Source organism: Protomyctophum bolini (genome assembly GCF_963924005.1).
Source record: "Protomyctophum bolini genome assembly, chromosome: 5".
In the NCBI taxonomy this organism is placed as follows: Eukaryota; Metazoa; Chordata; class Actinopteri; order Myctophiformes; family Myctophidae; genus Protomyctophum; species Protomyctophum bolini.
The window spans coordinates 45236794-45380972 of record NC_137866.1 but is presented as its reverse complement, the minus strand read 5'-3'; the positions used below and the strand labels follow the sequence as shown (position 1 = coordinate 45380972).

The following is a 144179-nucleotide window of genomic DNA, read 5'->3' as shown; positions in this document are numbered from 1 at the left end:
TTGTGGATCTGCTACTTTGATGCTCTTGTTTGAAGCTGTAGAGTGTTCGTTTACAATAAACAAAACACTAAAAGTTCAAATACGGAGATGGGAGGTTTCTGCCCGACATCATTGATATATGCTCTTAAAGAGATGAGTCAATGTGACCCTTTTCGCGCAGACAAAATGAAAGCCTGGGTATCGAGGCTAATGTGACCCCAGTTTACTGTGTTTTGTCCATTGGAGGATTTAACGTTGTACGAAATGTCTTGACAGTGCAGTGATCTACTGCATCTGAACGCATCCAAAGCCCTGCAGCAGACGCACTTAATCCTAGAACCAATCCACCGTCATGAAATACACTGTCTGGATATTATTCCCTTTACCACAAATCTCCCATCTTCTCTCCTACTCCACCTAGCCTCTCTCTATCTCTCTCTCGTACGCAGGCATGCACACACTGTTATAGTCTTTTTACTTCTACTCAGAGGCAAATATTGTACTTTTCAATTGTACCACTACAATTAGACAACTTTAGATATTAGTTACTTATATGGCACAGTTAGATTAGATTATTATTACAAAACATATATAGCCTATTAACCATTTCATTCCTATTATATATACTGTACTACGGCTCTTAAAAAGTAGTCGATCTACAAGCTCACAACGTGTTGGCGTTGCAACACATCACAATTTACAATTTAGGCATTTAGCAGACGCTCTTAATCCAGAGCGACTTACATTAAGCAAGAACAAAAAAGCATGGGAATACATCACATAAAAACATTTATCAAGAAACATCACATTTTTATGACGGTGCAAAAACATTTGTACTTTTATTCAAGTAAAGTTCAACTTCACTGCTGTCGGCAGAAACCTTGTATCTCCAAGTGCCACATTCTGATGTTTGATGAAGCCCTACATCATCATTCGTCACACAAAAGTAGTGAAAATAGCAGACCTACAAGCACCCAACTGCTGGCGATGTGAGGTGTCTTTTTGATCTGCTATTTTCACTATTTTAAAACTAGTAATTACAACAAACAGAAAAAACGGTTTTGGACATGAGGGGGCCCCAACAGTGTTTCGTTTCTTCGACTAAAACGGTTTTGTCGACTACCTTTTTTTCCACAGACACTAAATAAAAACTAAGCTACGATATTGACAATTTTCATCAACACATAAAAACTAGACTAAAATGTTAGGGATGGACTATAGTGTCCAGTTTGTTTGGTTGCGCTTGGGTTTTGCGCTCTGAAAATAGCACATCTACTCAGAACGTGTCGATCTGTTATTTTCAGCATGCAACGTGCAAGTATAAAATCAGGCATTGCGATGCCATCACGGCACCGCCAAAATACTTTTTGGTCGACAAATTAACTAAAATCTAAAACATTTTGTCGTTGACTAAAACTAGACTTAACAGTTAACACTAAAACATTTCAGATGACTAAAATACGACAAATTAAATTACATTTTATTCAAAAGACTGACTAAAACTAAATTTTAATTTGCTGTCAAAATCAATCACTGCACCCCGGCAGCAACGGTTTCTATATTGTGCTACTAACTCCACCGACCACTGCACACACACCCCTTCCCTTTCCTAGTCTCTCCCCATCGCATCTCATCACATTTTGCCGTTGGTTGGGGGTGTGTGTGTGGGGTCACTGGGGGAGCAACGTGTGATGATGGATGTTCAGGTGAGGAGGGCTGTATTAGCCAGGAGTCCCTGATAAGATCCCTGCAATGACTGGATGAGATGAGAGGGTGGAGATTAACCCTATACCATGGGGCCAGGGGTATAAAGTACTGTACTTAATTACAATTTTGAGGTATTTGTACTACACTACACTTTCACAATACATTTCACACAACAACTTTGGAATAAAGGATGCGACCTGCTCCTCTGGCCACTAGTAAAACATAGTTGAAATCAATGGAGATACAAGGTTTCTCACTGGCTGACAGCAACGATAGTAGGGGTCACGGGTGGAGTCATTATCCCCCAGACGGCTGATAAGACGACCAGGGAGGGCAGCGGTGACACCTTGCACCAGGCCTTCTCTCTGGCTTCTTATCATGGAGGGACGGTCATCCCTGGAATGTAAAAGATTCAGGAGGAACACCCCCCCCCCCCCCCCTCCTCGCTCACTGGCCGTATTAATAACTGTGATTTTCATCCCCTGCACCATGCCGCACCGTGCCAAAGTTCCCTGAGGGAGAGAGAGAAGGCACTTGGAAAATATACACCCCCTGTGTTATCAGGGTGGAGGATGAGGGAGGGGGGTGGGGTGCCAATCACTGTGACCTCACCGTGGAGGAGGTCAACGGAAGATGATGGTAGAGTGAATGCAGGTGTGCGGGGAATAAAGAGCGGGAGATAATGTAGAGGAAGGTAAAAGAAAAAATATGCAGGAAACATGCTGGTGCAGGGCATGGGGTTAACAAAGGTTGGTACAAACGTACACATGCACTGCAGTGTTTTCCATATCGTCCCTGTTGAATTTTCTAGGTGGGTTGGGAGGGGGGGGGGGGGGGGGGAGGGGGCATCCATCAATACCTATAGTATTATTTTCTTACCCCATCCTCGCTGAGGGATAAAAAATATAACATTTCCAAATGTCTGGACATCATTTTAAATCAACTTTATTGTCTCATCACAATGTTTACAGGCGTAAAGGAGTGGGTGAAGTTAGGTTGGTGAACATAGCAGCACGTATGTGCACATTGGCAGGTTCGGTATAGTTCAAATAGTATATCTATAAGGCACTTAGATGGATTCTTGTATAAACACATTTTATACTGCAAAAGTGCATGGTACATTTATAAAGTTGTACACCCTAAACCAATAATAAAGCCTGGCCGTCTGGGGGTTGAGGCATACAGTATGAACTCAGATTTGCAATTCAAGCTCTGCAAGGTTTAATGCTTGGCATACTTGAAGCCAGGACATCCCTCTAGAGGAATCTGAATGGGAATAGGAGATGTAGACATTCCCTACCTGGATCTATGCATGTTTTTCTTTACTTTGTAGCGATTCTGACATGGATTGTCATAGCAACACATTGGTATCTTGGTTCTACTGAATCCAGCCATACCAATTGTGTAAATGTAACATCATTACAGTCCTGAAATCTACAGTAGCACACTTGACTTAATTATCTCGAGTAGAAGTCTTTACAATATAATGTCTGTATGCTATGTTGATATCATTTAAAGGACCTACCGGTATAACATAAAATTCTACTTTTCTACAAGCCTGGTTTTATCTAGCATGAGTATTATAATGACTCAAATATTAAATAATCTTCATATCAGCACCCTCTCCACCTCAGGACAGTGTGGTACTGCAGCTAAAACTGCTTTCAAAGTCCAGAAAGAAATGCCAAGGCCTGGTTATATCAGAGTGGTGATTGAGGCTCAAACCATTAGAAATAACTTTGAGGGACATAGACAATATGATTATTAAATATTAAAAGCAGTTTTAAATTGCATGTTATTTGCGCTTTAATATATTTGGTCACAGTCAGTGGCTGTGCCAGTAGAGTGGCAGTTCGATCCCCGGGCTCCTCCAGAGTTAGTGTCGAAGTCCTTGAGCAAGACTCTGAACCCTATAATTGCTTCCGATGTGCAGGTTGGTGCCTTGCATGGATTCCTCCGCCTTCGGTGTATGAATTATTGTGTGAATGGGTGAATCTAATGCACAATCTATGTAAATAATCGCTATATAAAATGCACCATACCACACAGTCAAGTTTTGCTACACCCAGTATTTGGCTCCACCTGCTCTATCTGTATCTTATCCGGGTACGAGAGCAGCCGATGATGTACAAACTTCATCAACCTTCCTGTTGTTGCATGAAGGACCTATGCCTCTGTACTGGTCACAATGAAGGACCTATGCCTCTGTACTGGTCACAATGCAGGACCTATGCCTCTCTACTGGTCAAAATGAAGGACCTATGCCTCTGTACTGGTCAAAATGAAGGACCTATGCCTCTGTACTGGTCACAATGAAGGACCTATGCCTCTGTACTGGTCACAATGCAGGACCTATGCCTCTGTACTGGTCACAATGAAGGACCTATGCCTCTGTACTGGTCACAATGAAGGACCTATGCCTCTGTACTGGTCACAATGCAGGACCTATGCCTCTGTACTGGTCACAATGAAGGACCTATGCCTCTGTACTGGTCACAATGAAGGACCTATGCCTCTGTACTGGTCACAATGCAGGACCTATGCCTCTCTACTGGTCACAATGAAGGACCTATGCCTCTGTACTGGTCACAACCTTCCTGTTGTTGCATGAAGGACCTATGCCTCTGTACTGGTCACAATGCAGGACCTATGCCTCTGTACTGGTCACAATGCAGGACCTATGCCTCTGTACTGGTCACAATGCAGGACCTATGCCTCTGTACTGGTCACAATGAAGGACCTATGCCTCTGTACTGGTCACAATGCCTGTCAGATGTTCTGGTCTTGCTGTTCTGTCTGGCCTATCCATAAATAAAACTGTAAATCTTCATATGCTAAACAACGTTGTATTGATACTATCGACCCCTGTGTGTGTGTGTGTGTGTGTGTGTGTGTGTGTGTGTGTGGGGGGGGGGGGCAGCATCAGCTGGTTATGATAACGGCGTGTTCAATCTGTGCAAACATAACTATGCAGTGCTGACGTTTTTGACCTCCAGCAGCCGCTAGCTGGGGTCAGATCCAAAACAAACACACAGATAATTATAAAGCCTTCCTCTGCAGTGTGTGTGTGTGTGTGTGTGTGTGTGTGTGTGTGTGTGTGTGTGTGTGTGTGTGTGTGAGAGAGAGAGAGAACTGGAATCATACGATAACGTATAAAGCTCATCACATACTGTACATCTCAATAGCCTACTGTATATAATTGCTGTCGGGCAGAAACCTTTTGTCTTCATATTTTCAGGGTTCAAATTGAATTTGGTACTTGTTTTAGCTCAGAGCCCTCCCCTCCTTCTGCATGCACGTGTCTGTGTGCATGCACACGTACAGTATGTGAGCATTAGTGATGCGCCGAATATTCGGCCGCAGAAAATATTCAGCAGAAAATGGCTAAAAAAGCATTTTCGGCCTATTCGGTTTCGGCCCGAATAGGCAGAAAATATATCACCGAATAGTGTATGCAATTAATGCATTCAAATGAGCTGAATAAATGTTTTATGAACCCATAACAGTGATTATTATTGAAGTTAAGTTTTGCCATAACCATAAATCAGGTAGCTTTAAGGTACGGCAATGACGGCAATGGTAGGCAAAAATATATACAATATTAAATCTTTTCGGGTATTCGGTTTTCGGCCAGCTGTTTCTTATATTCGGTATTCGGTTTCGGCCAAGAAAGTCCCTTTCGGTGCATCCCTAGTGAGCATTATACATGTAAAGATAATGAGGAATGAAGAGAGAGCAGTTGTCCTTTCAATTAGCAGTGGTTACATTGAGCCCTGTGCACCACTGCAACCCCCTCTGCTGTGGACCACTGTTGTGATGTCTGTCCTTAATGTCCATTATGGCATTGACACAGTATGACACTTGAGGTTTTGCCCATCTGCCCCTGGCAGGTAAATACATCTTTCTGGCAGGTGGAGTTTTGCTTTCAGGTTAAGTGCTCGTTTGAGAGGGGACACAACCGCCTATAAACACAACACAAGATAACCTGTCTAAACACCTTGAACGTGGACAGAGCTCTCTGTCTTCTGGTCTGTGAAATATAAAATAAGAGCAGTGTTTACCTATAATGTGCTGTTTTCACTGTTTTTAGCTACACTTAAAAATACGCGTGAACCCATGGTCATATTCATATTCGGCATACAATTTCCTTTTTTCCCCGGATATTTTGTTTTTATTTTCATTTGGCATACAAATTGAGGTATGTCATTAATTTTATGGCACAGCCCCAGAAAGTTAAAAAAAAAAGTGTTAAATATAACTGTCAACTATCATTTATTTCAGGCTAGTGGGCAAGACCTTTGAGCTGTACTTTCCTGATGGTGCCTCTGAGACCTTACCTTAGTGTCAACCATTATGTTCCTTATGTCTCTTACTGTATGTCCAATCTGCTGTGGACCACTGCAAACTGCTGTCCCTTATGTCCCCTCTGTTGGGAGTGGGACAATTCAGGACATGGCATTTCATAGCAGGCAAACCTTTGGCTAAAATAGCACGTTGTGAGCTCATAGAGTGGATTGTGGATAGCTGTTTTCAGTGGATTGTTGTGGAGGGGGCGAAGGGAGGGGATCAAGTTGCCCTGGGTCACTGCAGATTTTAAACGATATGTCCCAAAATGACTGACAGACAGACAGTCACAGGGGCGTAACTAGAGCGACGCAGACAACGCAATTGCGTTGGCGCCCCATGGGTATTTGGGGCACTCGGCCGGCCGCCCAACCAGTTGGTCAAATAAAATTATAAATACATACAGAGATGCAAATCATGCAATGACAGTTGAGTTGACCAAAGCTTGGCGGAGCCCGGTGGTGCCATGGCTGCTAGGACACAACGTGCCGCTCCCCAACAGCTCTGGTGTGAGGGAATCAGGAATGTAGGCCAAAAGTCAAAGTCATACGATTTGTCACACATTTGTTACCGCAGTGAAATTTGTTCTCCGCATTTGACCCTTCTCTTGGAGCAGCCAAGGAGCGGTGAGCTGCAGCCGCGCTCGGGAATCATTTGATTAGTAGATTTGACCCCCCAATTCAACCCTTTGATGCCGAGTGCCAAGCAGGGAGGCATTGGGTCCCATTTTTACAGTCTTTGGTATGACCCGGGCCGGGATCGAACCCCGACCTCCCAGTTTCAGGGCGGACACTCTTAACCACAAGGCCACTGAGCTGGCCTAACGTGGAGTAACTTAGAAGAGGCGATGGTGCTGAACTGCGGCTGCTGCTTCTATCGCCACAGGTCCGTTCACAACCACTGTACAGGCCCGCTGTTTATATAAACCAAAACACCGTTTGGTTTATTAACCAGCGCGGCCCGGCGGGGGGGCAGGGGGAGGTTCTGTCGGGGGCACGCGCTGACCAGCCTGCATGGGGGGGGCCTAGTGATGCCTAGTTACGCTGCTGGACAGTCAAAAGCCAGTTTCATTATCTTCATTAGCGTGAGGTTTATTAGAGGGGCACATGTGTGGCTATCATGTGACATCAGAGGGAATATCCAAAGCCTTTGCATTACAAATCACCCCAGGGGTGGTTATATCATATCATGTATGCTTACATATCGCCCCAGGCAGGGACTAAATCATATCAATCTTTTTGATGATCATACGAGCTACTCTATCAAAGAACAAACAAAGTGGAAGCGACACCTCTAAATGCCTGTTTCAGAATGAATGTTCAGTAACTGAGAGGGGGGCATGGGGGTTCCCTCAGAGGGGGGCATGGGGGTTCCCTCAGGTCCTTGGAGATTAAAGATATTAAAGATATTAACACCTACGATACAATATAGCCAGTGGTGAACGCAGTAGTCAACCCATACTTGAGTCAAATTATCGATACTCCTGGTCAAATATTAATAATAATAATAATAATAATAATAAAACTTTATTTGTATAGCACCTTTCATGACATGAAATGCAGCTCAAAGTGCTTTACAGAGCAATGGAGAAAAAAAGAAAAGAAAAGCAAGGCATAAACATTAAAATAACAAGCAGTAATGCAATACAGTGAGGACATGAATAACAAAAAATAAAAGATCAATTAAAAGCAAGGGTGTAGAAGTGGGTCTTGAGCTGTGCTTTAAAAATGTCTATGTCTACTCACTACAAGTTAAAGTAGTTGCTTTTAGAAATACAGCAGCATTCAAAAGTAACATTTACAAAGTAAGGCTACATTTTATTTTTAGAGCATTGCTTTGCTATATTGAAATTTGGAAGAAAGAAAAACGAAATAGTAAAAATTGCAGATCTGAACCCTTTTCTCATTATGCCAACAAATTCCTCCCACTGCTTGCCACTGCATGCTGCTGTAACCTGCTGGCTCACCTGCCAATGAGGAGCCCCCACCGGGAGGACGTAATGCTTCCATCTTACTCCTTCCATTCAACACAACCCGCTGGCACACAGCGAACCAGCCCATATAAGTACAGCAACTGAAATATAAAGACATATTTAATGATGAGGTTAAACTCGAAGCTGCGAACACTAATAATCGTTAAGCACATTTTAAACCGTTGAATTGTAATTTGGGAATGCTATTGCTTTTGTACTTTAGATTAGAGCTTATTGCATGTATTTTCTTTGTAATATAAAGGGTTGTTTTTAGTAGGTAGATATTTGTATAGAAAGGTGGGACTGGGGTCGCCAATTAGCCTCGGCTATAAACCCTACAATGCAACGGTTTCATGTTTATATAAACTTGATTAAAAAAATATCGTCCCTGTTAAATAAACGTATAAATAAAAGTGCTTACAGTACAAAGATCGCGGTCAACTGTAGTGTGTTCATATATAGAACACTGTTCTCTATCCACCATGCTATCTCAATATTATGGTGTGGAAACAGCCAGCGATATGGAGAAATTCAATTTAAATCTGACTCAGGGCCAGCAATATAGGCTTAAATCAAAGTAAGCTTTTAAAAAATACATTAAATTATCGGCTATCTTAATGAAATTCTCCCACGCTCATTGCTTTATTTCCTTCTTATTCAAACATGAAAGAGATTGCCCAATTAATTCAGAACAGAGTGAACTAAACCATATTGTTCATTACAATTTCAATTAATGACCTTGTAAGGGAATACTTTTATTTATTTAATTTAGACATCCTTTTCTTCCCAGTCGTGTTATCACATTGCTTCATGATAATAGTCTACTTACCAGCCCATACAGCCCCGATTGTGAACCCTAAGGTTATATGGGTTATTATGGGGAGTATTATTATGCCGGATGCAAACTTGCATATGTTGGGGAATTTTCATGATCGGCATTACATGTTTTCTTTTTTTTTTGGGGGCTTTTTTTTTGTTTTGCCTTTATTGATATATTTACAGTAGACACACACACACACACACACACACACACACACACACACACACACACACACACACACACACACACACACACACACACACACACACACAGTAAAGTTCGTTGGGATGGGGACTCGAACCCGCCACACACAATATTTCAGCAATTGCTTGTCTGATTTGGACAATATTGTGGTGTTGGGGGGGGGGGGGGGGGGTTATTGAGCATGCTGAATCCATCCAAAATGGCCATTTAAGCCGGAAATGGCTGTTTATTCCTGGTGAACTCTTTGGCCGTTTAAACCTGGAAATGGACATATTTAAACTTCTGGTGAACTATTTGGTGAATTTTGGTTTGATTTATAGGATTTATAGGCCACTGAATCCATTGGATTACAAAAATTACTTACAGTATTTATTTGAAATATCTGAAATAAATAGAATATTTATGAAGACATTCATCAATTTACAATTTAGGCATTTAGCAGACACTCTTAATCGAGAGCAATTTACAGTAAACCGGAAACAAAAGACATGGTAATACATAAAATACATAGAAATAGTCATGAATCATAAATATGAACCTAACAGTGCGGAATATCTATATAATGAACTATGCACATACTATATAGTGCTATGTCTACATAACATGCTATCTAAGTTACATAAGTTCATCCTCACCGAACAATGCAACGTGCATTTAAATTCTGCACATACACATTTCCATTTGCTAGTCACCTGGCCATTTATTGGAGGGTGAATGGGTGGGAATTTGCCCATAGCACTCTCAGGATTTTATCCCTGTCTTCTGCACCCAACCTCTACCGTCCATCCTTGTGGATGTCTGTCTGTCCTTTTTTTTTTAACCAATTGTCCATTTGCGGACTGCGGCCATGTTTCCATTAGAGTTTGGAAGCACTCGTTTTCAGTAAAGCAATGTCCTGTTGCCTCTTGCAATGATGTGCTAATTCAAAACAGGTGGTATACACAGGACAGTTGAGTGATATCTAACGAGCACTTCCAAAACTCCAGCACTTAAAAAATACAAAAAAATATCACCTGCAAGGACACAAAGTATAGCTCATAACATGTGTACAGTGGATTTTTATGAAACAAACACTTTGAGGATAGAAAGAGAATAATTCAAGCTTTCCGAACAGCTGCAATGTTGGTGAGTTTGTCGTTGTTTAATACAAGCAGATAGGACTTTTCTGTTTGGATGAGTGGGCTGCCATTGGAAGTTGCACCTAGGTAGCACCTTGCCATTAACTTATATGGTAAGATGGCCGCGGTCTGCATAATGGAGAATAGAAAGCCGTAACAAGAGCATATTTGATTAAATAAAAGCTACAGTGGATCTATTAGAAGAACACATGTACTTTTTTCTATGCCGCAGAAAGTCGGGTTTTGGTTTGCTGTCAGTTTCCACCCACATGCAGCGACGATATACAGTATATAGAGCTATAAACTGCATAATAGTGATGCGCAAAGGCTGACCTGTAAGCCGCAGGAAAGTCGAGACATTTTCACTTTGGCGAGCCGGGTTGGGGCGGGTTAAATTAAATTATGTATAATGGAATTGTTTTTGCCACTTGTCCTGCGAGGGAGTTCGGTTGGACACCCTAGCATATAGCAGTAGTTCAGATCTGAGCCAATTCAGTTTCCTGAGGAGGCGTGACTGAAGACTCCTGGACAGGGGAAAACAATCATAACATTATTTATTGCATTTATTACATACATACATTTATTACATACTGAGCCTCCTGCTGCCCCATTAAAGAATGAGTTAGAAAATGAATGTGTCTCAAAAACAAAACTGCACATATGGAAAATTATTGTGGATGTTATGAAGTCATCAATTCCAGACACGAGGAGAGACTATTTAAGTTTTATTGGTTTTGCTTTCGGGGCAATATAACCTTTTATCTCAATGACAATAATATATTTCCGATGCGTAGGAATAGGTACAGACGGTAAACAGTGAGCATTAAAATGAACATATTATTGTTGTGTATAATATGGCCTATATATGAACACAACTAATAATGAAATAAAACACTGGAGAAGGGAGCTCAGGTTTATGGCACTTTACTGGTCAAAGTCAAACTGACACACATCAATCGAGGGAACATAGCATGTTCTGACCTCTACACATGCATCCAGTGTACAGTAGATCAGCGTGCGTGCATTGTTAGTGTGCATATTATTTTACTTATGACATAAAGCAGTCATGACAGCTTGGAATTATACAGCGTAGACCCCAGCTTGACCCTCATTACACTAATGATCACTCATTTGAGGTTGATGAGATTTCTATACCCCCTTGACCTTCATAAAGAGCTATACCGTTAAAAAATACGAAAAATACAAAAACACCGTCGATTGATTGATCATTAAAATAATATGACCACTTAACACGGCAGCCATTCAGACATGTTTTTTTTTTAGATTTTAAGGTTGGCCCTGATCCATAAAAGGGTTGAGAATCACGGCTCCACACCAGCTATCTTCTCAGCACATTGTGAGCACAAGCTCACAATGTGTCACGTTGCAAGATTTGAGACCTTGCTGTTTTTGCGGAAAGTTTCCTCAGAATAGGGGCGGGTATGTGGTTTTAAACAATATTTGGATCAATAACAATTGAGCTAATAATGAGATTATCCTAGTCTCATCTCTTCAGCCATTGCATAGTGGGTGCCAAAAAACCTCAGTAATAAATGATTGGATCCAACCATAGGCCTGCATTAAAAAAGATTCATAATAATATCCTTTCATTACTGGCTGGTACATACTGTATGGGGGTTAGGGTTGCATTCAAATCCATATTAACCCATTAAGACCTGAGGCTGATTCTACGAATGCCATTTTAACCAGTAATTATCTTTATAACTTTCTTGTGCCAAGGACCCCGAAAAGGTTTGTGCCAGGAAACCCCAGAATAGATTTACAATTTACAACTTTGATGTTGTATATCTGCTATTTTTGAATACTCTAAAGAGTTTAAAAAAACAAAAACGTATATTGCTATATAAATATATAGCTGAAATCAAAAACTGTACAGATGCTTTTTCCGGTTTAATTGGATTTATTTGTGGTGGGAAATGAAGTGCGGTTCACCTCAATCTAGCCAGGCAGTGGAGAGAGAAGAGAAAGCATACACCGGGTCACCGGTGGATATAGATTTAATCATGACTGTTTGTTTTCAGTCTAGCTCACATGAGCAGAGAAACACGTGGCTCTGCTCTCTCTCTCCTCTTTTGGGAAGTGAAAGTATACAGCAAGGACATTGAAAATAAATACTTGAAATGAAATTTAATAAAGTTTCAGGGAAATATCCTAATTGCACCACGTCTCAGTGAGTACGACTGTACGTGTGTGTGTTGGGGCGAACAGTTGAAACGGTTGAGAAATGACAGAGTTACCGTGTGGTGGGTCCCTCTACTGTACCCTCCACTGTACTGTACTGTCACTGTACTGTAGTGGCACTCCCGATATCACCATATATACAGTTATGTGCGTGTGTGTTTGTGTGTGTGTTTGGTTGCGCACAGGTGGAGAAGAACAACTATGCTGTTTTCGTGCTCAGACGCACCCACCAAGCCACCCACCCACACACAAGGAAGTGGTTGCACCACTTAAAAATGTCTTATCAATTGTGATTCAGTCACGTAGGTCTTTTTTATGACTGGGAAAACTTGGCTAATGGATGTATGGTCATGCAAAAAGTACATGTGAGTGAGAGACAGTTTTGGCAATCTGTATCGTCTCTGTCAGTTGGAAACCTCATATGTCAAACTGTTACTTTTCAGGATTCAAATTCAAACATAGCTTTTTGTGCTTGAGGATCTGCTCCTTTTGATGCTTTTGTGTGACGCTGTACTGCCCTTCAAGCTCAAAGTGCAATAACTACGTTTTTGGACACACACACACACACACACACACACACACACACACACACACACACACACACACACACACACACACACACACACACACACACACACACACACACACACACACACACACACACACACACACACACACACACACACACACACACGTATTTGTGTTTCCCAAAGGTCAAATTAGCATTCGTAATTTTGGGGGGTGGAAATTACCTCAAGTACATACTTTAGGTAATTTGTAATAAAAAAAGTGTAATATCACTTGCTGATATCTCATTTGGCTGACCAGTGGAAACACTTTTTAAACCCAATATCCCCACGTAGTTAGTGCTTTGGCTTTGTATAGGGCAGTGTCGTATGATCAAGTAGGGGGTTAATGTTTGAATATGGCAATGAGCTATCTTCCCGATAGCAGCAATATAATAAAGTAGGCTGTAGGGCAGGGCCTGATTAACCCCTATGAGTGCCCCTATGCAGATCATTTTTAGTGCCCTTCATTAATGCAGGGCAGAATCAAAGCATTAGGACTATGGACTAGAGCTATAGCCTAATGTGTAACATAAATTATTCTGTCCCTCTTTCATTTGGGGTCCCCCAGGCTACCACTAGGACAAATTATTATTATTACTTAATCACTAGACCTGTACGTGCCCGTCGGCCACCGGCCTACTTGGGAACGATGCAACTTTAATATTGGGAACCTAATAATACCCGTTGACGTTGTCAACTTGTCATAGGACCCGTTTTAACCCGTTTGTGCCCATACTGTATATGGAGATCTAGTATGCAATCCCTGTTGTCATACCACCCATTTTAACTGTCTGTCTGCGTCCCACATTAGATCTCTGTATCTGTCTGTCTGCCTGCCTGTGTATGAGGAGTGGACTGGTTAAGTAAGTGTGGGGTTTGCCATGGCAATCAATTGGCTGAGACAGAGGCTGGAAATTACACAGGTTTAGGCTAATTAGTCCCACTGGCAGAGCCTGAGCAGATCCTTTAGTGGTGGTTCTGGAGAACCGTGGGTCCGATACCGGGCACTGCTCTACCCTGTGGCGGTGTGGAACGCGTTTGTCGAATTTGAAGTCGGTGGGGCAAACTTTACAAACATTACAACCGTACACACACAGAGACTTGGCGCGTTTATAGTAGGATGTGGATATAATCTTGGTATAAGAACGAAAATACATCGCTTGAATGCACCTGGGACGTATCCTCAGTGATGTATCCCAAGGTCATCTGGGTTTCGGGTCACTCGGTTTCGGGTCACTCGGGTGACCCAGCCGGGGTGATCAAGTCCCGACTTACGTCCCAGTAGCTACCCTCGATCAGACCCACTAGGGAAAGACCAGGGCCACACAATCCGTTGGATCCACTACGGAACTACTGCACCTGGTATATAGGTGCAGCATTTTTTTTCCCCCAGTAGCTGCTACTAACTTTGTGCAAACAAAGTTCACAGTGTATTCTATGTACAACAGATTACCAATCTGTTGTACATAGAATAGTAAGAATACACTGTGAATTTTGAGAGTCTGAGATTAGTATGTTCAACTTCACAGTATACAGCTCAGTGCCGTATCCTGCTGCATGGTATGCGTGTTCTCTTGTGCTGTTGTCTTGCACTATGCACTGAGGGTTGTGATGATTACACAACCTCAATGATTCAAAATCAGATTATAAATTCATCAGGTCATGACAAAGATGTAACAGTAAAAAAAACACACAACCCCAATGGACAACACCCCTCCACATTCTGTTGTTGACAATAGTGATTACATCATCTGTAATGTACCAATTACAAATTGTTAATGCAACCATCCTTTAATATACAAATAAAAGTAGTCCCATATTTCATGGAACTTTCCTTTGACATTGTTCCTCCTGGCAATTGAGTATTCTAAGGATGCAGTTTCAGTCATAAGTTGGGTCCCGTCTGTGATCTCTGGTGTAGCAGAACTCTCTCTCTTAAACACGCTGAACCCGACTTTTATTTGTTTTATTCAATTGGGTTAATTGTACCACTGATTCCAGGTAGTCGAGGGAAGGGCACAATGCTGATAGCGCTGCCCTTAGAAAACAGTCAGTAGATCAGTTTATAGCTAGACTGACGAAATGAAAGCCTGGGTACCGAGGCTATAGCTAGACAGTTGAGTTGGGAAAGCACACACTCAAAAAAAAAAAGTTAAAGCTTTGCTTGAATTATAGGTTTGCAAGTTTATTGTTTTTCGTGAATTACATTTTTTGGACATTATTTTTGAACGCCTTCAAGAAAGAAATCTGCATAATTGAAGTGCCCTCATCCAAAGAACTCATTCACACTCATTCCTCTAGCAGGAAGTCTATATCATCGGGTTCTAGGTCTTCGTCTTTGTCAAGCTTGGCGTGTAAGTTGGCATGCAGCTGTGGCGTTTCTCCTCTGTTGTTTTCTCCAATGGTACAGCATTTGATAAACTCTGTCCACGTGGTCCAATGGATGGTTCAACTCAATCTGCTCCAGTTTACGCCCGCTGATACCCAGCGATATGCCAATCCTCCTCCACGCTATTTCATCTGTGAAAGTGTGAGGGAGAGTTAGGGAATTATGTTACCACGTTTCTACAATGGACCTTATTGCAGATCCAATTTTACACTGAGTTACACTGAGGATAGGATATAGGAATTGCTCATATAGTGTCTTGATGTTCCTTTTTTCCCGGTGTAAAGAAAAACAAACATTTCTGTTCAATAATATTTTAGACAGATGTGAGAAGAGTGGACGAGAAAAACACATATAGAGCTCGTCTGGTCCACAAGATTCGCGACACCACCAAGATACCCATGTCTAAATACTTCCTTAATGTAAACGAAGTCCACACCCACAACACCAGAGTGAGTTCAACAAACCATGTGCAACCCAGATTCGGCACAAACAAGGGACTACATTAATTTTGCTCCTATGCCACCAAAATATGGAACGCCCTACCAACAGTCATTAAGACATGCAAATCCCTTAATTGACTCCTTCAAAAATGCTCTCAAAGGGCACCTATGGACGGCTGCAATTCGAAACTGGCCCCCGTAAAATCTGAATCCCCCACCCACCCCTGTTTCCCCCTCACTGTATGTTTCTTTTCCCTTTTTACCTCCTATGATGATTTATTTTTGACTATATAGTTGTGTATATTCGTACGTCTCTAAATGTTTTGATGAATTGAAAATGGTGGGCCCTATTGTAACGAGTGTAATGCTTTATGGTGTCGTCCACTCACTGTTAACAGTTTTTGTATTGAGTTGTACTTGAAATGTACTGTAATTCTGCAAACTGTTAATAAATCAATCAATCAATCAAACCTGTTTAGTCTTTACATACAGGTAGTTATTTGTGTTGGGTCCTGTCTTTTGATTTATCTCATATTGGCCGGTTGTTTGAATGATTGTTTTATGAATTTGTCTTTTGATTGATAAATGTTTGTTTTATTGAAATTATTGTTATGCTATTACTATTCAATCATTTATGTATATTACTGTCTGTGGAAGGTGTTCTATGAATAAAATTGTACTTACACAGTAGGCCTATGTGGGATTTTTTTTTTTTTTAACATCACAAATTAATTTGATTCAGGTAGGCCTATATATACTGTACAGTAGTAGTAAAAGTAAAGTTCTCAGTTCTTACCTGTTGCCTCGTGTACAAGGGTACATGTTTAGGCGTGACACCTGAGGCGTGACACCTGAGGCGTGACACCTGAGGCGTGAGGTCTACCCACACCTGAGGCGTGAGGTCTACCCACACCTGAGGCTTGAGGTCTTTCCACACCTGATATGAGGCTTTGAGAGAAAAACAATAATCACCATCAAAAGCTATGTCAAACAACAGATTACTGCTAAAAACATATCGTTGAAGGTCCTGTTATTTGTGATTTGCTTTGTATCATATTGCTCGTTTGTTCAAAATATAATTGAGTAATGGTACAAAAGTATTGACATAAAAATAATACAAGTACAAAAGTAGAAGTAGTCTTTATCAGAATTTCAAGTTTTCAAATGTATAAACATCTTTTGAAAATACTCAAAATAGCTGATCGGCTATTTTCAAATGGCCGAAATGTATATAAGGTTGAAGTGGTTAATGTATGTTTTGTAATAATCAAAATATACAAAGTAACTAGTAACTAAAGATTTAAAAAGAAATGTAGTGGAGGTAAAAGTACAATATTTGGATCTGAGATGTAGTGGAGTAGAAGTAAAAGTACTGGAAATTGGAAATACTCAAGTACAAATACAGCAAAATTGTACTTAAGTACAGTACTTGTTAGGTGTAGGTGCTCTACAAATGTGTGCATGCATGCAGTGTGGGTAGGTAGGGTGGTCTGGGTGGGTGTATGATTCTGAATTATTGTACCAGTCCGACCTCATAACCTGTAAACATGTACTGTATCCTCTCTTCACCTACCTCTATTTGCCATATCATTTGCTAGATCATTCATCCCGATCTTCCTCAAAGCCTTCATCACGATCTCCTGAGCATCATTCGGGTATTTCGCCATAATCAGGTCGGCAACTTTCTGCTTAGTATTAGCATCCTCCAATGCGCCCAATGCTAGTGGCCTCAAGTTGCCTACAATGGTTTCAGGCGGTTGCAGATTCCTCTTAAACAAGTCTAACTGATCTCCCCTCAACTCTGCCAGAGTTTGCAACAAGGCGAGCTTCAGACTAGACATGGTTGATTCCTAGTATCCTACAAACAGACCTTTAGCAAGGAATCACGGCGTTGTTGTGTGCACACAAAGTTCACAAGGGAAAATGAAAGCATTTATAGCCTACCGGCAACAAAGAGGGATCTATCTTATTGTGGAGGCTGGGTTGGTCACACCATGATTTACATGTATAGATCTGGATCTATACAAGGCTCACATGTGTGCATTTTACAGGTGGTTTGTGTCTCCAGACAGTCTGCTAACCCAGTTCTGCTTTGTGTCTAACCTCATGTACATACTGTACCAACTAGAATACTAGAATAGATTATGCTGTGTGTATATGCAGATATCTTAGATATTTGCCTATCCATGGCTGTTTGCGCCAGTGGCGTTTCCAGGAATTACATTTTGGGCAGGCAAGATGTGTTAATTGTCGTCCCCCAGCACAATCGTAGCACTAAAGGTTTTCAAGGAGATATCTGGATCCAGTCTTCCCAGTTCATCCTCACATCAGCTTTCAGATGGTAATAACCTCAGAGAGTTGGTTTCTGTGGGGTCCCACATGATTGGGGTGGGGGTTTCGGGGTGGGGGGTGTCCCCCAGATAACAGTTCACTAGGAAAGACCAAGCATTAGACAACAATACGTCTAGGGTTGTTTATTGGATAAACATGGAGTATGGCTATTTATGGGCAACAGCAACAGGTTGAAAAGGTTGGCCTTTTCAAACTGCAGGTTGAAAAGGCCCTCAGCTCTGAAATCGGTAGAATCTGCACCTGGCTTTCTGATTAAAAAAAAAACTCTTTACACCTGGGAAAAACTGAATCCATTCTCTTTGTATCAAAAAGTAATCTCAGCAAGGCAGATGGCTTCTTGGTTAGAGTGGGTGACAATATGTGACTTTATTGCATTCTTTATGAAAGCAGGGAATCTTAGCTTCAAATTGACATATTGGTTGTTCAGTTTGATCCACCAGTTTTGGAGATATGGCTTATAGAGTAACTTCTTGTAGAAAACAGCGAGTTGAGAAAACAGGCTTGAAAGGTTCACTTCTGTGGTCTCTAACATTACAACTAGCTACATGTTTAAGCATTTATTTCATATTTACATGTCGATGTCAGCTCTGACACTTATTTCAGACATGCTCTAGTATGTGAAGAGTCTGCCTGCATGTGCTATTAACTCATTTTGAGAAAAAAAAGAAAAGAGAAAAAAGTTTTCCTCTGTGAAAAGCTGGAATGTTTTATGAATTATCACATGAAAAGAGGAAATTACAAGTTCGTTAGGAGCCCTTGTACAATGTTTCTTCAACTATGCATGCACCATCTTACAATGGGTCTGGTCCACAAGATTTCTCCACACCCACAACACCAGAGGGATTGCCTGTATGTATTGTGTCTGATGCCTGGCTGGACTACTTAATGCAGACATCATTATTTGACAGTTGACAGTTCACCACTTCTAGTCTGTTTTTAAATTGTTATCTTTGCGTTTGATTTGTTGTTTAGCCAATTTGATTTGTTGTTTAGCCTAGCCTAAAGCCTAGTTCACTGTATTGGTTTTGTTGAGCCCCAATGGGTAATACTACATAATGGGTAATGTGGACCATGGGGGAGCTAATTAGCACAAGGCCCTGTGGTGATTTAACCCAGCTCTGTTAACAATATTACGCTACTTTCTACTTTGTAACTCCTTGCTACAATTGCGTTTGTAGGGTTCAATTGGTAAATGTATATAGTACACCTTCATAGAAATAAACCACTCTACCTCTATTTCCATTGACTACAGTGAAGCATACAGTACTTGCATGTCAGCATGCGCACATCACAAACCATAATGATTCACGCACATGTATATTGTCGCTGTCGGGCATGAAACAAACCTCTTAACCATAATTATTTTAACCTTTTTATTACTGCATCAATGTAATCAACAATAGGCTACTATAACATACTGGTCAAACATTGGTCAAATGTCAAACAGGCAAAAACAAAAAACAAAACAAAGGTGTTAGATGAAGTGCTAGAGAGCTACAGGGGTAGATTATGTAATTTAAATAATTGTATAACATTGATACAAAATATACTTCTTGTATACCAATGACATCAACAGAGGTATCAAGGTTTTATTATTACAATAATAATAATAATAATAATCAAACGACAGAAGCCAGGACATTGTAGTATAGTAACTGCACTACTGAGGGTTGTTTGAACTGTGAAAGTGTAAACATGGACCAGTAAGCCGTAAGAATGCAATTTTACAACTGACACAATCACACTAAGGATGTTGAAAGTGTTGAAAATCTCCTATTATTACTGTCTGTCTCAATAGAACATTCCCATGGATTACAGTTCTCAGATGCCACAACTGATTTCAGTCATTTGGATTCCATATAAATCAGCATGTCTTCAATGGAAGCATGCCATGCACAGAAAAAAAAGACTATCTACACTAAGCTTACATCACGTGTTCTAAGCTTCTCTAGATAGCCTATTTTCTAATCTATTCTATCTGTTATTTTAAGATTAAAGATTAGGCTATTTAAAGTGGCATGTTACATCTTCCAGAAAATCCTAATGTTATGATGTATAGAGCATAGCAGTGGACGTGGTTTTCTGGACCCACTGGAAAAATCTGCCATTCATTTTTCCCATAGAAGTTTACAAAAATATTGATATCAATTATTTTAAGGCTGGAATCCAGCCATCCAGGATCCTGGTGAATCATGACCATAAAGTAATTAATATGATTTATTACATGGCTTGGTTGAATGCTTGGTTCTTATTGGTCAATCGCTGAATTCAGCAGTGAGTTATGTCCTGATAATAACCGCTCCGCTGTATAACAGACCTCTGCCTAATCAAACCCTCTGAGCACCGGCTGCGCCCCGCTTGATTTACTGCTGTTTCCAACATGACAGCCATGTAAACACACACACACACACACACACACACACACACACACACACACACTAGTGACACCCAATGTCATTTACAGCTAAACATTGCTCTCAAAAATGTTTTTGAAAACGTTTGAGCGAGTAATAGAAAATTAGGGATGAGACATTTTGGCCGATATCGATATCCATATAATTAATTGCTGTTATGGCCGATAACCGATGTCGATATGATCTCATTCTGTATTGAAAAATTATAATACATTTTGTCCATTCTGAAAAATACATGCAACGGCGTGTCTGCACTCTGCACTGCAGTTTCTTCAACTTGTTTGGCTACCAAAACAGCATCATTAATTCAACGTGTTGTGCTGTTCATGAAACACAGTGCGTTTCACGCTGTTTCACAAATCACATATTCGGATTTGGCTTAACAACATTTTGCTTTAATCCATGCATTCCTCGGTCAGTGCCCGGGGACATTTTATGTCGCCCTAACTAACTCAACACAGCTATAATGAGCTGCAACAGCTGCATCTTGGGGTATATGCGTCAAGAGAGCATGTTGCTGTATCATTTTAACTATCGCCATTCATTCAGTCCTCAATACATCGCCCTCAACTAAAATAATGAGCCATGTGACCTTCATTTTTTATTCATTCAGTACTTTTAGCGATGCCATTACTGTATGTACAGTATGAGCAACCTATGCATTGACTACTCGCAGTGAAGCCTGTTCACCAGATAAATATGTTGGAATGTTGGAAACAATCAAAACCATTGCATAACATTTCCAGATATGGACCATGTCAACTCAATCCTTGATTTTGAAGTTTAGGGTTCAAGGTTTCTTTATGGTTACATCTTGTGTTGGGTTACATAAGAGTAACATTAAAAAAATCAGATATTGTAGTAGCATTCATACTGTAGTAGTAGTCTACTAAACAGTATAAGGGGTCAATCAGGAGAGATAACTCAGAGGATGCAGGATAAACAAATACAATTGGAAGTGATTAAACTAAATTAATAAGCTGACACAATTGGAACTGGAACACAGGCTTATAAATGTTCTTTGTGGGGTTATTTCTCCAGATTACAACTTTAGTTGTAACCCACCTGAACATTTATTTCCCGTTTACCAAAGAGCCCTGTTATTGAACACTGTGTTCACTGGATCGGAATACATTTATTGTTAACGCTTTGGCAATACACTTTGAGGTGAAGGTGCTGTGTGAAAGAGCACCCATCCATAGCCAGGCTATGGATGGGTGCCATTACATCCATCCATTCACCATGTTGTAAAATGTGGAGTGAAAGAGGGAGTTGCTGAGCGAGGTATATTTGGCAGATGGTGTTCGATAGGGACACTTTCTTGTGAAGGTGAACTGGCCAGTTATCATCCATCTGTTTGCATTCAGTAAGTCAGAAGAAGTCAGGTGCTCTTCTCTGCACACCGTGAGATGAAAAGTTGAACGCGGTCAGACTGACAGTTACAGATGCACTTAGTCAGGGAATATTGTCATAACAATGTCCCAATCTGGGAATATATATCATTGGAATTGTTTTTGAATCCCCTCCCACCTATCATAAAAAAAGGCTGTTTGAACTGAAGTTTACATTCTTGCTGCCCCCAGCCCTTCGTCCTGCGTATCAGATACACTTCCTCGGGTGGTTCCTGGAGCCAGGAGGGTATAAACTATAATTATGATTTAAAAATAAAAGATATGTTCTTGGACGGCGTATGAAGCGTAACACGTTAGAACACACCACTGCTGATTGGCTGGTGATATATAAACCTAGGAATTTATGGGCCTACTGTGTGGATTGCGGAGAAATGTGAATGAAATCTTTATCAGGGACGTGTTCACTTCTGTTGCAGTGTTGAGGATACTATAGCCTACTAGCCTACAGAATAACCAGAATAACCTGTTCTTAGTGAAACACACACACACTCACACTCACACACACACACACACACTCACACACGTTGATCTTAATCGAGGGACGCAGAACACTGTGAACAGACCAATTAGAGAACCCTGCATGCCAGCCTGACACGACGACCCAACATGCGCACACACAGTTAAGTGTAAGGTAATTTACACAAAACGTTAGAATATTGAGATAAGAGGTTTCAATCCGCCCCGACAGCAACAATGGACAACAATGGACATGAGTCCATTCTTGGCTGCTAATGAGCAACACATTTAGATGTTTGTTAAAAGCATGAGATTATGCATCCTGCTGAGTGGGTTAGGATTGTGTTTTCTGGAATGGAATGGACACGCAAGTCTTGATTCAGGTGGTGCAGGTTTACCATTTAAGAGGTTCTTGCTTTAATAAATAAATGGAGGGAGCATGAATACAGCTGAAAACATCACTCATGGCATCCAGAATTATTTTTATTTGTTATTCCGTTATACCTGATGACAACAAGAGATACCTCCTCCCATCATGTATTCAACACTCCTCATGTCATGATCATTTATCTTTTATTAACAAATATTGTATTTTTTCAATTCATTTTTTAAATCTTTGATGTAAACATGTTTTCACAGTGCATCAGAAACCTCACTGACAATAATGATAAATAGAACTTCAAGAATAATTATAATGTGGTAATATTTTAAAACCTATATATATACAGCTCCATCTCAATGAATTAGAATATTTTGTAAAAGTTCATTTTCTGCCGTAATATAATTCAAAAAGTGAAACTTTCATATATTCTCAATTCTTTGTGCATAAAGTGAAGTATTTAAAAAATATGGCGTACAGCTCATGTACCAGCCAACTGGCCTGACCTGAACCCCACAGAGAATCTAGGTTGTATTGTCAAGAGGAAGGTGTGAGACATAAGACTGAACAATTCAAATTGATTTAGGGCTGTTATCAAACAAACCTGGGCTTCCATAACACCTCAACAGTGCAAAGTAATTTGTTCAAAAGTATAGCCCAGACCAAGTATTGACTGCATACATTAATATACTTTTCTGATGGTCGACATTTCTCGTTTTAAATATATATATTTTTAGTGGTCTCGTAAAATATTCTAATTAATTGAAATAGTATTTTTTTTATTTTCATGAGATGTACGCCATAATCAAGATTAAAACAAAATGTTTTAAATACTTTAAATACTATACACAATTGAGAATATATGAAAGTTTCACTTTTTGAATTATATTAAGAAAATATACTTTTACAAATTCATTGAGATGGAGCTGTATATATATATATATATATAGATAGATACAGTAGATAGATATTTTTTTATTCCATATACAGTACAAACATGTATTATTTACAACACGGAACAATTCAGCCTTTTGTGTCGTTAGAAAACGGGGGGTGATGAGCAAGATCTCAAGTGTGTCAAGTGTGGTCAAATTTGAGAAATAGAATGTTGATGTCTGTGTGCGTGTGTACAGTATGTGCCTGCGCGTGTCTTAAGAGAGAGTACGAGAGAGAGTGAGAGAGAGTTCAGACGGTTTGCTTAGCCTCAAATCTCTTGTAGCCGACGCATGATTATCTGCTGCTCAGAAGACAAACAAAAGGACAATATGGATTCCATACCGCGTCCCATATTCTAAACTCCTCCTCTGCCGACCGGCCCACTGCGCTGCAAGGGAAATTATCATTATTTCCCCTGCTGCATCCTTCCCATACTCGTTTCACTATATGCTGTAATTACAAAGGATTAGCGGACGGATTTATGCACCTCCATCCGAAGGCGTTGCGCAGCCAAATAATTTATTGTCGATCTGCAATTTTTGCCTTAGAAGCTTTTGTTCGTCATGACGCAGGGACACACGGCAAAGTACTGTATGAGCAATGCCACACAAATAGTGGAGAGTCGTATTGGTTCCCAAGGAAGCAAAAATCCAATGCAAAAAAGCAAAATGAAAAACGATTCAGAAGCAAAAATCCAATGCAAAAAAACAAAATGAAAAACGATTCAGGCAGGAGACACCACTGTACAATGCAAATTCATAGGTTAAATTTAAATGGCTTAAAATCTTACAGACTGTAGGATTTTAAGCCATTTGCGATTGTTTGTTTGCCTAACAAATAATACGTTTGAATGCATTATTATTTTTTATGGGCGCTAGCCCCTCCAGGGGAAATTACATCATGTGGCATCAAAGTCTATGGACTTTTGATGTTTGTTAGAGCCTATTTAAAAAAGAACCGGTCGCCTTTTAAAGTTTTTCTGAGCTCAATTGCAAACAAACAACCTGAACTTTTAACATTCAGTAGACTTTCTGTGGTCTGGGGTTTTCTGGCTCAAACACGTGTTGATTTTCCTGCTGTTTGTGATGTCACAGCCTGCAAATCCCATATGCCAATTGGATTTGTCAGCAGATTTCACTGTTTTCACGGTTTTGCCTGTAATTGAGGTCATAAAACATAAAACAAAAACAAAAAAGAATAATAAATGTCAATTAACTATGACTATGACTTTAATGTTTGTTGGTTTAAATACTGCTCTCATTTCATTTTCATTGTGCGGTGGTCTCCCTCCTCAGTAGTTTATAAAATAATATTTATTGCACTGTATGAGCAATCTCACTCACTGGGACATTTACACCGCTTTGCTGATGTCCTCCTGACATGTGTCTTAAATGGGATTATCAATGTGTATTGTTTCCATATGAGTGCATGGCAGGTTCAAACGTGTGTTGATTCTGTGTCTCATGGTGACAATAAAAGGGGATTTTGTGGAGATGCCATTTGTAATCAAGTAGTAATGAGGTTTGACACCCGACAGAGACGATAATCATTCATATGGCTTTCAGCTGGCACTCAAAGTCATTTAAATTAAAGACATCCTGCAAACGTTCTCTTTTAGGCTCAATTAGATGTCTCTCTCTCTCCCACTCTCTCCCACTCTCTCACGCACGCACGCACACACGCACGCACGCACACACACACACTGAGCGCACGCAGCCTTGAGCAGAAATAGATTCATCTGCTGGCTCTGAGGGACAAAATAGGTAATCATGAAGATACCTTGCCTTGGCATTGCATAGTGTGCATAATTAGTCACACTTTCCAGGCCAGCGGACAACAGTAAAAACATAACAATAAATACATGAATTGCTCATCACCCACCCCCTAAAATAAAATAAATAACGTTTTGGCTGATATATACAAGGATATTTTATGTATTTAAATTGATATCTGTACAAACACATATTTACACACATGCAACCCCGATTATGAAATCCCTGACGACTGAGGTATTTTATGTAGGCTAGTGTGCTGGTTGAATGTGATGGGCCCCTGATGACGATGTATAGTATTTCAGTATGTACACCTAGGTATCGTGCAGTCATATTCCTTGAGTAGAACAAAATAGAAAAAGAGACATCAGAATTATAGAAATTCACAGTTATGGTTCCTGGTTTCAGTGGTTTGTGCATCCTCAACAACCCCACCCCAAGACTGTGGGACAAACAGCCAAACAATCCAACACAGGACTGGAAGCAAACAGAGCCTTTGATATGTTTGAGGTTTTTGTTTCAGAATTCTGAACCCAGACGTTTTTTGTAGAAAACAAATATTGTTTGTCTGCACTGCAGGACATTAGGGTTTGAACTCTGGAAGGAAGGAGATTGTTACCTTTGGTACCACCATGATGTGTCGTAAAAAATACAAAATAAATTGTAACTCTGTCCCGACGGTGTCAGACATGGGTTTCCTACACTCAACATTTTAAACCAGCGGATCCCAAACTTTTCCATGCCAGGGGGCAATTTTTGCATATTTGGAATATTCTAAACTGGCACAATAATCGTAAGAATGTAATTTTCCGAATATCACATCACTGCAGTGCATTGGTTCTCAATGTGGGGTCCGGGGACCGCTGTGGTCTTTAAGGGCTTCCAGGGGGTCCCCAGCAAAAGTACTTAACATAGCATCACAATACTTTTAACCACGATATCCATTCACGCATATGTTGGGCAGGCTATCCAAAAGATAGCACATCTACCAGCTTTGTGCCATGCTTTTGGCGTGTACATCTGCTATTTTTTGAAAAATCTCGTTTAGAAATGTTTTGATATATTTGTGTTTTTTCTTTTTTAAAACAAATATTCTCTGCTGGGGATGCCTGGCACAAAACATTTGCAGAATGGCGTCCTTGACATGAAACGCTTTGAGAACCACTGCTTTCGCAACACCTCATATTGAAGTACAATATGTACTGTGCTCAGAGAAACAGTTAGAAGACAGTCGGTCAATAAACATAATTATGTACTGTACACATACTGTATGTGGTTCACCCTGAACATGTGAGAGAGGAACAAACAGTAATAACTTGTCACCCTGTAGGCCTGTTGTGTTGATACGTCGTGAATCACTACAACCACAAGATAAGGATGAGCGCTTTCATCTCTAGCATCCTGATTACAATCGATAGCGTCACTGTCCAGCAGAAACCTTGTATCCCCATATTCCTCATATTTTTTGTAAATGAACGCCCTACTTGATCATGCTACAGCGTCCAAAGCATCAAAAGTAGCAGATCCGTCACGTTTTAAGCATGTAGATCTCCTCTTTTTACAAGAACAGTAACAGTATTGGACATTTCTGGGTTTCTATCTGACGACATCGTACGATATCGTATGTTGCTGTTGGCAGTTGGATGATTAAAGGGCATATAGAGTCCATCAATGAGATTCAAGAGCATATTGTTGCTGTCGGGTAAGAAACCTTGCATGTCCAACAGCGGTTCCTTTTTTATTATCATTAAAATATGAAAATAGCCGATCTGCAAGCTCACATTTTGACTCCCTTGTGAGCTTTTGGTCAGCTATTTTCACTACTTTTGTGCGATACTCTTGAATGAAGTAGGGTATTCATTTATGAAAAAGAAATATGGAGTTACAAGGTTTCTGCCTGACGGCAGCAATATATTTTTGCTGCATTCTGGGAAACCATTCGGTCAAACAGAAGATGCATTAAGACAGATTAGTCAGAGTACATGGCATGTGTGCTGGTGTCGGCGTGGCCTTCTTGCATGGCAAGCTGTATTTTTCACCCGATGACAAAGTAAAAACGGGAGATGTTCAGAAGATGACAAGATGCAGAACCAACCGTGAGATGCTGCTATAAAAGAAGAACTGAAAAAAGGTGCACAATTCTTCATCCCGTGATGAACTGAGCCTGCATGGGGGCAACAATGCACTAGCATCAGAGTCCTGAAATGACATGCTAATGAAAAAGCAGTCATGACAGTCATGAAAGTCAAGCATGAGGATCCAATTAATCTCGTACCACGGCGGCAGGTCTTTTCGCACTGGCATTCGGTGACCTATGCTGCCTCAGGTAGAATAAAAACCGCTCGATGGACAAACACAGTGAAGCTCAGCGCTGCTCACAGGGCGTTTTCTTTTTTTTTATCATCGATAAACAATGTCGGCATGTGCTGCTGAGGCCCGATGTCTGTCGGGTTACAAATCCTCCCATTGGACAAGCTCTCCTTTGTTCCGAGGTGAGAGGAGTACAGGAGGCGGTGGGATGACTGTCCATGCATAGACGGTATAGGCGATAGATCTGTTATTAATCTGTCGGCTTTTACGCTACTCTTTATAGTCTACGTTTTCTTTGTTTGTGGATCAGACCCGAAAAGATGGTTGGTACAGCATGCTGCCACGCTCTCAGTTTCCCATGCATCGTTTTAGGGCCTTTCGTGGGCAAGAATTGATTTACTACAGCGATAGCCGTGAATAGAGAGTCCACACCACAACTGTAACGACGGGAGATGGCGTTCGAACCACACAGAGTGATTATCACCAACAAGAAAAACATTTGACAGCCAATCAGAATCCATCAGTAGGGGTCATCTGGGATGTAATTGGGTCTCGACCAGTGCTAATTTTGACCGCAAATTTTGATTTAGTTTAGTCATAGCCTTTTGAATAACATTTCATTTAGTTTTTGTCATAAGTCATCTGAAAACTTTAAATTTAGTTGTAATGGCTGATTTTACACTTTGCATATGCTTTTCTTTTCCAACTTTCAGTTGGATCTACTGGATCTCTTCTCCACTAGTCCCTCCCTAACATTTCAGTCTAGTTTTTATTCGTGGACGGAATTGACAATATATTTAGCCTTGAGGGCCTTTCAAACGTGAAGCGATATAACACGCCCAGTTAATTTTCAATTATATTTTTGTCGCGGTGCAACAACGCAAGCGTATTTACGTGAGCGCGGTCCCGTGAATTTGTTGTTGTTTTTTTTTACGCTTGCGTTATCGCGTCCCTCTTTAGAGGACCTGTAGCAGACCTCTCGTTGATACAGGCTGTGTTGCCTGGATCAACGAGAGGTCTGCTACAGGTATGTGTCTGCTACAGGTGTGCGTTCCTCGCTTCCCGCTTGAAAGGCCCTTAAGTTTTACTCACTAAATCATATGGTTAGTTTTGATTTATTTTTCGTCGGTGGAAAAAAGGCAGTCAAAATTGACACTGGTCTTAACCTTGGAATCGGTGATATAGTTTTCTGCTGTAGGCGACCTGGCCTACACCTGGTGGTGAACCTCCACACACACTAGATGGATAGAAATCAGGTTGTGTGGTGGTGAACCTCCACACACACTAGATGGATATAAATCAGGCTGTGTGGTGGTGAACCTCCACACACACTTCTTGCCGTGAAAGCACATTTTAGCCTCATGCACACAGAGAGGCACGTTGGGGAACACTATTATGCAAATTAACCCCGGCAATCAATCTGTTACCCCGTAGTTCTCTCTCTCCTCTCCCTTCCTTATAAATGCACAACCACACACAATATTATAATACAGCATACACCTTCATGAATATTGCCCTCAGGCCTTTAACCTGGGCTCACTTTTCTTTCTTTTCTTTTTTCAGTCAATAGGCTACAAGCGTTGTGATTGGTTTACTTCAGGTTCCAGCTAATTTATGAAATCGACCATAAGTCCCCCCCCCCCTTTCTCTCCGTAGCTCTGTGTTGATAAAAACCTGTTTATATTGACGCTGGTTCCGGTTCAGGGTTGTTTGCTTTTGCTGTAATTAGCATGACCTTTCTCTTACAACTGTTAATTATAATCACTAGGGCTAATTGGAATATCCGTCCCGTGGTCGTTTTCTGTCTTTGCCTTTCATGTTGAGACTTGAAAAGCCGTGGGTTTTTTTTCTTGCCTGAAGGTTTATTTTGTGACGTTATAGCTCAAACTTTACTTTGAATGAGTATGTATGTCGATATAACTGAAATGGGAAAATATGTATATGTGGCTTATTTCTTACAATCTACCCATGTAATGATTTTGAGGAGTTTTTAGGAGGTTGGTTCTAAGACCAAAGACATTTTCTTACGTGCTAATTTGGAATAGACCCGTCACCTGTTTCCATGTTTGTGGTAGGCTTTAGAAGTGTTTTATACCACTGGTTCGCAACATGTAGTCCAGTCAGCGAAATTATTGATAGTTAGGAACCAAATGGACCCTCATGTGTCCGCAAATCCAAAAGAGTAGACATGTGAACACTTTGGCAGAGTTACATTGACCCTGAGGATTTCATAGTGTAGTCCCAGAGATAAAAAAAACCCCCATTGTATCAAATGTTTGTCATCGTAGCTATATAATTTATATAGCAACATACATTTGGTCAGAAAACTGTTTTGAAGGCATTTATAACATCTGCCTCAGGTCGAAATGGCTTGTTGGACCTTAATTAGTGATATGTGTGTGGTGCTACGCCCTGTCCGAAAAAGGGCTAATGGAAGGAAGGGTACTGCAATAAATGCTTGGCCAAAAGGTTATTATAGAATGCCTTCTGAGCTAAATCAATCCATATAAGAGGAGATTAAAAAACCACAACAACATATCGCTTTGAGAGACATCATGCCGTCCTACTGGGCTTCAAACAGATTCACTTCTCATTTCATTCCTAATTCTCCAGCTGGCCCTTGGGGAACATGCTGCAGTGTGTATGTATGAAGAGGCTGCTATCCTGGCCCTTGGGGGAACATGCTGTATGGAGAGGCTGCTATCCTGCATTAGTCAAACTAATTGGGGCTTTGACACTATTACTTTTCCACAACAGACTGAAGTTTACCGCTAATTCGCGCACAAATGAAAACCCTCTCCCTTGCCTATATATGTTGTTAGCTTTGGAGCTGCATGTGTGCCGCGAATAAATAGCAATATTCCTCCCCGAGATGAAAACATGGACGTTTCAATATGAGCTTAACTGCCTCTTATTGAAACTGGAATCGATGTTGATTGTTGTTAGATCTGGAGTGCGTGGCTTGCTTGGATGAGTCACCTGGAGGACCTGGAGTGCACCTGATGGTTTATTGGCTTACGTTACCTTTGATACCTGATGAAATACTGATGTTCACCTGGGTGGTTTGTTGGCATGCTGGCTGCCGGAGCACCAACAGTACATTGGCTTTTAAACGTTTTTTTTTTTTAGTTTTTTTTTTGGCAGTGTAATCACAGAGTTATTTGAGGCGATCGAGTGAGTCAACCTCTCACCCGTTAAAGGAAGAGGTCTGTTTGACTTTCAAGTTTAACCGTCCGTCTACTTTGTTCTATGTCCAGGTTGTACCCCCCCACCCCACGCACACATGTTTTTAACCACTTGAACCCTAGTGTCGCTATACTGGCCTTTTCGGAATGGGCAAGAATCCTGTGAAAATACTACAAGCTCACAACATGCCACCTTGTGAGCTTGTAGATTGCTGTTTTCGGGTGAAAATATTTGGTGTAGAGGGAAAACACAGAGAGAGGGGGCGGGGGGGGGGGCAGCCAAGGATAGACCTGGAGATTTAAAGGAGCGCCTCACCCTTTTAGAACCTTACCTAATAATTGGTCCTCACTAATGCTCATTATTATGATACAGTAGGCCTACCATTTCTGTCTACTCACTCAGCGTGGTGGGCTGTGGACACTTTGGAAACCTGCTATACCAATGACATTATCAATGGGGGATTCCAAGCTAATCGAAACTACAGTACAGCCTTTCTCTTCCTGGAAAGTCAACATGCTGAAATACAGAAGACATTGATAAGAAGCGGCCTGCTCACTCCTCATGCATTGAAGGAATTTTGAGCTCAGTTTGGGGCTCTCCCCAGGTTGCGAGAGTAGAGCGCCCATGATTACAGCTTAGGCAATTGGCACCGGGTGAAAAAAAGAGGTTACAAAATTGTGGGATAATTCTAAATTAAAAAAAAAGAAAATTGGTGAGGAGCTCCTTTAACCCGTTTAAACTGGGAAAGCATCTGTGTGGTTTTAGATTTTAGCGTTGGCTATTCAAAAATAGCAGATCCACAAGCTCACAGTGCATCACTTTGGGCCTCACTGCAAGCTTGCTTCTGAGCATTTTTCAAAAAAAATTTGAATAACACAAATCTTCTCTTCTGGGGGTCCCTGGCACAAAACAAATCCAGATTGGGGGTCGGTGGCCAAACTTATATCAATTTGAATGGTCCTTGGCACGAAAGAGTTTTGAGAACAACCGATTTAGAATGATAGAATCGGCCTCAGGTCTTAAACTAAAATAAATACATATCTTGGGTTAAGTGGTTAAACGAGTGGCTTTGCTTTTCTCTTCTCCCCACAATAGTTTCAGTCTTTTATACTTTCATACTGTCTGAGGTGGCGTGTAGTTTGGTTGTGTCTCTAGAGGAAGTCGCTCTGCACCTCGTTGGAGAGCTGGCTCACAGCCACCTCGCTGTGCGTGGAGCCCGTCAGCATCCTGGCGGTCCGTTGGGGCGTGTACTCCGGGCAGAGCCCGCCCCCTGAGCCGTGGGAGCTCGCCTCCGGGCACCGGGGACAGTGTCTGCAAGGGCCGTCGGCCAGTCCATTGGACAGCCGACAGCTGGACGAGTTGTTGCAGTCCTTCTTGCTTCGCTGGGACTGCCCCCCGCCGCAGACTCCTCCCTTGTGGGCGGAGCTGCCGCCACCGGCGCCGCACAGCGTCCTGCGGCAGCGGGCGGCGTCCCGGCACAGGGACTTGCGGAAGTTGGGCTTGAAGAGCAGGTAGGTGACGGGGTTGTAGAGGGTGGACGACTTGGCGAAGATGGCGGCCAGCGCGAACGCCATGGGCGGCACGTTGTCCGGGTTGCCGAACGCCGCCCACATGGCCACGATGGCGTACGGACTCCACGCCATCAGGAAGCCAATGCACACCGCCACGGAGAGCTAGGTGGGGCGGGGAGGGGAGACAGAAAAACAAATGCATTATTATCCACGTGAACCCTGACGCCCCTACTCTGGGTTATGTCATATAATACAGTAGTTCTCAAAGTTCTTCATGCCAAGGACCCCCTAATTGATATGTTGCAAATGTACACGCTTGTGCGGAAATAGGTGAACCTTTGGCGGAACGAGTTACATGCTCACAATACATTGCCTTGCGACGCAAACTTGTGCTGTAGATCGGCTTATTGTTGGTGAAAATACTTGGTGTAGACTGTAGAGGGAAAAGAGGAGGGGGCCAAGTATAGACCCGTGGGGGACCCCAGTCAGGATATATGAAGTTTAAGGGGTTAGAGTAAGTCACCTGCAGCTCCAGCTTATTTTAATGAAATCTGCTACATTTATCCATGCACTTAAACTCTGTGTCTGGAAAAAGTAGATCTGCTGTTTTCACTTGGTTAGCCAACATTTTGGAAATGTGCCCAAAATGGGGACACTCATGTTTAATGTGACAATTCCTCTTGTCCCTTTATCCCTCTATATAACTCCTTATAATAACAAATGCTGCGTGAATGAACTTGTTAAACTGCTTTTCTCAGTTTTTCAGATTTCAATATAGCCCATTTAATTATCTCTTCCAATGTAATACAATGTGACACTTTTGCTCTCTACCAGGCTGCTGACTGTACGCTTCATCAGACTGGGGTGAGGGGGAATCTCTCTCTGTAAACTGAAGCATTAACCTTGTATATAGATCGGGCAACTTAATGACTTTTAAATTAAACATGATTATACACGAAATGCAAAGCAGAGCTGGAGGTAGCGGAGACTAAAATGTAAGTTGTTCTCTGGGAGTAACAAGGAACAATACTTTGGTCCGACATATCATTGGTTCGATGGAGCATTGGTCCGACTCGGAAGAGGGTTGGGGTTTATGTTTAGGTGTGCTGCCCCGTGCTTTTTTTTCTGTTTCATATTTCCCTGCAATACAGATGCTGGAGTTTAGTTCGTAATGGATCCAAACAACATCGGTGGCTAGTGAGAAAGCGAGCACGGCTGCGCAAATCTCACCTTCACGATAAGCGGGTGCGCGTTGCTGATCTTGTTCTGGGGGGACATGTGCTGCTGCACGGCCTGCCGGGACCCCCGCACCGTCAGCAGGATGAAAGTGTAGGACAGGAAGATGATGGTGATGGGCACAATGTAGCAGAAGAAGAACAGGCAGATGATGTAGCTCATGGCGGCCCGGTTGAAGCTGGGCGCGTGCCAGTCGATGCAGCAGGCCGTGCCGTACGGCTCGTCGCGGTACTGGCCCCAGCCCGACAGCGGGCCCGTGGCGAACACCAGGGCGTAGCACCACACCCCGCCGATCAGCAAGCAGGCGTGGCAGTACGAGAACTTGTTACCTGAGCAGGAGGAAGGAAGGAGGTGGAGGATAGAGGGGATTTACGGGAGAGCCACAGGGGATGGAGGGAGCGGGGTTATTAACTAAAACGTAATGACAAAAAGTAGAAGGGGGGTGGGGGGGTGGCCATCTTATAGTGAACATTAGTGAGGACCAATTTATATGAAGGCTGAGATTGGGTGCTCCTTTAAGATGGCAACAATATGCAACGGTGACATATTGGGTGTGGTTACCTGAGGCTGATGGGGCAGGAGAAATGGAACAGGAGGGACAAATGACAGATGGATAGATCTTTGATGAATTCTATACAAATAAATAGTAAAAAAAAATATATATATAAATTTATTGTACCCAATATATTTAGCAACTTTTCGCATGTTATGCACATTTCACAATTTTATTCATATTTATTAGAACACGAAAAAAAATCGCTACAGCCTCAGTAATGGACCAGTGAAATTAGGTTCTAACAAACCTGAAGTGTAGCCTCTGTCTCATTTGGGGGCCCCGTGTATATTAACAGCCCGGGCTACCATTTGGAAAAATACTGTATACAAACATTGGCATCGGTGACTATCGGCTATTGGCTACATTTTTTTTTTATCATTGGCCAAGAATTTCCACATCGGTGCACCCCTAGTATTTTTCTTTAGTATGGATGTGCTGGTGGGACTTCAATTGAACTGACCGAATGAAGCTCTTGTGACACTGTTTACATATGTAAGGTTTTTCCCCAGTGTGGATACGTTGATGTTTCTTCAGGTCACTTGAGGATCTGAAACTCTTGTCACACTGTTTGCAGACGTAAGGTCTTTCCGCAGTGTGGATACGCTGGTGGGTCCGCAGGTGATTCAGCTGACTGAAACTTTTGTGACACTGTTTACAGGCGTAAGGTTTTTCCCCAGTATGGATACGTTGATGTTTATTCAGGTCACTTGAGGATGTGAAACTCTTCTCACACTGTTTGCAGACGTAAGGTCTTTCCGCAGTGTGGATACGCTGGTGGGTCTGCAGGTGACTGGGCTGAGTGAAACTCTTGTGACACTGTTTACAGGTGTAAGGTTTTTCCCCAGTATGGATACGTTGGTGTTTCTTCAGGTTACTTGAACAATTGAAACTCTTGTCACATTGGTTACAGTAGAAAGGTTTTTCTCCAGTGTGGATACGTTGGTGTTTCCTCAGACTCTCAATCCGACTAAAACTCTTGTCACACATGTTGCAGTCGAAAGGTCTTTCCCCAGTGTGGATATGCTGGTGTTTTTCTAGATTACCAATCCGACTGAAACTCTTGTCACATTGATTACAGATGTGTGTTTTCTTTCCTGTGTAAGTCAGTTGGTGTGTATTCATGTCTCCTGGCTGCGTCAACTTCTTGGTAAACCGATTGTGCGATCTTGGCTGATCTGTGCCTGCTTGTGTCTGAATGTTTATTGGCTGACAAGCTGCAGAGGAGAATTGTTCGTTCCTCTGCGTTTGACTGTAGTGGTCATAGTGATGCTTCATGTGTTCATGGAGGGACACCTGAGACATGAAGGCGTGTGAACACGCAGGACAACAGACCTGAGACATGGAGGCGTGTGAACACGCAGGACAACAGACCTGAGACATGAAGGCGTGTGAACACGCAGGACAACAGACCTGAGTCTGGGAAGACTGGGTCCTCGTGACTCCTTCCAGCAGCTCTGGTTCATGGTCAGAGCTGCTTCTATACATGGACAGAGATGGGGACGGAGTGTAGGTCTTTTGGAGATTAAACATTCTCTCTTTCGCTCTCTCTTTCTTGGTCTGCATCTGTCCCTCAAATTCCTCAGGACCCTCTCAAGACACCCTCTCCAGGTGTGTTTATGATGTGCCTGGAATATTGTGTTCGTTGTTCCGAAAATGTATTTTTCAATCTGTGATACCTCTCTTTGACTAGTGCAATGGAATGCCGAATACATTTCCACACCTTGTATATATGCTGAGCTGCTGTGGTATGACGTCGGACACAAACCATGCATGCATAACACCATTTTACAGGTTCTGCACCGTCCTGAATTTGACTTTTTAATGCCCTCGATCACCTTATTTGGAGATATACTTCGGTATCTCCATATATGGGGATTTGGCTGCAGATTTACAGATATTTTGGGCAACCTGTGACCAGACTGACTTCATGGTTCATGCATGGTTAATGTTTGACGTCAGACCACAGCAGCTCCGCCTATACATATATACGCTTTATTATTTATTTATATAAGCTCTATTGTTGCCTTGCACAATGGCCTGCCCTCCCTCCTCTGTTGTTGAGGGGCATTCCAATGCATGGCTTTTGAAGATTACGTCATAAGGCAGCCACGTCTATGGGGTTTGTAATGATTTTTTTAGAGCACTAAATGACGACGTAAGACATCATGTGGTCAATAAATAAAGTGGGCGCCCCTCACTTCACACAAGTGTGATATTTTTGAGGGCCTCCTATATATACAGGTTTAATGTTTGTTTTTATTTCAATGTTTGTTGTAAAAACGCCATTGAAAATGAAGGGAAAATGTACGTCATCTTGTCCCTAGCACAAACATTAAATGCCAGTTTAAGTTTAAACAGTTTAAGTGCCATACTACTACTTTCCTCTTTGTTGTGTCCCCTTTGGCTTTTAATTGAAAACGTTGGAGAACTACTAGCAGAAACAAACAGCGTGGGCTACACTGTAGCCGCTACAGGGCCTTATCTTACAGTACAGTATGGCATGCTGTTCAATGCATGCACTTTGAAGTGAGGTCGCACCATATCAGCATGTGCTGAAAGCTTTGTGGCCGTGAGTCATTATGAGTCATACACACATAGTCACCTCCAGTCCTTCAGTTAGTAAACACACACACACTGTGTGTGTGTGTGTGTGTGTGTGTGTGTGTGTGTGTGTGTGTGCGCGCGCGCGCGCATATGCGGTGGGTGGGGCATGCAGCCCTAACCCTTTGTCCAAGAAGCTATGGCCTTAGAAATCAGTGCTTATAAAGAGCAATATTTATTGTCTGTGAAATACAGAACTTTCCTCACAACTCACATTTAGGCTTTACTATAATTGTTTGGATATGGCACAAAATGAATCAACGCAGGATGATATGAGACAGGTGCTCTGAGCCTTAATTGGACATTGGACAATTGGTCTTTTATTGAGTTCAGCGGTCATTATTCAAAAACAGACGAATTAATTCAGACAATCAGAATCAAGAATAGAATCATGTGGAGTTGCATTTTGTACCAATTTGAAAATAATAATAATAATAGAATCACCAAGCCGTGTACTAAGCAAGAATAACTAACCATCCGCAGTGACCACCTCGCATTGCTGGTTGGTGCCCGGTGTACTGGGTACTGGGTGCACTAAGTGCGCACGCCGACCGCCAGGCGACCGACCGTATACTCAGAAGCCGGTTTGTCCAGTGCATTGACTCTCTGACCACTGATGCAATGGTGGAAAGAATAGCCTAATTAATGGCAAAATGTCTACCAGACAAGGCTATGTGTATGCTAAACGAAGCGACACCGAGTGCTAACTGCATGTGACACCCGGCACATTAGGCAGGTCTAGGAAGCACTGACTATACAATACAGACAGCAGGCTCGGAATTTCCTTAGCAAATCCCCTAAATGTCCTTTTTAATATCATTGCATTGCTTCATTGATATTGTAAGACATTTCTCCCCAAATTCTAAAGATTTTCTGACATGTTCAAGACATTTACAAAAACGCATCACGTCACAATGCATGTTGAGCTCGTAGATCAGCTATAGGAACCCAGTGACACTTACTTGAAAGAATTGTTTCATTGCTTACAGGCTGTGTGAAGACAGAGAGACAGAGAGACAGACAGACAGTTGTTTCATTACTTACAGGCTGTGTGAAGACAGAGAGACAGACAGACAGTTGTTTCATTACTTACAGGCTGTGTGAAGACAGAGAGACAGACAGACAGACAGTTGTTCCATTATACAGCTGTCTGAAGACAGAGTGGCATTGGCTTAAAGCCAAGTTAATTTTCATTTTGTCGCTGTCGGGCAGAAATGTCCTAAATGGTTACTTTTCAGGAAATGGAAAAACAGAACCTGTGTCGCGCTGCATCCAATGAATGTATGTATTATTTTAGACACACACGCACATGCACACATGCACACACACACACACACACACGCGCACATACACGCACACACGCACGCACACACGCACACAGTCACACACACACACACACACACACACACACACCTTTCATCGGTTCGATATTTAAAGCATGCGGGCATGATGTGGGCATGATGATTTTGTGTATTTTTATATCAAAAGTCCATACAAATAAATTTTGAATTACTTGCTTTGAACGAAAACGTGCCGCAATGATGACGTGTCGAGTCCCGCATGAATTATAAATAATCTAGATTTAATTCACCTGTTTTGTTCCCATCACTTCCTCCAACACAGCTGGTTTTCATATACTCCGTTTTTAATCTCATTCAAGATGATCCAGACAGTGTAATACTCGTTTTAATCATCGCGCTGAAATATGTATCTGAAAACATTATAGATTAGAGAGAAGTCACAAGCTTTGCTGCCCGTCCCTCCGTCTCTCTGTGATTGTAAACGACAAACAAACTCAGCGCACGAGTCGCGCACACGCATGTGGCGGAGCTACGTCCCATATACCCTGACGTGAAATACTCCAGTAAAGTAAAAGTACTTCAAAACTGCACTTAAGTACAGTACTTAAGTAAATTAATGTACTTCTTTACTGTCCAACACGGCTTAGCAGTCACATTGGACTATAGCCCAGAAAAGGACATCAGGGTCTCCCCATGAATCAGAATCCCGTGTAATCGGCTGACATTCCTCATTTCCTCTTCACTGACCCACACCATGGCTCAGTGTTAAGAGAGCGACTGTCCATTTGTGGTGGGGGCCCACAGGCCATTCAGGAGGGATTGAGGTCTGCTTCAGGTCACCCTAGCACCTTAAAGGGGTGGTTTACTGCGTGGCCTCAGAGAGCCCCCCACAAAATGACCGGAACTACTTAATATTGACCAAAACCAGAGCAGAACTCCCACCACGGGACTCGCAACCACTATATTAATGGCAAGTAATGAATTCAAAAAATCTGAGCTACCCCTTTAAAGACGCCACGATTCAGCCAATACGACCTATAGCATCATGGTAATTATTCTGCATCGATCCTCCCGTCCTTAACCTCAAGTACTCTGAGATTGTAAAGCAATTCCCCACTACCTTGTTAGCTCTCACATATTCCCCTGGGTGCAACCAGGCACCCCATGGGTTCCTCGAGTAAGACGGGTTCCCTGCTAAATTAGTCCATGAGCCAGATCCACCTTAATTTGCGCGTTAATTATGAAATGGGTGGGCAAATTCTTGTTTGAATCTTTGACTAGCTGTACATCTCTACTTCACATTTGTGTATGATCTCTACTTCACTTGTGTATAATAACCATTGCAGAATAGTAGCTTAGTGGTAGTTATCATGCATTGAATACATGCACCCCTATATATTGTCACACGCAAATTGTGACAACAAATATATGGTCAACTTTTGAATTTAGAATTTAACTTTTTAATGGGACTGATCGTGGGTAGCTACTGGGACGTAAGTCGGGACTTGATCACCCCGGCTGGGTCACCCGAGTGAGGTATGATGTTGCGAGAGCCGAAACCCCAATGACCTCCTTGGGATATATCACTGAGGATACGTCCAAGGTGCATCCATGCAATGTTTTTTCGTTCTTATTATTATTCTTTTTTGTATTAGTAATTTACATCTGCAAAGTAACTATATATGTGGAATAATTGTAGTGGAGTAAAAAGTACAATATATTCCTCTTAAATAATTACGTATACATTTTTAAAACAAAATTTAATGTAAAAGTACCTCAAAATTGTACATACAATTATTGAGTAAAAGTTTTTAGTTTAAACCACTGCAAATTACTTACAACTTTGGTAAGGGCCTGAGGGTTCTGATAAATTACCACTTTTATACAAATTAAAAACAACGTAATTATGGTTTAATGAGCTAAATCAAGCAGCAGCTTATTAGCCTTGAATAAAAACCTGCATTGCGGTTCATAAAATGTGTTAAATTATTCGTCTGTTAAATTGGTATTCTGATTCACGGCCCACATGGAACTGTTGCCATGAAATTAATGAATCCCCTAATAGTAGCGATTGTAAATTGTGTGCCGAGAATAATTGGCCCTGTGTGTGTGTGTGTGTGTGTGTGTGTGTGTGTGTGTGTGTGTGTGTGTGTGTGTGTGTGTGTGTGTGTGTGTGTGTGTGTGTGTGTGTGTGTGTGTGTGTGTGTGTGTGTGTGTGTGTGTGTGTGTGTGTGTGTGTGTGTGTGTGTGTGTGTGTGTGTGTGTGTGTGTGTGTGTGTGTGTGTGTGTGTGTGTGTGTGTGTGTGTGTGTGTGTGTGTGTGTGTGTGTGTGTGTGTGTGTGTGTGCGCGTGTGTGTGTGTGGTAGGTACCCTAACACGTTTCCTCCTCATTGTCTGCACCACGACCACACTCCAGTTACAGAAACACTGTATTCTTAATGAACCTTTATTGAGAAAAGGATATCCCCTTGAGATGTATCATCTCGTTTTCGAGGGGGACCAGCAACATACAGAACAATACAACAAGTACATTCATACATACATAATCGAGGACAAAACAAACAACAAAGCTCTCCTGAAACTAGCTGCTCCCACCCCACCTAATCACCCGCAACATAGTATCAATAAATCAATATAGTCATGTAATGATACAAAGATGTAAAGATGATGAACATACACCAGACGCCAAACAACAGGCTGAGCATCATAACATACATGCAAATGTGATATCCTGCATTGACAACATTGTTGATGGATACACATGAGTACAAACGTGCACGTGCACCTTAGTCATTAAATAGTACATTTGCAGCATGATGTACGTAAGAGACAGAGAGAACAATCAGAACAATGGCTCTGGAGCATGGTGTTTGAAGTTGACTAATGATAGACACTTTAAAAATATTGAATGAGTTAATGGATCGAAGGGAAGTAGGGAGATTGTTCCAGTCGACAGGAGCGTTAAATTTAAAAGCACGTCGACCAACTTCTTTTCTGATGTTGGTGGGGACTATAAGGTAAGGCTAGTCTGTGTGCCTCAGGCTGTATGGTGAGCTGAAGGGATGTAGATATAGTTTTAGATATTCCGGGTAATTAAAGTATATGCATTTAAAGATAAATAATAGCCAGTGAGAGTGTCTTCGAGCTTTTGGTGTTTGGTTTTGGCCAGTTGAGGGACTCATACATGGTACAATGGTGGGTCATGGGTAATGGCTGCTATGTATATAAGGGAATGTACATTGCTAGGCACAGAATTGTTGACCTATTATAGCTAAGGACATAAGTTCATATGTTTCATCAACTGCCAAAATGTATAAGCACTCACGTGTTTCAAATGCCATGTTCATGCACAATAATGAAAATGATGCCTTCTCAGATGTCGCAGCTAATACACCAGATATTGTTGTTGTTGATGAGGACAGTAGAGAAGTGACTGGAAGAGGCATTCCTTACCCAGGTGCTTAAGTACCAGCGTCTTAAGGATGCTATTATACAGCTTGGCTACAAATGTAAACTACTCGGTAATGTCCATAAATCAGTCGTGGGGGATCAGGCATGCCCCAAGCCGAGAGCTAAGGCATCGGCAAAATTATGTTCAGTGTCTGCAATAATTGGCAGTCGCCATATATGGAGATGGCGATGCTTTCTGTACCCGTGATCTGTATCCTGAAGCACTTGTTGTGGAGTTGTACACATGCACTATTGTTTGTGTTCAAGAATTTCTTGTAAAATGTGTGTGTGTGTGTGTGTGTGTGTGTGTGTGTGTGTGTGTGTGTGTGTGTGTGTGTGTGTGTGTGTGTGTGTGTGTGTGTGTGTGTGTGTGTGTGTGTGTGTGTGTGTGTGTGTGTGTGTGTGTGTGTGTGTGTGTGTGTGTCATATACAGTACATGGAAAGGTGTAAGTTACATCAATGGGGGCTGAGCAGTAAGAAACATATTGATTAAACCCATTACTATTGGTCTACGAGGAAGGGTTGCAATATACAAAACCACAAAGGCACGCTGCACGCATGCATGCATACGCACACATACACACACAACGCACACACACACACACGTGCATGCTACTCTAAGGTGCAGTAGTGGAATGTAAAGTTTTTCAATACTTTGTAGTACTCCACTATATCTCAGAGGCAAATATTGTACTGTTTTTCTCTGCTAGTTATTTGAAAACATTATAGTTACTTTCTAGATTTAGATTCTTAATACAAAACCTACATTAACCACTTGATGAATGAATGCATGTCTTTATTGCAGACTCATGCACCATAGACAAACACGCACATACATACAAGGTCGTACTCGTTAGACAGGCCATTTTGGGACCGTTATAAATGAGCTTTTATCATCTCCTATGATGCTAGAGGAGTATCTACAGCAGCTCTTCAAAGGGCAATTTATACGGACAATGATGCCATTCACAGACTCATCCACATGAACCAAGTGTCAAATTTCACTTTATTAGTACGTTTATTATTAGGTTTTATGACCCTCAATTCCACCCCAACATTTTAACTTTCAACAATCAGGACTGTGAATGTGATATCATTGATCCCACCGCCACTCTCCTCCCTTTTTTAAGGGGGGGGGGGGGGGGGGTTGAATATCTTAACAGCAACACTCACAGGCAAACATGAATAAATATATCTTTATATTTAGAGAGAGAGAGAGAGAGAGAGGGGGGGGGTTTTTCAGTTAAAACCAAATCTAGATGTTCCGAAGAACAGCTTGACTCTTACAGCCACAAACATTTCAATCGCACTGCACTATCTAGGCTTTTTGACTTAAATGATCATGTCATAGGCTACTTCGCTCTTTTGTAACTTGACCACAACTGGACAGTGTAGAGTGGTGTACAGTAAGCTGTAACTTGACCACAACTGGACAGTGTAGAGTGGGTTTACAGTAAGCTGTAAACTGGACAGTGTAGTGTTGTACAGTAAGCTGGACAACACTATACCCCACCCCCTTAGATAGCAATTCTGTAGACTTAGATAGCATTTGATACAGACTTATAGCATGTTATGTAAACAGCATAAGTGCATTGTATGTAGTCATAGCACGTCATAGTACATAATGTATATCATAGTAGTATAGATGTATAGCTTATTTCATTATAGATATTCCACTGTTACTTTCTTAGCTTACACATGTTTCATGATAAATGTTTTTATGTGATGTATTCCCCATGCTTTTTGTTCTTGCTTAATGTAAGTCGCTCTGGATTAAGAGCGTCTGCTAAATGCCTAAATTGTAAATTGACAGTGTAGAGTGGTTTACAGTAAGCTGTAAATTGCGTGATCTCAACTGCTCTGCAGGGCATAATATTCTCGGCACCTTACGGTGACATGTGTTGAACTTGCGTGCAAATTACACTATTTATACTTAATTGCAGTTGATTAAATATGATATGATAAATATGCTTTTCTCCCAGTATGCCATGTTCTAGACTCGAGTCGAGTCACTAGACCATTTACTAATGGAATGTAGCAGCTAAGCTTGCAATTTAGAGACAATTACATGATTAAATTGCATGTTATCAACTTATCATCTGGATGAAGAAGGAATCCATGATTGGGCGTGCCACAGTGTGCATAATACACTATTACACCTACAGTTTGATACGCTCTCCCAAGTCACTGAAACTCGGCTGGCATCCTGGCATGCACGCACACTCAACTTCTTTCCCCCACCTTAATTTGCGCCGCAGTAATCTGATCCAAGGTCAGCCTAATAATGATCACACAGCACGTCAAGCTGGTCTTCTCCCCCGATCCACTTTGCGTTTTACACAGAATTATAAAATAGACCAGGGGTTCTCAACGTTTTTGGGGGGGCCCTCGGAAATGCTTTGGCCATGTCTCGAGACCCCCGCCCCGCACCCCCTCCCCACCACCCCCAATACAAACTGACTGCAAAAATAACCTTAATAATAGACTAAATATATCATGAAAGAATAAACCAGATATAATCATTAAGGAAAGTGTCTATGTGCACTCTGTATGCACACACATTTCCATTCATTTTCCATTCATTTGCAAAACTGTATGTATGAGGCTTAGGACAGACCCCTGGGGGACCTCACACACACACACACACACACACACACACACACACACACATCCACCCTGTTTATAAACCAAACCATAGGCTTGTCAGAAACACAACCCTGAATTCCTATGAATAATTATGCAGATCATATTAGATACATGATTGATTCATCTTTCCATCTTTTCATTCCTCCTCCGTCACACATAGCCTCGGTTTCAATTCCAGTAAAGGGGTCATTTGGGAGCTACTATTATCTCTAAACGCTGTGTAGGACAGCAGCACGGACATGAAGCCAGCTCACCCGTTCGGACTCGCAATTCTGACCCGGTAGTGCCCTTGGGAGAGAGATGCAGAGAAGGCTTGTGTGTACGTGGTCGTGTGTGTGTGTGTGTGTGTGTGTGTGTGTGTGTGTGTGTGTACGTGGTCGTGTGTGTTGTGTGTGTGAGTGTTCGTGTGTGTTGTGTGTGTGTGTACGTGGTCGTGTGTGTTGTGTGTGTGTACGTGGTCGTGTGTGTTGTGTGTGTGCTTGGTCGTGTGTGTTGTGTGTGTGCGTGGTCGTGTGTGTTGTGTGTGTGTGCGTGGTCGTGTGTGTTGTGTGCACAATAGAGATGTCACCAATTTTCATCTAAAACCGAAAGTAATCCTAATCTCGAATAATGACATGCCCCCGCTGCTGCCCTTCAGCCGATATCAGCATGCATATGCACGATCAAATTGATATTTTAATTAACTGATAATGCCCACGGTGGCACAGGCGATTTAACAGTGTCACACACAGTAAGGAAATATAAGAGCTTTCGCCCGTCAATTTTTCTTATAACACATGGCGTCCTTGAGTCCACCCTTTGCCATGCTTTTTCATCCCTGTGACCTTTTATCTGTTGAACCTCCGTAGTGGCTGCGTGGGTGAAGTGGTACAGAGTCACAAATACAATGCAGCTTCATCATGACTCAGTCACTCACCTCGGAGACCTCTGACCTTCACTAATACTATACTACTACTATAATACTGCTATTGAAATTTGAATGTCGTCCGACAATAATGTATAGACCAATTAGTTGTTTACAAATATTGAGACTGGTCGGTCGCACGGGTCCCAACAGATCTCCAAACCTGTGGTTTTGGGGAGCGCTGGTTTCAGTCCATTCAACCTCCTCTTGTGTGTTGGCTTAGTGAGGAGATATTTATACTTCACTGTGCAACAGTATTGCGCACACAGAACAGCTGATATACAAGCTCACGTCGCGTTGTGGATGAGACTGTTGTGAGCTTGGAGGCCGTGCTCTTGTGTGCGTGACACCTTCACGGGACGGAGCATACAATTATACTTGATGGGCTGCAGCTGCGCGTGCACAAACAGGCTCTGCTGGCGTGATAATGAGCGTTCCTCCTGTTCTTAATGACAGCGACTGGAGGTGTGGTTTTGAGGACAACTGCTTTGAATTGCAGAAACCAAGGATTATATCGTGCATTTTTTACACGTGAGTGCAGTTAGAACTTTTCAGTGAGGCGTTCTTCTGATAAGGCATCTATTTGGCAGGTCTTTGACGATGCATTTGCTGAGACGTCTCACATGTGAGCTACTGTAGTAGACCATCTGCTATTTTCAGCAAACAATATGGATGCTGGGGGGTTTAAAGGGACACTTCACCCTTTTTGCAAAAAAATATATGTTAATGACGTTTAGAAGCTTTAGATCACTTTCCTGGGGGTATTTATGTGTGTAATATGTGGTTTTAGATATTTTAGATTGTAGCAGTGAGCCTGTTGTCTCTGATGTCATGGACACTGATCTCACTACCTTCCTGGACTACAATTCCCATAATTATTTGGTGCACTGCTCCTCCTTGTGGATAGGGGGAGAGCTGTCTTACTGAGACAACATGTAGTCCAGGAAGGAAGTGAGCCCAGGAAAGTGTTCTAAAGCTTCTAAACATCATTAACATATATTTTTTTGCAAAAAGGGTGAAGTGTCCCTTTAAGTGGTTACATACAGCTGCATGTGGAGTTACAACAAGGTCTTTCCGCCCGACGTCAGCAGCAATATAAAGTGCTAATGGAACTTTATCATGAGTCATGACAGAGTCCTTCACCTTCTCTCCACCTGTAGCCGGGTCCACTTGGTGCTCGTAGCGCTGCATTAAGTGCTGCTTGAATATCAAGTGAAGTTCCATGAATGGAGCGATCCTCCATTCCTCCTCCTCCCCACAAAGTGACCTTCTCTTCTAAAGCCTACTCAGTGAACACGTTGTTTTACCTAGCCTATATAGCCTTATTTTCCTTACATCTGACAAACGCACTTAAGCCATATTGCTATTCTTCTCTCTTGCGAAAATAGCCAATCTATAAGCTCTCACACGTGTCGCGAGCTTGTCGATGCTATGATTATAATATATAGTGTGCTTGTCAAAGTTATGATTTTGTGCAATCTTATATACATTTTGGCTTGAGAGGAACCAATCACTTCATATCTGGGAACAAAAGGGGGAATGCCCATATGGATATTTTACTGATGATGAAGATCAGCGATCTCCATATATGGACGTATTGGTGGTGCAATGGCGGTGGTTACTTTTTGTGAGCGGTGCTACCGCAGTTCCAACATGCGTCTTTGTGTGTATTCTTATGTATCAGGTTCAGGTTTATTTGTCATATGTATATAGACTAGAATTTCGTGGCCGCTACGCGGCCACTCAATCCCAGAGTTACTTCGCCACGCACTATGGGAAGAAGGAAATAGTTATTTAATGAATCGCATGTTGGTGTGTGTGTGTGTGTGTGGGGGGGGCCTTACAGGCGTGCATGTGCGTGTGTGTGCGTGCAGGCGTATGTATACATTAGGGCTGTCACGATTCGCCTAGTCCACGATTCCATTCAAGTTTCGATTTGCAGCTCACGATTCGATTCGATGTTCGATTCGCTATCACGATTGGCCTAGTCCACGATTCAATGCAATTTTCGATTTGAAGCTCACGATTTGCTTCGATGTTCGATTAAATTTTTTCAATCTATTTTTTTAAAACCTTGTTTTTCAGCATTGAGGGCTATATTCATTATAATTTAGGGCAATATCTTGGTTTGTAAAGAAAAACACTTGTTTCCCAATAAGTCACATTTATTTTGTATAAATAACAAATCAGAATGAGAATAATAAAAGGTTTAACAACTTTGGGTTTTATGCCCTAACATTTTTTAAATGTGTCTTTAAGATGAGATGACTTGTAACATTGTTGTTAAGCTCTAAGTAAGTAAAAGAAAGAAGAAAAAAAAAGACAAATAGTATATAGACCCATCTGTTGTTAGTTCAAGTATTAAATACTAATTTAAGTGTTCAATTTCACTTATACACTACCTGGTTATAAATAGCTGCAGTAGGCTACACCATTTTATGCAGTATTGTATACTATTTCTATTTAGTGTACATTTAGTGGATGTGGCTTACATCCGGTCTAAAGCCCACCCACTGTATGCGCTGATTTCCATACACAATCCGTATCCTCCCCTCACCGGATGTTGAATTAACAGTACTAACGGCCATATATTTGACGATCTTTTACACAAAACGATTTTAACGGGCAACGTTTCACATGTATTATTAGTTGTATACATTTTAGGAGTGAAAACATGTGTGACCTGCATGGCATTTTGTAACGTGGTTCTGCTGTTCTGCAACTCTCATTAAATATTGAAAGCCAGCGTTTTCCACCACTGATAGTGGTCGCATGTCTGCAGCTATGCAGACCGCAACTCCGTGCGTTAATTGTTTTGCACGGGGCGAATTAGCTGAGAGCTTTTCTCTATAAGAATATAGTTGGCTGTGTTGTTGTCTTTGTACCATCGTCGTTGGACAGATCGATGTCTTTGTGATGTCTGCTAAGATGCTGGCCCATATTTGACGTGTTGCCTTGTTTTCTTTTCCACACTTATTTCCGTGTATCATCGTCGTCGCTGTCTACAACAGCACTGGCCATGGTGAAACGCAACAGCCGTGTCGTTCTCTCACTTGTCAACTCCTCTCTGTGTGTGTGTGTGTGTGTGTGTGTGTGTGTGGCACTGCTCCGATCCAGCTGGATTTGCGTCTCTTTTTTTTCTCCATGCATTCGCATGGGCGGAATGGCCCGGCCGCTCGCGGAAGTAAATTGGCTGTGTGGCGAAAATAGGCAAAGTGATCGGTGTAATGCTGCTAACGTTAGCATGTGTGCTATCAGGCAAAAGCTGAGATAGATATGAAAGTACTACTGGGGAAAAGGTCATACAAAACACAACACCTAAATTCGGAATGTTATTGTGACCTATTGAGCACAAACAGACCATCATGATGTGCTTGCTGGACCTATAATTAATTTATTTGCATAAAATGTCCACTGTAAATGAAAAGCAAGATGGCTGCGACAGATTGTGAGCGCGACGGACTACGGAGGCCAGGAGGAACAGAGCTGGTGACGTATGAGGCAGGGTGTTGCCAGGTTAGCGAATTGTAAGCGAGTTGTAGTGTATGTAAGTAGCGTGGTTTAAAGGGCTTGTTTGTGGGCTGGTTGGGCTTGTTTCTGACCGTGTTGGGGCAGCAGTGATTCCGTGTTCCGTGTAGGAATGTTTCATAAAAGTAATATTTAAGACGTAAATAAGACACTTGAACGGCGGAAAAATAGCCTATGTCAGTTCGGGGAGCGTGCCGAATTTATTTTGCATATAGAGATGTGTGGTGAAAGTGTGGTTCGGTCGGAGATAGAGCACGAAGAATGAGCATGGGTACACCTTTTCACTTGTATAGTAGATACAGAGTATAAATACAATGAAATTTATTTTGCTCAGAGCACTCGGTCTTATATACACAGGACAAAAACAAACATCTATAGCGCAAAGAAAAAGACAAAAACACAAAAAGTGCAAGTGACACTTGACAAACTTATCAGTCCACCCCCCGCGTTTTCTCTGAATTCCCATAGACTTCAACGTGTAACGTGTGTGTGTGGCAACATGACGTGTTGTAAGCCTGTAGATTGTATGTATTTGCAGCCAAGAGATTTGGTGTCGAGGGACAACAGTAGCAGACCTACCATAGAGCCCTGAGGGACCCCAGTAAACTATGTACTGTACATACTGTATAGGGTTCACATGGTTATAGGGTCTGGAATTCTCTGCATGGGACAAACTCCGTGAACTCTCTGTGAAACTCCTCTGTGGCCTGTAAAGCATGCTTTACACAAACACTGTAGTGGAAATTAATATTAATCAACTCTTGACAGTCAAAGTATGGATCGTTGCTGTCGGGCAGAAACCTCTTATCTCCATATTCTTTATTTAATAATTATCTTTGTTCTTAATTAACGCCCTGCACACTACAGCGTCACACGGAAGCATCAAAAGCAGCGCATCCACAAGCATTTTGAGCTTGTAGATCGGCTACTTTTGATGGGTTTCCAGTTCCACCCGGCAGAGAAGAGATACTCCTGGTCAAATATTACTCGACTACAAGTGGACGTTGCCCTGTCAAATTTGTACTTCTTTCCTTTATTTTTTAAAGGGGTGCTATAGCCCCTCCTATGTCCAGCTTCTGTTTGTGTGAACACAAACACGATGATTTGATTGGCTCATCACCCCATAGCGATGATTTGATTGGCTGAGCAAAGTACATATTTAGGATAACAAGCGAGGGCGGAAAAGTGAAGACGCCAAACGCGATTGGCCGGAATTACATCTGTGATGATTTGATTGGCCAGGGGGGGGGGGGGGGGGGAATCAAATCATCACAAATGTCATTGCCAGGTGAAAAGAAGCGGACTCCTCCTCATGCATTGAAGGAAACATGAAGTCAGTCCGTTGCTCTCCCCAGGTTGGAGGAGGAAGTGTAGTGCCCAGGATTACATTAGAGAATTGACACTGGGTGAAGAAAATATTGCGGGATAATTTTTTTTTATTTTTTTTAATTCCTGCTAATTAGTAACCGTATGGATGGTGTCGGTTCAGCAGAGGGTGCCTAATGCAATGCTTCACAGACGGTTCCATGTGGCTGCATCCCTTCCTATTGGGAAGTGGCTTTAGGCTATTTGTTTTTTCCAATTTCCAATTGCCCCTGCCTGGTGGGACTGGGGAGGCCCCTATAGAGGGGGGGGGGCGTCTTGGTTCAAAGAGAACAGATAATTGCTGCACACAATAAGATCACCTCTGCGTGGATTTATGAGTTAGTTGATGTTATCAAGAACCTTTCTCAAAGACACAGATATCGTCATGTCTAAATCTCTGCAGGTGTGTGTGTGTGTGTGTGTGTGTGTGTGTGTGTGTGTGTGTGTGTGTGTGTGTGTGTGTGTGTGTGTGTGTGTGTGTGTGTGTGTGTGTGTGTGTGTGTGTGTGTGTGTGTGTGTGTGTGTGTGTGTGTGTGTGTGTGTGTGTGTGTGTGTGTGTGTGTGTGTGTGTGTGTGTGTGTGTGTGTGTGTGTGTGTGTGTGTGTGCGTGCGTGCGTCTTACCATAGTTGGGGCAGCAGACCTTGAGCCAGCAGACAGAGGACAGAACAGTCAGGTTGGTCAGACTGCACAGGCCAAACAGAACACCACAGAACGCATACCCGAGACACACTGTCTGGTTAAACAACCACCTGCAGAGAGACAGAGAGAGAGAGAGAGAGAGAATGAATCCACAGTAACATTCTCAATGTTACTTTATCCATTTGTAACTCAGAGAATGTACAAAAAGGGATTGTATACCTTCTCCTCCTGATAGTACAAGACCCTTCCCCCCCACACACACACACCCTCCCACAACCCACCCACCCCACATGCAAGCATCCCACGACCCTGGGCTGTGAACTCTGACTGAAACTCATCAAGCATACAGACAATCAGCGAGAGAGACAGAGAGACACAAATGCACGCGTGGGTTCAGAAAAAAAGTATGTTGGTATCAATATGTCCATCTTCCCACAGGGACGTGGATGCTGTGTTACCTCCCTTTAGAACCACTGATCTGTGAGGGTCAGTGTCCTCAACACTCTATACCCATGTCACATATTAACCACTCGAACCCTCGCATCCCTATTCTGGTCATTAGATGAAACTTGCTGATATACTTGTAGATCGGCTGTTATTGGCAAAGAGGCTTGGTGTAGTGTAGAGGGATAAAAAAGCAGACCAGGTACCGAGCCAAAGGTCAGTAACAGACTTAACATTGGTAACATAGTGGTTACCTGCTTCGTCTCTCCTGTCTATGGTCGCATTCTATCTACTTTGGTAGACTTGATGCGAATGGGTGGAGACTTGAGACTGAGAGGTTGCGTCATTCTTTTATTTTGCTGCGTAAAATATGCCCTCTCCATCTCCAACTGTGTTTACTCCTCATGCTCCTAGAATGCGATTGTTTGATCCGCATCAGACTTCGAATGAGCCTTCACACCTGCCAAACAAAGCGCTTTTTCCGACAATACGCAGCAGGAATAGTTTTAATCGCAGTAAAGCATCCTGGTATGAATGAAAAGACAAAAGTGTCCTTGGCAAAAGTGTCCTTGAGCAAGACACATAACCCCCGACTGCTCCTGATGAGCAGGTTGGTGCCTTGCATGGTTGTTGCCTTGTCGGTGTGAATTAGCTCTGGTCCATATAGCATTAGAAGATCCTTTAACTGTTAAAGGGATCACATACACAATCGAAAGTCCCATAGTGAAACACTATGGGACTTTCGATTGTGTATGTGCACCCTCTCGTCTTTAGTTAAAAAAACTACTTTCCTTAGTTGGACCACTCTGAGCCTCCCACCTCACGTGACTCACGTCTAACATACTGTACACTTTTTGGCCAAAGTCGCTGAGACCTCTACAGGTCCAGTCGCTGAGACCTCTACAGGTCCAGTCAATGCATGTTTTTCTATTGACAGCGTTGTACTGTATATGACAAACTATCGATTCAACATTTTTTTCCCTTTTTTTTTTTTTTTTTTGCTTGAGTCAATCGATAGTTGCAACTGCATGCAAGAGGAGAAGAGAGGTAATTGGAAAGGTGGAGAGGATAATGCATTGGAAAGGAGGAGAGTACATAAGAGAGGAGAACAACTTACTTGTGAGCGTAGGCTGACGGTATGGCCAGTGGGAAGAGGGTGATGGTCATGCCCAGGTCGCTGATGGACAGGTTGACTACAAAGTACTCGGCTGGCTTCAGGGAGGACTTCTTTCTATAGGCCACAAACAGCAGGACACCGTTCCCCACCAGAGACAACACACCTGCCATGACACATGAAAGCAGTCACACAGACAGCTGTTTCCAAACATCAAAGGGTCCCATACTGCCGTCAGCAGGACTTGTCACAGTCAGGCTCGCTAGCTACAGGGGTTCTCAACCTTTTTGGCTGGGGACCCCCGGAAATGCTTTGGCCATGGCTCGCGACCCCCGGCCCGCCCCTCTCCCCACCACCAATACAAACTGACTGCAAAAATAACCTTAATAATAGAGAAGATATATAATAAATGAATACTGAAACCAGATATAATCCTTAAGGAAAGTTTATGCATACACCACGTACTATATGTAAAGCTTTAATTTCCATTTTCCAGTCATTCAGTTAAATAATAGATACCGGTATACAGTATATATATATATATATGCAACTGGGACGTATCCTCAGTGATGTATTTCCAAGGTCATCGGGGTATTGGGTCTCACGAACATCATACCCCTCACTCGGGTGACCCAGCCGGGGTGATCAAGTCCCGACTTACGTCCCAGTAGCTACCCTCGGTCTAAATTTACTTGGTTAAGTACAAAAGTATTTCACTTTCAAAGTATATCACTTTCAAAAATAGTTTGGGTCATTTTGTGTACATTTTGTGAACATTGTGTTACATGTTGAACATGTGAACAAGTTAAAAACATTCAGACTGCACGTGCAGGTGCCGGTTTCATGTAATCAATTCCCAACAGATTCCCAAACCTGTCGTTTTTGGGAGTGCCGAAGTTCAGTTTTTCGATGCAGTTACTACATCGTTACACCCCTACTAGTGATACAGATACTTCACCCCGCCAACAATATTGCACACCGAGAACAGCTCACATACAAGCTCACATCGTGTTGTGGATGCGGCCGCTGTGAGCTTGGACGTCTGCTGTTTTCTGCGCGCAACACCTTCGCACGGCGTCACATAATTAGGTTTGAGGGGATACAACTGCATGATCAAGCAGCCATGATCATCTGTCACTGAAGGTGGGGTTTGGGGAACAAATGCTTCGAGAATCACAAATATTGTTTACACACAAGTTGACACAACATAAACCAAGGTATATATTTCAAGAGATTACAGTAAACCCTACAGTAAATCCACCCTAAACCTTCTTGTTCCACACTGGGAGTGCTGTGACCACTTTTTGCATCTAACGAGCGATCGGTTTCTTTTGCCCCCGACTTGCACGTGCGTGATGTTCTTATCAGTGTCAGTGTGACATTGTCTGGAAATGAGTCTATACAAACCCATTGTAACTTCAAACTCCATTTTAACCATGGATAAAAAGAGAAAAATATAAGTATCCGGGCACACAAAGTTTAAAAATGAGGAACGCCTTTATTAATTTAAAAAGGCAAACTGCCAACATGTTTCGACCTACAAGGTCTTCATCAGGGCAAGAATGAAGGACAACACCAAACATACTCATTATATAGCAACAGGAAACACAGCTTTGCAATGAGATAATTAGCAGTGTCAGAGGCACGTGAGTGCCCATTGGTTAATACAGCCGTAATCACATGGACATGCCATTAGGCACTCAATCAACAGCTGACGCCTCACATGTGTGTGACAGCCAGAGGAATATATAAGCTAAAGCTAAGCACCAAATATTCAGCATAAGGAAAATAACACTTTTTATTATAGATCATAGAAAACAATAATAAACAATAAACAAAGTAGAAAACGAAAATACTAAAGAAAACACGTAAAATCAACCTCCTCATTCAGGCCAGGAGGGGTGAGAGCGTCTAAGGAATGAATCCAAAAGGTTTCCCGTTGATTCAATTTCCTTAGGCGATCACCACCTCTTGGAAAAGGTTTGAAGTGTTCTATAACTGTAGTTCTCAAGAGTGTGCCATTGCTGTTATGGCCTTGGCTGAAGTGTCTAGCAATAGGATAATTTATATTATTAATACGAATAGCATATTTGTGTTCAGCCAATCTGTCCCTGAGGCGGCGCTTTGTCCTGTCAATATAAACGATTTTAGGACAGGCACATGTCAAACGATATATGACGTGAGTAGTATATCAGTAGCAATTGGTTAAGTCCTTGATCTTATAGGTTTTCTGTGTTTTAAAGCAGTGGGGGCAACACATGCACTTGAACATACCAATTTGTTTGTTAAGCCAGGTCTGCTTTTTAACAGGTGGAAGGTAGCTGTGCATGAGTTTATCCCTCAGGGTGGGGGCTTTTTAGCAGGTGGAAGGTAGCTGTGCATGAGTTTATTCCACCTGTTAAAAAGCAGACCTGGCTTAACAAACCAATTGGTATGTTCAAGTGCATGTGCTGCCCCCACTGCTCCAGTGTCTCACAGACTAAATCATTTATAGATTTTAAAACACAGAAAACCTATAAGATCAAGGACTTTATCGATTGCAATACTACTACTCGCGTCATATATCGTTTGACATGTACCTGTCCTAACATCTTTTATATTGGCAGGACAAAGCGCCGCCTCAGGGACAGATTGGCTGAACACAAATATGCTATTATGACACACTCTTGAGAATTACAGATATAGAACACATCAAACCTTTTCCAAGAGGTGGAGGAAATTGAATCAACGGGAAACCTTTTGGATTAATTCCTTAGACGCTCTCACCCCTCCTGTCCTGAATGAGGATATTGATTTTATGTGTTTTCTTTAGTTTTTTCGTTTCCTACTTTTTTTTATTGTTTATTATTGTTTTCTATGATCTATAATAAAACGTGTTCTTTTCCTTATGCTGGATATTTGGTGCTCAGCTTTTGCTTGTGTATTCATCTGGCTGGCACACACATGTGTGGCGTCAGCTGTTGATTGAGTGCCTAATGGCATGTCCATTGCTGTATTAACCAATGGGCACTCACGTGCCTCAGACACTGCTAATTATCTCATTGCAAAGCTGTGTTTCCTGTTGCTATATAATGAGTATGTTTGGTGTTGTCCTTCATTCTTGCCCTGATGAAGACCTTGTAGGTCGAAACATGTTGGCAGTGTGCCTTTTTAATTTAATAAAGGCGTTCCTCATTTTTAAACGTTGTGTGCCCGGAACCTTCTTTTAATCTATGTCCCGTTTTTGAACCGCGTGAGCACCTTTTTAATCATTATCACGTTTTGCTATCTGAGCACCTGGTTAGTTCCTCTTTTTTATATATATATATATATTTTTATATAAAGTGGTTCATGGATGTTTTGTAACAATACAAATCTTTAGTAAACAGGTTTTCAAATAATTGTGGTGGAGTAAAAAGCACAATATTTGTCTCTGAGATGTAGTGGAGTAAGCAAAGATTCCTCAGATTTGTAATTAGTCGGGCTACTTTTCACCACTGCTAGTGGGCATGCCCCCTCCCCCTCCCGCTCCCTCATAGGTCTGGTGGTGATTCCAACCTCCTGGACATCCCCAAAACTAAGGAGCGGACCATGGGGTGACAGCCAGGGCCTTCTCAGTTGCAGCCCCCTCCCTTTGAAACTCTCCGTTCAAAGCCTCCCGCAAAACCCGCCTTTTCAGACTCACTATTGAGCTAATAGACTAGAGCCTGCCTGCCTGCTTGCTCAGGGGATAAATTGAATCTTGACCATCAGGTCACAATTCTTGTCAGATCCTGTGTCTAGGTGTGACATGACCTTTGACACGATCTAAATGTCTCAAGAGAAGAGCAGGTAGACAAAATACAACCACCCCAATTGCGTAAGTTATACATACAGTACATACTGTACTAACCCTACCATACAGATTAGACAACATTTTTAAATTTAAAAGGTTACATAGTGTCGCTTTGATAAAATAAATCACTTAAAACACCTTCAATAGGCTAAACATGGCGGCTGGACTACACGGCACATGGTTCAGTATAAAAAGGTTGCAGAGAAAATGGAAGTTATGCATTTGAGCACATGTGGGGCCTTATTTTGCGCGTTCTAAGTACCAGGTCTTAAGACCTGGAGGCGTGGCCAATGCTGTTTAGCTATTTTGAGTGGCCAAACAGCATTGGCCACACCTCCAGGTCTTAAGTTAAGTAATAAGACCTGGTACTTAAGACACGCAAAATAAGGCCCAAAGTCAGTACAGAGAAAAAACACAAAATTGGGGAAAAACAAGACTCACTAAAGATGGTGTAGATAGTCCCCATGAGAAAGTCATTCTCTTTGGAGATTTTGGACGTAAACGAATATCTTTCGGAGTCATTTCCCATCTAAGAGAGAGAGAGGGAGGGTTGGGGAGAGAGGTTTAGAATTTTAAGCCTTTTCCCCCCCAATGGCACTTTTTGCACTACAATAAACACATGATGATCAAATGATTCTACATACAGCTCACTTTATAAACATAGGATTTACTAACCCCCCCCACCCACCCACCCGTACAGTGATGACGAAACGCAAACAGTGACTCATCCACATGAATTAAGCCCCCTGCGGTTATGTTGTGCTGTGCTGTCATTCTCTGATCTCTCATAAGCTGTACATTACAATAACAAACGCGGCTTTATTCCGACATATCTCATTATGTGCTGTAGTGTAATGGAACAAAAAACACGTCCACCCCCGGCCCAAACCTTGCTCTGCTTCCGGCCCTGTTTAAAAACACTTAAAAAACACTTAAAACCGTATAGCTATAGTTGACATAATGGGCAGTCTTTCTTGGGAACGAAAATATTACTAGTTATAGTAGTTACTGATCCCAAAATGTATCTAGTTACTTTATAGTTAATAGTATACATTTTAAAAGTAACTAGATGCTTTACTTTAGTTACTTTTATTTATTTTTTGCTTCAAAATGTACTGCAGTACGTGTTAGTGACAACTCTCAACTTTCATCTATGATAAAAACTATATCCTATAGGAACAACGTTGAAATCATGTCATCTTAGTTCTTTTCATCCCACTCTTTTTGTAACCCATTTTGTATCACCCAGTGTCAATTGTGTCAACCTGAGGAGAGCAACGGACTGACCCTCATGCTTCCTTCAATGCATGAGGAGTCCGAGCCGCTTCTTTTCACCTGACAGAGGTCATCTATATACTTCTGCCGGGGCTCTAGAGTGGAGCAGGCGGCTCAATTTGATATTGACCACGCTTCCATGTTTACGGACATGCAGTGCATGTGCGTTCCCGCGCCGGTCATGAACGCGCGTCTATATATATTCAACATGGATTGGCAGCCCGGCTAAAAAACCTGGTTTAAAAAATTGGTTCAACCCATTGATAACTTTCTTCCAGACGGTCGGAACTACAGGCATCTGTAGCGTAATAGGATCATATTCCTTTTTTGATACGATACAGCAAATGGTATAGATTTGATTGCGCCGATGGTCCCCACTTAACAGTTTGAACACAGAGCACGTATAGATCCCGCTGCCCAGAACATGCTGCTCTGAGGAGGTCAGACAGGTAGAGGGGAGCCAGGTTGTGCAGTGCCTTATGGGTGGTTGTGAGCAGCATTTTAAAATGGATTCTTTGTTTGAAGGGCAGCCCATGCAGTGGGGAGGTCCTGGAGGACTGGTGGTGTGATCTGGTCTCTGGAGCGGGTACTGGTGAGCAGGCGGGCAGCCGTGCAGTGGACTGGACGTCCTGGGGGAATATGGTCTCTGGAGCGGGTACAGGTGAGCAGGCGGGGCAGCTGAGTGAGCATCTTTGCCTGGTCTGACATGCATGCATGGACCTATAGGGGACTCTAGGGTACATGTGATGAATGGTGCCTACAGTATAGTGGTTAATTACAACACACTGTCTCCTCCTAGCCTCTGCTTTCTAAACGTGCACAACTGGCTGGATTTGTGTTTTAGTTTACCATGTACTATATTCATTCCTCCTCTGGTGAGTCGTTCATCATCAGCAACATTATCACACTTGTCTTGTATAAAGAATGAGAGAACAGTCTATATTAGATACGAAGGCAGAAGAGCTGCAAACTCTTTCTTTTCATCCACCAGAGATCAGGCTTTTGCCCTGTGTGTGTGTGTGTGTGTGTGTGTGTGTGTGTGTGTGTGTGCGTGTGCGTGTGTGTGTGTGCGTGCGCGCGTGCGTTTCTCTGACCTGGTCCATGGCAAGTTAAGAAATCATATAAAAAAGAAATGGGCCTGAAACTGTAACTGCCATTGATGATTGCATTTTCTCTGTGAAAAGGACACTTTGTCCAAATGTCCAGTCATATTGGACACATTGCTGGCCAGTCTGGCACCTATAGGGACTCTCTATAACCATTCCCTTTGTCAAGTCCCGCCCGTGGTTGGACAAAAAAAATCCTCTCTCTCCATCCACTACCATTGAAATAACAAGTTTTTCAGTTGCTTTATGTTGATATTCTGTGAATTCAATTTCTTATTTTAAACTCGGTGTCAGTAAAAAGAAACTTCACAGGTGCAGCATGGTGACTGGGCATATCATGTTTGTTTTTAGCAAATTCAACATAAACAAGGCACAAGAGCCTGCTGGTTAGTTAGTCAGGGACCAATCAGAAGGCTGACAAATGTTGAATTGCAATGCTTCTGCTCAAAACTGGTGGAAACAATAGGGCCGATTTGCGACAGCATCACACAAAAATATCAAAAGTAGAGGATCCACAAGCTCAAAATGTGGCACAAAAGCGACACGTTTTGAACTTATACACCTGCTGCTTTTGCTATTTTGTTATTTGAACCCTTTTGGATAGAAAGGTAGATGTTGGATGTTCTCAAATAGAAACCTTAATTCAATTTTTTCCATTTGTAAAAGAACTATCCTCTTCATACCTGGGGAAAACTAGAGACGAAGCGGAGAAAGTCGATTGAAAGTCTTGAGCTTGAAACATTAACTATGTTTCCTGTAGTGATCAGGCTAGAGGGGAACACATGTCAATACCGTACTAAACATGAATTATGATGTGTAGTTTATGACCTGTCAGAGCTATGAGTGAATCATTGAAATACATATTCATAAGGTTCAGTGGCTACAAAGTATACCCCAACAGAGATCAGCTATTTTCACCAAATGTTCGCCGCCTGAGAAAACGGATGCTATAGAGCGTCGCAGTCCCTCCCCCTTTCAGAACGGCGAGTGGCCCAGGAAATGAAAAGCAATGCATTTTTCCCATAGCCGTTTCTGAAAGTATTTATTTAAAGACGGTTACGCCGCGGACAAAGCCAACTCGGATCGTGACAAATCTTGACAATGAACACAATATTTTGGGCCGATCAAATCATTAGAAAGAAGAAAATAAAGGCAGGAGACAAGACTATTTGTTTTGTTTTTCTTCTTATAAATTATTTGATCGGCCCAAAATATTGTGTTCATTGTCATGATTTTGGCCACTCGCCGTTCTGAAAGGGGGAGGGACTGCGACGCTCTATTGGCTTGATGATGTGTGTAACCAGCACCCCACCCCCCTTATCCGGGTGGGAACATTTAATAGCCAAAGAATATTAAACTTGACCTTTGGCTCTGTACTTGGTCTATTTGCCGAAAATTTACGATCTACAAGACGCTGTGAGGACCCCTAGGGGTCCCGGGCCCCCTGTTGAAAAGAGCCCTCGAATAGAGGGTTTAATCACCTGGAGCCAGAAGACCACGGACGCTTAGAGATTAACTTCAGAGGAGCAGAGGAAAGAGGCTCTGAACCCATTAAGACCTGAGGCCCATTCTAAAAACGTCTTGTAAATCCTAACCGTTTTCTCATAATATCCCCCCCAGACCCCATGAGAACAAGTGGTGTAAAGTAACTATGTACATTTAGTTAAATACTGTACTTGAGTACAATTTTGAGGTACTTTACTGGAGTATTTCCAATTGTCAAAGTTTTACTTGTACTCCACGACAAATATTGTACCTTTTACTCCACAATCTCCCGGATGGGCAGCCCATCCTCACTATTGGTGTGCGATCCTACCGCGTTTATTTGTTCTGATACCTTTTACTCCACCACAATGATTATATAACTTATGTTACTAGTTACTTTGTAGATTTAGATTATTATTACAAAACGTACATTAATTCAATTCAATTCAAAGGGCTTTATTGGCATGAGAAAACATACGTTTACATTGCCAAAGCAGAAAGAACAATACAACAACAATACAGCAATACAATCAAAACAAAAATGATGTACATTTGAAGGTCAGAATCTTCAATAGATCAAATTCTATGTACCAAGATCACTCGATGCAGGTATAGTGCAGGAAGATACACAATTAAGGTGGTTGTGTTCCATTAACACTTCACCCTATTTAAACTTTTAAATATAGCCAACAAGTACTGTAGTACATTTTGATCCTACATGCAGTACTTTCCCCCCACCACTGATGAGAACCAATGTAAACTAGAATAACACTGATGCTTTTCCCGGATTGAATGGGTTCATAGTATTCTCTGTGATTGGTCTCCCTGTTGAAATTAATGATTAAATCCTTCTTTTAGAAGTTTGCAAAAAACAACAACTGTACAGTTCAGTTCAGTACAAGGTCTGCTAAGAGGATTTTAAACCCAAGAAAGCCTAGTATGGCTTGTTTCCATTGGGGCCCTTTGTACTCCATTCATCAAAAAGCGTACATATCGACTCTGTGTACAGTAAACAGTTCAGGGAGGGTTAGGCTTTGAGTTATTACTGGGGTAGGCTTTGACTTTTTTCTGGGGCTAGTTTCGAATTGTAGTAAGTGCTCTTTGAGAGTGGTTTTGGATATGGAAGACCCCACATGCACAAGCCTATATACAAGTCTATAGCTGTATATATTATTACTTGTTATATTTAGCCTGTTTTTATCATTTTCCCTTTGCTCTCTCTACATCTGTGTCTCTTCTCACGGAATACTACAACATGATGGAGAGTATATGCACGAACAAAAAGAAAAGTAGTAGGTCAGAATCACACATTAGGTCATTGTACATCTTGCAGTTTCTTTTGGTTGAATCCTGAAAAGTAACAGTTTTGGACATGTGAGGTTTCCACCCGACAGACGATATATGTCAGATACTGTATACAGACATTTTGTGAGCATAGAGTAAACAAATGGAGGCCTTGTACTGTAAAAGACAGTTGTGAAGAAGCGTATAGTGGCCCTATACAGTAGCAGGAAGCAGGCTGGGAATGTGAATTTAAAGCAATGCAATACAAGCCATGCGTGATGTCCTGTTGTTCAGACATTTAAACAAGCTTTGCCCCCAGAGGTTAAAACGATTTGGTTTGATGCCCAGATTGGGGTTCAAGTGGTTAACAGGCCGCTCCATACAGACGAATGCTGCAAACCTCGTATGGTGATACGACCAAGGCTCTACGTCCTCCCGGTGAGGGCTCCTCACTGATATATATATATATATAATCTTTATTTCAGACAATAGTCCATATCACATAAGATCAACGTACAAAAAACCAAAAAAGACAAACAACATGGAAAAAGGATAAAAGCGAGCAGCTAATACAATTCAAAGTGCAGTATAGTCACAGTAGTATACATATTCAAGCACTGACCTATCTAATCAGCAGCAGGCTGCTGAGCCAGTGTTTGCGCAGCCTGGACGTGACCCGGTAACAGCTCTTCACACAGGGTTCGTTAGTGCCTCTATGATGCTGTTACTAGACACCTCCAGGGCGTTGCATACATTTGTACATGAGTTTTCTTAATAACGCATCGCATGTGGGCAAACCAACAGAGGTAAACAACTGACTGGCACTGTGCCACCTATAGGAACACGTAGGAGTAACCTCAAGGCATCATTATAAGCCACTCTGAGCCGTTGCATGCTCTTTACTCTGTACCATAGGACCATAGATGGGCTGTATAGAGCGCCGCAGTCCCGCCCCCTTTCAGAAAAGCGAGTGGCCCAGGAAGTGGAAGCCCCATGCATTCTCCCATCGGCACTTTTAATATAATTTATTTAAAGACGGTTACGCCACGGACAAAGCCAATTCGGATCGTGACGAATCATGACAATGAACACAATATTTTGGGCCATTCAAATAATTTATAAGACGAAAAATAAAACAAATAGTGTTGTCTCCTGACTTTCTTTTCTTCTTTCTAATGATTTGATCGTCCCAAAATATTGTGTTCATTGTCATGATTCGTCACGATCCGAATTGGCTTTGTCCGCGGTGTAACCGTCTTTAAATAAATTATATTAAAAGTGCCGATGGGAGAATGCATGGGGTTTCCACTTCCTGGGCCACTCGCTTTTCTGAAAGGGGGCGGGGACTGCGGCGCTCTATACTGATATACAGACAACACAGAAATGTGAATAGAGAGGAATCAACTAAATTGGGGAGAAACATATAGGTTTCCACCCGGCATGAGCGACAATATCACCTGACAGGGATGGTCTTGACGGGAGTCAAGGAGCTTATTAGGGGGGGGTGCTTGGCGCAGATGGGTTAATCACTGATCAGCTTGACCAATTGTGACCTGCCTAAACGAATGATATGCGCTACATAAATGACTGTCAGTCATTATTATATTGCCTCACACTCAATAATGAATGTGAAGATGACTGGCTATGTCCACCTGACCTCACGGCAGCTCTATTAACCCATTCTGACCTGAGATCAGATTCACACGAGGTTTCCACTGGACACACACTGGTCTGATTAACCCATTCTGACCTGAGATCAGATTCTAAAAAATGTCAGTCGTTCTTCGATTTTTCAAAAATAGCAGACCTACAAGCTCGTAGCGCGCCACTCGGTGGCGCGCTATGAGCTTGTAGATCTGCTATTTTTCAAGAGCTAAAGCATAACATGATGCTAACACCAAAATGGGTTCCCGGTCAGAATGGGTTAAATATAGCTGGAATAGTGGACAGTAACAACGTACATGTATTTTTGATTGACTGTAGCTCTGCTTCAACTTGAGCGCTCATGACTTTTCATTTTATTTCACAGACAAATATTGTGCTTTTTGACTGCACTACATTTATAGGAAGACAAGAGACCCTCGGCCAGAATCCAATCTTGCAAAAGATATGTTATGAATCAATTAACCACCAACTTAAGCCTTATTTAAAAAAATGGTAAAAAAAAAAAACATTTCAAAACTTTGTACTTTGTAAACAACTGCTTGGCACTCAGCATCAAGAGTTGGATTGGGGCTAAATCCCTGTGACATACTTGTGTAATGTAATGTCCAGGAGGTGTCATAACAGTGAAGCCCTTCATATCCCTTATATCATGCATAATGATAGAGGAGGAGGAAGAGTTGCAAACGTGTGTGTGTGTGGGGGTGTGTGTGTGTGTGTGTGTGGGTGTGCGCGCGCTTGAGTAAGCGCCAGTGCCATTAGTATGACAGACAGAGGGAGGCTTAACTCGGCCATCATTTATAATGATTAGGCTAAATTCATCCATTCACCTGTATGACAGCCACTAAAAAGTTTCTTAGCTCCCTCACAGCGCTAGCCTGGAGCCAATGAAGGGTAACTATAGGCAGATAGGCTGTAAAGTGGCACCCTGCGGTGATAGAGCCTCTGCCTATACGCCTAGGGGCTTTTCTAGTTTACTTTTTCAACAGAAACAATTATTCCTCTCCTCTCCGACACAAGGAACCCAGGGACACACATGTATACAGACACACATACAGACACACATACGGACACACATACAGACACACATAGCTACGTAATGGAGCGGAGGCACCGCTCAAAAATATATCTATAAGTCAAGTTGGAGTTCACACCAACTATAAAAATATTGTGTGTTGAACGATATAGTTATAACTATCATTCTGTGTGAATGCCCCTCTATAGGCTGCATATCGGGAAGAAACCTTGTATCTCCATTAATTATTAATTTATTATTAAGTTATTTTATAACGTGTTTGATGTATTTTCGTAAATGTAGGTCCTACTTCATCATACAAGAATGTCACACAAAAGTAGTGAAAATAGCTGATCTATTTAAGCTTTTGTTAGATTTGCTATTTTCACTATTTAATTTGAAGGTTTCAAAAGGGGGTTTTGGAAAAACAAGATTTCCACCCGACAGTGACGATGTTAGATAATAAACTAAAGTATGGCACTAAAACGTTATCTTGAAGGTTACAAATCAAAGAGTGCATTCTTCCTAGAATATCGACCTTAATAGACAGAAGTGCTCTTTTAATATTGCCTGACGCCACTGGGTTCAATGACGTTCTGACTGTGCCTGCACTTCCTGGTAGTCAGCGGACTCAAAAGCTACTAAACAGACCTAACAAAACGTGAATGAGTTATTGATCGTTAAACTTCAGAAGACCTCATCTGCTAATTTTAATAGCCTCAAGTGTCTCGGACTGGAGGCGTATCTCATGTTAAAATGTCCGTGTGGCGCACGGCATAAAATTAACTGCCGCAAGCATACAGCGACCCACACAGCTCAGCTGACACTGTCTGCTATACCCAAATCACAGCTCAGCATGCTATTGATCGTCAGATGATTAGATTAACCCATAGAACACTAAACATGGGGGATTTTTCACCCGGGCGATTATATTTTTTGCAATTTTCATAATGTTGCTGATGTCTGAGGTGGGTGGGTCTTTCAGTGCCTTCATGATGCTCAGTGACATAGAAGGTAGGTTTGTTTCCCTGCCCACATCCCTGATTTTTCCAACAGGCAGGTGTCCGGGTGAATTTCACCAGTGTTTAGTGATAGTGTGAAAAATCCAATACACCCACAAGGCTCCTCATTACCACTGATTGAGTCCATCCACAAACATCGCTGCCAGTCTAAGGCCCTCAGCATCATCAAGGATGCCTCCCACTCCTGTTCCAACCCTCCCATTCACAGAGGAGAAAGGGCTACAGATGTCAGGGCTACAGAGTATAGAAGGAAGCGCTCGCTTTCAGTAAAGCAACGTCCTGCTGCCTCCTGCATTATGTGCAAATTCCAAAAAGGTCTATTGAGTGATATCCAAACAAGCACTTCCAAACTCCAACAATCATCTGCAAGGAATTTCTTGACAGAAAGTAGCTCATAACATGTCTACAGTGGATTTCAACAAAACAAACACTTTGCAGATACAGATGCAATGTTGGTGAGTTTGACATTGTTTAATACAATTTGACTTTTCTGTTTGGAACTTTGGATGTATGGGCTGTCAATGGCAAATTGTAGGCTAATTGGAATAGTTGGCAGTTGCCACCCGGTATTCTGAACATTTAGCACCTAAGAACATCTGTAGCTCCGTAACGGTTTAGAAGATATCAGCCATGTTTGAAGTGGCGGTTGTTTTAAAAAGGGCGTGGTCATTTTCGGGATAGAATTTCTCACAGTTCCCAAGTTCTTCCCTGGGGTCATTTGCCAAAAACAGCTGAGATATTATCTCCTAAATGAAGTGCATATACATACTATCTTAGCCAGGTCCTATAGACTACATAGCAGATCTACAAGCTTTTATACTATATATATATATATATATACTGTGTATATATATATACATATTATAATTAAATAGTTAAAATGTCATAATGGTGACAGACATAGTCTACTCATGCAGGCACACCCCTTTAGTGTCCCTATTCTGGGCAAAGCGAACATTCGGTGCGTTGCGACACATTGTGAGGTTGTGAGATTCTGTGTAGAGGCAAAATAGGAGGTCACCAAATATAGACCCCTGGGAGACCCGGTTCAATTTACTTTGGCGTTAGTTTAGTTTATTTGGACAGGGACAACGAAATATGCCCGATTTAGCTTGGAGCTAATTTCCATCCCCATTATGAAAACAATACAGTACACACATACAAATGCAGTATACAGTAGGGTGTTTTAAAGTGCTTATGGATGGTTAAATTAATATAATTATGAGTTTGTATCTACTATAGGCTCTAGTATCCATATTGGAAAGAAATGTGGCTTCTTCCGATCCATCACAGGTCTTACTCTTACTACACATGAAGGCACTGTTCCATTTTGTGTAGCACAGTGGTTCTCAAACAAGGACCCCATAACTCAGTGTACAAATTTGGAACCCCCCTCGGCCCTCAAGGAACCAGAGTCCAGACCCACTTTCCAGTGAACCAACATGTGCAGTATGAGCACCCTGACTCTTTTTCCCCACAATGGAACAGAGCCTTCATTAGTACCTGTGAAGGAAGTAAGGAGGAGGTCCGATTTGTTTCCTGGTGCATAAAGCCATGTTCACCAAAAGCAATTTTTTTGAGTGACAGAGCCCATCTGGGATATCATGTAGAGCAGGGGTGGGCAACTGGTGGGGACCACATGCGGCCTTCACTTAATGTGGCCCTCAGGTTAATGTCAGAATACTGATATAATATTGGTTTCAGCTGTTACAATTCCACAACTTGCAAACATGACCCCCTTTAATTACTTTAATTGCTGAAATTACATAACTCAAAAATAGCAAAAAATAATTAAAGATTTCAATTTGAATATAGCAAAAAAATTGCAGATCTACAAGTTGAAAAGGCATCGCAATGTGATGTGTTTTGAGCTTGTAGATCTGCTATTTTCTGCTACGACAGCAATGTGGCCCTCTGGAGTGGGTGTGGAAATATAGTGGGCCCTCTCCATCGTCAAAGTTGCCCACCCCTGATGTAGAGATTAGCACGGCACTGCTGCACTGACCAAGATGCCTCAAGGTTCGTCGGCACGGTCAAACACAACACGAGGAACTGCTCTCCCCAAACGTTAAACCCATCTCGGCTTGAGGACGCCCAGAGTGTTTCCCAAGAAAAACGCTCCTGATGGAGGGGAAAGGAACTGGTTGGAATAACGTGTTCCTCCCACGCGCTACGTCCAACCAGGGAAACTCCCCCCTGTCGGGTGTAAAGGAGCAACTTGGGGACACTCAGGCATGAAGGAAGCATGAGTTCAAGTCCGTTGCTCTCCCCTTGTCCCCCATATATGGGGACTAGGTTGGTGGAGGGTGTGTAGAGCCCAGGATCACATTAGATGATTGACACAGAATTGACAAAAAATATATAAAAATCGAGCCAAAAAAAATTTGTTCTGTGGACAGCCCTTCGGGGCCTAAATTCTACCCAGTTCAGTGTAGCATGCAGAGAACACACATGTTTATGTTATGAACGGAACCATGTACAGCAGGTACCACAACTCAAGAGGAAATGGAAATGAAGGGAAATGGAAGCAAATTGAAAAGATGAATATAAAATAATAATAAACCTCTCATTCTCTTTCTCTCCCTCTCTGTTCTGTCGTCCTCTCTCTGTGTCCTGTGCCTTCCTTCCTTCCCACGCTGCCGTTACACCTGAGAACAAACACAATGACATTTAATTAAAGCAGTGCTTCTCAATTTATTTCATATAGCTCAGCATATTGTTTGCCAACTGTGAAATGGGTGTCTAATACACACATGGGTGGGTGTGTATGGGGACAAACTATGTATTGAAATTGTATTGTGGAATCCATGATCTCGACCGCGGTCGAAAAATGATGATGATGTATTGAAAACGAGATGATTCATTTCAAGGGGTTATTCCCAATATAGAATTTCTATATTGTTGCTGTCAGGCAGAAAACCTATGTTTTCCCTTATGTCAACTTTATTAACTTTTTAATTATTAATGGAGAGATGAGAAAGGTTGGGGACTTCAGCATTTTTCAGGCCAAGAACCCTTTAGTTGAGAAAGTAGGTACCCAATCCACTACATATTGTATATAATTGTGTTGCAGGTTAAAATGTTCAGTAGATTTCATATACAGTAAATGGCACATGTTGCATTTATATAGCGCTTTTCATCCAAAGCGTTATAGATTGTGCATTACATTCACCAATTCAACCACAGATTAATACACAGATTGTGGAGGAAACCATGCAAGGCACCAACCTGCACAACAGGACCAATTAGGGTTCAGAGTCTTGCTCAAGGACACTTTGACACTAACTCTGGGGGAGCCTGGGATCGAACTGGGAACCTCAGGGTTCCCATCCGACCCTTAGAGTATACCGGTATATGAATAGAGATGACATCCGAGTTCTCCTTCCATCCACTTGCATTAAGTTGCTCAAAAGCGCATGAGGCGATTCCACTCCTTCTTCCGGGTAGGAACAGAGTGCATTCTGGGATGGATTGCAATAGTGAGTGGCCCCAAACACATGAACCCACTGCCGTTGAACGCGCACAAGCGTGCTGCCGCCGTGAACGTGCACAATGATAGTCAACGGACCAGCGCGTTCATGTGTTTGGGGCCAGGCTGCAATATCAAATTCGGCCACTATGTCCATTTCCCCTCAGTGTTTCCTCTGGGTGCCTTCTCTAATTCATATATACTCTAAGATCCGACCGCTCTAACGGCCACTCTACCGCTGATCCACTGCCGCCCCATATAGCTTTACATGCTTTGCTGACAGTACTATCATCAGTGTTTTATAACTTTATATATCATCTTTTCTATTAATCTCCAGGCAGACACCAAGAGGCTGGGAGGCACCTGGTCGCAGATAGAAAAGAACGCCAGTGACCGAGAACTCTGGAGGGCCCTTGTCGACGGCCTATACCCTGGAAAGGGTGTCAGGCATAAGTAAGTAAGTTTTCTATTAATATGTTGGATTCATGCTCACAACACGCTGTGAGCTTGTAGATGGTCTATTTTCCACGGCCCCCTTGTAGTAACCCAGAGGACCCCTATAGTGTTCCCATACACCCTGTTGAAGACCCATGGATTAGACACAATTACTGTGAGCCAATATACGACCGAGCGCGGTTATGTAAAGAGGACATTAACACACGGGAATGTGATTATCGTCATTTCCCCTGGAGAATAGTATACCGACGAGAGAAATGAAATCCTAACGGGATCCAATCCCATGCTGTATGCCTTCACTTGATCTTCGCCTGCTTCTACCCAAGCTGCCGTATGGATTCTCCCCCATCACCACACCTACTCTCCAGGGTCTGCTCTCCCCTCCCCCCCCCCCCCTAAATCTGATCCATCTCTTTCTCTTCATCCATTCCCAGGCAGCATACCAGCCCACAGCCTCTCTCTTCTTTCTGGTCTCGTTGTTTCCCTTAAGCCCATTAATCTTTCCTAATCCCCCCCCCATCGCAGCCTTGTAGAAACTTGTGTAACTAAAAGTCTGACGTCACCGGCGGCGGTGGCACCGCTCGCCTTCTCTGACATTGTGTTGTGGCCAATGATGAAGGTACGTTCTTGCCTTCGTAATGATGGTGTAACCAGACACTGAAGACATGGACATAATGTTTGTATTATGGTGTAACCAGACACTGAAGACATGGACATATGTTTGTATTATGGTGTTACCAGACACTGAAGAAATTAACGTACGTTTGTATTATGGTGTAACCAGACACTGAAGACATGGACATATGTTTGTATTATGGTGTAACCAGACACTGAAGAAATTAACGTACGTTTGTATTATGATGTAACCAGACACTGAAGACATGGACATATGTTTGTATTATGGTGTTACCAGACACTGAAGACATGGGCATATGTTTGTATTATGGTGTTACCAGACACTGAAGACATGGGCATATGTTTGTATTATGGTGTTACCAGACACTGAAGACATGGACATATGTTTGTATTATGGTGTTACCAGACACTGAAGAAATTAACGTACGTTTGTATCATGGTGTCAGTGGATCTGGATCAGTGTTAATTCTGAAAGCAATTTTTGATTTAGTTTTAGACGTCTGAAAAGTTTTAGTCTAGTTTTAGTTGACTAAATATCATAATATTTTAGTCCACAAAATCAACAGTTTGCCAATATTTTGGCAGGCCTTGATGGCGTACTCTTGTTTTTAGACGACGTAAAAAATAATAACCTATATAAAACATATTTAAATTAAGTGACTTTCAATACATGAAAAGAACATTATGCAATGAAGTACATATAAAATAGATACAACACACACACACACACACACACACACACACACACACACACACACACACACACACACACATCCCAACATTTACATATGACCGGTAAGAAAGAAAAGCAGGTGCTGCTGGTGGAAAGTGGAAAAAGCGGCACTCTGAAATAAAGCATTCATTTACATACAACACGTTGTTAATCACCCTCGCTGCTCCCATCCCTTCAACATTATTCGTCCATGATCCATCTGTTCAACCTCTTCCACGTTTGTCTTTAAGGGTAGTGTACATGATCATCAATCCATTTCATTCCGCTCTCCATTCCATAGATCACACACCCCACCTCGATATTATATATAGATCACCTGGATACGTATACCTCTCCGTGGCACCAGGCCTTGGGCCAGAGTCATTCGTCTTTGATATATTTAGTGTGATTTTTAACAGGTGTCACTGGCCTTGGACCTTGTCGACCGCACTGAGGTTCCTCAAAGTGAATGTCTTTAACAATGAACTGTCGGTAAATCAGTCATCAATCGGCGTAGAGTCGTAGACTATCACTTTGTCACCATTGTTCTGCCCCCACAGTGTAGTGGTCATGTTTAATTATTCTGTGAAACAGCACCACCCTGTGGTATCCCATGTTTTCCTATTTTTTTTGTTTGCCTTGTGCTTGCAATTAGGTACCGCATATATTTTCAGCTGTGCTGCCTGCAGTCAGTCAAATGTCTTCAGCTCCAGTGTAGGCCACTGCTGCTTGTGTCTTCTCTTGGGCTAAAAGCATTGTCTGTGAGTAATGAGTTTATGATGGCAGGTTATTTTATGTTGTTTCATGTTTGCATTTGTACAGATGTATTTCACAATCGGCTTAAGCGATAAGTGATTTGCACTCTGTAGATTAGCTCTGTTTGTTTGACACATGCTTTCTGTATTCAGTTGGTTCTCACATCATCAAACCCTGTACACTCAAGACACGCTCCATATATGGCCAGTACAGAATTCATTCCATAATGTATGTTGATCTGACCCCCCATTCCAAAGTGTCAGCGCTCGGCCAGCAGTCTGCTGTCACCCAGGCGGATATGTTGATATTACGCCCCATTGCCAGCGCTCGACATTAATATGTTTGAGAACCACTGCTCTATCTACTGTATACACTAAGGTCATCCATGTGATGAATGGTGCATACAGTATAGTGCTCCCGACACACACACACACACACACACACACACACACACACACACACACACACACACACACACACACACACACACTCCTCCAGCCTACTGCTCTTTCCTAGAAGTGCATAAATAGATGGATGTGTTTCAGCCCATTAAGACCTATGAGGCCTATTCTACACATCGGTAGTTTTCACGGTGACCGGAATGCTCTCTCGACCTCACGCCAACTGCTCAGTGGGGCGGTTCTTATATTCTTGTATTTGTTTTACTGAGAATAAGGTTATAAATAAGTTAAGGGGTAAGGCATAGTTTTACTGGGGTTAAGTTTAGGAGTAAATCTTCATATAATTGGTGCCATTGTTGTCTACTCACTGTGTCTCAGAGGAGGGCTGTGGACAGTTCAGAAACCCGCCTACCAGTGAGATCATCGATGGGGAATCCAAGCTAATATTCACCTTTTTCATATATCCCATAAGTCATTGCGTTTGCGTGTGCATAAGTTCCTCTTTCTCTTGCTGTGTTGCCAGTTTTGCAAGAGAAACAAGTGACCAGGTCTATGAAAAAAACCACAAATGAAAATAGCAGATCTACAAGCTCACAGCGACACATCGTGAGGTTGTACATCTGTTATTTAAAAACACATTGAGAATAAATCAAGATATTTTTAAATATTTTTTAAACATTTTATTAAAAAAGGCACAAAATATGTTCAATAATTTATTTGCAAGTGACTTTACAGAAAAGAACAAGTCAAAGCTTGCTTATAATAAGCAGACGTGGCAACACGGCCTGAAGGAAGCAAAGCACACACACCAGGAGCCCCAGTGCCTTGGCGGGGAAAAACGTGAATAGAAACCGCAGGCTCGCCTTCATAAAAACTATGATGTTACTGGTAGGTGGGTTTCTGAAATGTCCACAGCACTCCTATGAGCCACAGACAACCGTTTTATCTTTATGAGTGTTCAGGATTAATTATATGAAAATGGATGACGTCGTCCTTTAAAGCAATGCTTCCAAAAACGTTTAGCCTGTGACCCAAAAGAGACATTAGATGCTGAGAAGAGTCATGAAAGCTGGCATGGGACCCAAAGTCCTGAAAGCTTTCTACAGTGGCACCACAGAGAGCATCCTGACTGGCTGCTTCGCTGCCTGGTATGGCAGCTGCACCGACCTCAGCCGCGAAGCAATGCAGAGGGTTGTGCGGACAGCCGAATGCATCAGCGGATGTGATCTTCCCCCTTTGAAGTCCTGTATGACGATCGTTGCGTCAGCAATGATCTTGGAAAACGCTATTACTATTTTGATTGCTCTTTCTTGCACTCTTTATTCTATCCCTTTGTTTGCTGTGCTTGCTGTGTTGTTGTTGTTCTGAATGTTATGCTATCTATGCTGCTGCATTGTCTGAAGGAAGCCAAACAATTTTTTTCATTCTTATGTAGCTGTACACAAGATGTAACAATACAGTAGAACCTTGGCCGTGAACTTGACAATTTCTTGACAAACTTGACAATTTCCGCAAGCTATTTTCTATATATTTTTCTATATTTCTTAGATGTGTGTGTGTTTGTTTACTTGTTGTTGTTGTATAGGACAAGAAAATGGGATTTTCATTAGTTGTGACTCGTGACCCATAAAAATTGGTTTAGGGAAACATGCAGTGCTTTAAGGTCTGTATACCGCATGCTATTCATCCTCTGGCAAGATGAAGCACTGCATTAGTGAACAGAATAGCATATTCGGACACAGAGAAGAGGCTCTGGAAATGACTCGTCTCAGAAACTGACTTGCTGCAACACTTCTTCGCATTCTATTATACGCACTGATATCGTCCTGGTTGGGTGGAAACCTTGTATGACCATAACAGTTTTCAGAACATTGCAAAGAAATGGAACCTTTGTGTGTTCCAATGAATTAAATGTGTTATTGAGTCACAGGCTCTTGTTAATACTTTTCATTGGTTAAACATATAGAAAACCCACAGGCAGACATAACCACTTCCACCAAGAAAAGGCAAAAACAATATACCCTATTAGTTTTGCAAGCTCATAGATTCACTATTTTCACTACTTCTGCTTTGTTCTGCGTTTTGAGCCTGTTGATCTGTTACTTGTGATACTTTTGTGTGACATTGTAGTATGGAGATATGAGGTTTCTGTCCGACAGCAACGATATGCATGTGTATTTGTTGTTGGCCTATCATAGGCTGAGATATAGCCCAAGGCAGTGTCTCATTGGTGAAATGGAGAAGCTTTCATTTCATGCAAACACACCCTGTCCCACACTGTCTGCACAACAATAACCACAGCGTCTGCACAACAACCACCCGGTCCACATGTCCAACTTTATTTTTCTACCACGGATTTTAACTTGTTTCATGTGCAAGTGCTTTCAATTGCATACCATTGAGCCTATACCTGCTTGCTCAGGGGATAAATTTAATGTTGACCACCAGGTCAAACTGCCTGTCAGATCCCGTGTCTAGGTCAGGCATGAACTTTGAAATGGCCTCCAAATGGCCTGTTAGTCCTCCCTGCTGCCACTCCCACGGGAGGCAGAAGAGAAGCCCTGGCCATGTTGTGTTTCTGCTGAGCTCTGCTCTGTGCCATGCCAAAATATGGGCCTGGCATGGAGCCTAATGGGGACATTTATTTATTATACGGGCAGAAAGCTCTTATCTCCTGGTGTGTGTGTGTGTGTGTGTGTGTGTGTGTGTGTGTGTGTCTCTCTCTCTCTCTCTCTCTCTCTCTCTCTCTCTCTCTCTCTCTCTCTCTCTCTCTCTCTATACTGGGTTATCGTCACGTTGCCGTCAGATTTAGGCAAGAAAACAGTTCATCCAGAATTGTCCTTTACGGTTGTTCCCACCGAAAGATAAGATAATAGTTTGAGTGGTGCGATACAAAGCCAATGCAAAGACGTAACTTGCACATCGAGCTAACGGAGCCTTGGTATATTCGCTCCAGTTGTAAAATCCCATCTGAGGTTCTGTTCACTCCCTCCTCTTACCAAACCCAAGCAGGGGTGGACTGGCCACAGGACGTACAGTACCAGGCATATGCCCGGTGGGCCGGGCCTCTGGTGGGCCAGTCTGGGCCAAATGTTACATTAGTTTTCTGTTGGTTGTTAATGTGTATCATTGATGTTGTACTGTATATGTGGTGGGCTTGTATTTCAAGTAATTGTATGGGCCTTGACCCGAAAAGTCTGCACGCTGATTGTGGTGGGCCAGTATGCGACTTCAAGCGACAAGAAATATATTTTCTTTCAGTGGGGGAACTCACCTTCCGATCTAAATAAAAAACAGCAGCTGACACACTGATACTCAAACTGTGCAAATAAGACCGCCTGACCCAGAGACGAGATGTTTTTATAATCGTCATGGGGGGCCCCCCACAGACTCTACGTCACTGGCCTGACCTGTCCAGGAATGATTAGCTTTGGCAAATGTTATGACACATAACAAACAAAGACTGCCATTAGAGCAGAATGCACACTGTAGAAAGTGTCTTGCATTCCTTCCTTCTTGGCCTCAAGGTGCAGAAGAAAATGGAATTGTCTGTACTCTTGAGTACTTCCACCAGCTGTGCATTACTGGTAAATTAGGTATGGCCATGTGCTGTTTGCACTAACACGATTACACGTTAAAATAACACACACTAACCTGGATAAAATGCTTGCACATGAAAAGCTTGTGATAGCTGTACTGCTGTACTGAAAGGAACATGTTAAAAAGACACTGCATAATAATTTATTTCAACAATAACAGTTGGTTGTGCTTGTGAGATTTATACGGTTATCTCACCTCATTTAACAACAAATACAAAGTAATCATAAAAATACAAAGTAAAAATGAACTATTTGGCAACCTAAATAATAATGGATACACAGTGTGAATGAATTCTGGTAGAAAAGGGTGCATGTGCAGTGTGGGTGTAAGACGTGTGCATTGTGAATTGACATGTGAATTGTTAAATTTGATTCATCAAATATATTCTAAGCTTATATTGAAAATGATTTAGTGAAGTAGACTTCGATGAGATCCCATTTATAGCTGTTCCATTTGCTATATTGTGATGTCATCAAAGTCTATACTAAATGATATATTCCAGTGGCTCTCAAAGTGTGGTCCAGGGACACTCAGAGTTCCTTCAGGGAAAATGGCCTTACAGGTCTGTAACTCTTATGGAGAGAGTTATGGAGGTCCTGTTGGCTGCAGGTCAATACAGGAGTATGTCACATGCACACACACACACACGCACGCACGCTGTAACTCCTAAAATCTTAGCCTGAAAAATGATGATCACAATTTCTATTTTTCACATGCTAAACTTCACTTATGGCCATTTTATTTGGCCCTCAAGTATAGTAATCTCAGAGTTACAAATGGACAAAGTAACATTGATAATGTTACTGTGGATTCATTCTCTCTCTCTCTCTCTCTCTCTCTCTCTCTCTCTCTCTATCTCTCTCTCTCTCTCTCTGCAGGTGGTTGTTTAACCAGACAGTGTGTCTTGGGTATGCGTTCTGTGGTGTTCTGTTTGGCCTGTGCAGTCTGACCAACCTGACTGTTCTGTCCTCTGTCTGCTGGCTCAAGGTCTGCTGCCCCAACTATGGTAAGACACACACACAAACATGCACACACACACACACACACACACACACACACACGCACACGCACGCGCACACACACAGGCATTGATCTGCTCTTGCCGTGTGTGCATGTGGTGAAATGTGATACGAACAGAGGTGAAATGACGGTTGATATTTAGAAAGGGTCCAGGAGGTTTAAATGTCGAGTCAGACAGGCCAAAACAATGAGCCCCCCTGCCTGCTGCAACACTATACAGCATTATTACACATCGTCTCTGTCGGGTGGAAACTTGACCAACACCGTTTATTTTCAGGATAGTAGCAGATCTACAAGCTTTGCGGATCTGCGACTTTTGATGCTTTGTGTGATGCTGTAGTGTAGTAGGCCTATGGTCGTAGTAGGGCATATTATTTACCAAAAAAAAAAGGAGATAAGAGGTTTCTGCCCGGCACACAGAACAGAATGTAATCGATAGTTGCAAAATAACATTTAAGACATTGTAAAAAATATACAATTATATATATATATATATAAAAATGAAATAAAGAAAAAAAAAACGAGTGGAAATAGCTGATCAACAAACCCACAAAGCTGGTGGTTCTGGTGGTGTTGACATGCCACGTTTTCAGTTGAATGACGGCCGTCTGACGAAAGATCAAAGATTGCTCAGGATCTTCATTTAACCACTTTAACCCAGTCTACTCTTTATGAAACGGGCTTACGTTACAGCTGTGTTTGGTCTTCTATTAGCTCTGGTCCATTATAGCCTAATGCACGTTGCTGCATTTAGGCTATGGGACTGTTCTCTTCCTGCCTTCGCATGAAATACTCAGCCTCTCTTCTGTAGCGAGAATATTAAGATCGTTTTATACCTACTCACCAGTAAAGGCGGCTTGTGTAATTAGAAAGCCTTATAGTGGACGGCGGACGCACTCGAAGCCCCCCATCACATACTGTATAAAATGTACTTTTTGGCCAGAAAGGGATTGTTTTTCCAGTAACTTTTAGTTACTCCCCACTGCACCCTCTACCGATATTGCCAAGAGAGAACCTCAAAGACAAGATCGAAACAACAGATCTACATAATGTGTCGCACCAGAAATACCCTGTAGATTTTGTGGTGTTGTTTGTTTTTTTCTTTTGGTATTTTCTTGTTTTTCCTGGTGAACGTCCCTCCCTGCAGTTCAAGTCTGCAAGGACTGCTTCATCCATTTCCAAGCTTATCTTCAGATAATTGGTCCACTCACTAATGCTCATTGTAAGATATGGCACAGTGTCTGTCTCAGAGGAGGACTGTCGTGATGTTTGTCCAACCGTGCTCACTGCTCATACTCCTACAGGCTGCAGGGCTGCACATGTCAGCCAGTCTATAGCTGTGGCAACACACGTTTGTGCTTGGAGGAATTAATTGGCCCAGCGAGAACAATGGCTGACAAAAAGCCGAGAATATCCCTCCCCATTTTAGCAGACGACAAAGAAAATCTTAAAACGTTAATAACTCGCGATCTAAATCATCCCGTCTAATTATTTAAAAAAAATCACACCCGTGTGAACTGAGTGGTGCAACAACATCTGGTCCGTCGGTAAAAGTGGTCCATGTTTATAAATCGACCTGGCGCTATAATGTAATGGATTAAATAACCCCGGGGCAATTAAAGTGTTTTAACAAAGCTGGATGCGTCACGGTGGATTTGAACCCACAGCCTCCGTAGTGGTGGTGGTGGTGGTCAGGCTCTTCACCACTGCACCACCCGGGTGCCGGCGTGTCTTCTATTTTAAGCCTTTCATTTTGCATTCCGTCCACGAGTTGGTTCCTGCTGAATGGAGACGTATAGGTTTTCTAGCCCAGCCGGGCCCTTTATCACATACGTTGCAGTGGAATGAACATAGCTATAATGGCCCTTACATTGAATTACACCACTTAATGCACCCACTAATGTATAATTTATCATCTGTGAATAGGATTGTATAATTGAAAGAAATCACTCAACCTCCACAACTATACGCAGCCCCATACGCATAAAAGCAATAGCATGCTCAAGTAGTTGTTTTATCCCTACAGTATATATCAAATACATGCATTTACCGGTAATGTATGTGTGGGGGAAAATGCAATATTTGCCTTTGAAATGTTATGGAGTGAAACTCATTCAAAAAACTGAGTAGGCTGTAGGCTACCATTCAAGTATAATAACAAATCATTTCTGTGGATGTCTTTTTATCCAGGGGAACATTAGCCAAAAACAGCCGATCTACAAGGTCACAACATGTCGCAAAACACTATTTTTGGCAAAGAAATCTAGTGAGGGAGCACGGTGGCACAGTTGGTAGTGCTGTCGCCTCACAGCTAGAAGGTCCTGCAGGGTTCGATTCCCGCTCGGGACGCTGTGGGTGCTGGCGGCGTGTTTCCTCCTCCGTGTCATCAGTGCCCATACCCGAAGGCGGTGTTGGGCGAAAGGGCCTTTCTGTGTGGAGTTTGCATGTTCTCCCCGTGTCCTCACAAAAAACATGCATTAATCCTGGTCACTAAACTGCCTCCCCCTGGCCAGCCGGGGCGCCTGATGGAGGGGAAAGGAACTGGTTGGAATAACGTGTTCCTTCCACGCGCTACGTCCAACCAGGGAAACTCCCCCCCTGTCAGGTTGTAAAGGAGCAACTTGGACACTCAGGCATGAAGGAAGCATGAGTTCAAGTCCGTTGCTCTCCCCTTGTCCCCCATATATGGGGACTAGGTTGGTGGAGGGTGTGTAGAGCCCAGGATCACATTAGATAATTGACACAGGGGTGAAAAATGGGTTACAAAATCGTGGGATAAAAAAATATATTAAAAAAAAAAGAAATCTAGTGTAGAGAGGGAAGTCAGTGGTTCCCAAACCTTTCAAAATGAGACCCAAAATAGAGAGTAGACGTTTGCCCCGGAGCCAAAATAGTGAAAATAGATGATTTTTTTACGTAAAGAAATATAATCTTTTGATCTAGGAATGTCGGAAAAGAAAATGAAAAAAATAATCGTGATCAATAAAAATTGGTCTGTGTGGGAAACAGTGCAGTAAGTAACTCAGGTCTTTTTAGACTAAGAACAGAAGTTTTAATACACTTGGCGTGAATTTTCAGCTAATTAATTAAATAATCCTGGCTGCCAAGTTGGTGGTCAAATCACTGACCAAGAACGCTCACGTCCTTTCCTCTTATGTATTATTTATAACGTTTGCCTATTATGACTTATAGGATGCTTAGGGTTCAAGTGGTTAAAGCGGTAATAAGCGGAATAATTCAATGGGAAACTGTCGTATTAACGAGTTACTAGAAATGTCAAGTTACTTTATGGACAAAACATGAAGTGCTGTTGTTTTACTTGAAGCCATACATGCTATATATCTCTGCTGTCGGGAAGAAACCACCTAACTCCAAAAAGTACATTTTTCAGGAATTGAAGAATATAACATTTTCAAGAAAAATGAAAACTCACATTTTGAAAACAAAGCAATACTGCCTCATCAAAGTTGGTGTTACACGCACGCGCATGCGTGTGTGTGTGTGTGTGTGTGTGGTATATAATCCAACATGGGGGTTCAAACAGTCAGGGGGCCCCATAAAATCTCCTCAAATATACAGTATGTATTTTTTGTATAAATATACAGCTTTCCAATCCATGCAGGGCCCTCTAAACAACTGGGGCCTCAAGCAGACATGGGGCCTCTCAAACAGACAGGGGACCTCATGGGAGCCCCTCAAATGTATTTTACACATATACTAAACAGCATCTGACTGTTCTCTTCAAGTTCAAATGCAGCTTACACACACACACACACACACACACACACACACACACACACACACACACACACACACACTACTACTACGCTGTACACCCAGGATGGGCTGGGAGGGTTCACACGGTTCATTGCGTTAGTTTGTTTGTTTGTTTTGACACCCGGCAGGCCCACGCTATCAGCCGCGAATAATAACATCTTAATCATATCCCCAGGAAGTCCCTGGATGCTCTTCACAGCCTATATCCTGTCCTCGTGCACACTGTTCTCTGCACTGACAGTGCAGTGGCATGATGTATGTATACTGTAGCAATGTGGTGACACATTATGACAACGTCTTTGCTCCAGGCGTTTTTAGTATTCATTTGAGTGGATTTGGCGGACATCTTATTCAGAGATTTCATTGCCACTGTGTCATGATGTTGTCTGTCTGTCTGTCTGTCTGTCTGTCTGTCTGTCTGTCTGTCTGTCTGTCTGTCTGTCTGTCTGTCTGTGACAGGTGTATATACAGTACAGTACAGTTACATGTGTGTATGAGAGAGAGTGAGAGAGAAAAGGGGGATATTTATAACTTTGGAGTGCTATGCCGGATTCTCCACATTGTCTGAATACATGGCAGACCTCAACATCCTTATCATCATATCAACTAAGCGCACACACGCAAGCACGCACACACACGCACACACACACACACACACACACACACACACACACACACACACACACACACACACACACACACACACTTTCTCTCTGCATTTCCTGTCTCAACCCTCTGTCAATACACCTTTTAACCACTATTGAGCCGAGTCCCTCAGGGACCCGCACTAGAGTCTTTCCTGTCATTGTGGGGCAGTGCTTTCACTGAACATAGCCCGATGTGTTGTGAGCTCGTGTCGATCGGCTATTTTCACGGATGCTGGGGTTTTTTAGTGATTTTAAAAAAGTTTGGAAAAAGTACAAATTAACATTGATCTCCTCATGAGCAATTATACGCAAGTGAGAGAGAGAGAGTGTGTGTGTGTGTGTGTGTGTGTGTGTGTGTGTGTGTGTGTGTGTGTGGGGGGGGTGGGGTGTGTGGGTGTGCGCACGTGCAATACGTTGCGTGTATGTGCAAACGTTCCCGCGTCCCTGCAGGCCTGTGTCACTGTGCGTCAGTGCGTGCATGTGTTGTGAGTTGTATGCACAGTGGGTGCTTTGGGACTTGCATCTGAAGCTGTTGCTGACATGTGGAGGAGAGGAGCAGAGAGGAGAGACGTCTCTCCAGGATGTTTTATTTACAGTAGAAGAACGGAGTGAAGGGAGAGAAAGAAAAAAACTGTTGCAAGATGCAACTAATGGGGAATCAGGTCAATGTTTTCACTGCAGCGAGACACAAGTATGTGTGACTGTTGTCCCTGACTCACCCATTGAGTAGGGTTATAACTATTGATTATTAGCATTATGCGATCAATTCGTTTTTTTTATTAATCAAATAACCGAGAGACACATTTTGGTCTCACACCTGAGACACACGCAAGACACACTTGTGTGTGTTGTGTGTGTGTCTTGGTCGCCTCAATGCATTTCCAATGGGAGTCACATGGTTTGAAGACACAACCTTGTTGCATGGCTGCCCTCTTCCCCCCCCGCCCCCCCGTCTCTTTAGCCCATTTTATCAATAATTGATTCTTTTATAATGAATTACATTAATTAGTTTATTTCATTTATTTATTTATTTGACGGGGACATAGCTCATTAATCAGTTTTCACCTCAATGTAAATGGGCCAGAGTTAGCCAAAGCTAAATTTCATCTGTAGTCCCTGGGCAGGCTCTTAAAAAATGAATGATAAAAGAAAGACGGATGTGTTGATGCCATGTGTGCATATGTGCAGGCACCCAACACTATGTCCATACAAAAACACCAGCAGTACAATACAGATAAAACAGTGTGTAGTGTACCAGCACACAACACCATGCGTTGATGCCATGTGTGCATATAGTTCAATTAAGAGTCAATTAAGTGTTGCACTTCTGCATGAGAGCGCGTTGCAAGATGCATGCAAACGTGACAACATGACAGCCCTGTGTGTCACCTTCAATGTTGTACTGCTTGTTGGAAATTTGACAAAGTGCACATGGTTTTTAACACAATGGTCCACACACACGCGCACGCACACGCACGCGCACACACACACACACACACACACACACACACACACACACACACACACACACACACACACACACACACACACACAGAGAGAGCGATGCTTTATTTCAGACAGAAGTCCAGACCATAGCACATACAAGTAACACTATCACACAAGAGACATAAAACATTGGTGGTACAATATCCGGTAGGAGACTCAAACTGAGCGGTAGGAGACTCAAACTGAGCGGTAGGAGACTCAAACTGAGCGGTAGGAGACTCAAACTGAGCAGAGGACGGACATCGAAAGCAGAGGCATGGAATGCACCCCTCCCACAGACCCACACACATTTGAAATGTTTATTTATGTCCACATAATGAGAAGTACAGGGATACCTTGTACAGAGGACATAAACACTGCCAGTGCAGTTTGACAGTGGGAGAGCAGCCAGTTACAACGTGTGTACACACACACACACACACACACACACACACACACACACACACACACACACACACACACACAGACACAGAGATAAGCATAGATTAGAATAGCCATTAACCCATTGAACATACAGTTCCAGAGGGGCTTGTGTTTGCTCATTTCATGTACCAGTGGGCACCTTGGTGGGTTGGAGGGTTTGTCTATTAAGTCCCTGCCAGATGTCTCTGTGTATCTTCGCCTGGCTCCCGACTGTACCCGTTTGAGATGCGTCGTCGCCTAGCAAGACAGGAATCCTCTACAAACTACTGTAACTGTTTGAGATGTGTCGTCCCCTAGCAAGACAGGAATCCTCTACAAACTACTGTAACTGTTTGAGATGTGTCGTCCCCTAGCAAGACAGGAATCCTCTACAAACTACTCTTAACTGTTTGAGATGTGTCGTCCCCTAGCAAGACAGGAATCCTCCACAAACTACTGTACATGTTTGATATGCGTTGTCCCCTAGCAAGACAGGAATCCTCTACAAACTACTGTACATGTTTGAGATGCGTTGTCCCCTAGCAAGACAAGAATCCCCTATAAACTGTACCGGTTTGAGATGCGTTGTCCCCTAGCAACTAATAGGAGTTTAATTCCCCGTAATGCCAGACAGAAACAGACAAACTGAGAAGATTACGATTTCACTCCTGTGAGTCGGTCCACCCTCCCAATCAATCAATCAATCAATCAATCAATCACAAAGTTCATTCAAAGGTCAGCATATATGTCACTCCTGTATACAGCTCATATATGGTCCTCTCACAGAGTGAAAATCACGGCTTAGAGTAGCATACAACGAGGCCATGAGGATATACTTCTCCGTGTTCCTAGGTGGCACAGTGCCAGTCAGATGCTTACTTCTGTTGGTGTGCCAACTCGCACTGTTGAGGCGACTGATGTACGATTCATTTCATGCAGCGCCTGGAAGTGTCTAATACAAACCCAGGCTGTGCAAGCACTGCTGCTGATTAGACAGGAGTGCACTATAATACATCAGTCGCCTCAACAGTGCGAGTTGGCACACCAACAGAAGTAAGCATCTGACTGGCACTGTGCCACCTAGGAACACTCTAAGCCGATGCATGCTTTTCACTCTGTGAGAGGACCATATTTATGAGCTGTATACAGGAGTGACATATATGCACTAACCTTTGAATGAATTTTGTGATTGATTGATTGGGAGGGTGGACCGACTCACAGGAGTGAAATCATAATCTTCTCAGTTTGTCTGTTTACGTCTGGCATTACGGGGAATTAAACTCCTATTAGTTTCAGTTTGTAGGGGATTCCTGTCTTGCTAGGGGACAACGCATCTCAAACAGATACAGTTTGTAGAGGATTCCTGTCTTGCTAGGGGACAACGCATCTCAAACAGATACAGTTTGTAGGGGATTCCTGTCTTGCTAGGGGACGACGCATCTCAAACCGGTACAGTTTGTAGGTGATTCCTGTCTTGCTAGGGGACAACGCATCTCAAACCGGTACAGTAGTTTGTAGGTGATTCCTGTCTTGCTAGGGGACAACGCATCTCAAACCGGTACAGTAGTTTGTAGGTGATTCCTGTCTTGCTAGGGGACGACGCATCTCAAACAGATACAGTTTGTAGGGGATTCCTGTCTTGCTAGGGGACAACGCATCTCAAACCGGTACAGTATTTTGTAGGTGATTCCTGTCTTGCTAGGGGACAACGCATCTCAGGAGCCAGGTGAAGATACACAGAGACATCTGGCAGGGACTTAATAGACAAACCCTCCAACCCATTACGGACCCAAGGTGCCCACTGGTACATGAAATGAGCAAACACAAGCCCCTCTGGAACTGTATGTTCAATGGGTTAATGGCTATTCTAATCTATGCTTGTGTGTGTGTGTGTGTGTGTGTGTGTGTGTGTGTGTGTGTGTGTGTGTGTGTGTGTGTGTGTGTGTGTGTGTGTCTCGGGGGGGGGGATGCCATGCTTCTCTTTTGATGTGCATCCCTGATGATGTCATGTGATGTCACGATGACCTGGGGGCTCACCATATATGAGAGCTGATGTCACGATGACCTGGGGGCTCACCATATATGAGAGCTGATGTCACGATGACCTAGGGGCTTGCCTGGGGTGACCGACCAACACACTGACAGGAAATGCTAGATTCCATAGTAAATACGACCTGCAGTCGCAATAAAGGCAGAAAATAATGGATGCTTTCCATGAACATGGGCCATCCATGTCCATCTATGGAGTCTGGGGTGACGGTGTGATCATTATGCCCAAATACGGAGCCCGATAGGTCGGCTCAACATATAATTATGTATTGACAGATCTGTAAAAAGCTGAAAGTATAGCCTGGCCGATATACAAGCTAAGAATCTGCGACGTAGTGAGCTTGTACATCTGCTGTTTTCAGCGTGCGGCATGCGGTCATACGACGGGTCTCAAATGAAGCATAGCATGTACTATATTGTATTAGTCATGGTACACTTTAAGCTGCTTGGATGTGCAATGTGCAAAGGGTCCTCTTTCTAAATATACCCATCTGTATGTGAGCACTGTGCTGTGTACTGTATGTTATGTTGAGTATGTGTGTGTGTATTGTGTCAAGTATAAATACATTTACTATGTGTGCATACATTTGATTGACCCAACATCCGTGCGGTAACGCTTTTGCTGAAAATGGCAGATCGACAAGCGCACAGCGAGGTTGTCAATCTGCTATTTTCCAACGAAAGCTGCTCGCTTTCCCCACAATAACACAATACAGAACATGTATTAGTATAGAGCCCTGGGGGACTCCGCTCAAACATGTGGGGTTTAAGTGGTTAAATCTTCCCCTCAGCAGCTGCATAATGTCATCGGCTGACAGAGGCAGCTTTAAAAAGACTGCCCGTTACTAGCCTCTATGCACAGCTGTATGTATATATACCTTTATTGAAAGGATAAGCCCCTTGAGATGTCACATCTCATTTTAGAGGGGGTCCTCAACACAGATACATTGTACAATACAGTTCACAAAACAATACAACATATACAGACAGGACAGAACAAAACAGAACAAAAGCTCTCCCAAAGATAGCTCCCACCTCACTGTTTCAACCCTAAATAGCAGAGTTCATATGCCATTGCCCATGGGATTGTGTGGTGATGTAAAAACAATATTTGTACAGTAAATATGACAGTTGCGTCTGTAAAAAGTAGCCTAGCTGGATTCTGGGAGCGTGCAGATTTTTTTTGGCATGGAGAGATGTGTGCTAATAGTGTGGCTCGGTCGGAGATAGACCACAGACGGAGACCACGGCTGTAAACGGCTGTTTTAATCCACTAATAAATTCATTATTAATCATTAATGTGTCAAATGGAAAAAAGGGCTCCGTTACGACCTCCATATAATCATGGTCCATGCCTGTGTGAAAAGTGGGAGTGATTGGTGCAGCCAATGATGAGATAACGCTCTGTCAGTGACATTCATTCAGACATTCAAACAGACATTCAGACATTCGCTGAATTATAGTATGATTAAGGTTCTGTTCCATTTTAGTGAAGCACAGAAACCCGAGTGTACAAATGGAACCAAATGAACGTGTAAGAGTCACAGAACCGTATTGGGTCCATTTGGATCCCCCTCAAGAAACCATGAGGGTACCTGGACCACACTTTGAGACCCACTGGTGTAGCAGTGTTTCCAGGGAGCAGCCAACATGCACAATATGGTATGAGAACCCTGACTCTGTTTGACCATGAATGGAACAGAATCATTCATTAGTCTCATTGGTAACACATGTGAAGGAAGTAAGGAGGAAGAAGCCCAGTATGGTTGCTGTGCATAGAGCTTATATCCTGTGTGTGTGTGTGTGTGTGTGTGTGTGTGTGTGTGTGTGTGGGGGGGGGGTACTTTTCCCAGCGGTTTCCAGTTCCCGTATCCTTTGTGTCACTCAGCACAGAGCAGTGGGAGTGTTTGTGTGTCGAAGCTGAGCCTGCGTGACAGCCAGGAGAAGCTATTCAGGGTGTTACTGGTATAGAACAGTGTAGATATACAGTACAATGGACCCTGCAAGCCTCACATGTTCTTAACATGTGTGTGCTACATGCAGTTTTGCCAGATTTTGCCATAGAAATAACTTAAGCAACCATGAGGTCTATGGAAACAAGCCCAAAAGAAGTGACTGAAACATGAGCACTTTAAGCCTACAGTATACTATATACACATCAGCTATTTGAACAGCTATCAAAACAGTCTTCGGAAGAAAAGTGATGTGAACTATTTTTGAAACATTTGGAGAGAGAGAGAGAACCCCTGACTAAATGCCCACTTCAAGTCGGATTGCCCACTTATTGAAAAACATCACACTCGTGTGAAGTCAGGGGTTCCAACTGTGGCTGCCATCTTCATCGTCCTCCACGAGACTTGAATGCAGTGTGTTGTTGTATGTAAAAGACGTCTTATTTCGTCATTTAATGCCCTAAACAAACAATAAAGTCTATAGACTTCGCTGGCAAACAAAGTGGCGTGCTCTAAACAAAGTCTCTTTTACAGGTAGATGGAAAGGAGGGTCCATGCGGGGGTCCTGTGCTGTCACTGCTGTGGTTTTGTACTGGCCCACCTGCCAGTGAGGAGCCCCAGCATCCTCAATGGCGGCGTCATTAGGTGAGTACTAGTTAATTAATTGTTACGTTTCATAGTGTCATTCCTCATCAACAACGGGCTGTTGTTGATGCCCCCCCAACATGAACAGGTTACAGCCTACAGGATTCTCATTCTGTTACTGTCACTGCCTGCAAGGATGGCCGCCGTGCCATTTCTTATAAACTATGTAATTCATACGTGGGTCGTCGTGGGTCCACGTGGAGTTGTTGTTGTTGTTGTTGTTCATGCGTCACGGTGCGCGGCGTGGAGAGGGCATCAGAGTAACAGCCTAGTATGGTATTGTCTGTAGGCTACTCTCTGCACTCTCTTTCTGTCCAGTCCTACGTGTATAGGCTGGCGATTGTGGCGAATTATTCGTTAATAAAGAGAGAGCTGTAAAGGGGATATTGTCTATGGTCAGTTCATGGTGTGTATCATTCTTGTTGTGTGTATCAACAGGGCCGTGATAATGCGGCGCAATGACGGTAGGCAGTAGCCTAATACAATGTAACCAACTTGCGCAAGCATTAAAAAAATGGGTTTTAATTGTCGGGTAACAGAAAATAATCTAATTTAGCAGTAATCCAGTAACCTAACAACGTTACTCTAGAAAGTAACGATGCCCAACACTGGTTACTATTGTGCAAAACAAAACCAGTTACAAGATGTATTTATATTGGCCACACGACGTCTCACTTGTTAAACAATATTTCACTCATTAATGGAACACCTGCGTTGTGTGCCAATTAATGACTGTAATGCACACCCTCGGGTGTAAGATTATACAACTGTTGCCCTTAAAAAAAACTCAATTTCATTAAAACTAAGATACATATTTAGATGCATGTTTAAATATAGCCACTACGACTGAAAATGTCCCATGCAAAGACCTAGTTGCGGAGACTGCCCATGCACAGCTGTTTTTTATGTTTTGAGAGAGAGAGAGAGAGAGAGAGAGAGAGAGAGAGAGAGACATGCAGTGAAGTTCGTTGTGAACGGGACTCGTCTCGAACCCATGATGCACTGCCAGGCTACATGGGGGCCCAAATGCAATTATTTGTATGACTGCTATACAGGCTGCTATTGGTTGTAATTGTGTTCCTGTGGTAGTACGGTACATACACTGTTCTCCAGCTTCCTTCCTCCAGGGAATAAATCCTCTCATATTAGCCATGCGTTGATGTGTATGGTCCAGTGTGACGGATGGTGTGCTGCTGCCAGTGTGGCCAGATTTTGTGAGAGAAATAAGCAACAACGTCTTGGGAATTATATAAAAAAGGAGCGATTAGGCCAACAATTTACTGTCGCCTATATCAGTATATGAAAATCACGAGTGACACGTTCATCTGGGGGTTCATGAGATGAACATGTTTCAGAACCACTGGTTTAAATAGCCTAATAATTAAAAAAATATATATGATTAAGTAAGCCGAAATAAGCAACTATACTTTAGAAACAAGCCCCACAAAACTGCAACCCGCAAATAGCAATATTTACAACAAACTTCCACAGAACAAGAAGCTCAATGTCACTTTTATAATAAGCCAACACATGGCAACACTGTAGAGGGCCATGGGGGCTAAAAGCTGCGAGGCAGAGATTCCTCAAAGAGCTGCATGGCAGGATGCCATAATAAAGCTGGACCACTCATTCCATTTAGAACGCCAACACAGTCTCGCTGAAGGACAAGCGTGTCTGTGTACCTATATGAAGCACTTTGATTCAGAACCTTCGTCAAATAGCCCACTGCAGTTCAGATAGACACTTCACTTTGATTCAGAACCTTCGTCAATTAGCCCACTGCAGTTCAGTTAGACACTTCACTTTGATTCAGAACCTAGCCCACTGCAGTTCAATTAGACACTTCACTTTGATTCAGAACCTAGCCCACTGCAGTTCAGTTAGACACTTCACTTTGATTCAGAACCTAGCCCACTGCAGTTCAGTTAGACACTTCACTTTGATTCAGAACCTAGCCCACTGCAGTTCAATTAGACACTTCACTTTGATTCAGAACCTAGCCCACTGCAGTTCAATTAGACACTTCACTTTGATTCAGAACCTAGCCCACTGCAGTTCAGTTAGACACTTCACTTTGATTCAGAACCTAGCCCACTGCAGTTCAGTTAGACACTTCACTTTGATTCAGAACCTAGCCCACTGCAGTTCAATTAGACACTTCACTTTGATTCAGAACCTAGCCCACTGCAGTTCAATTAGACACTTCACTTTGATTCAGAACCTAGCCCACTGCAGTTCATTTAGACACTTCACTTTGATTCAGAACCTAGCCCACTGCAGTTCAGTTAGACACTTCACTTTGATTCAGAACCTAGCCCACTGCAGTTCAGTTAGACTCTTCACTTTGATTCAGAACCTAGCCCACTGCAGTTCAATTAGACACTTCACTTTGATTCAGAACCTAGCCCACTGCAGTTCAGTTAGACACTTCACTTTGATTCAGAACCTAGCCCACTGCAGTTCAGTTAGACACTTCACTTTGATTCAGAACCTAGCCCACTGCAGTTCAATTAGACACTTCACTTTGATTCAGAACCTAGCCCACTGCAGTTCAATTAGACACTTCACTTTGATTCAGAACCTAGCCCACTGCAGTTCATTTAGACACTTCACTTTGATTCAGAACCTAGCCCACTGCAGTTCAGTTAGACACTTCACTTTGATTCAGAACCTAGCCCACTGCAGTTCAGTTAGACACTTCACTTTGATTCAGAACCTAGCCCACTGCAGTTCAGTTAGACACTTCACTTTGATTCAGAACCAGCTAGCCCACTGCAGTTCAATTAGACACTTCACTTTGATTCAGAACCTAGCCCACTGCAGTTCAGTTAGACACTTCACTTTGATTCAGAACCTAGCCCACTGCAGTTCAGTTAGACACTTCACTTTGATTCAGAACCAGCTAGCCCACTGCAGTTCAGTTAGACACTTCACTTTGATTCAGAACCAGCTAGCCCACTGCAGTTCAGTTAGACACTTCACTTTGATTCAGAACCTAGCCCACTGCAGTTCAGTTAGACACTTCACTTTGATTCAGAACCTAGCCCACTGCAGTTCAGTTAGACACTTCACTTTGATTCAGAACCTAGCCCACTGCAGTTCAGTTAGACACTTCAGCTCAGAACCTTCATCAATTAGCCCACTGCAGTTCAGTCAGACACTTCAGCTCAGAATGAACCCATTTTGGGTGGGAACCCCTTTTGGTGTTAGCATTATGTCATGCTTTAGCTATTGAAAAATAGCAGATCTACAAGCTCATAGCGCGCCACCGAGTGGCGCGCTACGAGCTTGTAGGTCTGCTATTTTTGAAGAATCGTGAAAAGTGACATGAAAGTGTTTGAGAACGACTGACATAGAAAAACATAGCTTTTTCAAGGAAACAGTCAGGATTTAGAAGACATATGCAGAATCGTTCCCAGGTCAAAATGTGTTAACCGTGTATCACAGTGCTATTGCATTCAGTTTGCTGGTGACTCGATCTGCTCCCGTGATACTACAGATTAGGTGCGCAGGGCAGGCATAACACGGAATGAGATCACAAATCCCCCAAGCAGAGCATACGAGCGCTGCAGCGTTATGCATTGCAACATAGGACCCTTCAAGGGCATTAAATCCACAGAAACAAACTTTTAAATATTGAGTCCTTAAAAAGGCACAAGTTAAGATCTTAGATTGCAGAGGAGGAGGAGTTGGAGGGTTTGATGACAGACTGCATGCAGGAACAGAGCTGTGACCGGCACCACACAAATGCATAAGCACCAACATACACAGACATTTCATCTAAAGATAATTGTGACTTCACTGAAGTTTGAGCTGTGTGTGTGTGTGTGTGTGTGTGTGTGTGTGTGTGTGTGTGTGTGTGTGTGTGTGTGTGTGTGTGTGTGTGTGTGTGTGTGCGTGTGTGCATGTGTGCGTGCGTGTGTGCATGTGTGTGTGCGTGCACGCGCGACGGCGCACATGTGTAGTTCTTTTATTAGCACTATGTGTTGCACCATAAAGCTCACAGTATGATTTGTAAACGAATATAAAAATCACTCTTGTGTGAAGTGAGGGCCGCCCACTGTGGCTGCCACATGACTACAGTAGGTGGTTAGCGCGTGCGTGCGTGCGTGCGTGCGTGCACGGGCGACGGCGCGCACGTGTGGATTTGTTATTATGTGTTGCACCATAAAGCATGGCTCAAGGCTCAAAGTGTTGGTTAAAAGTCGTCATTTCAAAGATCAGGTGTGCACATACCGAGTGTCATCATTTTGCTTTTGAATTATTTACCACTGAACTAGAAAGGTGTAGAAGAATTCAGGTGAAGAGAGAGAGCCCCGGGCAGCTATACTGCACTTTGATCCTTAATGTTTTGTGACTCACGGGTTCTCTACTTCTACTAATGATGCCAACACATTGCACATCTCAAGGCCTTATATATCTCATTTGCACTCCGTTCCAAAGGGGGTGACCTTTCAAGAACGTACAGTGATTCTTCACTGCTGATGTATGACTCAACCTTTGTTGACTAGCATGCCGTTTCTCAACGTAGAATCTGGGGGCCACAAGGGGCCCCTGAATGGGACCCTTAGAGGTTGAACGCAGGCACAATGCAGTCTTTGACAGTTGTAAGAATTGAGGGGTGGGTTTTTTCAAGGACAAGAAGGTTGGTAATGAGGAAGAATAGTGGTATAGTTATTCATGGTGGGATAATTATAATTTGCCTTTGCCTTCATTTGCCTTATGCTTTATTTTATTTCAGACTCAGGGAGATCCATATCACAGAATAGTAAAATACATATAAAACAGTACAAATCACACAGTACAGTACAAACATTTTTTTTAATAAAATACAGTTTTTTCAATAACATGCAGACAAGTCCGCCAGTGCTTCCACAATTTGGAAGAGAATCCATAGGAACTGTATACATGGTTACTCACAGCGGTAATGATGTCATTTTCTGACTCATACTATCATTATACGCCACCTTGAGTTTTCTCATGCTCTCTTGCTTATACCGACACCACAAATGAGCAGTATACGGGATAAGGACAGTGCAATATGCCTTCACCCATTCTGACCTGAGATCAGATTCATACGAGGTTTCCACTGGACACACACTGGTCTGATTAACCCATTCTGACCTGAGATCAGATTCATACGAGGTTTCCACTGGACACACAACAGGTACACATACTCACTACACACAGTGAGAATATATTACCAGCAAGATAGAAGTCTGTGAAGGTTGGTTGCCTGTCTTCTCTGGTTCTGACAATCATAATCGTACTCTTTTTTTAGCAATATCAAAATGAGCACCATACTGCATACATATTCAGATTATTCTCAGGAGCTGTTGGGCTGAAGATGACCAAATGCAGGGAATCATAGCTTCAAATTAACATATTGGTTGTTATGTTAATTGACATTGTTGACGCACCAGTTTCGGAGATATGGCTTATATGGAGTAATGTCTTGCAGAAAACAGCGAGTTGAGAAAACAGGCTTGAAAGGTTCACTTCTGTGGATTCTAACATTACACCTATAGCTACATGTTTAAGCATTTATTTTATATTTACATGTCGATTTCAGCTCTGACACTTATTTCAGACATGCTCTAGTATGTGAGTCTGCCTGTGCTATTAACTCGTTTCCAAGTACAAGTCCAGAATATTCATTTTGTCCTACTAATCAATATAAATTCAGCCCTTAAATGACTGTCTATGGCGTCTATTTGCAGAATTACTCCGGCCGTCCAGTTTCTCTATAGCAGCTAGTTGTGTTATCAGTCAAGTCCTGGAACAGACACGCAAATGCGAAATGCGAAAGTGAATGTGACTAATAATAATTCATAATAATAATCTCTGTGAATTCAAGGCTTCGTGGGGTGTATAATTGATTTCACTACTCTTTTAACCCATCTGGACTGTTGTTGTAACCTATGTTGTACTTTTCACTCCGGGAGCTTCCTCGTGTCTCATTAGTTTTTGCTATACATAATTATAACTATACATAATTATGTTGAGGTTAGGTTTTAGAAGGCGTTTTTAGAACCCCCCTCCCCACCACCCCTACCTATAATACTCCCGGCTAGTACCTACAGTATAATGAGGCACTATACTGACGTAATTAGTCCGTGCGTGCGTGTGAGTGTTCATGTACTGCACTGTGTGAGTGTTCATGTACTGCACTGTGTGAGTGGGGGGGTGAGCTTACAGATCATGTCATCAGGGCTTATAGTTTCCATGAATGCAGTTTCGTCATCAACAGGAGCCAAACCTGCCACCTCTCTTGGTGCTAATTGAGTCAATTACGCTTTATAGCTCATTACTATTCCCTGCCAATGAGTTCTGTTAATGACTTATGCAATCATCAGCTCTGTATTGCTACTCAATTTCATTGTTTCGTAACAATGACAATAAAGATGTTCTGATTCTGATAATGGGACAAATTCACAGTAAATCACGCACGAGTATCAATTTAGACCTATTTGGTCCTGCGGGAGAAGTTCTGTTTTCAGCTGACTTAAGCCATTCTGACCTGAGATCAGATTCATACGAGGTTTCCACTGGACACACACTGTTCTGATTAACCCATTCTGACCTGAGATCAGATTCTAAAAATGTCAGTCGTTCTTCGATTAAAAAAAATAAATAGCAGACCTGCAAGCTCGTAGCGCGCCACTCGGTGGCGCGCTATGAGCTTGTAGATCTGCTATTTTTCAATAGCTAAAGCATAACATGATGCTAACACCAAAATGGGTTCCCGTTCAGAATGGGTTAAGCACTACAGGGCGCAGCAGTTAAGGATACAGGGCTCCATTTTTGTCTCATCTTTCTAAAGCCACTATTTGGGGATTTAGGAGTGGGGGAAAGGGTGTTATCCCCCTACTAAAGTTGGTATTTTGGTTACCTGTCTATACATCCCTTAAACACCTCCGTTAGCCGTTATATTATGCATGGGTGTGGTTTGGGGCGTTATAATAATTAAACCAAATGTAACCAATCCACTTCATAGCCTAAGCCCGTTTGCTGCCTTGAAGACTCACTTGTGCTGCATCAAACCCCACCCCTCGTGCCGTTCTTTTTTTTTTTCTCCACCGCACAGAGCCAAGAACACTCGTCTTTTCATTGATTCACAACTCGCTCAAATGTCGCTCATTGGATTTAGACATCGATTAAACCCCATTTGCTGCTGAGCTGAATGAGCAAATGGGATTGCGCACGCACGCCGCACGTCTGGCACAAATAACTTTCTTTGACTATGCAATTATATAAACACAATGGACACGAGGAAGTGGCAGGCACTCCACTTCTGCTGATTATAGGAAAATTACAAAGAGATGCATATAAGGAGAATAAGGAGAGATGACGCAGCCTGTCCTGCACTACGCGGACATCTCCATTGAGGCGCGGTGCGCGCCGCTCTTGACCAAACTGATTTGGCATACGGTTTACGGGTGCTACGATCGCTTTCACAAATGTGTTTTGACCAAAATAGCAATTTAGGGGAAAGCGTGCCAGCACGCCCATGACCACACTAACTTAACTTGGAGACAAAATTGGAGCCCTAAGTGTTTTTCTTATTATACAATGCTGGTCTCTATACTGCCTCCCCCTGGTCAGCCAAGGCGCCTGATGGAGGGGAAAGGAACTGGTTGTTTGGGATAATGTGCTCCTTCCACTCGCTACATCCTACTGGGAAACTCCCCCCTCTCAGGTGATTGTGGCATTTTTTTCAATTTTTGTTCTCCAAGCTCACAACACGTCACATCTCCATTGTGAGCTTGTAGATTTGCTATTTTCAAAAGATTTGAAAGAAAACTTTGAAATGGGATATTCTGCATAATGAGTATCTATTGTACTTTTACTCCAGTAGCCTATACTTTTTTAACTGTACTTAATACTTGTGACAGAGTATATCTCTCTTCTACATTGCAGTATTGATACTTTTACTTAAGTGAAACATGTGAGTACTTCTTCAATCACCGGTCACGTGTAAAAACAGCCTCCAGCCTATTATGATGAAGCCTATATATATGATGCACATGTCTTTGTGTGTGTGTGTGTGTGTGTGTGTGTGTGTGTGTGTGTGTGTGTGTGTGTGTGTGTGTGTGTGTGTGTGGCTATCGTCACAAACACACTGTTGAGGAAATTAGCTTTTAAGTGTTATGATTGTAGTCAGCGGTGGGAAGTAACCCTTATTCTATATAGTTCAGCTATTTAGGAAAAAAAGCAGATCTACAAGCGCTCAATGCATTGCGATGCAACACACTGTGAGCTTGTAGATCTGCTATTTTTGAGAGAAAATATAAAAAATGTAGTACGTAAGTATATTTTGATACCAAAACTTTTGTAGTCAAATTTCAAATACGGCAGGCTTTTTGCTGCATGGGAACAGACTATCTATTTATGTGTTCCGCTATTGCTATTGTTAGGTCAAACAAATATGCCTGCAAAATATTTGAGTAGTTCTCAACCACTGGCTATCATCACAAAGCCTACTGTTTGAGGAAATTAGCTTTTCACTGTCGTGATTGGTCAGTCGGACGGCATCCCGTCACGTGAACGTTCCATCTAAACACACAACGTTCTTATCTCTCTCACCCCTGTGTGTGTGTGTGTGTGTGTGTGTGTGTGTGTGTGTGTGTGTGTGTGTGTGTGTGTGTGTGTGTGTGTGTGTGTGTGTGTGTGTGTGTGTGTGTGTGTGTGTGTGTGTGTGTGTGTGTGTGTGTGTGTGTGTGTGTGTGTGTGTGTGTGTGTGTGTGTGTGTGTGTGTGTGTGTGTGTGTGTGTGTGTGTGTGTGTGTGTGTGTGTGTGTGTGTGTGTGTGTGTGTGTGTGTGTGTGTGTGTGTGTGTGTGTGTGTGTGTGCGTGCGTGCGCGTGCGTGCCCCCCCCCCATGTTTACATTCAGAGCCTTGCTGGTGGTTAAAGTCTCAGGGACAGTGAGATAAACGCACCAATATAGTAGCCAGTGATTGACGGCGAACACCTGTTGAGACTTGTTTACCACTCGCCAATACTACAGGCAACGCCTCGCCAAACACACATACATACACGTAGCCTAGTTTCCAGCCCATAGACCCCGCCCACTCGACTGAGCGCAAGAGCAGCTGGGAGCTCTCAGAGTCTGACAATCAGGCTAACATACACGCACACACACCTCGCATCCTTCCTATAGGGGGGGGGGGACATTAGCCGAAAATAGCTGATCTACAATTTCAGGTCTACAAAAACAGGCTACGTTGTGAGCTAATTCGTGAGCTAATTTTAAAGAGGAGGAAAAAATAGCAGAGTACAGAGTCAAAGGTCAAGTTCTCTCTCTCTCTCTCTCTCTGCAACCTCATTGTCATTTTATACAATATGTAGTAGGGCAGTGCCAGTAGTGATCATCCTTTTCACGCCATGACCCCCCAAAATAATCCTATTTGAACTGGAGTCCCCACCCTGACAAGTAATGTATTTGAGGCATTGTGCAACTGAGATCTCCTATACTTATACTGTAGGGAACCGTCAGAGGAGTCTCTAAGGGAGGCCTTATATCCTAAGGATCTGTATTTGTTCTCAGGAGCTGGGGAGGGAACGGAGCTAGTCACGTTTGAGTCTAAAGACCGTCTCTAGATAGCTCCTTTCTCATGCTTTCTAATAGTCTTAATGATGCGCTGACTGCACTAATGCAATTACAATTTACAATCTAGGCATTTAGCAGACGCTCTTAATCCAGAGCGATTTACATTAAGCAAGAACAAAAAGCATGGCATACATCACATAATTTATATAATGGGTATAATATGGGTTTTCAGACTATACGGCGGAAGATTGGGAGTGAGGCTGCTGTTCTGATTGTGATGGGGAAGTGCATTCCGTCGCTTTGGAACCAGAAGGGAGAAGAGTTTGGGACGTGTGGGGAGCGTTGTCCCCGCGTTTTTAGTGAAGGTGCTTCCGGCTTCCCTGCGTTGGGTGAGCTGAACGCGCGGGAGGGTTTGTAGGGTATATACGATCATACTTGTAAGATATGGGGGAGCCAATGCTGTACTAATGTCGATCCCTTCTATTCTCTACACCTTATATGAAGGTGATATGACGTCATCCGTTTCATTTAGTTTGACTCTGTTCCACAGATAAATATTGTGAAAATAGCAGATCTACAAGCTCAGGTTGTAGATCAGCCATTTTTCACAATTGGTGCCACATTTTTATTATAATCTGACAATTTGTCCAATTTAGTTTGAGCAGTTTTTTATAGCCATAGTCTGTTGATTACTTTTGAGGCAGTAATGGTCTTTTTTTCTTTTTGAGGTATTCAAAAGCCTTCTGTCATCTGGGGACCTCCCAAATGTATGCATATATAGACTGCTGTAATGGCCACGATCTTTAGATGCATTTTCCTCCAAATTTAGGCTTAGATTGAGGTGATTGAAAATCGCTGTGTCGTGTTTACAATATTAATATTATTAATAAAACGCCTTTAATGAAAGTGAAAGTATTGATCGGCAGATTAGTGATGGCCGATCTTTACTTTCGGTTCATTGGAGTGAGCTTAATGGTGGCAGTCAAAGTAGAGCATCACAATCATTTCAACCCCTTTGAAGTGTCTTATTGTGAATGATTTCAAATTTTTGAAATAACTCCGATGACCCCTGCCAGAGCGTTTAAGTGTAAAGTGCGCAGCAGATCGAGACATATACAGCATGACACCTGAGATCGGTTTAGCGTCCCACTGAAGGATACATGCCTGACACATGCACTCCTCATGGGATTAGGAGAGATGGAAGGGGTCAGTCGTTTAATGGCCGGCGGGCACGGGGACGGACAATGACACGCTCGGCACCAGGCCGACCACACCACAGCCCCATTACCTTGTGGTCGGCTAATGGAGTTATTACCTTTACTTCTGTGTGACATGCATGCGTGTGTGTGTGTGTGTGTGTGTGTGTGTGTGCGCGCGCCCCCATGCGTGCCCATGCCTGTGTGATTATCGGGCTGTCTGCGGGGGATACAGGATCTATTTCCCCAGGGTTGGTGTATCCTGACTGACGAGCGACCACATGTCAGCCATCCCTTAACCAACCCCATGCATTATGTATGTGGCTTGTCACTGCCACTACTGTTAGCCAATGCTCACACAGTCACGCACACACACACACACACACACACACACACACACACACACACACACACACACGCACACGCACACATTACATTACATTTCCCTGTACGGTGCTGTAAATGGAAGAGTCTCTGTCATTGTCAAAGACAATATACAGTACATTAGCAGGGATCCCCAAATCCCTGCTCAGAACAGGGGAGAAGATTTGTTCAGGGTATATTTGCACATATATAATATACGCACGGGTCGCACGCACGCATATACAGACAGTGAGGCGTGAGCATGCTTTGTTTTTGTTTCTTTATTGTATTATTATTTTATATAATATATTATATATTATATAATAAATTATATTTAGTCGTTATGGCAATACCTAGCCCTGAAACATGACTGCCATGATGATTATCATGACAGTCATGAAGTAACTGCACCCTGTTTTTGGCGCTCGCTACATTTACAACGTATCCGTATATATAAACATTCAGAATTCAAATATAAAGTACTCACAATTTGTCCCACGGGTGTTAGTTAGTTGCAGCACCAGCGATTAGAATTGCTGCATCCCGCGTTGTTTAATAAAAAGCATTTTTGTCCGAGCGCCCCGGCTACTTTTTTCAAACAGGGTTCGTTTGGGAAATCCACAGTTGCACACCGAGAGCGCACTCGCCTATTAGTCTGTATTGGCAGGGCGGTCAGCGTACCTATATCGAACACACCGAGTGCCACCCTCCTCCCGACCGATAGGGTCGCGTAGTTGAAAGTCAATGGCAAAATAACAGCTCGGATAAAAATGCTTTTTATTAAACAACGCAGGATGCAGAAATTCTAAGCTGCAACTAACTAACACCCGTGGGACAAATTGTGAGTACTTTATATTTGAATTCCGAATGTTTATATATACGGAAACGTGCAGTTACTTCATGACTCTCGTATGAATACGAGAGTCATGAACCATGGCTAGGCAATACCCTACTGGCTATTCCTCCTGTTCGACATTCCCCACTGATAAGTGCTGCAACAGCCTGTAATACATCTGTGACAATTATTACATAATTATGGAAGAATGGCGATAATTTAAGATAATCGCTCTAGGAGGTCCTCAGCTAAATGTGTTCATACAGCATCACAATCATTTTAACCACTGTATTCATCTGTATGTTGGTGGCTATTAAAAAAATAGCAGATCTACACAAGCTCACAGCACGTCACTTTGTGCCATTATGCCACTATGTTATTTGTAATCTTATATAAATCTTCTCTTCTGGGAGTCACTGCCACAAAACATTTTCAGATGGGGGTCCGTGCCAAATACATCGGGGTCCAAGACGGTTTGAGAAGCACTGCATTGCACCACTGCTTCATACAGTAATAATTACAGACAGGCACGCTGCAGGTCAGGAGGACATTAATCTGTATGACTTATAACGATCCTGTTCTGGCCAATGTCTCATTTTTAACCTGGACACGTACAGTACTGTACACCATCTGCACTATCATTATAATGCTCTGTTTCATCATATACTAGAAGGGAAGGTACTGCACATGGAAGGTTCTTTTATCCCCATTTTCTCCCACGGTTTTAGATGGATTGATTGATTGATTTGATTTGGCAACTTTAGGTCCAGTTGCAAATTGCAGGCAGCACGTGCTCTTTTATAGCGGTTTTGAAGCAGGGGATATAGCCTTACTTGATTTGTTTATTTATTAATGGACATGCACATAGGCTATAATCACATATAGTTAATATAATTATAATTATATGCAACGTAAATATACCACATTTAGCAAAGATGCTGACTTGCATCCACAGTCCCCACACAAAGCATAATATATAAAAAAAAAGAACAGGCAGACAGTGGAATACATTAGGAAACAAAGCATTAAAAACATACTAATAAGAACAATGTACTAAGGTGTAAAGTGCATCTATATGGTTTAGCAGCATTTTCATGGGGCTATACAGGTTTGTAACTAAAGTTAACTTGTGCATAAAGTGCAGTATACAGTATAAGTAATACAGGATACGCTGTAAGTACTAAGTATCCTGCGAGTCATACAAGGACATATACCAGGTTTCCACCAGATAGTCCCCACATACATATTCATAAGGTGGAGCAAAGCACATCTTGAATAGAGTCCAATAAGCAGGCAATTAAATGGGCTATAGAATAAAGTGCAGGGCGAAGCGTATATTTAACCTCCTGACAAAACTCCCGAGGCACCCGGCTGGGTTTAAACACAGCTAAATGCGTCTGCACTGAGGCACCCGGCTGGGTTTAAACACAGCTAAATGCTTCTGCACTGAGGCACCCGGCTGGGTTTAAACACAGCTAAATGCGTCTGCACTGAGGCACCAGGCTGGGGTTTAAACACAGCTAAATGCTTCTGCACTGAGGCACCCGGCTGGGTTTAAACACAGCTAAATGCTTCTGCACTGAGGCACCCGGCTGTGGTTTAAACACAGCTAAATGTTTCTGCACTGAGGCACCCGGCTGTGGTTTAAACACAGCTAAATGCTTCTGCACTGAGGCACCAGGCTGGGGTTTAAACACAGCTAAATGCTTCTGCACTGAGGCACCCGGCTGTGGTTTAAACACAGCTAAATGTTTCTGCACTGAGGCACCAGGCTGGGGTTTAAGCTAAATGCTAAATGTTTTTTTCAATCCTTTGTGAACCACGCAGATTTACACGTCGCATCGACACATTGTGAGCTTGTAGATCGGCTATTTTCAAATGGCCGAAATATAGGGCTGAAGTGGTTAATATATGTTTTGTAATAATAATCAAAAACTACAAAGTAACTAGTAACTAAAGTTTTCAAATAATTGTAGTGGAGTAAAAGTAATTAAGCATATAAAAATACCAAAAACATCTTTAGTAAATATACTAAGCGAACAGGGGGCCAGTGGAATGAAGCCAGAACGGGTGTAATGTGGTCACGCCTGCGAGTTCCTGTCCTGTTATAGGAGACGTGGTGCCGCAGCATTTTGGACTAACTGGACTGGATGCACTGTATTGTTGCATCACTGCCAAGGGCCTCGTGTCCTCTTCTCACTGCCAGGACAGACACACGGAACAGACCTGTCTTCTCCAAGGACAGGAGGACAGGACAGGTCTGTTTGTGTCCACTTCAAGGACAGGAGGACAGGACAGGCCTGTTTGTGTCCACCTCAAGGACAGGAGGACAGAACAGGCCTGTTTGTGTCCACCTCAAGGACAGGAGGACAGGACAGGCCTGTGTGTGTCCACCTCAAGAACAGAGACACAGAAACAGGACTAGCTGGCTTCTGCGTCTCCAAGGATGTGAGGACAGGGCAGGCCTGTGTGTGTGTGTGTGTGTGTGTGTGTGTGTGTGTGTCCACTGAGGACAGAGGACAGACACACGACTGAACGGGCAGTGCTGTGCGGTGTTGTGTCGGTGCACAAATGACTCGTTCAAAAGGAACGGGTTCTTGTTGGTGAACAAAATCTATCCTATTATACAATTGTGTGGCCAAGGGTCGGCGAGGGTCGATGTTGCCAAGGGTCAACGAAGGTCAGTGTGTCAACGCACTACAAGGTCAGGTGCATGATGGGATGGCTGCGATGCGGCCATCACATCTAGTATATACATTTGAGAGAATTCAGAACAATAATAGCAACACAGCAGTGAAAACACAGGGTTAGTGGGCAATGTGTGTGTCTCACTCGGATCACACTGCAACACAAACACGCAAGGTTAGGCGCCAAGACCCGCCTGCGGCGGGTCGAGCTTCTAGTGAACTACAAGGTCACTCCCTCAAACTGGAACATTTTGATCGGGCTGAAGAAGAGAGATGTTCTCTGTCCTCAGTGGACTGAACTATATGGATTGGATACATTTCCAACGACTTTGGACCACCTGAGCGGTGAAACAAATCTTTTTCAGTGAATTGAACAAAATTATTCGAGGCACTGGCATAAACAGTGGCGATTCCCATCACTACTATCTGGCTGCCACCTCTACAGAGACAGAGGACAGACGCCCAGAGCTGATTGCATTTGAGACAATAACAACCAGGGTTACAGCAAATGGAAGGAGAGAGAGAGAGAGGTGGAGAGAGACATTTGCAGTTTTTTTAACATTACTATGCAGGACAGGCCCAGATGCTACGAGAGCAGAGGCACACAGACAACACTGTCTGCCTCTGTCTGTCTGTCTGTCTGTACAGTGTATTAGGGTGCAAATAGATAGAGTAATTGCATTTTGAATTCCCACGATCCAACTATACACAGCAACTACCACTTCTAGTGTGACTGACAATCTAAAATAAATGTGCAATGCAAAGAATTGGATTGCATCAATACTAAACTTGTATTTACTATTTAGCGATGTTGAAACAAGAAAGAGAGGTTTAATTACTTACCTCACTATGGGCTGTATTTTGCGTGTCTTAAGTACCAGGTCTTATTCCCTAACTTGAGTAAACGAAAGACCTGGAGGCGTGATCAATGCTCTTTGGCCACTCAGAATAGCCAAATGGCATTGATCACGCCTCCAGGTCTTTAGTTTACTCAAGTTAGGGAATAAGACCAGGTACTTAAGACACGCAAAATACAGTCCTAGACCTATACCTCTATCTATAATTCTCTCTCCCCATCTCTCTATCGCTCTCTGTCTCTGTCTCTTCCCATCTCTATATCTCTCTGTCTATCTCTCATCTCTGTCCATCTACATCCTTCCATCCATCCATCTGCTCTAACCATCCTAACAAGGGTTCCAGACAGTAAATGGAAGGAAACCAGACGGAGAGTGAAAGAGCAGGACGGAGCGACTGGGACAAAGGCAGAAAGAACACTGAGTTGTTTGTGGGGTTTTTTACGCAGACAACTGTCAGTTCCTCTTAACGAAGACACTGGCCAACGGGTTCGCTTTCTTCTCCCCTTCTGAAGAGGTTGTCGGGAGGAGGGACATTAATCTCCACTATACCGCTATATCTGTGGACGGAACAAAGAACCAGAACCGCAAGGACGAAGTGCTCTGATTCCTCACGTAACTATTTAAACCCCCGAGACGAGGCAGTCTTCAATGTGTTTCAGGCCGAGGATGAGAAAGCGTTTCCGTACACGTTTAAATGGAAGAGTATAGTCGTGAAGCCTAATTATATCTGTTGTCAAAATTAAATAACTCAAATACAATTAAACAGACTTAATGAGAAGGACGCAGTTTCATTTTTTTTCAGTTGGCACTGTCACTTCCATGCAACCCCCACATTTTTGGAACAATATTTTTTCTTTACACAAATCTGACGTGGGCCTACTTGACTCAAACCCCATTTTGCTCTTTGGAAATCAGGCCATTTATGACCTTCCTCCCTTCCTGCTGGTTTGGTGTTGTGCGATCTTCTTTGCCTCGATCATTCCGAGATGTTCCTTTTTTCCTTGAGTTCCGCCTCAAGTCGACAGACCTTCGATACCTGGACAGACCTTTTCACCTCGATGAATAAGAAAAGTAATCCATGATCACACCATTGATTTGATGCGCTCTGTGCGTGCTCTCTTGCTCTCAGTTTAACAGTAATCTGATCCCTTGTCAGCCCAGTCTACATGCAGCAGCACTTGACTCTAGCAGCCCCGAGCCCGGTGGGCATCATGCTGCTTACACACCTACAGCCAGCATACAAAGAATGATGGTTTGTTTGTCTAATGCTTGTCTGACACACCTTGATGGAGTTGAGAGAAGCCACTGCATGCATTCTGTGTAGCCAGAATGCATGGTCATTGCGGTGAGAGACAAGCATGCGGCCAATCTTGTTTTGTTGCGCAATCGTCGTTGTGTATTAACCCATTCTGACCTGAGATCAGATTCATACGAGGTTTCCACCAGGACACACACTGGTCTGATGAACCCATTCTGACCTGTGATCAGATTCTAAAAAAAATGTCAGTCGTTCTTCGATTTTTCAAAAATAGCAGACCTACAAGCTCGTAGCGCGCCACTCGGTGGCGCGCTATGAGCTTGTAGATCTGCTGTTTTTCAATAGCTAAAGCATAGCATGATGCCAACACCAAAACGGGTTCCCGGTCAGAATGGGTTAACACACAACGACGATTGCGCAACAAAATGGTAACAGTGCTATAGTCTGCTACACCGACGCTGGTCGGGGTGGGGGGACATTCAGACCCGATGACCTTCCCTTCCGGCGCCACTCTTCAGTGGCATGCTGTAGAAGGAGAATGTATACCCGTTGCACTCTAGCTTTGTAAATCAGAGGCAAGTGATCCAGTGCCCCCAGATTAGCACTAACAACTTAACAATAGAAAAGGATCGACACTGGGATCAATAAGGGGATTGGGTCAATAATAAGCGGGATTGATAAGGGGACCGGAATCGATAGAAATGTACAATCCCCTTCCCTATACTCCAAAAAGCTTTTGTCATACACAACACAAGCTAGCTGAGTGTAATCTAGCCTATAGGAAATTGGCAGTGATTTGTCATAATTTGATGTCATTCTCGTGTACAAGAAAGCATACTGCGTGCGTAACAGGTGTGCGGGTGTGTGTGTGTGTGCGAGCCAGCGAATCGCCTCATTTGCATAATTGCTTCCGGTGTAGTGTTAACCACAGGGACTGGTGGTGCATGGGAGTCACTATCTCCTCCTCCAGTGTGCCCCCCCCCCCCCCCCCATCTGACGTCAATCCAAACGGATAGGAAGTCAAGGACTGAGTAGGCCTACTCAGGGTACACTCAAACGTAAAGTTCCATTTGTGATCCCTGAACCCGACATTTTGAAACCACATCATGAGATCGGGGCGGCGGTGGTGACTCAGAGGTGTATAGAGTGGCTGGATGGTTGCCAGTTCCCCATGCAGACTTGGTGTCGAAGTGTCCTTGAGCAAGACTCTGAACCCTTAAATGCTCCCGATGTGCCGTTTGGTGCCTTGCATGGTTTCCGCCGCCATCGGTGTATGAATGTGTGTGTGTGTGTGTGTGTGTGTGTGTGTGTGTGTGTGTGTGAATGGGGGAAAGTAATGCACAATCTATGTAACCATTGTGCCAAAAAGAGGAGAAACTGCAGCTGCCTCAACAAAGTGCTGTATTGTACTGTATCTATTGTGTGTGACGACAGCCCTGAACTCAGCCTATATATAGGCCTATACTGTAAAAGTGTGAAAAGATCTTTCTAAAGATTTCAGAAAGACGCAGGAATACTTTTCAAAGAGCGACCGAGTGAAAGAAGAATAGGCTGCAAAACACCTTCACTCAATCCCATCACAGTCCATACCGTATAGCAGCCTTTCTGACTCTCCCCAGACTCAGGTCAGCTCTCTACTGAGCGTCCATATGACTTTATCTCAGGTCTGTATACCTTCATCAATACGCATGCAAAGAATGGCCTCAATGACCTGGAAATGATTGATTGATTTTGACCCCGAAAATGATATGTAATTGGCCGCCGACCCCCCGTCTGACAATATGTTATTCCAGGAACCCCTCAGAAGCAAAGATTTGAGTTAAAAACATTCACTCTGAAAGAAAATGTATTCACGATTTCCACGATTAAAATAAATAGACCTACAAGTAGTATGTATGAACACGCGTGTGTCGAATGTGAAGTCAGTGGGTGAATCGGTTCTCGAGTTACGTGCTACACACACACACACACACACACACACACACACACACACACACACACACACACACGTGGCACATTTATAGTAGGAGGTATGAAACATCATTCATATAAGTAATCTGTGGGAAACAACTGACAAACTCAATAGCTCTCCAAGTAGGCACTACAACAGGCTGTCCATGGAGTGCCATTAACTTTGTTCTTGCCATCAACGGGTGGATTAAGTGGTTGTGTGAAAACCTTGTCCAGGGTTATGTGTGTGTGTGTGTGTGTGTGTGTGTGTGTGTGTGGTTGGAGAGCTATAACAACGGGGCTTGTGTAACTAGGTAGTAACTAGGTTACTGTACCCACACACACACTGACCAAGGTGGACGTGGAGGTATACTGTCTTTCCTCACACTATATGGCTGCCCCCACGCAGTGTGTCAGCTGACCTGATTCCGTTCATGGCTGGGTGGACCAAGGTGATAATGGAATGCAGCAAAGTGCTGTTGCGTGTGCGTGTCCATGTCCATGCGAGCATCTACATATGCATGCGAGTGGGTGCGTGTGACGTGTGAGTGGGCGATTGTGTGTGTGTGTGTGCATGTGTGCATGCGTGCGTACCACGTGCTTGATTAATATATATGCAAATGTATATCATCAGCGTTGGATAATCAGACCGCACCAGTTCCCATGATACTTTACGATGATACACACTCCGTTGTATAACGCTAGCATACCAATGCAGTGTTGTGTTTTATACACTACGGTACATTTTCCCAAAACAAACGTCTGTCAATCCACAACATGTGTTGGCAGCTTCACATCAGTGCTTCATGGGAAGCCGGAACCGTTTTGTTATATTTTACTTATTTTGTATTTATTTTTTGAAGGCCGCTAGCCCCTCCGATGCCCAGCTTTGTGCAGTGTCTGTGTGTATCCCATGTCTGTCTGTCTACCCCATAGCGATGAATTGAGGACAAACGTTTTTTGTGTGAGGGTGAATAGCAAAACTGCGTAATTTGACTGAGATAGGAGATGAGCAACATTGTACCCAGGGGGGGGGGGACAGAGACAGAAAGACAGGAGCGGACAGAAGATAAGTGAATGTTCTCTTTCATATCTGTACAAACATCAGCCTGTCTGTTTCATATCTGTACAAACATCAGCCTGTCTGTATCACTGCTAACTGCTGCGTGGGAATGCATGGAACACACCTTAAAACATCCTACTTAGTAAACAAAATGTGCTTTGACTTTGCTATGAAAAGTGCTTTGATGAAGCAATTAATCCCTATATGCATTTTGACCGGGGGTCCCCCAAGGGTCTATGCTTATCCCCCAAGGGTCTATGATTGCCCCCCCCCCCTCCCTCCCCGCAGAAAATAGCTGATGTTGCCATCTTTGCAAATGTGGGCTTAGTCTCCCAGTGTGTTTAGAGAACAAACTAAAGGTTGAACGAACAGACGGACGACACATGGTTAAGTAGCACATAATTAAGAATAATTACACACACATGGACAGTGGGTGCTATAGTATAGAGGCCAGAAACATTTAGAGAGGTATGAGCCCATCGTATACGTAAGGTATAGAGAGCTTTTCTTCCGAAACATTATTAGAAACTATGACAACGTCATATTTTCTAATAAAGTTTACGGTCCAATACATACCGATTTGGGGGTCCTTGACATAAAAACCCCAGCATCCGCATTGCGGGGAAGCTCACAATGTGTCGTGACGTGTTGCGAGCACACCGATCGGATATTGTCTTATTCCCCACAGTGTTGACCACAGTGTTTTAGTCCAATAAATACCAAGATTTAAGTCGACCTGCACACAACCAAGCATAAAATGAATTATCTTGGTTCTAATGGATGGATATCTTCTCCACTAGTCCCTCCCTAACATTTTAGTCTAGAGTTTTAGTCATAGCTTAGTTTTTAGTTCGTTTTCATCTGTGAAAAAAGGTAGTCGAGGAAATTTACACTGCTTCCCCACAATAACAGAAAACAGAACAGACAGTACAGAACCCTGAGGGACACCGGTCAAGCGTTTAAAGATGGAGTGTCACAAATTTATTTCCCCTGTTTTTCATGTGTCTATGTCGGTGACAGTACTTCATTAGACACCCTGGAGTCGTTTTTATGTGCAATGGTGTATTAACTTTGTATTTAGGGTTTCTTCCTGGAGGATGAACCCGGTCCAATGAAATAAACAGTAATACAGTGACACCACACTATCAACCCCTCCCCCTTTATCATACAACTACAGCTGTGGGTGCCGCTTCAGTTCAGGTGGATCACCACCCACCAGGCAAACCAGGCATACTTAATGAACTGGTGGGCGTGCCCACCATTAAACAAATACTGTACACATTTTTGAGAAAATTATACCTCCTTATATAACAAGAACTATATAACAAGTTACTTAAACGTCTTTAAGTAACACATCACGGGTCATATCAGAGTTAGGAGGGATGCTGTGGACCATCATACACACCTCTCTACTGCCAACGCTACTGACCAGCTCCCCGTATTACATACGTTTTGACACCTCTGTGGAAATGTGACATAATATGCATGTGGGTTACACATGCATACGCACGCACACACACACACGCACGCACGCACACACACACACACACACACACACACACACACACACACACACACACACACACACACACACACAGGGAGGGGGGGTGTATAGCATCTCTGCTGCACCATAGCAACACAATACAGTAGCAACGCAGCGTGCAATAAACTAGTACGGTAATCTGTACATGCCCAGGAAGATATGCGTTCATCTCAACTATACCCACACTCAAGACATTAACATTCTGCACTTCAGTGTTGGACTGGCCATAGGACGTACTAGGCATATTCCCGGGGGCCACCATGATATATATAAAAAATAAAATTGACAGGCAGGCAGGCCAATAGGCGGCAGGCCACCAGAAAACCGCTTGACCTCAAACTGTCTGCTAAAGCAACTAACTCCACCACCTCTCATGAAAGTAATTGACAACATAAAGTCACAACACCAACTTTGATGAGGCTGTATTACGTTGTTTTCAAAATATAAGGTTTTCTTAATTTTCTGAAAAACGTATATTTTTTCATTTCCTGAAAAATTAACATTTTGAAGGTGGTTTCTTCTCGACAGCAGAGATATACAATCTCCCATCATTTACAGTTTCCAGGGAAGGGAAGAAAGAGATGGAAAGTGAGAACAAGGCAAACGGGTCGGAAGTGTCAAATATTCCTGATACTCGACACTTCTGACCTGTTTTCACACGTCAAACTACACATGCTTCACACTGCGCTTCTCAGACACGATACCATAACGCCATTGTCACATGTAAGCCTGCAGTACATCCTTTAAGCCCTAATGTCTTACTGTACCACGTGCTGTTTACATTTCTGAATAATAGTGTTCAATCAAACAGTCAATCAAATACTATTTATTAAATATTTTTATATGATGATGGGGATATTAGCACATGTAAATAAAATGAAATGCATGTAATTAATTACATTTAAATGAGTCTGAAGGGGATAAAACATAATATGGTTTATGTCGGGTGGAAACCTCACATGTCCAAAAGGGTTACTTTTCAGGATTCAAATCGAAAAGCATCGAAGGAGATCTGCAACCTCAAAATGTGTCGCTTCGTGCCTCGTTTCGAGCTTGTACATCTGCTACTTTTGATGCTTATAGTGGCGCTGTCGTATCATCAAGTAGGGCGTTAATTTATGAAAAAAATACGAAAAGTTAGAATATTATGGAGATCATCATCATCATTTTTCAGATCAGCCGTCAATGGGTGGCTCTTCCAAGAGAGATGTTGCACTCTCATTAGAAGGTGGCTGTATTGCCATCCAGCCGTTTCTCTAATTTCTTTGAAAGTGTCCATGTCTCTGAGCCATAGCCATCGGCTTGACGGTTATCTCTTACGGAGATAAGAGGTTTCTGCTCGACAGCTATCCCCCCTACCCTACCCACCCACCCACCCACCCACAACCCCCAGCAGCAAATTCAAGCATTGCTGTGGACTAATGTGGATCTAATGTGAGTGACACGGACAACAAGCCCGGGCAGTCAGAGGCCCAGAGGCACACGTGATGACTGACACAGAGCAGTGGAGCTGGACATTTTACTCAAAAAACCAGACTCCTCATTAATTGCAGATTTACCGCCACTATATACACTGCGAGACATGAATGTTATGTGTTGTTATTGTACCTTGACCTGCACATGACCCTCATAAACTTGGCTGCCATATGACATCATCATTAGTTTATTAAGATTTCATATGTTTCAATGTTTCAAACGTGAGAACAATGGATTCTATTGTAGCGTGTTAACTTTCCAGCTTTCCTGCAGTTCCCCTATATCGCTGATGGAACTGTCCAGAGCCCTCCTCTGAGACACAGACCCAATACACACACATGGTGACGTGTTAATGACCAATAATATGAATTTACAGTACAACTTAGTCAATAAAGTGACCATTCAGCCGGAAAGGTATACGAGCTGAAGCCAAACGCTTATTTTTCCGACCTTATTACAAAAAGAAGAAAATATATATATTAAAATAAAATATCACAGCATATCGGAAATAGACTTTCAACAACACAAAACAGTCTGTATTTCGGTAGTAAAATATGGAATGGCAGTGGAAGGAGGCGTTCCTGGCAGGGCGTTAGAGAGAATACAAACTTAAGAATAATATTGGGAATTAATCTTCCTCAAGCCATATTTCAACATCGAGTGAAAATAGCTAGATCTAGTTTCAGTCTGATTGTTTTTTTATGTTCTATACATTTTCACTACAGCAATGCATTGATAAAAAAAAAAACTTTGTATTTGTATATATATACTTTTGAATACTTGGTTATACTATACTTATAGAGTCTACCACAGGGAGAGAGACACAGCAGCGGAGCAGAGAGAGAGAGAGACAGTTATAGCTCAGATTTCAAAGAGTGACAAGGTCTATATTTGGTGTTGTGAGAGAGACATTGATTATATCCCTCCGCCTGTCCGCCTGTCCTAGTGTTCATGGGACTGCCGCCTTCCTGCTGCACTATACCGTTTGCACGTGCATCGCTAACACATACCCCCCACCCCCCTCCATACATCTCACACACACACACACACACTCTTGCCAGCGGGAGAGGCCACCACGAGCTAGTCAGTCACTCTCACGCGCACATGGGCAAAGAAACCAGTTTGTTTGCCTGCAGGGTTATACTGTAGCTGTATCTGCATATACTGTATATTCTTCTGAGTAATAATTGAAAAGCACTTTTCAGTTAATAACCCACATTTGTCAAGGCACTGTTTACGGTATATGAATGTTTGAAGTAGACATGCAATTTTACAATGTAGGCATTCAGCAGCTGCTCTTACAACCGATCGCAATAAAAACAATAGTAAAGCAGGGGCTCCATATAGTCAATAAACTACTAAAGGTAAATATATAGTCACATAAATGTAGTGCGAAGAGAACAATGTATGGGAAAAAGGGTGTAGACTAGTATTGATACAAGGTAAACAATGAACCTATAGAAATGCTGGCCAGTCAGATAAATCATAATCCATATCCGCACAGTAAAATGCTCATTGTTGATTCATCCGTTTGTAACTCAGAGAGTGTTCAAATGGCAAACCCATTTTGGTTCCATTTGTGTATACACTCAGAGTTAAATGGACATGGTAGCACGTGGGGCATTCCTCCCCAGCTAACCGTCATTCAATACGACTGTAGCTGGCTTTGAACGGGTGACCATCACGTACAATTAATCAATCTTGTTGACCACAAACGCAAATGATGGCTGATATAACCAACACAACACTGCGCATCTGTTACGGCTACTTAAGAGCAGGGTTGGGTACTGAGAACTGGCACCACCACGTCCTATTATATACCGATGCCATATAGTTAAAGTAGAGCACAGCATATATCCCATTGTAGTGCTGTGTAACCCGTGAGATGATTTAGGCTAGAATTGCGCAAAGTAAGGCAGCACTGGTTCTCAGAATTAAACCAAGTTCAGCCCGAGTCGTACAACTTTATTATTATTATTTTAAGAGTTGGTTCGAGCGACGGCATTGTTGTAAGAATACCGGTTTAGCACTGGTGTTGGATCAAACCCAATCAATTCCCAAACCTATACTTAAGAGGGCTACAAAACTGCATGTCTCCATAATACGAGCGAGTGCAACACAAGGCAATGCATTTCCAACACAGAACAATGCAGGAGACCCAGGCATACCGTATGGCTCACTCAGAGACCCAGGCATATGGCTCACTCAGAGATCAGTGCCAAATACAAGACACACACGAGAGAGCACAGATGTTTGTCACAGTTGGTCGGATCAGATTAATCAGAAAAACATTTTAAATTAGTTAGATCAACGACGAGCGATGCACATATATTGAACTCTGTGTGTGTGTGTGTGTGTGTGTGTGTGTGTGTGTGTGTGTGTGTGTGTGTGTGTGTGTGTGTGTGTGTGTGTGTGTGTGTGTGTGTGTGTGTGCGTGTGTGCGTGCGTTACTGTGAGTACAACATAACGTCCCCGCATTGCCTGCAGTGATATACGAGCTCCCCTAGCTCGTGAAGGAGATGTTGTATCTTATTTTGTATTTATTTATACAGCATGTCTCCTGTATAAATAAAGGATACATATACTGTAGATAATAATAAAATGATAAAACTCCCAAATTTAGTTAAGTTAAAATTCTTTAGGACTCAAAGCACAGTCCATTCACTGACAGGGGGAATCCTTGTCCATCTCTCAGAACAAAACTAAACTAAAACACACACAAGACAAAACACCAACTCCTTTGCAAATTGCAACACACAAAAATGCCACTCAAAGAACCAATGCCTACCTTCCTGGAAGAGAAGGGGTCTGTCTACCTTCCTGGGAGAGAAGGGGTCTGTGCGAGGTGCCTGGTTATTTTAGGTCAAATCCAGAACAGAGTCACCCATCCCGTCGGTCACCCATGGGTGGCATGCAGGGTCCCACAGCCGTGGCTCAGGGCGCGCAGGGCGGTGCGGGGATGCATGCTTCTGCTGCAGACTGCTGTCCTGTGCAGCTGTATGGGTGAACAGTGGCTGACAGAGTGCAGACAGCCCCGCGCAGCACTCTCAGCCTCCCTCTCTCTCTCTCGGGCTCTCCCACAGTCAGTCAGTCAGTCAGTCAGTGGGCGAGGGGTTCCATACAGTAGTTAAGCAGATGTACTTAGGGAAATCCTGGATGGAAAAGGACTGTATACTGCTGCCACTTCTGCTGTACTGTCTGCCTGTTCTGTCCCTCTCTCTGTGTCTGTCTCTCTGAAAAGGACTGTATACTGCTGCCACTTCTTCTGCTGTACTGTCTGCCTCTTCTGTCCCTATCTCTGTTGCTCTCTCTCTCTCTCTCTCTCTCTCTCTCTCTCTCTCTCTCTCTCTCTCTCTCTCTCTCTCTCCTCAGTGCCACTCTTTTGCAGCCTGTCAACTGCTCTCTTTCTATTTCCACGGGTGCTTTCCTTTAATCTCCTTCTGTCCACAGCTCTCTCTCCCTCTCCCTCTCTCTCTCTCTCTCTCTCTCTCTCTCTCTCTCTCTCTCTCTCTCTGTGGAGTCCCTCTAAGCACACCCTCTCCTGTCAGAGTTCTCCTCCTTTTGCGTATACACTCCACACACACTCTACGCCACGCACTGTATATGTATATCCCCTCCCCTCTACTGTATGTTGCTCTCCCACACTGACTGTTTGAGACTCTCTCTCTCTCTCTCTCTCTCTCTCTCTCTCTCTCTCTCTCTTTCACATGTGTTACAGTAGCTCCCTCAGTGATACAGTCCTATGTGGCTCTCTCTCTCTCTCTCTCTCACACCCTGTGTGTGTGTGTGTGTGTGTGTGTGTGTGTGTGTGTGTGTGTGTGTGTGTGTGTGTGTGTGTGTGTGTGTGTGTGTGATTTGTTCTTCATATACAGAACAGTGTTTTATTTCTTCAAGCAGAACTTTGCCATTAATACCTCCCCGTGTCCCTAGTTGTGTGTACTCCAGTGACTTAGAGACTTAGAGTATCAGCCTGGACCCCCGCCGCCGGTGAACAATAAAACCACACACACACACACACACACACACGCACACGCACATTGACAATCTATCCATAAAACATAACGTCTCTGTCATGTGAAAACCCTCATATGTCCAAAAATAACTGTTACTCTCCTAGGATTCAAATTAAAAAAGAGCAAAAGTAGCACAAGGCTACAGGCTCAAAACATCGTAGTATGATTAATCAATCAATCAATCTTTATTTATATGGCACATTTCAGACACCGAGTGTAGTTCAAAGAAAGAGCAAAAAACAACAAGAAAGCATCAACTATATAGTAATAGTAAAAACAAAAGGAGCAACTAAAACAGGAAACAGACATGCAATGATCTAAGTAAAAGCAATGCCAAAGAGGTGCTAAGAGGAGATGAGAGGTTTCTGCCCAGAAGCGACGATAAAAAAAAAAACCACACATCTGCAGGCTTTGGAATCCTCAGCTGAACTGGTGGCTCATTAGAGATGCAGGCGGCAGCGCCACATGTAAAGGAAACGGAAGGCGGACGAATGCAGCGAGAATAAAGCCATCGCTGCGTTTTGGTCTGACAGCGCCAGGGACACAATATGTAACACACTGAAGCAGTGGTTCTCAACCTGTGGTCCCCCAGCTAAATTATGGAGAGTTGGTGACCAAATGGACCCTTGTAGATCTTTAACTCTTGAGTGTAAAGTTAACCCCAATTGACTCATTCTGAGTCAAATTGTTAAACACCTGCATTACTTAATTTACAAGAGGTTACAAGAATTAGAGATTGTGGCCCATGGCTTGGCCATACTAATATTTGCACGGCTGGCCACTGTGAGGCTAGAATAATTGTTATATTCATTGTTTGCCTGTTCTCTCTCCTAATGGTACAAACGTCAATACCCCACAGCATTGAATTGTGGGAAACAACAAAAAAAAAGTAAAAGTCTTGGGTCTGAAAAGCTTAATCTCATCAGTGGTCGGTGGCTCAAATACCGAATAAATAATGGACCTTGATATAAAAAAAAAGGTTGAAAGCCACTTCACTAAAGCATGGACGGGGAGCAGCTTTTTTTTTCTGTTTCTCTGCACGGCCATAATATTGACTTGGATAAAGTAGTGCTGTCATTTCTCTACTGCAGCGATTCTATAAACTGTGCTGACTCAGGCCACAGCTGGATAATGGTTCCGTCCACGGCATCCCTATGACGGTACATCTTTACAGCCTTGCATTTATGTCATATTATGGTACGCAAATATGTAAATCTTTCCCAATTACAGATGCAGTATTTGTCACGAGGAAAACTTGAGAATATCACTTTGCATATGGGACAGATTGAAAGTAACTTAATACCTATACCTCACCCACTGGAACCACATCAGCATCCCTGCTGGAGGGGACATTCACCAAAAATAGCAGATCTACAAGCTCACAGCGTATCGCAACACAACACAGCATGTACAGTACTTGCATTGGTGTAATGTAGGTATATGGACTCAAAATTGTATATATATTTAATAATTACCACTATTTAGAATCGTCTGCCTTTTATAATTTGGAGCTGTGGAGGGGTGTTTGTGGGTGTGTGTGTGTGTGTGTGTGTGTGTGAGAGAGGGGTGAGTCTCAAGGGGGTGGGAGGAGTGGGTCTGGTGTGTGCATGTATGCGACGTGCCTGCCATGCCTGCCTGTGTGTGTGTGTGTGTGCGTGCTGGGGGGGCCTGGCATGTGGGCAGCAGTGGGAGCTTGTCTTTGAAGTGCGAGCAGAAGCAGAAATGTCACAGCTAATCTGTCCCAGCGAGCACCGTTCGTTTGCCCGCCGAACGCCACCGGCAAAGACGTGCTGTGTGCGTGTGTGTGTGTCACACCCGTTGTGTGAGGCATTGTGAGGCTTATACAATGGAATTGGTAGAAGCTCTCAACTCAGCACTTTAAGGGGACATTTCACTGCTGGAAGAACCCTCAGAGGCAATGATAGTAATGTGTAGTGGGAGGGGAAGTGTTCCACCGCTGAATGAAGGCAGTTGAAGAGCAGCGTTTGAGCAGCACTCTGGATGATATTCATGCATGGGTTATGTGATCACACACACACACTACGCCCTCACACATTCTGTAGTATGGCCTATTGTGTCTCAGAGAGAGAGAGAGAGAGGCTATACAATTTCTAGGACGTGCCAAAAAGTGACAGCCGTCAACCATTTTTTTTGGGTATGCAAGAAAAACAGCAAATCTGTGCCTGGTTTGCTGGGACCAGATTACACAAATGACCATTTTTCTTACGTCATCATTGAGAGCTAGTCATACATATACACACCACTTACTCTGGTCCCAGCAGTTCAGGCACAATTTGCTATTTTATTTTTACTGATTATGTGTATAGTATACGTATGACTAGCTCTAAATGATGTCGTAAGACATACGTATAGTATACATATACATATACTATAGAGTATGTAGTTGTAATTTGATTAGCCTTCATTTTTCAATTTTTCCTTTTCCAGCGCCACCAGGAGGCCCGTTTATGTGCAACGCTTTTTTTATAGTAGTCCTTAAGATTTTATCCAAAAAATATCAATCCTGGTGGAGACCTGTGCCCTGAGCACTTCTTCTAGTTCCTCCCCCCCCCCCCTCTCTCTCCACCCCTCCATCCCATCCCTTCACCCCTCCAGTTTATAAACACCACACACAATAGCAAATCCATAAGCTTTACATTGCATCCAAGGCCATGTCAAACTTTCTATATGCCATTAACGCGCGTGGGAGCCGGGAGTATACTGTATTGTAAGACCTGTAACTAGGTCAGAGAGACTTATTGTTAGTGTCAGCCTGAGAATGTGTGCGTCTATCACTCGTTTTAATGTCTATGATTGTGTCAATTTTGTATGCTATGTTGATGAATTGAATACATACTGTATACTTTCAGCTGTAATGTCTTAGTGTACCGCGTGCTGTTTGAACTTCTGACTAATCGTTTATGCAATAGATGCAGAACTATTCAGGAATTCTATTAGGAAGCTATTCACGATAACAGCCCATACTTACTGCATAATCAGAAACATAGGCTTCTTTCCCTGAACTGATTATTTAATATCGTAGGTATAGGTAGTAAAAACGTTCGTCTCCAGGCAGATGAATCTTCCTGCTGGAAATTCTGGACCAAGAAAGTGTGACGTATACGTACGTTTCCGTTCCTTCTTTACATAGCTTTTGAATACCAGTAAGACGCCCTAAAGGGTGAGGTCACGCTGAAACAACAGAACTTCTTAATACGGCACAGTTGAGAATGTCAACGTCGTCGTCAACAATGTCAATGTCGTCATCGTCGTCAACAATGTCAACGTCAAAAATGTCAACGTCGTCGTCAACGTCAAAAATGTCAACGTCGTCGTCAACGTCAAAAATGTCAACGTCGTCGTCAACGTCAAAAATGTCAACGTCGTCGTCAACGTCAAAAATGTCAACGTCGTCAACGTCAAAAATGTCAATGTCGTCGTCAACGTCAAAAATCGGTTCATTTGCAAGTGTGACTCGCGTCGCGGCGACCACACTGGTTATCATGAGACTGTCAGAATATGGATCTCCATATATGCGCATAACAGGGATTTTATCGTCTGGGAATGCCCATACTGTATATGGATGGTTTTCAGGCTGAAACTACAGAGCTGCTTAATAAAATCCATCCATCCATCCATCCACTTATCCGGACTAACTTCGGTCCCAGACAGACTGATGGACATTATTAGCTTCTTTAACCGGGGGATCCCGCGGTGTTGTAAGGTCACCGTTGAAAGGTTATGAACTAATTAAATTAACTATTAACTGGCTCCGTTCTATTTAGAGGAGCAGCGGCTAAGGGGAAACGCCAGCCTGCCAACCTCCTCATAAAAGTGATTTTGGGCCGCTTGTATGTGCAATCTTGTTCTTTTCTGTCACAACCTCCATTTCATGCCTATAGAGGTGTCCTCAACGGAGGGTGCAGGGACCCCCCCCAGGGGTCCTTGAATTAATTTGTTTTGTATTTGTCGCAGTCCAATAATGTGATGATGGGGTGGCTGGTCAGTAGGAAACTCAATACGTTGACTCCGCTGATCATCGTCTTTTTGTACATTTAGGGCTGCCGTGGCAGAAAACCACTTCTCTCCATATTTCAACTTTTCATGATTTTTTTTGTAACTGAATGCTCTACTTCGTCATACTAACGGGTCACAATTTTACAATTTACAATTTAGGCATTTAGCAGACGCTCTTAATCCAGAGCGACTTACATTAAGCAAGAACAAAAAAAGCATGGGAATACATCACATAAAAAGCATTTACCATGAAACATGCGAAAGCTAAGAAAGTAACAGTGGAATATCTATATAATGAAACTATAAATATAAACTATACATATACTATACTATGACGTGCTATGACTACATACATACAATGCAATTATAGTGCTGTATAGTTATAGTGCTCCGTCGGACCATAGTATGCCTCCCATTCAAAATATGCTTCTCATTGACTTACATTGTATGCTGAAAACACTTAAACACAAACAAAGTTGATTCAGACAATATAGAGCATCCGTGGATCCGGATCCAGATCTTCAAATAGTTAATATATATATTTATATATATTACAGAAACAAGAACAGTACGAAGTTTGGTGATGCTCTATATTGTCTGAATCATGATCATCTTTGTGTTTGTTTATGTACTAAAAGAGTGACTTTTTGATTTATTGTCAACATTTGGAGTTACATCATGGCAAGGTAACTAGTACAACCCAAACCTCTTAAAAAAAGTTAAAAAGGTTAAAAAAAGGCAGTTGTTGTGTTGTGCTATGGCGTTTGGTTCCGGTTGACCCTCCGACCGCTTCCTACCACTATGGCGAAGCAGGCTTTAATAGTACAGGAGCAGGGCCCATGAAATTGGGTTCTGAGAAGTTATGAGAACCTTATCTGAACCCAAGGAACAAATCCAGAATCAGTGAAATTGGTTTACATAACACAGTGCTGTGTTATGTAAACCAATTTCACTGATTCTGATATATATAGTGCTGCACCATGGGGTGCTTTGTTATACAGTGGCTATTTAAACATAGAGCTTTTTTAGAACATTTTTGAGGGAAAACGAGGTGAAAACACTGTTGGTCTTGCATTTTTGTAAGAATCTTAAAAGTATGTGGAACATGTTTAATAATATATTATCAATACTCTTCTGTTTGTTCCCTGGCACAACACCTTTTCAGATGCGGGGATCAATTTGGGGTTCCTTGACATGAAAAAGTTTGAGAAGTACTGCGTTAAAGATCAATTTTTGTTACAAGCCTGTGCCTCTAATAAGAACCTTAATTTCTTCACTGTGTTACTGTCTGTACCATGTGGTAAACAAACTGCCCCATGTCAGTGATTAGCCTACACACAATAATGTCCCTGTCTGTATGCTGTGCAGATTGTCTGAGGGATTATTTAGGCCTAACATAACTGATCTTCCAAGTGAAAAGTGTCCTCTGTGGACGTATGTGTGTCATTCGTCCAGCATGGCTGTGGGAGAAAACATTTAAATTAAATCTATGCCTGAAGAAGATCTATATGACTGGTGACCACCGGAGAGATGACAGCCGGAATGTAGACGGCAGTCAGAATTTAGTCTTTCCAAAATCTGTAACTGTAAGCTTTAGTAAACTGGATCCTGAGTTGGCTTTAGTAGTCCTACTTGGACTGCTTTTTCACCTCCATATAGATACCGAATCTCTTTGTCAAATATAGCCGATCTACAAGCTCAGTTGTAGATTTTGTCAAGCCAAATAAATGGCCCTTCATTTTTTTAAATGCATTTAAACTGCCTCCCCGTGGCCAGCTGATGGAGGGGAAAGTAACTGGTTGGAATAACGTGTTACTTCGACGCGCTATGTCCAACTAGGGACTTGGACTCCTTATGCATATAAGGAAGTATAATATGGTCAGTCCATTGCTCTCCCCAGGTTGACAGAAGGAGTGTAGAGCCCAGGATTACATTAGACACTGGGTGAAAAAATTACTTACACAATTGTGGGATAAAATTGAGACGAAAAAATAAATAAAATAATTGTAGCCTAAAGATAAAATAAAATATAAAATAAATACATATTAAACAAATGGTTGTCCAGGGTTTTCTGGGCGCACTGTTCTGGTTACTATCTCTCCCTGTGACCATCTGTGTGACATGCCACAAACAATGTTAGTTAGTGTGTAGATTTTTATTTTTGAGTATAGCCAAAGTATAAAACAGTTTAATGTATGTTTTGTAGTAACTTGTAAATTACGTTTTCAAATAAGTGTAGTGGAGTAAAAAGTACAATATGTATTTATTTGATTTGCACAACAGGATATGCATGTGTACATAATATACTATTTATTTCCATAGGAAATTAATCCATGCAGCGATGTACACATGAACATGTTGTTGGAAGCTATTGAACACCATTTACGCCTGTGTGTTGGTTAAATAAATATTGAACCAACGAAAAGTATTAAAAAGCGCAATGGCACTTTTTCTCGATAGACCAGCCGTTATGTAAATTTAAAGTGGAAAACAAACTACAAAATCCGTCTATAGACCAATTATTTGTTTACAAACATTGGGACTGGGCGCACGGGTGACTGTTTCATGTAATCGATTCCCAACAGATCTCCAAACCTGTTGTTTTGGGGATAGCACTGGTTTCAGTTCATTCAATCTCATCTTGTGTGTTGGCTAGTGAGGTGCACCCTATAGGAGACATTTATACTTCAAAGCGCAACAGTATTGTGCACAGAACAGCTGATATACAAGCTCACATCGCATCGCGGACAAAGCATAAATTATACTTGATGGGCTGCAGGCCTGCAGCTACGCGTGCGCCGTGCAGCCATGGACAAACAGGCTCTGCTGCCTGCCATGATCATGAGTGCACCTCCCATACTTATGACAGCAACTGGAGGTGTGGTTTTGAGGACAACTGATTTGAATTGCAATTATTGTTTCGAACACAACAGAAACCAAGGATTATACATTTCAAGGGCCAGAGATCACAATACAAATCCCAATCATCCTTTCTTGTGCTGCTGGTATGTGCGCGCATGCTGTTGCTTATCAGTGTGACGTCGTCTGTTAACCCATTCTGACCTGAGATCAGATTCATACGAGGTTTCCACTGGACAACACACTGGTCTGATGAACCCATTCTGACCTGAGATCAGATTCTAAAAATGTCAGTCGCTCTTCGATTTTTCAAAAATAGCAGACCTACAAGCTCGTAGCGCGCCACTCGGTGGCGCGCTACGAGCTTGTAGATCTGCTATTTTTCAATAGCTAAAGCATAACATGATGCTAACACCAAAATGGGTTCCCGTTCAGAATGGGTTAAGGCGTCTGTAGTGTTGTGCCCCATTACGTGCCACATAGGTAGGTTTCTCCGTAGGTTCTCTGTATTCCTCCCCTGTATCTCCTTCCCTCTCCACACTTTAATTTTCCTAGAGCCAAATTCCAATACCCAAAATCTCGGGCCACTCGCTCACTCCCACTCGGTCAATCGGGGTCATTCCAGCTTGACCCGGAAATGGTTAACATTCCAATTGTTAATGTGCTCCATCGAGGAGGCGAGTGGAGTGGAGTCGAGTGGAGGAGCCGAGTGGGCTCTCCGAGAGCGCATACAGTGAGTGAGTGTACATCAGGTGCATGCTCGATGGTGTTTTTCGTCTCCTCGCGGCGGATGTCCGTATCACGTGCACACGTTTTTTCTCCTTACTCCAGTGACATAAGTCCTCCTCAACACTAGCGCTGCGGCTGACCTATAGATTGATGTGGCCAAAACTGGCCATACACATTGATGCATTGTCTATTGAACTCTATTCTGTACTACACGTTTCTCATCCGGGCTCTGGTTCCAGTGATCCAGCTGTGTGACACAGTGACATTCCACTTTTGCTGTGGCAATGTAAACGTATGTTTTTCCATGCCAATAAAGCCCTTTGAACTGAATTGAACCGATACACGTCATAAGTGATCGCGGAATGTGCCGTTGCTTTGAAATGACAGCGTAGTACATTCCGATTCTAGAGGCAAATCCACTATACCACTCTGTCCTCGCATCGAATCCTCTCCTCCTCGCTGGAGGCGTGGCTAAGGACCGAGTGGAGGACGCGAGAGGAGTGAGCGTGTGTAAAAGTTGCGGTATTGGAATTTGGCTTACAGGTCTGAGGTCCATAACCACCAGTGTTCAGCCATTATTCTCCATCAGCCCTCGTTCGCCAGCCTCTGATTCCCTGACTCCGCCTTCAACCAATCATACTCACCTGTGCCCTATAAAAGGGCTGTGTTTGGCTCAGTGCCTGCCAACACCAGTTTGTTTGCTAACCTAGAGACCAAGAAACCTTGCTGTTGTTGTTCCCCTCCTCCTCCTACTACTATATCTAGTGTGTATGCCCTGCCTTGGGACAGGTATGACAGGGGCCCCTATACATAGACAACACGTAGGCAGAATCTATGTTAAACCACACTAGGTATAAAGGTATTGTTTGCCACTTTTGTGTTTATCCTCATTGGACAGAGTAGCTAGCTAGGCAGTCAGGCTTTTGTTTTCATATCAGTCAGTTAGACAGTATTGTGTTCACCGTATAGCTCCTTAGTTTGTTATTTTGGCAACATCCGTGTCCCCTGGCAGTGGCATACTTTTATTTTGAATCTTCTGACCAGTTTGGAAATAATATCATCTGCTTCAAACCAGTAAAATAGCATAAGGTATTTTTTGCCTCAACCTGTGTTGACTCAGTTTATTTGCACCTGTAATGCATGGTATCCCATTTTTCATAATTTATGTTGTGTTACTCTAGCCTTTAGACATTGCTGATATAAGGGTTTTGTAACATGCCCCTTTAAGTGCAGTACTTGAGTAAATGTACTTAATTACTTTCCAACACTGCACAAGCCAAAGTTTACAACAGCAGGAAAAGCAATACACATATCATATGCCTTCACTGAGAGGACATTGTTATTTTTCAACAAAACACTTGCTCAAGGATACTTAATTGGCTGCACAAGTATCTTGTATAAGCAGTGGCTGTCGTCATACGAGTGCGTGTGTGTGCGTGCGTGTTGAGAACAATGATGTCAAGCAGATGATTTCCATTAACAGCCACTTGGAATTATGTTTGTGACGCAAATCGTCAATGTCGCTGGGCACAAACGGTTACCGTAGGTCAAGGTTTCAGCTTTGTGGGCTGCATTATGTAACAAAGACCAACTTGATTACGTCACAGGTTGTTGCACAATGCATTCACGAATGAATGAATGAATGAATCTATTTTTATATTGTGGTATTGATCCTTAAAGGACGGCGTAACTTGAAGATAGGCTTTCAACCTATCTTCATTGAATTGATCCTCACAAATGCACTATTGTTTTTCCACTCGTTCTGTGGACTCTTCAGAAACCCGCCTGCAACGTCATATTACAGGTTCGAGATTGAATTCGTTTTATTTAGATTTTCATTTAAGGGGGAACAATGGCTTCCATTGTAGTTGCAGTTTCTATTACAGTATAGCTTGGATTCTGATGTCACCCTTTCTTTCACGTCCCCCTCCGCCCTCCTATACCCCGTCATGTTTGTTTAACAGCACATGTGCCACCATGCCAGCTGGTCGAGACCCCCGTGTTAATTTGCATGCAGAAGACATTCAGCCTTGATCAGCAGTGACACGTGCCATGGAAGTAGTTAACGCACTGCAGTGATGGGGGGGAGGGAGGGGGGGGGGGGGGGGGGAGACGTTTGCATATTGTTGCTGTCGGGCAGAAACCATTATAGCAAATATATATATATATATATATAATAAGGACTCCTGTTGTGCAATATCTGTCTCTCAATGAACTAATGGTGCTTTTTAATGTATTTGTTTTTAAAAGTGGATTTTAGATTTGAATAGTATTTTAATAGCTCTCTTTTAACTAGCATACTAAAAGCCAGTGAAACGACATTTCGTTCTCTTATGCATTTTATGCATCTGCTGAATGACAATAAAGCTATCTATCTATCTATCTATCTATCTATCTATCTATCTATCTATCTATCTATCTATCTATCTATCTATCTATCTATCTATCTATCTATCTATCTATCTATCTATCTATCTATCTATCTATCTATCTATCTACCTCATACCCCCCGTAAATTAACACCCTATACTTGAGCGTACAGCGTCACACAAAAGCAGCAGTTTTGAGCTTGTAGATCTGCTACTGTACTCTTGCCGTTTTTTTAATTTGAAGTAGAATTATTAAGTATTTATTGGACCGACAGGGACGGCGGTGCTGTGTAATTAGTCTGGTGGCGCGTTGGTCCGACACGCACATTACTAACCCTATCCATTATAACCCGTCTCTAACCATAACGGCACGCAGAGCCACGGGTGAGTCTTTTTTTATTTTATTTTATCCCACGATTTTGCAACCCATTTTTTCACCAATTGTGTCAATTATCGAATGTAATCCTGCAGGGCCATATACTTCCTCTGCCAACCTGGGGGTGGGGTGGGGAGGGGGGCAGCGGCCTGACCTCATGCTTTTCTTCTATGCATGAGGAGTCCAAGCTGCTTCTTTTCACCTGACAGGGGGGGGGGGGGGGGGGGAGAGTTTCCCCGGCCGGACGTAGCGCGTGGAGGGAACACGGATTCATCAGTGTGAGCCCATTCATCAGTTACCACCACAATGCTTTTCCAATGGGAGTCACATTGTTTGATCAAACATTTGTGTTTGATTGCTGATTGCTGGTGGTGTTCTGCCCCCCCCCCCCCCCTCATCAAACAAAAATGTTTGGTCAAACCATGTGACTCCCATTGGAAAAGCATTGTGGTGGCCAACAAAAAAAACGACCAAACATTTTCTTGATTGGTGTTTGGTACGTGTGAATGAGGCCTCAAGGCTTCTTCATTGTTGCACAGTTATGTGTGTCACCTTCAAGCCTTACGTTAGTTAGTTAGTTAGTTAGTTAGTTTCATTTATTGTCCACGTGTGGAAATTTGTCTTCGGTCTCAACAACAGTAAAAAAACATACAGTTACAACAGTTACAACAATCAGCTGTATTGTTAAAGCTGCCCTATAGTGTGCAGTAACTTTCCTGTTCTCTGTCAATAAGAAAATCAATCAAGCAATCAAGCAAGCATTCAATCAATTCAAAATGTACCCAACCCTCTTTTTCTCGTGCTTAAGGAACAGCATTTTGTCTCATGGCGAGTTGGTCATTTATTTTTAATTGTTAATGTTGACATCCATTGACCCCATCACCCCCACCATACCGTATTGCATGCGATGCCATTCTGTGCATATATATACGTGTGCCAGAAACAAGCCTTCACATCAGGTCTCCGTCGAGGCTGAATGAATGCATCCCTCCCTGCAGTCACTCCGCATGTCTTTGGGAGGTACCGTTTCATAGAGTTTTGGTGTACGGAAATCACTAGACTCAATCATAATCTAATAATTTTAGCCCTCCGTCGAGGCGATCATCTGTCTGGGACAATGTTAAACTACTCGGCAAAATACACCGCAGGCTAGCAAGCAACACCACCGAGGCAACTCAATCACTATAGTTTGTTAAATTTATTACACACACACATTCACAACATAAACACACACATGAGCTAAATTAAACTGAACTTTGTTTAGTGACGTAAATAAGCCAAACCCGGTAGCAGCAGTTAGCAGCAAAAGCAGTGGTAGCAGTTAAAAAAGCAGCAGCAGGTAATTAAAACAAAAGGCATCCAGATCAGACGAAATACACTCGGAGACTGACCACTGACGGTACTGACCCTTGTTCCACGCAGTTTGCGCATGCGCATTGGAGCCTAGCTGTAAACACTTAAATCCACAAGTTATGTTCATAACGGGATATGAACACATGCACTCACGCTAATATAGAAAATAATAACTAAATATAAACATTAAAACACAAAATTGGTACAGGGCTCAAAACCCCCGGAAAAGGGTTTCACTATAGAATAGAACCACACGCAGTAATACTTATATAAAAATATATATAGGCAACCTGGGCCTGTACACACAGTATAAACATGACATTTGGTGTCAGCTTGAGTCAAATCCCAGGACAAAACGGGCCTGTCTTATCTGCTCACTCGACTGCAACAAAGTAATTAATGACTAATTGAGTTTTCTGACTCTGCACGGTGATATGCTAATGACCTTTGGCTGGCTTAAACAAGCATGTACAGTGCAGGAAAGCATGAACAAATAGATTGAATGAACAGCTACTGTAACTGTAAATCACGCAAATGCTTGCTTACATGCAGTGGTGGGAAGTATATTTTACTCAAGTGCTGTACTGACAGTTCATGCAATTTAAAAACTAAATATTTTTATTAAAAGGTCGAGTGAGGATTTAGTGAGTCCTTTTTTCAGTGCCTTTTTACCATCCACTACATCCCAGAGGCAAATATTGCCCTTTTACTCAACTACAATATTTGAAAACTTTCGTTACAAGTTAGACTTTATTTTATGACTTTGTCCATTTTGAAAATAGCCGATCTACAAGCTCACACAACACAATGTGTCACACAACATTGTGAGTTTGTAGATACGATATGTTTACATTTTAGTATGAGCATGCAGAACAAAGTTTCTCTAAAATGTCTCTAAAACACGGTGAAGTCCGCAACGTGGCAACTGCTCCAGACAGCAAGTCATGGTTTCCCTCCCATAGCCAGAGGAGACTGTACATCCAATAATACAGCAGATAGAGGCAGTCAACACTTCCACAGTGAGAGGAACAGAACAGAACAGAACAGAACAGAACTCAAATTACGACCCACCTAGGGCCTTGAAAACTAGATGTGATAGTGACCAACCAAAGATCCAAGGGTGATGGAGCCTTCGCGGCGGCTGCTCCCAGGCTCTGGAACAATTTGCCCTTTCACATCAGAGCTGCCCAGTCCATCATAACTTTTAAATCTTTGCTTAAGACCCACTTATTCTCCCTGGCCTTTAGCCCAGTCCATCATAACTTTTAAATCTTTGCTTAAGACCCACTTATTCTCCCTGGCCTTTAGTGTCAGTTGAGGTAGCCCTGTTTGTGTGTGTGCATGGAGAGTTGGAATCCTCTGCATATGTTGCCAAAGGACAGCTACTGTATAAGCGAGTGAAATGAAACGGAATAAAGGCAATTGGAGCAGATCCAAGCTAGCCAGCTGTAAAACTGTGATTGATGACCAAACACTCCGCAGGCTGGCTCCTGTTGCACTTCAACAGTCTGCTGAATGATGATGGTGGAGGAAGTGCTGGAAGAAGTACTTGGACAAGTATAGCAGTGCAACAAAGTCTCACACTACATGCGTGAAATCTCTGCTGGCGTGTCTGTAGTTCACGTATATCTGGAGAGCCATCCGACCGACATGCGTTGGCGACGAGTCGACAACCTGAGGTAGTGCCGTGCCCTGCGTCGAGGCGAGGCGGATGTCCAGAACTAACCGATACACCCATATATAGGCATGGCGATCCGGAACCGCCAATCTGATAGATACGCCCATATACAGTAGGGTCGTACGCATAGATGGGACAGACCCACTTCAAACCTGGCGTGCGCGTCTGTGACGACTCGAGTCCAGTTGTTCGGAGAACTGATGTTTTTCTTTTTGAGGGGCGCTAGCCCCTTCTGTGTCCAGCTTTTAGTTTGTGTGTGTGTGTAAACACAAACTTTGTCCTAACAAACATTAAATGCCATTGATAATGAATGGCATTTTTATGTCATTATTCTCCCGACACACATTAACACAATGTATGCCACACCCGGGTTTAAGCAATAAACGCTCTTTTGCCAACCCGGTAAATCTCAAGCGTCTTTAATGTCTCTTAATCCAGCATTAATAGTATTTTATTTACTGTCTGTTGGATGTTTTTAGCATCAGTCGCTAGCCTCTGGTGATTGGCCGGAATGAAATGATGTATGATGATAAGATCACCAATCACTTCACACGGGTGTGATGTTATTTTCACTGCTACTATACTACGACTAATAATAATACCTTCTCTAATGGGGGTCCCTGGTCAAAACTCATTCCAGATGCATAGTCTGTGGCCAAATATATATCAGTTTGGGGGTCCTTGACATGAAAATGTTATTAGCACGACTGATTTATGCGATGAGGAGCCCAGTGTCATAGATGTGCTGTAGGAAAGTTAAACCGGCGATAAAACACAACGTGTTTGATGTGGACTTGGCTTACTGTACATATGGATCTCCATGCTTAGTGGCATTTATGGAGGAGACGGCCTGCACTTTCTGAAATTGTTTTCCTTCGGTACATACAGCCCTGCCAAGTAATGACATATTGCGCGTGTGTGTGTGTGTGTGTGTGTGTGTGTGTGTGTGTGTGTGTGTGTGTGTGTGTGTGTGTGTGTGTGTGTGTGTGTGTGTGTGTGTGTGTGTGTGTGTGTGTGTGTGTGTGTGTGTGTGTGTGTGTGTGTGTGTGTGTGTGTGTGTGTGTGTGTGTGTGTGTGTGTGTGTGTGTGTGTGTGTGTGTGTGTGTGTGTGTGCGTGCGTGCGTGCGTGCGCGCTCGCAAGTACGTGTGTCCTTTATGTTGACCAAAGTAGCATTTTACTATCCCCACAAGGATAGTAAAAAAACTGGAAAAAAGCAAAAAGGCTTTTTGAGAAAATCGTTCAGGGAATACGGTCACGCTTTTATGGTTCAGAAAGAGTATTTTATTTTTGAGTTATAGGGTTACAGTTAGGTTAGCTTATCAGGCATTTGTTTGTTTGTTAGGGTTAGGTGTGACTGTGGTTAAGGTTAGCTAGCCTGGTAAACCTAACCGGATCCTGGTCGCGGGAATTCACATTACCATGTGTCTTCTGCAGACCAGTCTGCTCCCAAACGCTTCGTGGGCGTTTTGCAGAAACCAAAAAGTATAAGAGCCAATGGTCGTCTGCTCTCATGGGCCCTGTAATTAGATCATACCGTATCCACTACAACACACCGGTGATCACTGATGACCTAAAAGGCAGTGCTCATTTTGACAGCAATGATGATTTAGTTTTAGTCTTATGAATTAAAAAAAAAATCATTTAGTTTTAGGCACATTTTAGTCATCTAAAATGTTGTTTTTAGTCTAGGTTTAGTGGACTACATATACGTTTTTAATCAAATCTACAGTTGATTTTATTGCCGTCGTAAATGGCAAATTTTACACTGCTGTATGCTGAAAATGGTAGATCTATGGTAGATGCTATTTTCAGCAGAACTGAGTGCAACCAAACATAAACGACTTGTCTTTTAGTTCTACTGGATCTCTTCTTCACTAGTCCCCCCCCCCCCCCCATAACATTTTTAGTGTCGTTTGCATTTGTTGACAATTTTTTTTTTTCATTTCCGTCAAGTGGACACACTTGTTTTCGTCATAGTCAACGAAATTCACACCGCTACACGGCAATCAAGGGCATGCTTTCTCATGCATTCAAGTTTGAGAACGACTGCATCAACGTTCTTTAACTATATTTGTCGGTATATCGCCAAAATATGTAAAGGAATCGTTGTGAATTTATGTGGATAGATGCACAAGATGTTTGTGTGTCTATAGTTTACAGTGACATGAGCACACTGACCTTAGAGAAGGTTTTGTACATGAGCACACTGACCTTAGAGAAGGTTTTGTACAGTGTCATGACTCGTGGGCACACTGAATATTTGGAAAAAGATAGAGGTTTCTGCCCGAAAGCACCACTGCACGGCCCGCCATGCACTCACTCCAGCCCACCCCACCGTATAGCTTAAGGATCTAAGCCTGGAATAGCAGGCAGAGATCTAGAGGAATCGCTGGCCATTTCCTGCGTTAATCTACCGGTATGTCAAATTACGGAGCTTGCCCACTCTGCTCTCTGTGTGTCCCCCCGCGCATGAGGCTCCAGACTGCTGATCTATGGTATACACATTCCTCCTCTTTCCGAGTATCCCCAGATAGCCTACTTGTGGGAAAGTAAGAACCACCATAGAGGGAGTCCTCGGTTAATTTTCAGTGGTGGACAACGTACTGGTATCCACCCCAGTACTTGAGGCTCCAGACTGCTGATCTATGGTATACACATTCCTCTTTCCGAGTCCCACCAGATACTACTACGAGTATCCACCCCAGTACTTGAGTAAAAAAGTATAGTGTTGCTGTCGGGCAGAAACCTCTCCAAATGTGTTTTTTCCGTAAATTAAAGGGACATTTCTGGAAGAAACTCCAGTCACCCAATGTTAATAGTATTTGTAGTAGATACCAGTAACACAATTTGAAAGTTGCACCCTTTGGCCAGAAAAAATATGAAGTCTGTGAGTGAGACTAGGGTTTGACTGGATTGTTGAATGTCTACAATGACCGTAATGCTTTGGTGCACTGCCAAACAGTGACACTTGGTGGTGAACAAACGCTATAACGCTATCTCCGTGCTCGGACACAGCCACACACATAGCTGTCTATAGGAGTGGTTGCACCACTCAAAAACCCAGGAAAGTGTTTCTTGTGTCCTAATTCATCATCATTTGCAAAAGGGCCCTTTAACGTCCTGCCTCCAGCGCCCGGTGCTGGAGTATGCAGTCCCAGTCTGGCACAGTTCCTTGACTGTCTTCCAGACTAAAAGTCTGGAAAGAGTTCAGAAACTGGCTTGCAAAATCACACTTGGCCGGGGATACACAGGAGAGCTCCGCGCCCTCACATCGTGCACCCTATAGCAGAGAGGTGCACTCAACTGTGCCTTGACTTCCCCTGGAAGCCGTTCAAGTTCAGAAAACTGGCAGTTTTGGACAGAGGTCGTAATACTGGTCAAATATTTCTGAACTCAAAGCTGCTCTGTGAAATGTTTTGCTTGAATGAATGAAGTAAAAAATGAAATCTTTAAAACATAAATGGTCGGGTCGGGACAAAACCTTATGTAACCTTTTTAAGGTCAACCACACCAGTGCAACTCAATGAGTTGCACTGGTGTGGTTTACCTCAAAAAATGCTTTGTCCCGACCCGACCCTTTGGTGTTGTTTGGCCTTTAAAACATGTTTAACATCTACTTGGTATTTTCTGAGCACCCCAGACCGTTTTTAAATTGCTTGATTCAGTATCTAGCTATTTCATATTCATTTTAATGCCACATGAAACTCAATTCTAGATCTAATCGAAAACACCCGTCCTTGGTTCTGGTGGTGACTGATATTGTCCTTATTTTCCTCTGAGATGTGTATATAAAAAAAAGTGTTGAACAATGTAAACATTCAAACCATTTTACATACAGCACTTCATTAATGTTGTCACTCTCTTGTCGGGCAGAACCTTTTTATCTCCATATGTATTTATTTTATTTTATTTATTTATTTAAATATTATTATTCATAAGCAGGTCCCATAGAGCTGCTATTTGAATTAGAATCCTGAAAAGTAACAGTTTCCAACCGACAGAGACGACATACTTAGCTCCTTTCCAGCACTGTGGGAAAGAAACCAGCGGGCGCCTGAGCCTGCAGTGAAGGGCTTCCAAGTTCCAACCCCCACATATCAATAACACACGACACGTCCATGTTTGCCCTTATATGGAAGCACTAAGCTATACTGAAGGTGAACTTACACATGTTTTTCACTAGTTTATAATTTTTGCCTGAGTGCATGACTCTGACGCATTCCAGTTATGATTTCACTTTAAACCCTTGAGTCTGCATGAGTCAATGTGTGCCCCGCGGCGCACAAGTTATAGATTTCACACAGTCTGTTGGGTGGAAACCTCATATAATAGGCCAATTATGTCCAAAGCTGTATCTTTTCAGGATTTAAATTCTAAAATTGCAAAAAAAAATAGCGGATCGACAAGCTCCAAACGTGTCACATTTTGAGCTTACGGATCTGCTACTTTTTTATGCTTTTCTGTGACGCTGTAGTACAAGTACAATGTCTTAATTTATACAAAAAAACCCACAAAAGATATTCATTCTTATGGCCGGTGGAGATATGTTTTATCCTTGCTTTTGATTCGGACTGAATTGCATGCATATATTTCGGTGGCGGCAGTGGCACAGGAGGTGGAGTGGCGTGTGGCGGCAGCTTGGGAGAGAGAAAGTTCTTGGTTCGATCGCCCCCTTGGGGTAGTGTCCTTGAGCAAGACACCAAACGCCAGCCATTCACACGGCTGAATGTAATTCAGTAAATCTCTTTGGATTGGATATAATAAGACAGTATATAAAAGCACCGTTTTTATGTAGACAGATACAGTATGTATAGTATTTTATTATGTTATTTATTTATTAGTTTGATAATATCAACATTTTATAATTTAACCACAATCATTTAATAAAACGTTGAGGCATCAGGAACAAGGAAGGACATGTATTTCTGAGCTTTAGGATTTGTTGAACAGTCTATTAGGACAATTAATGCACCAAAGTGTGCAGAGTGCGGGGTAACCGAGACAAGTTTGTTCCTACAGTATGTTGGGCACATTTTCAAAACGTGCCATCATTTGTCTTTTTTTCTTCTTTAAAAATGGATACAAAAAGCAGATTATCTCTCTCATCTGTGCATTGCATCGTGCTGCCAGACGTGGGGAGCTTGTAAGAGCTGCTATTTCCACTATCAAACCCTGCATGCCTTCCACTATCAAACCCTGCATGCCTTCCAGTAACGATTTAACATTTTTAAACCCATGACTTTAAAATGTTATGGACAGATTGCAATTCCTTGCTGTTACTGTAGGTGAAAACCTTGTATGTCCAAAACAATTTCTTAAAAAAAAAAGTGACAAGTGAAATCAGTTTGTAGATCTGCTATTTTCAATACTTTTGAGTGAAATGCTTCTATGATAAATAAAATTAGGGTATACAGAAACATAAATAGTTGGAAACATGGAGATGCAAGGTTTCTGTCTGACAGCATTTCATAATTTATGCTCTGGTTCATGGTAGTGGCGTGCTGCTGATGTGTTTACATCACTGTATAGATTTGTTTACGGATGATAAAATGTAATGGAAAATGCTGCTGCTAATCAATGGAAATAAAACAAAGTGTGCTCTTGTCAAAATTAGCTGACAGTTGCTAGAATTGTACATTATGTAAAAGGTACACATTAAAAGTTATTTTTAAATACAGTAACTGACTAAATCCATATTTTGGTTTATATATATCTTCTTCCCAAAAGGACTTTCAAACTAGGAATATATGGCCTGGTCAGCCTGCAATGCATAAGATCTGGTCATCCTAGCTTAGTAAGATGTTAAAAGTAAAAAGATTTAGGACGACCGTTGAGCCGATTCTACTCTGGCTCCGAGACATGGACACTTTCAAAGAAACCCGCCTTCTAATGAGAGCGCAAAATCTGTCTTGGAAGAGCCACCCATCGACTAATCTAATATACGGCAACCCTCCCTGTGTTTCTTCACTAGTCCAATCCAGAAGAACACAGCTTGCCGGCCACTGCTACAGAGCTGACAATGAGGTTATATCTTCCCTTCTTCTCTGGAGTCCTGCCTCAAAGCAGACCAGAGGTAGAAAACTGTCGTTCCCTGTCTGTAATCAGTAAGCAGGACCTGGGGGTGGCAATGAAGGACCGGGAAGTCTGACGTGGCATTGTGAAATCCATGATCAAAATGATGATGATGAAATCCATTCGTTGTACAATGATGCCAAAAATGGCAAAATATAGCCAATCTATAAGCTCACAATTTTATTTTTTACATTCAAATATACTCACGTGCGTGCGTAACATCCAGAAATCCAATAGTGAACTAAATAATTGAGACATTGTCGAGTCGACTCCCTAGGTAGACACTGTGAATGCAACTAATTGCTACACACTCCCTAGAAGCAGGAAGTGGGCCTTGCCACAGCCTGTTCCCACAGGTGTTTGACAGCTCCATTATATTTGGAAATACAGAGGAAAAATAAACAATTTATAATGCAATGTTCCACGTAGAAGTTGCAGGGTAGTAAACATGTGAAAATGCTGAGTCACATGTGTGACAGACAGTTGAAAGAGAACTTAAATTATGTTCATCAGGACACACTGCATTAATCTCCAGGTGAGTTAGCTGCTTAGCATTAACTGTTTACATGCTGCAAAGCATGTGTGATGTCACATTTATTGTTTTATGAACAATAGTCAGTATAATGCACTTTCGTTTCTGAAGTCAATTGGTTGTATTGAGCTACATTGGAGTGTGTGTGTGTGTGTGTGTGTGTGTGTGTGTGTGTGTGTGTGTGTGTGTGTGTGTGTGTGTGTGTGTGTGTGTGTGTGTGTGTGTGTGTGTGTGTGTGTGTCTTTCCTCCTCATTGTAGCTGCACCATGACCACAATTACCCATAGTTACGTCTGAAACTCTGTCACATATTCTTAATGGCTGCTACAGTATGTACTATGTAGGGCATAGTTCAGAAGAAAAATACAGAATTGTTGAACTATAGCTAAGGACATAAGTTCATATAATTTAATTATCTGCCAAAATGTATATTATAATTCATTCACATTATATTTCAACTGCTACGAAGCCTTTTCGAATGTGACAGCTAAGCTAATGCACCTTGTTGTTATTGGTGAGGACAGTAGAGAGTCGACATGACCATTTTTTAAGTGGCATGGACATTTTGACCACAGTCTGGAAGAGGAAACGTCCGATGCTCTTATACAGCTCGGTACACATGCAAACTGCTTGTGTTCATATTTGGAAGCCTCTGTATGTCCATACATCAGTTGTGAGAGGCCTGCAGATCGCAGGAATGCCCAAGCCTATAGCTCTGTTTGGAACCTCATATCTGCCCGTTTTTGCCTACTTTCACCCTGTGTACTCCCCAAAAGGGCATGTGAGCTCAAACCCACAATTCAACATTTTGGTTTTAAGATGTTGATATTCATTTTGTATTCATCCTTAGGACGCCAAATCACACCGTGGAAAGCATCAGTGTCTATTTCAAACAAAGTGTTTTTTGACTGGGGGGGTTATATTTTGACAGCAGGAATTGCCTGTCATAATTTGACCCCCAAGTATTAGGATGTACGGTATGTTGATATTCATTCATCAGCCAACACTCCCCACTGACAGGTAGTTACCCCCCCCCCTATATAGGACATACAGGGCCTTAGTCCTACTCCCCCTCCCAGCCAACACTCCCCACTGACTTCAATTCAGTGGTGTGTCCTACCGTTATGCTATATACGTAGTATGCTGCTGTTTATTTTTAAGCGTATACAGTAGCATCTGCTAATCATTTCATCTGTTGACCACGTTGCGGACATAATAGCCTTTACGTGTACATGTTGCACAGGTGACTGATAATTATGGTATTGGTATAAAAAAAAACCTAGACTGCAGCAGCACTGCTTTCAATTTCTTTCTTTCTTTCTGTCTTTGTTGCAGGGAGGACACCTTGCCTCCTTCCTCTCCTGGACTACATGCACTCAGGCAGGTCTGCAGCGGAGGGGAGCAGGAACACCCAGTAGGTCTGGACGACGCTGCTGTTCTTTACCAGACCTGGCCTATGCAGATCACATGTCTGCCCCGCTATCTAACCATGTGGACCAGGTACAGACATTCTCCTGACCAGCTATCTAACCATGTGGACCAGGTACAGACATGCTCCTGACCAGCTATCTAACCATGTGGACCAGGTACAGACATTCTCCTGACCAGCTATCTAACCATGTGGACCAGGTACAGACATGCTCCTGACCAGCTATCTAACCATGTGGACCAGGTACAGACATGCTCCTGACCAGCTATCTAACCATGTGGACCAGGTACAGACATGCTCCTGACCAGCTATCTAACCATGTGGACCAGGTACAGACATGCTCCTGACCAGCTATCTAACCATGTGGACCCAGGTACAGACATGCTCCTGACCAGCTATCTAACCATGTGGACCAGGTACAGACATGCTCCTGACCAGCTATCTAACCATGTGGACCAGGTACAGACATGTTCCTGACCAGCTATCTAACCATGTGGACCAGGTACAGACATGCTCCTGACCAGCTATCTAACCATGTGGACCAGGTACAGACATGCTCCTGACCAGCTATCTAACCATGTGGACCAGGTACAGACATGCTCCTGACCAGCTATCTAACCATGTGGACCAGGTACAGACATGCTCCTGACCAGCTATCTAACCACGTGGACCAGGTACAGACATGTTCCTGACCAGCTATCTAACCATGTGGACCAGGTACAGACATGCTCCTGACCAGCTATCTAACCATGTGGACCAGGTACAGACATGCTCCTGACCAGAGTGGAGAGGCAATGCATCTTTAAATACCATGGAGTCAACCTTAAAGCAAATCACTTGCACAGTGATGCCATGGCCAGCGTGTGGGAAGTCCATTAACCTCCTCTAACATATAAAGCTCAGCTTAAGTATAGCTGTGAAGCTGTAGCCAGCCAGATGTACAGTATGGAGAGGGTAGAGATGACTGGAGGAGGCGTTGCTGGAGGGCTCATCCAAGGACAAACTATCTCTTCATCCATGGGTTCCAGAGTTTGACCCTACTGTAGCTGGCCATCATGTGCACAACTGAGATAAGTAGAAGACGGCCCGAGGTAGGAACCTTCTCATTTTTCCCCCTTTCTTTGCTGTTGCTGTGTGACAAAAAACTAGTTTCTGGCCTTGACATACATATGAACACATATAAACCGAAAGGTTCTTTCTGATTGCATTAACAGACTTTAAAAATGTTAAACTCTGCCTGTCTTTGCCTGTCGCTATGCCACTTGATTTGCCATTCACTGTATGCATGCGCATACCCTCTATTGCTGTAATTTTGGGATCCAATGACAGGGTGGCAATGAAACATGTCCTGTGAAGGCTGATTTGAATTTCCTCCAAATTACTTGCATACGATCACAGGGGTGACGTTGACACTTTTCTAGTTGAAGGTTGTTGTTGTTGGTGATGAAAGGGATAATGAATTCTGTCTGAGTATATGGAAGCATGTTGCCCACCGATAATACATATCAGGAAGTATTATCTTCTGTAACAGCAAACCCCGCTATGTGATTACTTCGACTGGTTGGCTGTACAGTACAGGATGAACGGTAGGAATATTTGTTGAGTGACACTTCAATTGGTTCAGATGCAGGTGCATTGGACAGTGACAAATTAAGCAATCATGAACCGAAATTCATGAAGAAACATCCTGCGCTTTTTACTCGGTAGCATCGCTCTTCTGTCAGGAAGAAAGCACCTAATTCCAAAATGTTCATTTATCAGAAAATTCTAAGATTCCCCCCCCCCCCCCCAGGAAATGAATAACACCTTATATTTTGAAAACAAAGCTGCCTCATCAAAGTTGGTGTTGTGACTTTATATAATTGTCAATTGCTTGCATGAGAGGGGGAGAGTTGGTGGAGTTAGCTGTTTTTGCAGACAGTTTGAGGGTCCAATGGAGTTGAGAGGCTTTGTCCAAATGTAATACTTCCCGTTGGTTCAATGGAAAGTATAGGGTGTTCAAAGCACAGATTTTGATGTAAAAAATGCAGCTCAGAGCATGTGCGCTGCATGGGTCTTATAGGCTCGCTCGCCTTATTACAGAAGCCCCGGAGTACTGACTCCGGTTTCCGTTCTAAACTAACATCGGTATAGGCATAAGGTATACTGACATGGCATTTGCATTTGACTATAAAGGCTTGTGAATGGTGTTTGGTGACACACCTAGGTGTTTGTGCCAACAGGCGTAATTGTTTTGTTGCCTATTTAATGCATTTCTCCTATATACGTTTTCAAAGAAAGAACAGCGCTCTTTGACACTTCTGAGGTTAGCACACAGGTAGTATAGGGTGAGGTGAATGCGGTATATTGTGAAGGCCATTGTAGCCTAGTGCAGTGGTTCTCAAAGTGGGGTCGGCCAGGGACCCCCAGGGGTCCTTGGAGGGGTTCCAGGGGCCCCCAGCAAAATGTGTTACCTCGGCTATTTAAACATATAGGATCTACAAGCTCACATGCAAGCTTGTACATCTGCTATTTTTGTATATATATTGTTTTACATGACTATTCTCTTCTTTTGGGGGTCCTTGACACCACTGGTGTGGACTATATTCTGCACACATAGGCATAGGCAACAATATGGTTCTAGGGCCAGACCTGACACAAACAAAACGACCCCCATAAAACGATCTAAAGGCAGTGGATTTGGACGCAAATTGATTCAAACTCTATAGTAAACATCCGCTAGCTTTTTCACAGGAGAGGAGGGGAAGTGAATGATCCGGGGGAATCATAGTTTTTGGCATATCTAAGTCAAATTAAGCTCTAATCAAGCCCCGGATATCTCATTTTGAGCAGATTATGAGCCATAATGCACATAAATCCTTTTTTTCCCCCCGGATTATGGGGAATAAAAAAAATCTGGGGATGCCGGGCATGGCATCGATTGCAAAGGTACATTAATCTCGTTCTCTCGGGGGCGGCGCTTAACCAGTTATGGCATAAACCCATAAACCCAGGTCATTATTGAGAAATAAACCCAGAGAAGGTGATTAGACCCTGAAGGAGTGATACATTTAATAAAAGTTGCTATTACACAGCTTGGTTGAATGCTTGATTCTGATTGGTCAATCACTGAATTCAGCTGTGAGTTATTATTACTGGATAATGACCGATGAGAACTCAACAGCAGACCACTGTCTAATCAAAGACTGACGCAATGTCATGTACAGCTAAACATTGCTCTCACGAATGTTTTTGAAAACATTTGAAGCAGCGACGGCTCCAGAAAATGGTGACTGGGGGCGCAATGGAGGGGCTGGCTATCTAGAGGGGCGGCTAATGCATCTTGGTTTACATAGACGTCAGTCAATTTGGCTTGTTTGGAGGGGGGGGGGGGGGCTTAGGAGGGCTAAGCCTCCACCAGAGGCGGCTAACACCCCCCCCCCCCCCCCTCCCCGGAGCCGTCCATGATTTGAAGTGAGAAGTAGATGCAGTAACCAAATGCTGACACTTCCTGTTGTTTTCCAAGGCACTGGATGCACCTGACGTCTGTGAGCGTCTGTGATTTTAGTATTGGCTTTGGCCAACTACAAGATATACAAGCTCACAGTGGGTCACTGCATGTGGTCCTATGAGCTTGTACATCTGTTGTTGTTGTTGTTTTTTTTGTGTGTTTGGGAAATGTTTGTTTAACACAAATCTTCTCTTCTGGGGCCCCTGGCACGGAACATTTTCAGATTATGTTTATCAATTTGGCTGGTCAAAAAAAGTTTGAGAACTACTGATACACACATTTGTAGAATCGGCCTCGGGTCTTAAAGGGTTAAGCAGCCCGTGTAATAAGCATCGTAATCAATGGAGAGCGGCGGGTCATTATTTCGAAATGAAGCCCTTCAGCGTGATTAGACCCCTCCTCTACGCATCAGGGTCTAATCATCCTGCTGTCATATGGGTTTACTTCTCAATGATGAGCCTCTCCCCATTGATTGTCCCTTATATGCACATCAAATGCATTAGCATTGCATTATTGATGTGGGTTGTTTTATGAAAGTATAATCTTTTCATTGTGACCCCAGAGTACACCGTAGTGAGTGACACATACAGCTGTGAGCATGTCGAGCGGAGCTTATAAAGAAGAACATGAGAAATGAAAAGAGCGGGCAAGGAAAGAAGGAATTGAATGGCTGCAGATAATGGGAAGTAGGGACATTAAAAGTCAACATGTATCGCATTGCGCAGTCATTTGAGTCAATATGTTAGTTAAATGCTCGCATTGCGGAGTCATTTGAGTCAGCATGTTAAATGCTCTGTGTGTGTGTGTGTGTGTGTGTGTGTGTGTGTGTGTGTATGTGTGTGTGTGTGTGTGCGCGCGCGCGTTAAAGTCAATTTACACAATGTACACAACACAGAATGTACAGTACCATTTACAGTAACTCCAGGGCACAGCGCCCAGCGGGGAGGATCGAACTCAATTTCACTGCCAATAAATCCACACTCTGAATCACAGTGGTGTGGTGGAACCGTGGAAAGTACATTTACTCTGCTTAAGTACACTTTTACTTTACACAAGGTACTTTTACTTTACTTGAAAAAGGTATTTTTTTTTTTTTACTTCTACTTCACTAAGGATACGTCCCAGGTTCATCCATGCGATGTTTTTTTTAGTTACTATAGTTAATTTTCTGATTTGTGTTATTATTACAAAACATTTGGCAATTAAGGCCTATTTTATTTTAGATACAAGATTTCTGCCCGTCGGCACATCATTTCCCTGCCAATATGCTCCAGTTCTATAGTGTTCTGTGATGTGATTCAATACGCCTAGATTCTAGGCTATACGTGTCGGCTCATTGTATTTATATTTGGCAGCTTGGGCCATGTCCACAGGCTGGTGGTCACTGGTCAGAGGCTTGAGGATTATGGGGTTGTCCCAAGTCTATAAGACAAAGCAGCTTGCAACATACTGTTCAATCTCCTCCATTATAGGCAGTCGATCTATAGGAGGAGGTGCTGTTTGTACCCATGATTTTTCCCAGGTGTTAGTAATAATTATGACCAATGAAGCGACCAATTTTGACTAAGTTCATGTGCATGTATTGAGTATATCATGAAGCACTGAGAAAATTGTTGCTCCTGTCTTCGTCCTTTTTTTCGTCAAACTTGACTACGGTGGCGGTGGTCTCAAAAACATAAGGGAAACTTTGACAGGAAAAGACTCGCTCACCGTGTAGAAAATAGAAGTAACACTTAAGAAAATATTTGTTCCTTTTATTTTATCATGCTCGGACCTTCGTCAGTGCTATATGCATATAACGTTTCGGTCTTAGGACCGAAACGTTTGCTTTTTTTTTTTTTTTTTAACACTTTATTTTGATTTTTATTGGTGAATAAATGAAAAAAAACATATGTGTACATTTTGTTGTATCCGACATGTAAATACCCCCCCTCCCCCCATATCAAGGTCAGAACAAGACAAATAAAACAAAGACAGACAGTATAAGACAGTAAAAGTCATTAGTAAACTAGTTTTGAAAGTACTAATGAACAAAAAAATAAAAAATAATAAACAGCATTTTCCATCAGGGTATGGTATCTAGGTTACATACATTGTGAAACGTTTGCTTTTTAATTGCACTTTGAGCACAGAACACTTTGAGCATGATAAAATAAAAGGAAAAAATATTTTCTTAAGTCTCAGTCTAAGAAGTGTTACTTCTATTTTCTATACGGTGAGCGAGTCCTTTTCCTGTCAAAGTTTCCCTTGAGTACATTATGTACATTCGGGGCTTGTTTGGATTCAAGCACCGAGGCACATGTTGTTTTGAGTGAGTGAGTGGGACATCAGAAGCAACTGAAAAATATCTGTGACCGTGATAATGTATTTCAGAAATGTGGACTCAAAGAAATGTGAAGCTTTTACGTTGCTATGCTCTTTTTAGGAGAGTGCTTTCAATATATCTCACACACTCTGTACCTCACAGTGATTGAGTGAATGCACTTACCCCTAGGTGTGTGTGTGTGTGTGTGTGTGTGTGTGTTTGTGTGTGTGTGTGTGTGTGTGTGCGCTTGTGCGCGTGTGCGCGTGCGTGCGTGCGTGCGCACATGCATTATCTGTTATCTAACGGCAAATTCCACATAGTGACATTTCAACTGGCTGCAGGATATAGCCTCTATACCTTCAACGGTAATATCTTGTGTACATTTTTTTTGCAACGCTGACGAAGGCTACAAGCCTGTGCAGCATACTATATGCCAATTAATATAAACTAATAAAGTGCCTTGAAGGACATGCATTTCCGTTAGTGCTGGTATTCTCTTTTTAGAGATTTCTTGAAAAGTTAACTTTCCTCGACCGCGCGCCCGCCGCCCGGCAAGAATGTTCAGACAGATTGAGACGAATTGGAGTCGTGCTTTAGTTATAGTCAAAACATCCATAGACATTTTACCTACCGTTTGTTTACAAACATTCAGATGTGGACTATTATAGAGCCCTGGTGGTCAACAAAGTACATATGGGTTTAACATTTTAAATAGATAAGCTGATTATGTCACGCGTTATAGGTATTATCCTTTCCTCCATTCCATACTATACTATCATCACACACTGAAATACTAATCTATGACTTTTTGAACTTATGCAAACAAATATTATATTGCTGGCTGGCAGAAACCCCTTTTCTCCATATTTTAACTTTGTTTACTCTGTAAATGAATGCCTGCTATATCAACATCGAAGAGTGTCGTGCACTTGCCGAGTGCGAACTTGTGTCGCTTGTATAGATTCGTGACTTATCTGCTGTTTTTCAATTTATTGTAAAAACTTTTGAAAGTTTATTAAAGAGCTGAAGAGACGGGCAGACCTCTTACTGAACAAACATTTTTGGCAATGATTACTATCAGAATAAAGAACTATTTAACACTTATATTTGAACCTAAAACAAATCACCTTTCATTCAGTCTGACTAAAACAGGGATGTGGGGCTGGGGGGGGCGGAAAGCAGATCTAATCATCTCTGTTGGGTGGAAACCGCATGTGTGTAAAACACTGCTACTTTTCAGGATTCACAAAAAACACAAAGTTACAATATGGAGATATTGATCCCTACGAGAAAAGCGATCTGGGTGGAATTAAAAGGATTTGACTGGAATGTTTTGAGCCGGAGCTCTGGTGCGTATCCCAGAAGGTATAATCACTCAGGCTGTGTCATTGAGGCTAAATATATTCAAGCCCATATGAGTTGTGAAGAGGCCACAGCTAGGTCAGAGATGAGAGATGAGATACGTCCCCCTCCATTGGCCCTGTACCAATACTATAGGCTATTATTTTTTCGCATTTATGGGCATCGCTTTGACAGGGAAAACAGTCAGTGTTGGTCGTGGACTCGTGGAAGACATATTCTGCTTGTTAAGCAGAAATCAAAGTGTATTACATTCCAGCTGTATAAGCTGACTTGAGGTAAAGTAGAATAGGGGTATTAGTGGTATTGTATGTGGTAATGTATGTCTCATAATGTATGCAGTGTTGTCTCATATGTATAATCTAACTCTCCAAGGAAACCGGGTTCAAATCCGGGGTAGAAGAGGAAAGTTACATTGTGCAGCTCAGTACTTTTAAAGGTATTTTGTGACTTTGCACCACTGATCCGATGGGGACTGAACAGGGCAGACTTGTATCCTCTGTATCCTCTCCTCTCATAGACTCCTTGATCCCAGCGTTTAATAGAATATAACCTTTTCCACTGTTATGGGCACTGACAGGTCAACATACTAAACCATAGGTGTAACTAAATAGTAAATACATGTGAGGCATCTTTACTACTATTGGAGTATTTCCATTTTTCAGAACTCTTACTTCTACTCCTACATCTCAGAGACACATATTACATTTTTGCTTCACATACAGTTACTTGAAAACTTGAGTTATACTATTCACTTTGTGCTCATAATGCAATGCATTGTAAGCTTTGTAGATCAGCTATTTTCAAACAAGCATATTGTGAAATGGGACATTCTGCATAATGAGTACTTTCTACTTTTGGTTCTTTTAGTATATTTTGATACATGTGTACTTTTACTCAAGGCAATTGGTACTAAACTCAGGGGAGAGAAACACGGGTCCATGGCAGACCAGTTGGACGGTGTCTCTTGCAAAAGGTCGCCACCATGGCTGTGACCTTTGGCATAGGTGTGGCCACAATTATGATGACCACGGACATGCTCTAAAAGTGTGAAAAACATATTTTTCATTTCAGTTTTTGACATATGAGGTTTCCACCTGACGGAAACAATATACCATTATGGACAGCAGAGGCGTCTTGCTAACGACGCTCCACAGCGGCGGGCTGTGAAGCTTTTACGTTGCTATATACTCTTGTTGGGAGAGTGCTTTCAATATTCACAATTCGTACCTAACCATATTCTCACAGTGATTGAGCGAATGCACTTACCCTTAGGCCACTGTGTGTGTGCGTGTGTGTGTGTGTGTGTGTGTGCGTGTGCGTGTGCGTGTGTGTGTGTGTGTGTGTGTGCGTGTGCGTGTGCGTGTGTGTGTGTGTGTGTGTGTACTGTACTTGTCTTGTACACATGTATAGGAAGGCATCAATCTTCATCTCCGTCAGCTTGGAAGGTCGCACGTGTCTGTCTGTCTGTCTGTCTGTCTGTCTGTCTGTCTGTCTGTCTGTCTGTCTGTCTGTCTGTCTGTCCACAGCTAATCTCGGAAGCTGCTGGACCGAACAGTGTCAAACTATGCATCCACATGCCACAGTGCCAGGTATAGGGCGTTAATTTACAAAAAAACAAACAAAACAAACACAAAAGGTTAGAATGGAGATAAGCGGCAACACAAAGCTTCAACACGACTGTCACATGGTCATCACAAGTTTACAGGGGAAATTTTTTGTTGGACAATCACAGTTTTCAGGAAAGAGAATATAAATACAAGGTGGGGGAGGGAGGGGGAGCAAGGAAACGTTGGTGTTTAACAACGTCAATTAAAATCCAACTGTTTTCTGATTTTGACAGAATATTTCGTCAAATAATGTACTTTATCG

General features: G+C 42.6%; 1 protein-coding gene across 1 annotated transcript; it reads right to left on the bottom strand.

Moving 5' to 3' along the window:
• Positions 1-32092: 32092 nt before the first annotated feature.
• opn7b (opsin 7, group member b) lies at positions 32093-113049 on the bottom strand. Its single transcript, XM_080764921.1, has 7 exons — positions 112515-113049; positions 67484-67568; positions 56513-56600; positions 52261-52423; positions 50682-50809; positions 33703-34037; positions 32093-32634 (listed from the first exon to the last, which is right to left on the bottom strand). The coding sequence occupies exons 3-7, from the start codon at positions 56598-56600 to the stop codon at positions 32113-32115; spliced, it is 1236 nt and encodes a 411-aa protein (XP_080621047.1). The 5' UTR covers positions 67484-67568; positions 112515-113049; the 3' UTR covers positions 32093-32112.
• Between the last annotated feature and the right edge of the window lie 31130 nt (positions 113050-144179).

Excerpts from the sequence above, each read along its gene's own strand:
- opn7b (XM_080764921.1), bottom strand. The coding sequence starts at position 56,600 with ATGGGAAATGACTCCGAAAGATATTCGTTTACGTCCAAAATCTCCAAA. Across the intron at positions 34,038-50,681 it reads GGTCTGCTGCCCCAACTATG|GTAACAAGTTCTCGTACTGC; the intron begins GTAAGACGCACG and ends CCTCCTGCTCAG. Across the intron at positions 32,635-33,702 it reads CGCACCCGCTTATCGTGAAG|CTCTCCGTGGCGGTGTGCAT; the intron begins GTGAGATTTGCG and ends CGCCCCACCTAG.